Source organism: Cetorhinus maximus, chromosome 24 (assembly GCF_964194155.1).
Source record: "Cetorhinus maximus chromosome 24, sCetMax3.hap1.1, whole genome shotgun sequence".
Taxonomy (NCBI): domain Eukaryota; kingdom Metazoa; phylum Chordata; class Chondrichthyes; order Lamniformes; family Cetorhinidae; genus Cetorhinus; species Cetorhinus maximus.
In genome coordinates, this window is record NC_135902.1 from 1682919 (window position 1) to 1816100 (window position 133182).

The 133182-nt window shown below is 43.0% G+C and overlaps 1 protein-coding gene across 1 annotated transcript; it reads left to right on the top strand.

Annotated features, from left to right (window-relative positions):
* The first annotated feature begins 19708 nt into the window (after positions 1-19708).
* Positions 19709-88991, top strand: LOC144699611 (bMERB domain-containing protein 1-like). Its single transcript, XM_078570676.1, has 6 exons — positions 19709-19984; positions 30786-30906; positions 62727-62800; positions 69642-69756; positions 70074-70147; positions 88743-88991. Exons 1-6 carry the CDS (start codon positions 19909-19911, stop codon positions 88859-88861), a joined length of 579 nt encoding a protein of 192 aa, XP_078426802.1. The 5' UTR covers positions 19709-19908; the 3' UTR covers positions 88862-88991.
* Positions 88992-133182: the final 44191 nt, after the last annotated feature.

Genomic DNA, 133182 nt, shown 5'->3' on the forward strand with positions numbered 1-133182 from the left:
GACATCTCTTCTCTAATGGTAAGCTTTTGTTGGGATCCAAGTGTCATTCTATGCACTAACCTCATGTCGTTTAATATTCTCTGTACCTTTCAAAGGAATGGTTTCATTTGGTGCCTTGCAGTGTAACCTGGCTTATCAGCATTAATGATCCAGAGACACACTCACTGGTTATGTGACTGAGGGTAGATTTGGGGAAGCCAACACCCAGAGATCTGTTTCCAGAAGGACAAAAATGTGGGAAAACTGGAAAAGAAAATTATATTTCAAAAATATTGCAGAAATCTGGTGTAGTGATATTGTCGCTGGACTAGTAATTCAGAGACCCAGGGTAATGTTCTGGGGACCTGGGTTCGAATCCCACCACGGCAGATGGTGGAATTTGAATTCAATAAAAATCTGGAATTAAAAGTCTAATAATGACCGTGAAACCATTGCTGATTGTTGTAAAAACCCATCTGGTTCACTAATGCCCTGTGGGGAAGGAAATCTGCTGTCCTTACCCGGTCTGGCCTACATGTGACTCCAGATCCACAGCAATGTGGTTGATTCTTAAATGCCCTCTGAAATGGCCTAGCCAGACACTACAATGTCACAGAAAAGAAATGAAACCAGACAGACCACCCGGCATCGACCTAGACACCGGAAACGACAACGGCAAACTCAGCCCTGTCGACCCTGCAAAGTCCTCCTTACTAACAACTGGGGGCTTGTGCCAAAATTGGGAGAGCTGTCTCACAGACTAGTCAAGCAACAACCTGACTTAGTCATACTCACAGAATCATACCTTAAAGATAATGTCCCAGACACCACCATCACCATCCTTGGGTATGTCTGTCCCACCGGCAGGACAGACCCAGCAGAGGTGGCAGCACAGTGGTATACAGTCAGGAGGGAGTTGCCCTGGGAGTCCTCAACATCGATTCTGGACCGCATGAAGTCTCATGGCATCGGGTCAAACATGGGCAAGGAAATCTCCTGCTGATTACCACGTACCGCCCTCCCTCAGCTGATGAACCAGTGCGCCTCCATGTTGAACATCACTTGGAGGAAACACTGAGGGTGGCAAGGACGCAGAATGTAGTCTGGGTGGGGAACTTCAATGTCTATCACCAAGAGTGGCTCAATAGCACCACTACTGACCGAGCTGGCTGAGTCCTAAAGGACATAGCTGCTAGACTGGGTCTGCGGCAGGTGGCGAGGGAACGAACAAAAGGGAAAAACAGACTTGACCTCATCGTCACCAACCAACCTGCCTGCCGCGGATGCATCTGTCCATGACAGTATCAGTAGGAGTGACCACCCCACAGTTGTTGTGGAGACTAAGTCCCGTCTTCACATTGAGGATACCCTCCATCGTGTTGTGTGGCACTACCACCGTGCTAAATGGGATAGATTTCAAACAGATCTAGCAACTCAAGACTGGGCATCCATGAGGTGCTGTTGGCCATCAGCAGCAGCAGAATTATACTCTAACACAATATGTAACCTCATGGCCCGGCATATCCCCCACTCTACCATTACCATCAAGCCAGGGGATCAACCCTGATTCAATGAAGAGTGCAGGAGGGCATGTCAGGAACAGCACCAGATATACCTAAAATGAGGTGTCAACCTGGTGAAGCTATAACACAGGACTACTTGCATGCCAAACAGCATAAGCAGCAAGTGATAGACTGAGCTAAGCGATCCCACAACCAACGGATCAGATCTAAGCTCTGCAGTTCTGCCACATCCAGTTGTGAATGGTGGTTGGCAATTAAACAACTCACTGGGGGAGGAGGCTCCACAAATATCCCCATCCTCATTGATGAAGGAGCCCAGCACATCAGTGCAAAAGTTGAGGCTGAAGCATTCACAACAATCTTCAGCCAGAAGTGCAGAGTATATGATCCAGCTCGGCCTCTTCCAGAGGTCCCCAGCATCACAGATGCCAGTCTTCAGCCAATTCGATTCACTCCACGTGACATCAAGAAATAGCCGAAGGTACTGGATACTGCAAAGGCTCTGGGCCCTGACAATATTCCGGCAATAGTACTGAAGACTTGTGCTCCAGAACTTGCCATGCTCCTAGCCAAGCTGTTCCAGTGCAGCTACAACACTGGCATCTACCTGGCAACGGGTAAAATTGCCCAGATATGTCCTGTACACAAAAAGCAGGACAAATCCAACCCGGCCAATTGCCACCCCAGCAGTCTACTCTCGATCATTAGTAAAGTAATGGAAGGGGTCATCAACAGTGCTGTCAGTGGCACTTGCTTAGCAATAACCTGCTCACTGACACTCAGTTTGGGTTCCGCCAGGGCCACTCAGCTCCTGGCCTCATTACAGCCTTGGTTCAAACATGGACAAAAGAGCTGAACTCCCAAGGTGAGGTGAGAGTGACTGCCCTTGACATCAAGGCAGGATTTGACCGAGTGTGGCATCAAGGAGCCCTAGCAAAAATAGAGTCAATGGGAATCATGGGGAAAACTCTCAGCTGGTTGGAGTCATACCTAGCACAAAGGAAGATGGTTGTGGTTGTTGGAGGTCAATCATTCAGCTCCAGGACATCACTGCAGGAGTTCCTCAGGGTAGTGTCCTCGGCCCAACCATCTTCAGCTGCTTCATCAATGATCTTCCTTCCAACATAAGGTCAGAAGTGGGGATGTTTGCTGATGATTACACAATGTTCAGCACCATTCGCGACTCCTCAGATACTGAAGCAGTCCATGTCCAAATGCAGCAAGAGCTGGGCAATATCCAGGCTTGGGCTGACAAGCGGCAAGGAACATTCGCACCACACAAGTGTCAGGCAATGGCCATCTCTAACAAGAGAGAATCCAACCATTGCCCCTTGATGTTCAATGGCATTACCATCAATGATCCCTGAATATCAACATCCTGGGGGTTACTAGTGACCAGAAACTGAACTGAAACTGAAATAAAAATACTGTGGCTACAAGTGCAAGTCAGAGGCTAGGAATTCTGCAACGAGTAACTCACCTCCTGACTCCCCAAAGCCTGTCCACCATCTACAAGGCACAAGTCAGGAGTGTGATGGAATATTCTCCACTTGCCTGGATGAGTGCAGCTCCCACAACACTCAAGAAGCTTGACACCGTCCAGGACAAAGCAGCCCGCTTGACTGGCACCACATCCACAAACATTCACTCCTTCCACCTCCGACGCACAGTAGCAGCAGTGTGTACCATCTACAAGATGCACTGCAGGAATTCACCAAGGATCCTTAGACAACGCCTTCCAAACCTATGACCAATACCATCTAGAAGGACAAGGGCAGCAGATAGATGGGAACACCACCATCTGGAAGTTCCCCTCCAAGTCACTCACCATCCTGACTTGGAAATATATCACCGTTCCTTCACTGTCGCTGGGTCAAAATCCTGGAACTCCCTCCCTAACAGCACTGTGGGTGTACCTACACCACATGGACTGCAGCGGTTCAAGAAGGCAGTTCACCACCACCTTCTCAAGGGCAACTAGGGATGGGCAATAAATGCTGGCCCAGCCAGTGAAGCCCACATCCCGTGAATACATTTTTAAAAATTACATTTCTACACTAACATCTAAAGGGTGGTAATGCACAATATTTAGTTCTCTATTTTCAGAAGTACAACATGTTTTGAATAAATTAAGTGCAACAAAGCTGTGATAATCTGTAACAATGTTTTCATTGGCAGGTTTATAAAATAGTAAGGAAGGAACAAACTGTATTTCATTAACATGAATGAGTCAAATATTACAGAATACAAAAGGGTGATTGTAATGTACCGACTTCTATCAGTGAGGACTGAAAGACAAATTAAACCTGATGCATTTGTTTTCACTTTAATCTACACCCTTTGGCTGCATTATCAACTGATAACATTAACAATGATTTTTTTTTCTCTGGCACAGATACTTCCAGAGCAGTCCCTAGGCTGGACAAGCAACTGAATCCTTTAAAGTCAATAGAGTCAATAGGAGACTATCACCTTTGTTCACCTTGAACAAAGCAGAAGCCATGGAACTGAAGATAAACTACACATACAAATGAATTACTTTGCATATAATGTAATCCCCTGCTTTATCTTTTAATAACATTTGCAAGTCACAATGTCAAGATAATTATAGATGAAGGAATCCATTTAGATCTGGTTAATTTATCTATCTAGCAGGACCACCAACAATCATTGCCCCCCATGACCCCGCCCAGTCCCATTCACAGCATCCAACTGTATCTCCAGTAATTCCAGGACTTTTTGCCTCCATTGCTCTCTCAGGGAGTCTGTTCCATTGATAATCTTTGTTTGAAGAAAAAAATCCTTGAACAGTCCTAAACTTGCCTTTCACGATGAAATTTCCTTTAATATTATGGGTTGATCTTTCACGTAACTTTGTATATCTCTGTAAGGTCACATCTCAGTCCTTTCCTGGTTGAAAAGCTCAAGTTTTTCCAGTCTTTGTAACTCTGACATCTAAGACCAGGAATGAATATAACTTGGCACTGCCTCCAAAGCTCGAAAATTTCCCTTGTTTCATGGCAACCAGAATTGGATACAGTACTCAGGATACAATCTGACCAGAACATATTGCAGTTTGATCACAATCTCCTTTGATTTGTATTCGAATGTCAAGGGTTGGTCAGCTGATTGAAAGCCGAGATTACTGGTCAGACGCTTTGCCCCATTACCTTCAACTTCATCTGTCGCGTAACATATCGTGTTCTTTTGCTATTTAATCAAACTACGATATTTTTAAGTTTGCCTCACACAGTTTGAGCAAGAGGACAACCAATTGGAAAGTTGAAGAGAAGCAATATTTTTAAATTGTTATGGTCCTTGATCAAAAAGGCTGTCTGTCTGAAAATAGGGTGGAGATATTTGGAATTGCATAAAGAACCTGATGTGTGTGTCCTGTTTGAGAATAGCACTGCTCTTGATTTGCAATGGTTAAAAAAAGCAAGAGGAACTTATTTTGGGAGCATGAGACGGGCAAAGTTACACTGAAATGCTTGTAAATATGCAGTCAGGAGTAAATTTGAAGACCGATTTTTAACAGTTCCTGAGTCTGTTTGACTCAGTTGGTAATACTCATGCATTGAATTCAAAGTTATGAGTTCAAGCCCTACCTAGGACTTAGCAACATAGCAACAGGAATCGCCTGTTTAGGTCCTTGAGTATATTCTGCCAATTTAATTGGATCATGACTGATCTGTATCTTAACTCAATTGACCCACCTTGGTTTCATATCGCTTAATACCCTTGCCTAGCAGAAAAAATGACATTTTCAAATGGCCTAGGCTCAACTGGTTTTTGAGGGAGTGTTCCAGATTTCCACTACTTTGTGTGAAGAAATATTTCCTGACATCACCTCTGAATGGTCTAGTTCTAACTTTAAGGTTATGGTCCCTTGTTCTGGACTCTTCCACCAGAGGAAAATAGGTTCATTGTCCTATCAAATTCTTCGAAGCAGATCCATCTGAACAATTTGCGTTATGAAGCCACAGGCCAGTTGAAGCAACTTAATTATTAAATATCATATTCAGCCGCAAAATAATTATGTTTACCCCTTAATTAACTTCTATATGTTTTGAAATACATTCAAAATGTATTTACATTTATTTTAAAAATTGGGATTCTATGTTGTAGGTGGTATGTGTAAACAGGGTTGAAAGATTTATGCCATATTCTGGTATCATGAATAGTCATTGTTCTCTACATACAGGAATGCTGTTGCCGTGGTAGCACAGAGATAAAATGCTTTTATAATTAACTGAATTAGAATGATTTGGGGATGTTAGAGAATCTGTCTGGTTATTTAAATTCCACAGTTACATGGCCATATATAAAATTAAAATATGACAAAGTGTGAATAGGTAACTAAATAATGCTATGTATAATTGCCTACATTGATCTATTTAATTTAGGCCCACGCTTATTGCATCTCTGTTACTAAAGGCAACTATTAATGCAAGTATAAATTACTAAGACAATTTTTTCTTTCAGTGTATAATCTCCATTCTCACCATTACACATATTAACTAATCTAATAATTGTAACTGGCCATCTTAACTGTCTGCAATCTCTTATTAATATTAATTAACAATTACCCAAATCAAATGTTTGCTGTGGTAAACTGCACTCGAACTATACTTCCTAAAATTATATCGCAATTTTTTTTAGTAAATCAAGGGCATGATTACAATTCAAGGTGGATCTATTGGAATTATCTGTATGTATGTTATCTTTCTCCTACATCTTTAATGCTTCATTCACACTGCATTTGATGCAGCCCTGGAAGTTCCTGTGCTCCATTGGTCTTAGCAATGTTTATTCACAGCTGGGACTCATATTTGGAAAATACTCAGGTGTATACTGCACAAAGTTGTTTGGCATATATCTTATATATGCATATTCAATATGTAAGAAATGTCAATGGATTAGCAGTTTCACAAATATGGTTTCTGCTGCCAGTATAACTTGACCTATTTGATAACTCCGCTGGGACAGATTTGTATGAGTGCCTCATAACTATACGTGCAATGTTCAAACATTTGAGATCAAATGCATAAACTCTGAGATGTAATAGGGCAGCTACTGCAGAGTAAACAACCTTTTCCATGTGATACTGGGCTATCCATTTTCTTTAGATATAGGCTCTTTCCCGTATAGATATTTGTGAATAAAAGTGGGGGACACAAAGTTGATCTATCGTTATTTGATTAATTAAAACAAATCCTAATTTGATAATGCTGAAAGAGTTGCAGCATTGTTTTTTTTGGTCACTAGATGTCAGTGGCCATTTACAAATGTACTACTAAATGTGTTATAAATTGTAATTCTACTTCTCAGCAGTTAAGTGTTTTGCAGTGTGTCCTTTTCAACAGCTGCCTGGAGTGCAGTGTAAAACCGAATGTATTGGTCACACTTCTGCTTTACAGTTGCCACCTTGGTAGTAACATCAATTTATGTGAGTCCAAACATCAGCCGAAAGTGATGCAATTTCAAGTATCACGCAGTGCTTTTTCCAGATGCTTCCCTTACTGGCTTCTCCCCACAAACTCCAGCTAATCCAAAAATCCACAGCTGATTTCTATTATGCCTGATGCTCCTTGCTGACCCTCAGTGCATTGACTTCAAATCTTGGCCTCATTTTCAAATCCCCCCACTGTCTTATCTTGTTCTGGTTACACTCCCTAGCCTGCATCCTCTGACTCCTCTACACTACAATCCTTCAGTTGTCCTGTCTCTGCCTTTCGGCATTCTCCTCCGAGATTATATTGCCTTTTCTCTTTCCTTTCCTCCAAAAGAAGCATCTGCTTCTTCCATCAACCTTTCCCATCTGCTGTTTTTGTCTTGCTTGGCACCGTCCTCCTCCCTCCTCCCCTGTAACACTGTAAAGTGTTATTGAGATATTTTTCTACAGGATAGGCACAAAATAAATGCAAGTTGTTGTTGTAGCATGGGGAGTTGTTAGTAGTTACACAAATACTGCCAACCCACTGGCAGTATGAGAGCAAAATTAGAAATATAAGTTATGTCATTGAAAACAAAAGGCCCAAATGAGATCTGGAATGACTCACCTCTGCATGCAGCATGAGATTAACAGTTTGATTGACACAACATACAGGCCAGCATATAACATGGCCAAAATGAGAATAAGTGATCAGGACACAGTACAAAATTCACAAGACAGTAAAGTTAGATATTGACGGATGGTGGACCTGGGAACAAATTTCCAGAAAAGTCATTTGACTCAGGGACAGGAGAAACCTTTTAAAGGGGATTTAGACTGGCGGCAATTAAAATGGATTAAAGGTTACAGAGATTTAAACAACGCTAATAATTTTTAAAAATTCGTTTACACGATGTGGGTGTCACTGGCTGGGCCAGCATTTATTGCCCATCTCTAGTCGCCCTTGAGAAGGTGGTGGTGAGCTGCCTTCTTGAGCCGCTGCAGTCCATGTGGTGTAGGTACATCCACAGTGCTGTTAGGGAGGGAGTTCCAGGATTTTGACCCAGCGACAGTGAAGGAACAGTGATATATTTCCAAGTCAGGATGGTGAGTAACTTGGAGGAGAACTTCCAGATGGTGATGTTCCCATCTATCTGCTGCCCTTGTTCTTCTAGATGGTAGTAGTTGTGGGTTTGGAAGGTGCTGTCGAAGGAGCCTTGTGAGTTTCTGCAGTGCATCTTGTAGATGACACACACTGCTGCCACTATGCGTTGGTGGTGGAGGGGGTAAATGTTTGTGGATGGTATGCCAATCAAGTGGGCTACTTTGTGCTGGATGGTGTAAGGAACATATCTTTTTATTTTCTGTTGGACTGTAGATTGGGATTGCAATGGCTGCATTTGAGAGACATGTCCACTGGGACAGCATGAGAGATATATACAATGTTGCAGTCCTGGAACAGAGTGTGCCATGAAAGACAGGGTGATGCCAGAAAGGAGTCCTGGACCAAGGGAGCTGCCTGACAACAGCATTTTAATTGGCTCCTGACCAGGTGAACAGGGTTTTGTATGGTAGCAATGCAGCCAGAAGTTCCTGGCCTGCAAAGACAAAACATCTAAAAAATTTTTTCCCTTATATCTCTACAACCTGCTCTCTCTCTAAGGAAACCCCTGTAAAAGGAAAAGGGGAAAACCACTGTTAGAGACATTGAAAAGCAAGTTCTCAACCAGTGAACTAAATACTGAAAGTGCTGGAAGACCACCTCGTGTCATCAACAAGAACTGAAAGGAATTTGGAAGTCACCGATCAAAATCAACCCATCGAATCCTGTACTCTGGATTGGTGCTATTGAACTGTTATATCCCACCCTTAAAATCCATGTTTTGTGTGTCTTGTATGTGTATGTGTGTGTGTGCGAATAGGGGTTTAAGAAGGGGCAGAGTTTAAGTTATCGAGTTAGAAATTAGCAGTTCATATTTCTTTCTTTTGCCACTGGTTAAAGACAATTTGTTCAATAAACAGTTATTTACTTATTAAGTTTACAAACCTGGTGCCCATATTCTGTTAACCTAAATTAAACAATTAGGTAGAATTGAGGCGCAGAGAGCAGCTGATTGGTGAGTAGGATTGGTGAGTATTTCTAGTATTTAAAGGAAAAGTAAGGTCTTTAGTTTGTGTTTAGGTCTCTAGTCCTTTTCTTCTCTTTTCTTAAAAATAGCTTGTTAAGTATAAGATTGATACTGGTGTGTAAACATTTACAATAAAGTGTATAGAGCAGGGTATTCTTCAAGAGTAAAGAGCAGGGATACTAGAGTAATTACTTAAGTAATGAAATAAAATACGGTAGTGATGGCAGGACGGGTGATGTGTTGCTGTGGGGACTGCTGGACACCAAAGTGTGAACACGTCTGTACCAAGCGTTTACAGCTTGAGGAACCTTGGATCCGAGTTGAGGAGCTGGAGTCTGAGCTGCTGACATTGTGCCACATCAGGGAGGGGGAAAGTTACCTGGACACTTTGCTCCAGGAGACGGTCACACTCCTCAGATTAGGTAATTCAAATTTGGTCTGTGATCAGTGACAGGACGGTGTGACTGCAGGTGAGGCGGGTATGGGGGACCCAGGGGGTAATGTAACACCTCGCACTTTTCCACATTAAATTCTATCTGCCATTTTCTGGCCCATTTTTCCAGTTGGTCCAGATCTCTCTGCAAGCTTTGAAAGCCTTCCTCGCTGTCCACAACGCCTCCAATCTTAGTGTCATCAGCAAACTTGCTGATCCAATTCACCACATTATCATCCAAATCATTGATATAGACAACAAACAACAATGGTCCCAGTACAGATCCCTGAGGCACACCACTAGTCACAGACCTCCAGTCTGAGAAGCAATCATCCATGTTCTGCCGAAGGGTCATGAAGACTTGAAGCGTTGACTGATTTCTTCTCCACCGATGCTGCCAGACCTGCTGAGCTTTTCCAGGTAATTCTGTTTTTGTCATCCATTACCACTTTCTGTCTTCTCCCACACAGCCAATTTCGAATCCAGTTCACAACCTCTCCATGGATACCAAGTGTCTGAACCTTCTGAACTAACCTCCCATGTGGGACCTTGTCAAAGGCCTTACTAAAGTCCATGTAGACAACATCCACAGTCTTTCCTTCATCTACTTTCTTGGTAACCTCCTCGAAAAACTCTACAAGGTTTGTTAAACACGACCTACCACGCACAAAGCCATGCTGACTATCCTTAATCAGCCCTTGGCTGTCCAAATAATTATATATCCGATCTCTCAGAACACCTTCCAATAATTTACCTACTACTGACGTCAGGCCCACTGGCCTGTAATTACCTGGTTTATTTTTGGAGCCTTTTTTAAACAACGGAACAACATGAGCTACCCTCCAATCCTCCGGCACCTCACCCGTGGTTAAGGACATTTTAAATATTTCTGCCAGGGCCCCTGCAATTTCTACACTAGTCTCCCTCAAGGTCCGAGGGAATATCATGTCAGGCTCGGGGGATTTATCTACCTTTATTAAAGGAAGTAGCTACAGAGATAGTGGATGCCCTGGTAGTAATCTTCCAAGCATCTTTAGATTCTGGAAAAGTCCCAGAGGATTGGAAAACTACCAATGTAAGACCCTTATTCAAAAAGAGATGGAGACAAAAAACAGGCCAGTTAGCTTAACATCCGTCATTGGGAAAATGTTAGAGTCTATTATAAAGGATGTAATAGAGCATTTAGAAATGCATAATGTAATCAAGCAGAGTCAGCATGGCTTCATGAAGGGGAAATCATGCCTGACAAATTTATTAGAATTCTTTGAGGAGGTAACAAGCAGGATAGATGAAGGGGAACCAGTAGATGTAATATATTTGGATTTCCAAAAGGTGTCTGATAAGGTGCCGCACATAACGCTACTTAATAAGATATTTAACCCATGGTGTTGGGGGTAGTATATTAGCATGGATAAAAGATTGGCTAACTAGGAGAAGACAGAGAGTTGGGACAAGGGGGCATTTTCAGGATGGCAACCTGTAACTAGTGGAGTGCCACAGGGATCAGTGCTGGGGCCACAATTATTTCCAACATACATTAATGACTTAGATAATGGAAGTGAATGTACTATCGCCAAATTTGCTGATGAGGCAAAAATAGGTGGGAAGGTAAGTGTTGAGGATGACACAAAGAGTCTACAGAGGGATATAGACAGGTTAAGTGAATGGGCAAAAACTTGGCAGATGGAATATAATGTGGGAAAATGTTAGTTATGCATTTTGGCAGAAAGAATAGAGGAGCTGAATATTATTTAAATGGAGAAAGACTTCAGAAAGCTGCAGCACAGAGGGATTTAGAAGTCCTCGTGCATGAATCCCAAAAAGCTAACATATAAATTCAGCAGGTAATAGGGAAGGCAATTTGAATGTTGGCCTTTATTTTTAAGGGAATGGAGTATAAAAATAGGGAAGTCTTGCTAAAACTATACAAGGCACTAGTTAGATCACACCTAGAATACTGTGAACAGTTTTGGTCCCCTTATCTAAGGAAAGATATACTGGCATTGGAGGCAGTCCAGAGAAGGTTCACTGGTTGATCCTGGGTATGGAGGGATTTTCTTATGAGGAGAGGTTGAGTAGGTTGGGTCTGTACTCATTGGAGTTTAGAAGAATGAGAGGCGACCTTATTGAAACATATAAGATTCTTAGGGGCCTTGACAGAGTAGTTGCTGAGGGGCTGTTTCCCCTTGTGGGATAGTCTACGACCAGAGGGCATAATCTCAGAACAAGGGGTCGCCTATTGAAGATAGAGATGAGGAGGAATTTCTTCTCTCAGAGGGTAGTGAATCTGTGGAATTCTTTACTGCAGAGGGCTGTAGAGGCTGGGTCATTAAGTTTATTCAAGGCTGAGATGGACAGATTTTTAATCAGTAAGGGAATCAAGGGTTATGGGAAAAGGCAGGAAAGTGGAGTTGAGGATTATCGGATCAGCCATGATCTCATTGAATGGTGGAGCAGACTCAATGGGCCGAATGGCCTACTTCTGTTCCTCCGTATTATGGTCTATGGTCTAATCTGGGTTTTGGTCGAACTTTTCACATTTGTCGCGGCTTGTGGAACAGTGGGGCTTGACATTACAGCGCACTGTCCCCAGTGAGTCGGTATTACAGCGCACTATCCCCAATGAGTCGGTATTACAGCGCACTATCCCCAGTGAGTCGGTATTACAGCGCACTATCCCCAGTGAGTCGGTATTACACCGCACTATCCCCAGTGAGTCGATATTACAGCTCACTGTCCCCAGTGAGTCGATATTACAGCGCACTGTCCCCAGTGAGTCGACATTACAGCGCACTGTCCCCAGTGAGTCGATATTACGGCGCACTGTCCCCAGTGAGTCGATATTACAGCGCACTGTCCCCAGTGAGTCGATATTACAGCGCACCGTCCCCAGTGAGTCGATATTACAGCGCACCGTCCCCAGTGAGTCGATATTACAGCGCACTGTCCCCAGTGAGTCGATATTACAGCGCACTGTCCCCAGTGAGTCGACAGTACAGCGCACTGTCCCCAGTGAGTCGATATTACAGCGCACTGTCCCCAGTGAGTCGATATTACAGCGCACTGTCCCCAGTGAGTCGATATTACAGCGCACTGTCCCCAGTGAGTCGATATTACAGCGCACTGTCCCTAGTGAGTCGATATTACAGCTCACTGTCCCCAGTGAGTTGATATTACAGCGCACTGTCCCCAGTGAGTCGACAGTACAGCGCACTGTCCCCAGTGAGTCGATATTACAGCTCACTGTCCCCAGTGAGTCGATATTACAGCGCACTATCCCCAGTGAGTCGATATTACAGCGCACTGTCCCCAGTGAGTCGATATTACAGCGCACTGTCCCCAGTGAGTCGATATTACAGCGCACTGTCCCCAGTGAGTCGATATTACAGCTCACTGTCCCCAGTGAGTCGATATTACAGCGCACTGTCCCCAGTGAGTCAATATTACAGCGCACTGTCCCCAGTGAGTCGATATTACAGCGCACTGTCCCCAGTGAGTCGATATTACGTCCCCAGTGAGTCGATATTACAGCGCACTGTCCCCAGTGAGTCATGACAATGGTATCAAGCTTCTTGAGTGTTGTTGGAGCTGCACTCATCCAGGCAAGTGGGGAGTATTCCATCGCACTCCTGCCTTGTAGATGGTGGACGGGCTTTGAGGAGTCAGGAGGTGAGTTACTCTCTGCAGGATTCCTAGCCTCTGACCTGTTCTTGTAGCCACAGTATTTATATAGCTAGTCCAGTTCAGTTTCTGGTCAATGGTAACCCCCAGGATGTTGATAGTGGGGGATTCAGTGATGGTAATGCCATTGAATGTTAAGGGGCAATGGTTGGATTCTCTCTTGTTGGAGATGGTCATTGCTTGACACTTCTGTGGTGCGAATGTTACTTGCCACTTGTCAGCCCAAGCCTGGATATTGTCCAGGTCTTGCTGCATTTGGACATGAACTGCTTCAGTATCTGAGGAGTCACGAATGGTGCTGAACATTGTGCAGTCATCATAATATTACATATCAATTGTGGAGGAAAAGCCCTAACGGGCTGAAAGGCCTTTTCTTATTCTGGATATTCTCATATTTGACATTGCAATTTGCAGGAATTTGTCTATATATGCATTATGAAAGCTACCTAAATCACAAGGATGTGCCAGGCAAGGGTAAATAGTAACCTACTATACATAAATATAAACCTAGTACAGGTAAATATAAATCTATTATAGAAATATATAAACCTACCATGGATAAATATTCACCTGCTATAGATAAATATGTACCTGCTGTAAGTAAATATAAACCTACTATAGATAAATATAAACCTAGTACAGATACAGTGACAGGACTGTCACTGACTTCATCTCCTCTGGAGATCTTCTCTCCACAGCTTCCAACCTGATAGTCTCCCAACCTCGGACAGCCCACTTCTACCTCCTCTCCAAAATCCACAAACAGGACTGTCCTGGCAGACCGATCGTATCAGCCTGTTGCTGCCCCACGGAACTCATTTCTTCTTATCTTGACTCCGTTCTCTCTCCCCTTGTCCAGTCTCTTCCCACCTACATCCGTGATTCCTCTGATGCCCTACATCATATCAACAATTTCCAGTTCCCTGGCACCAACTGCCTCCTCTTCACCATGGACGTCCAATCCCTCTACACCTCCATCCCCCACCGGGATGGTCTGAGGGCTCTCTGCTTCTTCCTCAAACAGAGGCTTGAACAATCCCCATCCACCACTACTCTCCTCCGTCTGGCTGAACTCGTTCTCTCACTGAACAATTTCTCCTTAAACTTGTCTCACCTCCTCCAAATAAAAGGTGTGGCCATGGGTACCTGCATGGGTCCCAGTTATGCTTGTCTCTTTATGGGGTATGTGGAACATTCCTTGTTCCAGTCCTACTCAGGCCCCCTCCCACAACTCTTTCTCCGGTACATCGATGATTACTTCGGTGCTGCTTCATGCTCTCATCTGGACCTGGAAAAATTTTATCAATTTTGCTTCCAATTTCCACCCTTTTATCACTTTCACATGGTCCATCTCTGACACTTCCCTTCCCTTCCTTGACTTCTCTGTCTCCATTTCTGGTGATAGACTGTCCACCAATATTCATTACAAGCCTACCGACTCCCACAGCTACCTCGACTACAGCTCTTCACACCCCGCTCCCTGTAAGGACTCCATCCCATTCTCTCAGTTCCTTTGCCTCTGTCGCATCTGTTCCGATGATGCCACTTTCCAAAATGGCACTTCTGACATGTCTTCCTTCTTCCTTAACCGAGGTTTCCCACCCATTGTGTTTGACAGGGCCCTCAACCGTGTCCGACCCATCTCCTGCGTCTCTGCCCTCACATCTTCCTCTCCCTCCCAGAAGCATGATAGGGTCCCCCTTGTCCTCACTTATCACGCCACCAGCCTCTGCATTCAAAGGATCATCCTCCACCATTTCTGCCAACTCCAACATGATGCCACCACCAAACACATCTTCCCTTCACCCCCTCCCTGTTGGCATTCCATAGGGACTGTTCCCTCCGGCACACCCTGGTCTACTCCTCCACCTCCCCCCTACACCTCAACCCCTCCCATGCAACCGCAGAAGGTGTAACACTTGCTCCTTTACGTCCCCCCTCTTCACCGTCCAAGGGCCCAAACATTCCTTTCAAGTGAAGCAAGGCTTCACTTGCACTTCCCTCAGTTTGATCTATTGCCTTCGTTGCTCCCAGTGTGGTCTCCTCTACACTGGAGAGACCAAGCTTTGCGGAACACCTTTGGTCTGTCCGCAAGCATGACCCAGACCTCCCTGTCGCTTGCCATTTCAACACTACACCCTGCTCTCATGCCCACATGTTCGTCCTTGGCCTGCGGCATTGTTCCAGTGAGGTGAGCAAACTGGAGGAACAGCACTTCAACTTCCGATTAGGCACTTTACAGCCTTCCGGACTTAACATTGAATTCAACAACTACAGGCCATGAACTCCCTCTCCCATCCTCACCCCTTTACTCAATATTTATTTTTAAATTTTTATGTATTTTTGCCACCTATTTCTATTATTATTTAAAAAAATTTATTTCCATTCATTGTTTTATCCCCACCTTCTAACCTATTTTGATCTTTTCTCCCACACCGTCCTCTCCCCCCACCCCACCCCACCCCCACTAGGGCCATCTGTCACTTGCTCAACCTGCCTTCTGCTCTTAACGTCACCATTAGCACCTCCTATAGCCAGTATCACCCGTTCAACACCCATTCAACCTTTTGTTTATGACATCTTCTGCAATCGCTGCTTTGCCTCCACCTATCACTGGCCCTCTATCCAGCTTCACCTGTCCCACCCCCCCTTATACAGTATATATTTCACCACATTTCTACTTCTCTTTAGTTCTGAAGAAGAGTCATATGGACTCGAAACGTTAACTCTGTTTCTCTCTCCACAGATGCTGTCAGACCTGCTGAGCTTTTCCAGCAATTTTTGTTTTTGTTACAGATATATATTTACTATACTATAGTTATACTATAGTTAAAAATAAAGATGGTACAGATAAATATAAACCTACTACAAGTAAATATACACCTACTATAGCTAAATATGAACCTACAACAGGTAAATATAAACCTACTACAGATAAATGTAACCCTACTACAGGTACATAAATATAAACCTACTATAGATAAATATCAACCTACTACAGGTAAATAAATATAAACCTAGTACAGATAAATATAAACCTACTAAAAGTAAACATAAACATACTGCAGATAAATATAAACCTAGTACAGGTAAATATGAACCTACTACAGGTAAATATAAACCTACTACAGGTAAATATGAACCTACTATAGATAAATATAAACCTAGTACAAGTAAATATACACCTACTACGGTAAATTTAGTACAAGCAAATATAAACCTAGTACAGGTAAATATAAACCTACTACAGATAAATATAAACCCACTACATGTAAAGATAAATCTAAAATAGATAAATATAAACCTAGTACAGGTAAATATAAACCTACTACGGATAAATATAAACTTACTACAGGTAAATATAATCCTACTATAGATAAATATAAACCTAGTACAAGTAAATATAAACCACTACAGATAAATATAAACCTAGTACAAGTAAATATAAACTTACTACAGGTAAATATGAACCTACTACAGGTAAATATAAACCTACTACAGGTAAATATAAACCTAGTACAAGTAAATATAAACTTACTACAGGTAAATATGAACCCACTACAAGTAAATATAAACCTACTACAGGTAAATATGAACCTACTATAGATAAATATAAACCTAGTACAAGTAAATATACATCACCACAAGTAAATATAAATCTAGTACAAGTAAATATAAATCTACAACAGGTAAATTTAACCCTACTATAGATATATATAAACATAGTACAAGTAAATATACATCTACTACAAGTAAATATAAATCTAGTACAAGTAAATATAAACCTACAACAGGTAAATATAACCCTACTATAGATAAATATAAACCTAGTACAAGTAAATATAAACCTACTACAGGTAAATATGAACCTACTACAGATAAATATAAACCTACTACAGGTAAATATGAACCTACTATAGATAAATATAAACCTACTACATGTAAATATAAATCTATAGTAGATAAACATAAACCTAGTACAGATAAATATAAACCTACTACAGGTAAATATGAACCTACAACAGGTAAATATAAACCTACTATAGATAAATATAAACCTAGTACAAGTAAATATAAACCTACTACAGGTAGATATAAACCTACAATAGATAAATATGAACCTAGTACAAGTAAATATACATCTACTACAGGTAAATATAAATATAGTACAAGTAAATATAAACCTACTACAGGTAAATATAAACCTACAATAGATAAATATAAACCTAGTACAAGTAAATATAAACCTACTACAGGTAAGTATGAACCTAGTACAGGTAAATATGAACCTACTATAGATAAATATGAACCTACTAGAGGTAAATATAAACCTAGTACAAGTAAATATAAACCTACTACAGATAAACATGAACCTACTATAGATAAATATAAACCTACTACAGGTAAATATAAACCTAGTACAAGTAAATATAAACCTAGTACAGATAAATATGAACCTACTATAGATAAATATAAACCTACTACAGGTAAATATGAACCTACTATAGATAAATATAAACCTAGCACAAGTAAATATAAACCCACTACAGGTAAATATAAACCTACTACAGATAAATATAAACTTAGTGCAGGTAAATATGAACCTACTATAGATAAATATGAACCTAGTGCTAGTAAATATAAACCTAGTACAGGTAAATATAAACCTACTACAGGTAGATATAAACCTACAATAGATAAATATGAACCAGGTACAAGTAAATATACATCTACTACAGGTAAATATAAATATAGTACAAGTAAATATAAACCTACTACAGGTAAATATAACCCTACTATAGATAAATGTAAACCTAGTACAAGTAAATATACATCTACTACAAGTAAATATAAATCTAGTACAAGTAAATATAAACCTGCTACAGGTAAATATGAACCTACTGTAGATAAATATAAACCTACTACATGTAAATATAAATCTATAGTAGATAAACATAAACCTAATACAGATAAATATAAACCTACTACAGGTAAATATGAACCTACAACAGGTAAATATAAATCTACTATAGATAAATATAAACCTAGTACAAGTATCTATAAACCTACTACAGGTAGATATAAACCTACAATAGATAAATATGAACTTAGTACAAGTAAATATACATCTACTACAGGTAAATATAAATATAGTACAAGTAAATATAAACCTACTACAGGTAAATATAAACCTACTATAGATTAAAATGAACCTAGTACAAGTAAATATAAACCTACTACAGGTAAATATAACCCTACTATAGATAAATATAAACCTACTACAAGTAAATATAAACCTACTACAGGTAGATGTAAACCTACAATAGATAAATATGAACCTAGTTCAAGTAAATATACATCTACTACAGGTAAATATAAACCTAGTACAAGTAAATATAAACCTACTACAGGTAAATATAAACCTACTATAGATAAATATAAACCTAGTACAAGTAAATATAAACCTACTACAGGTAAGTATGAACCTAGTACAGGTAAATATGAACCTACTATAGATAAATATGAACCTACTAGAGGTAAATATAAACCTAGTACAAGTAAATATAAACCTACTACAGATAAACATGAACCTACTATAGATAAATATAAACCTACTACAGGTAAATATAAACCTACTAGAGGTAAATATAAACCTAGTACAAGTAAATATAAACCTAGTACAGATAAATATGAACCTACTATAGATAAATATAAACCTACTACAGGTAAATATGAACCTACTATAGATAAATATAAACCTAGCACAAGTAAATATAAACCCACTACAGGTAAATATAAACCTACTACAGATAAATATAAACTTAGTACAGGTAAATATGAACCTACTATAGATAAATATGAACCTAGTGCTAGTAAATATAAACCTAGTACAGGTAAATATAAACCTACTACAGATAAATATAAACCTACTACATGTAAATATAAATCTATAGTAGATAAACATAAACCTAGTACAGATAAATATAAACCTACTACAGGTAAATATAAACCTACTATAGATAAATATGAACCTAGTACAAGTAAATATAAACCTAGAACAAGTAAATATACACCTACTACAGGTAAATATAAACCTACTGTAGATAAATATGAACATAGTACAAGTAAATATAAACCTCGTACAGATAAATATAAACCTACTACAGATAAATATAAACCTACTATCGGGAAATCTAAGACCAATATAGGGAAAGAGCGAGTTAAGGGGGCACCATAATCCATGAACTCGTTTTGCAATTTAGCAAATTAAGATAAAATTAGATCATTAATGGTGAGAAAATTCTATTATAATTTTAGAAAATAATATGATGTAACGTGAAATTGTATTTTTCCTGTTTACCCCAATACAGTGAAGGAATGCTTTTGATTGTTTGAAAAATAATCATTTTTAATTGGAGGACACAGACGATTTGTTGCCGAGAGACATAAGAACCTCCCGGAGCGACAGTTCCGATTGAGCCCAGCAGGTGTCTCTGGAAAACCCTCTGTCCTCGCCCTGCTCAATCTCACATTCTGAATGAACCGAGCAAATCACCAGGTCCACATCGCTGGCTCTCGCCAGCTAATTCCACTGAAATATTCAACACCTTTAAGCTAATGGGTGTGAATCCGCCATGGTATTGTAGGAATCTTGTTCTGTAACATTAATGACCAAGAGGGCTAGGGATAAAAAAGTACCTGTGTGTTTTATTGTTAAATTTAAGAATCATGGAGAATGAAAAGGCTTGCGCAAAACATTATGGATCTCTTGAATCAACAACGTGGAATGCAGACAATGTAAAAGGTAAAATAAAATGTCAGCTCCTCACAAGGTATTTTGTTTATTTGCGTTTTGTCTTATATACCAGACAGTGATATGGATTAAGTGCATCGTTTGGTTTGTTGACAAAGTTAAAATGATCTTTACTGAGTTCCTTGCATTGGTCATTGCTCCGTGTATATGCATCTTGTTTGTTTCTTTTGTATCGATGTATTTTTTTTTGTAGATAAATGGTTTGAAATACCTTTTAGGGGTCTCCTGGTTAGAGACACATCTGAGTCAATCCTCAATGCCGGTTTTTCAGGGAGCTGGAATGTTTGTGTTAGGGAATTATCACCAATGCTCACAGCTGCGTCAGCTTTAAAAATCGCTTAAAGTTTGCTCTTTTTGAAAATTTTAGTTTCTATTTTCCTGATGTTTGGCAGATGACATCCACCCCCTTTAATATGAAAACAGGTAAAATATTTGCGAGGGTGAAAAGCAATAGAGATGTTGGCAACCCATGGGGTACTCTCACACCTGCAGATCCCTGTAATTGGGGGATATACCTGGGCAGAGAGGGAATGACAAGCCCACCGACTCAAGAGTTGGGGGTTCCAACCCTCAGCAACTCAGCCCAAAATAACTGCCTCTCATCAGAGTCTCCAATAGGATAAACACAGCTAGTTCAGCACAGGCTGAATGGTAATGTTTGGATCAAACTTAATCATTAACAGTTCTCTATTTAACAATGTATAGTTTTGGATATGGATGTACACAGAATAAGACTTACACACTAACCCTGCAAGAAGGAGTGTGTCACTTAGTGTTTTTGATGTAGAAGCATTACTGCACGGTATCTTATTGCAGTTAAGACAATTAAAGAACTGAGCTTAGATAGTGCTTTTTAATTCATACTTCAGTTTTTTTTGGTAGGTAGAGGATATTGAGGGTTTTAATAGGTTAGACAGGAGGTAAGAGAGGGAAGGCCTGTCATGATAAAACTATTTTTTGATACGATATTGAAAAGGGGGCTAAGTGGTACGATGGATTGGTGCCTGGATTTGTATTTATTGGGCCTGAGAGATTGAATGTGACACATGAACCTGTTCAATGTTTCCTGGTTTGAGACCCACAGAACAACTCTGCTCCTAAGTTGGCAGCCTCATTCACAGATGACTGATGCAGCTTAGGGTCTGCCTTTTGAAGGATGAAACAGAGTATCGAAGATTTATAACTGGATGTGCCAGAAACTAATATCAAGTGTTTGACAATGGTTTTCTCTGAAATTGGTTTGTGTCCCTGTCGCAGCAGTTACATTGTTTACAGTTAATTTGTAAGTAACTTGATTAAATCGGTTAGATGTAAACTTGGTAAGGAATAGTCCACCAAGTAGACCTGCTTTATTGCTGACACTCTCATGGAAATTTAGCCCAAAGTGCTTTTGAATGTAGAAAAATCCTTTTTGGAAATTCCTCTGGTATGTTCGTTGTTTGACTTTTGCTATCTGTTTCTGCTCTGTAGAGCAATCAACTGCCTCCTGTTCAGAACAAATAACAAAATCATCAAAAGCAATTCCCTCAGTGGAGCTGGACTTTTCAGGACAGATCATCAGAGATCCATTTAGTGAGTTTTTCTTCACAGACAGTACATTAGAAGCTGTTTTTATTTGGTTATAGGACCAATAGATTGCATCATAGCCTGGATTTTGCAGTCAGTGGCGGTGACCATACTCGCTGCTGCTGCCCACAAAGATCTAATGATCTCTGTGGCATGGATTTCACCTTTGTCAATGTTAATTTAGTCCTTGTGCCAATTTTTGGGGATGTCTGGTGTCCAGCAGCAGTGATATTCCTAAGCAGCCAATCACATTGCAGAATTCCCACAGACATCAAACCAGGAAGTAACAAGCAGCATTTATAATTCACTTTTTAATTACATTTTATAGAAAGCAAAAAAAAATTGGACATACACATTGGATTAATAACTAAGTTAAACTATAATCAATTTAACAAAATTATTATTATTAAAATCATAATGGAGGAATTTGATATTCCAGAAATATAAAATATTTTTTTCAAGGCTAGAGAATTTAAGCAATAATTATGACTTAGTATACCACTTAGAAACCCAGTTACACCTCATTCAACAAGGCATAACTTTTAAAAAAGGTTTTTACAGCAAAACTAATAGCACAAAAGTGGCAGTTCTTGTCAATTCAAGTGATAATTCTAAGATTTGCATTTGTTAGGGCTTCAACAGCACAGCGTGTGGCAGAGTGTGGAATCACTGACAGTCATTTCTGCATTTCTGAGTTTAATTTGCATGTGCAATGCCAGAAGTTGCTGTCAGTATCATTGGATACTGGCGATGAATGCTGACAATTTTGCCATCATTATAACTGCAAAGTCTGGGCTAACGTGATGAAACAATGCTTTAGTGTGCAAACCCATTGCACCACACACTGAAAGCATTCAGCTTTATGTCTAATTGGCCATTGAGTAAGCAACCTGATATTAACTTACTCATTGACATGGACGACTGGGAGACAGTTGCTGATTGCTTTGACCTCTGGTGGCTGGCTGTTTGGGAGGGTATTGGAAGAAGTGAGCAGAAACAAAAAGTTCAACTGGCCAAGGAGAAGGCCCAGAGAAAACTAAGGCCAGCAAATCATGCAACTTCTCAGCCCAGTGTCTTCCTCTGCAGTAAATGCCAGAGTGGGGCTCCTGAGCCACACCAGGTGATGTGTAAAACAGTTGGCTACTGCAGCACAAACCATCATTGTTTGGGAAAGAAGGCTGCCACAATGCGTAAAGACAATCTATCACATATCAGAAGTAAAGTCGAGCAAAATCTGTATGCTAACTTTCAAAAGAATCAACTTTCACAGGAGCTGTTATTTTTCAAAAGCAAATTTCATGTTTGTTAAAATGCTAATAAGTTGCTAGTTTTCATTGCTTCTTTTATAAAGCACACACAAATAGTTGCTTTACTATTGTGCTTAACTTCTGACCTCCACTGAAACAACAGAGACTGGATGAGAAAATGTGACCATGGGAGAGCTACAATATATGAGTGACTAGTGCCACCAAATATTAGAATCAATCCCTCTTTGCAGCATTGTGCAGCCTAAACTCTATTACTGTCTCTCTTGTATAGCTTCTTTCCCCTCTGCACCCTCCCTCCATCATCTGAGGTAGCTATGAATTTGGTTCTCCAATTAATATACTATATAGAATAGAAATAATCCTGTAAACATCGGAAGAATTGGAATTACTTCCTTTAAAGTGAGTATTTACTTTCAATGTCAATGTTCTAACAGCGAGAGCTTGACTGACTGGGCTGTTAAAATGGAGTGTGGTGGTATTCCACTTTGCTGTGCAAGTCAATCATGCCACAGCTCAACAGGATGTAGCTTTCTGTGGACAGTTCCCACGGAGAGTGCAGCACCTGTTCTCGGTGGGAGTCAATCCCGGCACTTGCCCTGCAAACACCAGCTGAGTTGATAAGAGCTCATCAACTGGCTGAAAGGAAATCGCAAATCACCTTCTAGCGTTCTGAACAGTGAACGATACGAAGCAGGGTGACCTGACTTAGCAAACTGTTTTTGGGAAAAAAAACATTACAGCATAATTCCTGGCACTGTACAAAATCTACTGTTTCACAACAACCTCCAATCATTAAATTTTGTTTGTTCTCACAGTGTGGGTGGCATTGGCAAGGCTACATTTATTGCCAGTCCCTAGTGACCTGACAAGGTACCACTGGGCCACCTTGTTAAGAAACAGTGATTGCTTTTACAACTCCTTTGAAGGGACTAATGAACCAGACAGTTTTTATGACAATTTGGCAGCTTTATTTGTCATTTATTTCTAATACTAGTCCACAGGGTATTGGTTATTTAGTAAGATTTGAGCTCTCAACACCTGGTTTGATGTTATAAGTTGAAATGCTCATTCATGCCTTTGTTTCCTCCAGACCCATTTGGCTGCTCTCCCACATTCTACTCTTTGTAAACCTGAAGTCACCCAAAACTCTGCTGCCTGTGTCTTAGCCCACTGCAAGTTCTGTTCCCCTATCGCCCCCATTCTCGCTAACCTACATTGGCTCCTGGTCAAACAACATCTTGACTTTAAAATTCTCATTATTGTTTCCCTCTGTGGCCTCTCTCTCTCTCTCTCTCTCTCTCTCTCTCTCTCTCTCTCTCTCTCTCTCTCTCTCCGCCCCCCCCCCCCCCCCCCCCCCACCGAATCTCTGTAATCTCCTCCACTCACAACTCTCTGAGATATCTGCGCTCCTCGAATTTTGGCCTCTTGTTGCATTCTCACTACACCATTGGTGGCCATGCCTTCAGTTGCTGAGGCTGCAAGGTCTGGAATTCCCCCTCGCCATACGCCTCTCTGTCTCACTTTCCTCCTTAAAGACACTCATTAAAACCTAAGATAAAAGCAAAATACTGCAGATGCTGGAAATCTGAAACAAAAACAAAAATAGCTGGAAAAACTCAGCAGGTCTGACAGCATCTGCGGAGAGGGATACAGTTAACGTTTCGAGTCCGTATGACTCTTCATCAGAACTAAGGAAATATAGAAATGAGGTGAAATATAAGCTGGTTGAGGGGGGAGGGACAGGTAGAGCTGGATAGAGGGCCAGTGATAGGTGGAGGCAAAGAAGAGATTTCCAAAGATGTCATAGACAAAGGACAAAGAGGTGTTGACGGTGGTGATATTAGCTAAGGAATGTGCTAATGGTGACATTAAGGGTAGAAAGCAGGACGAGCAAGGTACAGATAGCCCTAGTGGGGTTGGGGTGGGGGAAAGGGATCGAAATAGGCTAAAAGGTGGAGATGAAACAATGGATGGAAATAAATCCTACCTCTTTGACCAAGCTTTTGGTTATCAGACCTAATATCTCCTCCTGTGACTCTCTGTCATCCTTTGTTTTATAACGCTCCTGGGAAGTGCCTTGGGACATTTCATTAGTCAAAACTGCTATATAAATGTAAGTTGTTATACGCATGACACTTCTGCACTTGCAAAGGCACCTGCAGTTTATTTTTACCATGAAACCACTCCAATTGGTGAAGTATTTAACCAATTGCTCAAAGTTCTTCTTCTGTTTGGATAGAGTGTAGAGAGAGAGAGGACTGGACCAGCATTTTTATAAAGCATAGAGACAGTGGAAAAAGTAACTGGAGAAAATCCAGAGGACTAAAGGGACAGTCACTGTATGGACCTGAAATTAATTAAGGGACAAAAAGCAGAGAGAAGTGATGACCAGTTGTTTATCAGGCGGGAGGGAAGTTTGCTGGATGTAATTAATGACCTGGACTCGCATACACGGGTCTTAATGTTTGAAGATGATACAGCACTTGGGAATATAGTAAACAATGAGAAGGATAGTAACAGACTTCAGGAAAATATCAACAGACTGGCGCAATGAGTAAACATGTGGCAGACGAAATTTAATGCAAAGAAGTGTGAAGTGATTCATATTGGTAGAACAAATGAGAGCGAATATAAACCAGATAGTTCAATTTTAAGGGAGGTGCAGGAACTGGTGTGCACAATCTTTTAGAGATGGCATGACAGGTTGGGAATACTGTTAAACTGCATGTGGGATCGTTGGTTTTATAAATAGAAGTATAAAATGCAAAAGCAAAGGAATTCTACTCATCATATCAAACACTGGTTAGACTCTTAGACTCCAGCTGGAGTATTTTGGTCTACTTGGGGCACCACACTTTACGAAGACCTAAAGACCTTAGAGAGGTTTCAAGGAGATTGATTAGAATGGTACCATTTCCATGGAGAAACTGGGAATTCTGCTCCTTAGAGCCAAGAATGTTAAGGAGAGCTTTGGTAGAGGCATTCAACACCATGAAGGGTTTGATAAAGTTAATATGGAAAAATTGTTTCCAGAATGGCTGGTAACCAAAGAAACAGATTGACAAAAGGACCAATGAGAGCGCAAGGAAAACACATTCTGACCTGGAATGCGCTGCCTGGAAGAGTTGCTTCCTGCACTGGATCAGACGCTGTGTGATCCATACAGCCGGCTAGTAATAATTAGGTGAGCAACCACTCCTAGGATTTATGCTTTGATGTTGGTAGGTAGGGTGTATCAGAGTGGGTGCAGTGGGTAGGGTGGGGATGTGGGAGCAGGTGCAGCGGATAAAGTGGTGGGGGGGAGGAAAGTGGTGCAGTGGGTAGGGTGGGAGTGGGTAAGGTGGGTGAGGGTGGGTGCAGTGGGTAGGATGGTGAGAGCGGGTGCCGTGGGTAGGGTGGGGGTGGCAGTGGGTGCAGTGGGTGAGGCAGGTGCAGTGGGTAGGGTGGGAGTGGGAAAGGTGGGTGAGGGTGGGTGCAGTGGGTAGGATGGTGAGAGCGGGTGCCGTGGGTAGGGTGGGGGCGACAGTGGGTGCAGTGGGTAGGGTGGGGGTGGCAGTGGGTGCAGTGGCTGAGGCAGGTGCAGTGGGTAGGGTGGGAGTGGGAAAGGTGGGTGAGGGTGGGTGCAGTGGGTAGGATGGTGAGAGCGGGTGCCGTGGGTAGGGTGGGGGCGACAGTGGGTGCAGTGGGTAGGGTGGGCGAGAGCAGGTGCAGGCTATTTTACCTTTGTTCGTAGTCCACAGGAGGTGAGCTGGCAAGATGGATACAGAATTGGCTTGGTCATGGAAGACAGAGGGTAGCAGTGGAAGGGTGCTTTTCTGAATGGAGAGCTGTGACTAGTGGAGTTCTGCAGGGATCAGTGCTGGGACCTTTGCTGTTTGTAGTATACGTAAATGATTTGGAGGAAAATGTAACTGGGCTAATTAGTAAGTTTGCAGATGATACTAAGGTTGGAGGAGTTGCAGATAGTGAAGAGGATTGGCAAAGGATACAACGGGATATAGATCGGTTGGAGACTTGGGCGGAGAAATGGCAGATGGAGTTTAATCCAGACAAATGCGAGGTAATGCATTTTGGAAGGTCTAATACAGGCAGGAATTATACAGTAAATGGCAGAACCCTTAAGTGCATTGACGGGCAGAGGGATCTGGGTGTACAGATCCACAGGTCACTGAAAGTGGCAACGCAGGTGGATAAGGTAGTCAGGAAGGCATATGGCATGCTTGCCTTCATCGGCAGGGGTATTGAGTATAAAAGCTGGGAAGTCATGCTGCAACTGTATAGAACCTTGGTTAGGCCACACTTGGAATATTGCGTGTAATTCTGGTCACCACATTACCAGAAGGATATGGAGGCATTGGAGAGGGTACTGAGGAGGTTTACCAGGATGCTGCATGGTCTGGAGGTTATTAGCTATGAGGAGAGGTTGGAGAAACTCGGATTGTTCTCACTAGAGTGACGGAGATTGAGGGGTGACTTGATAGAAGTTTACAAAATTATGAGTGGCATGGACAGAGTAGATAGTCAGAAGCTTTTTCCCAGGGTGGAAGAGTCAATTACTAGGGGACATAGATTTAAGGTGGGAGGAGAAAACTTTAGAGGAGATGTGCGGGGCAAGTTTTTTACGCAGAGGGTAGTGAGTGTCTGGAATGCGCTGCCAGAGGAGGTGGTGGAAGCAGGTACGATAGTGGTGTTTAAGAGGCAGCTTGACAAATACATGAATAGGATGGGAATAGAGGGATACGGACCCCGGAAGTGCAAAATGTTTTAGTTGATGGGCAATATGATCGGCGCAGGCTTGGAGGGCCGAAGGGCCTGTTCCTGTGCTGTACTTTTCTTTGTTCTTTGTTCTTTGAACAGGTTGGTCGTTATTTCATTGCTTTGGGTGAATTGGCGGCTGTGTTTTCTACAACACAATTGTGACTACACTTTGAAAGGACTTCATTGGCTGTGAAATGCTTTTGACCTTTGTCTTTGTGAAATGTAATATATAAAGTGCAACTTCTGTCACTTTTCTTTCTGAAACATTAATGAATTACGCCCCAAAATCAAAACGGAAAGATTCTGATTCCTGATATCTCATAATTTCTTTATATCTTATAATCACGTCTTGGTGAGACAAGTCTAACGGGAGAGTTACAATGTCATGCACTGAGGTGTTGTAGCACGTGGGGAAATCATTATGTGGCACACAGTTTGAACTTGTCCATTTCATCAAGGAGTCTCTGATCTACAAGGCATGTCCCAGCAGACTAACAGGAAAGTGACAATCTAAGTTTGGTTCACAGTTTAAATGACTAGTCTTATTACAACACACATTCTCCATTAGTTACATGGTAAATTAATTAGGGACGTATTTTTTTAAAGTAGCTTAAAGGCACCTACATGATTTAATTTAAGAATTTCTAATTGAATAACTTGGAATATAAATGAACTTTTCCAAAAGGAGACTGCAACCCAACTAATGATGAGCCTGATACAGATATCACGATCCAGTGACCTCTTAGAATAGAAGCAGCAGTCATCAAAGTGCCTCCTAGTAGAAATGTAAGTGAAGGAAAAATTTACCTTAGAACATGAAGAATAATTAGTATTGTCAAATATTTGATAACTTACAGGAGTGAATAACATAAACAGTCATATATGCTTCACTTTTAAAAGTTAACCACCTGTACACAGCATTCCAGGATTAAATTTAAAAACCTTGCTGAAATTTATGGTGTTCAGTTTCAAAGAATATTTGGTCCTTAAGTTGCAGAATGTTCTAGTCAAAAGCACTCGACATTGTTGCTAATGAAGAGAGTGGCGATGTAATTTTTTAAAAGCATCTAACTGTGACTCCGCAGGTTAATGTTTATTAACTCGCTGTTTAGATTTAGGATCCAGTTAGCCAGCCATGCTCAGTACTGAGGAGTTTAACATAGTGTCAGAACCTGGAATAGCTGTTATTATCTGTCCCAGAACTACCTTTTTTTAAAATAGAAATTATACCTGGAAATCGTCCAGCCAATCCATGTAGGTGTTTGTGTCAACACAAGTGATATCAGTAACGTTACCTTGAATTTTAATGTAGAAAAGTTTCCTCTAATGATTTATGGAGGAGAGAACGGATGCTGAGCCATAGAGATAAAAACAAAAAGCTAAAAGCTACTGCGGATGCTGGAAATCCAAAACAAAACAAAAACAGAATTACCTGGAAAAACTCAGCAAGTCTGGCAGCATCGGCGGAGAAGAAATCAGTCAACGTTTCGAGCCTCCATGGCCCTTCGGCAGAACTGCAGCATAGTTTCAACAAGGGAGAAATATAAATTGGTTTAAGGTGGGTGGGGGGCGGGGGGGAAGAGACACATTGAGGGTGTGGTGTGAGCAGATAATCAAAAGATGTCAGAGACAAAAGGGTCAAAGAGGTGTCGAAGGTGGTGGTCTTTGCCTCTGTGCTGAATATTGAATTCAACAACTTTAGATCTTAAACTCCCCCTCCCCCCATCCCCACCCCGTTTCTTTTCCCCCCCCACCCGCTTTTTTTTTTCAATAATTTATATAGATTCTTCTTTCCCCACCTATTTCCATTATTTTTAAATCTAAAACTAAAACCTTTAGTCTTTCCACCCCACCGCCACTAGAGCTGTACTTTGAATATCCTGTATTCCATTCTTAATTAGCACTTTTCTCAGACAAAGACCACCACCTTCGACACCTCTTTGACCCTTTTGTCTCTGACATCTTTTGATTATCTGCTCACACCACACCCTCAATGTGTCTCTTCCCCCCCGCCCCCCACCCACCTTAAACCAATTTATATTTCTCCCTTGTTGAAACTATGCTGCAGTTCTGCCGAAGGGCCATGGAGGCTCGAAACGTTGACTGATTTCTTCTCCGCCGATGCTGCCAGACTTGCTGAGTTTTTCCAGGCAATTCTGTTTTTGTTTTGCTGAGCCATAGATGTTGATATTGAAAGTGTTGAGGAAAAGCTTGGTCAAAGAGATGAACTTTAAGGAGTACCTTACATGTGACAAGACTGATGGAGAAATGGAAGGATTTAGGAAGGGAATTCTGGAGCTTGTGGTTGAGGCAGCCAAAGATACAGCTACCAATGGCGGAGGCAAAGGGAGAGGGGATGTAAAAGAAGCCAGAGGCTAAAGAAAGGAGAGTTCCAGGGTTAGTGGGGTGGTAGTCGGAGGGCTAGAGGAGGTTACAGAGATGGGATGAGGTGAAACTGCAGATTTGGACGCCACTCCCTCTAAAACTATATTCCAAATTCTTGATGTACACCATGAATAGAAACAGTTCCAGAACACTGTAGGACACCTCGATCCTCTCCCAAATATATTTGTAAGTCGTCATAGTAAGTGATTGAAACAGCTGCCATTTGTTCGATCATTGAATCAAGTGTCTGATTGAATGCTAACCCCACAACTCAAAGTTTGATCTCTTTCTGATAGTTTTATTCATTTAATCAGTATATTGTGACCATTATCCACTGTACAGAACATTTAGGAAACATGAATACAATATAAATAATGGGCAATTTGCCATCTTGTGTGACTCTACTGAATATTTAGCTTGTTGAAAATGTTCAAAGTGTCATCAATATCGGTGAATGATAGCTATTAATATCTCAGGGTTTATATTTTGAAACAATGGATGATTTATTTGGATTATAAATCATTTGTGCTTTTAATTTCAGTGATGGAATGGTTTAATGAAGCATTTAGAATGCTTACCACTAATTACTAAAGGCCATTGATAGGAAAATACTTAGAAACCAAATGTTTCTACCTTCCACTCGACCTCTCCCCTCCCCCAGCGAAGTAGAAGATTATTTCCTATTTTGTCTGTGTTATCTAATAGTTCTTTTTCCAAAAATCTGAATTAAAAAATAATGGAGTAGTTATTTCTAGAAAACCCTGTAATTCAAATGTGCAAATCATTCACCGCTAATGCCTTTACTTGCTTTGCAGAGATAGATGTTGTATCAATGGCTGATTCTACCATAACAGTGGATGACATTGAAGATGAACTTTTTAAAATTGAAAGGATAAGAGACATCCTGGTTAGAAGAGAATCTGAACTCCGGTACATGTAAGTGTAAGAGTTTTCCTTTCTTATTATGGCCTTATATAAATTGGGCATCATGGTGCTCCAGTGAGCTGTGGAATGATGTACGGTCTCCTCCATCTTTGATTGTAGTTGTGCCAAGATAATGATTTTTATTCACATTATATGGAGTAGTTTCCTTTCTATCCATTGACTCATTCTGAACAACATCTCACAAAATACACTGCATAAAACCTCATACCTGTGGGACTGGTTCTATCCAGTTATGTCATTATAAACCATGTACTTGAGCTACTAACAGGGGCTATTTGACTCCATTAGCTGCATAAGTATATAATGAGTATAAATTGTACAAACAGGCACTTCATACACCTAATTGCCTTAGAAACATTGGCAAAGGCCCGGTTTCATCCATCTAGCTCAATTGAGGCATTGGGAATGTCGAGCCAAGGAACAGTGTGTCACAGCAAATGGGACAGGTGGGTAAAGATGAGAATGCACTAAACTTTGGAGGGAAAACGAGAAATGCTTTGAATTGAATAACCTAATTGCTCACCCATTGTAAATTTTGTTGGTTTATTCTTGAAAAGCCTGTGTTGAGGAAGGTACATGTACTTTAGGGAATATATTTGATTAATATAACTTTGGAAATGGCCTTTGCAAAACATTTCTACACAGCATTCATTTCAATCCGTTTTTTGAAGCATTATTGCCTTGGATTAAAACGACTGACCCCAGGTAGAGCCTTGGAGTTTTTAGCAATGTACAAAGAGCACTGTGTACAGTTAGAATATTCCTTCAGTTTGTACGTGTGTTACATTGTTGTGTTGCTAACACTATGTTCCATTCAAGGACATTCACCCTTGACTCTACAATAGAATGATTGGGTGTGCTTTCACCTGTAACATAGGTGCTATTCGGTAGAGTGGAGAATATTCAAGGATTCATCCTTCAATCTGAAAGATCAAATTTCAAAATGTTATTTTGAATCAATTGTGCACTAAATATCTCTGCAACTTAATGTCAACCTTTATTACAGATTCTACAGCTGAAGTTTCACAGGAGACTTATTTCAATAAGTGTCAGGAGCCTCCTCTGCTGCTCTCAGCTAACTTCTGGGATTAGGGAGTTCTTGCCTCATTACGCTAGTTGTGGTGGTTGACCAGTACCACCAGGGGTTCATCTGGGCATACTACCCCCAGGAGCCATTGTAAAATCCATCCCTGCCATTGGGCTTGGGCATGGTGCTGGGCATTTCTCAGAAAGACCAGGACTATATGCGCTCTCCACTCCTCTTTGTAAGGGATCGTTAAGGAATTTAGTTGCTTTCGATTGTTGAGGGGCCCAGGCTATGACTCATGGCCGGAGGCGAGGTGATGGTGTAGTGGTATTGTTGGTGGACAAGTAATTCAGAGACCCAGAGTAATGCTTTGGGAACCTGGGTTCGAATCCTGTGCATGGCAGATGGTGGAATTTGAATTCAGTAAAAATCTGGAATTAAAAGTCTAATGATGACCATGAAACCATTGTCAGTTGTTGTAAAAACCCATCTGGTTCCCATATGTCTTTTTGGGTGGTCTGGCCTACGCGCGACTCCAGAGCCACAGCAATGTGGTTGACTCTTAAATGCCCTCTGAAATGGCTTAGCAAGCCGCTCAGTTGTATCAAGCCGCAGAAAAAAGGAATGAAACCGGACAGACCACCCGTCATCGACCTAGGCACCAGAAACGACAACAGCAATCGCAGCCCTGTCGACCCTGCAAAGTCCTCCTTACTAACACCTGGGGGCTAGTGCCAAAATTGGGAGAGCTGTCTCACAGACTAGTCAAGCAACAGACTGACATAGTCATCCTCACAGAATCATACCCACCTTACAGATAATGTCCCAGATTCCACCATCACCATCCCTGGGTATGACTTGTCCCACTGGCAGGACAGACCCAGTAGAGGTGGCATCACAGTGGTATACAGTCAGGAGGGAGTTGCCCTGGGAGTCCTCAACATCGACTGAAGTCTCATGGCATCAGGTCAAACATGGGCAAGGAAACCCCTGCTGATTACCATGTACCGCCCTCCCTCAGCTGATGAATCAGTTCTCCTCCATGTTGAACATCACTTGGAGGAAGCACTGAGGGTGGCAAGGGCGCAGAATGTACTTGGGGTGGGACTTCAATGTCCATCACCAAGAGTGGCTCAGTAGCACCACTACTGACCGAGCTGGCCTGGTCCTAAAGGGCATAGCTGCTAGACTGGGTCTGCGGCAGGTGGTGAGGGAACCAGCAAGAGGGAAAAACATACTTGACCTCATCCTCACCAACCTGCCTGCCGCAGATGCATCTGTCCATGACAGTATCGGTAGGAGTGACCACCGCACAGTCATTGTGGAGACTAAGTCCCTTCTTCACATTGAGGATACCCTCCATCGTGTTGTGTGGCACTACCACTGTGCTAAATGGGATAGATTTCAAACAGATCTGGCAACTCAAGACTAGGCATCCATGAGGCACTGTGGGCCATCAGCAGAATTATACTCAAAAACAATCTGTAACCTCATGGCCCAGCATATCTCCCACTCTACCATTACCACCAAGCTAGGGGATCAACCCGGGTTTAATGAAGAGTGCAGGAGGGCATGCCAGGAGCAGCGCCAGGCATACCTAAAAATTAGGTTTCAACCTGGTGAAGCTATAACACAGGACTATTTGCCAAACAGCATAAGCAGCAAGTGATAGACAGAGATAAGCAATTCCACAACCAATGGATCAGATCTAAGCTCTGCAGTCCTGCCATACCCAGTCATGAATGGTGGTGGACAATTAAACAACTCACGGGAGGAGGAGGCTCCACAAATATCCCTATCCTCAATGATGGAGGAGCCCAGCACATCAGTGCAAAGGATAAAGCATTTGCTACAATCTTCAGCCAGAAGTACCAAGTGGATGATCCATCTCGGCGTCCTCCGGAGGTTCCCAGCATCACAGATGCCAGTCTTCAGCCAATTCGATTCATTCCACGTGACATCAAGAAACAGCTGAAGGCACCAGATAGTGCAAAGGCTATATTACTCTGGCAATAGTACTGAAGATTGTGCTCTAGAACTTGCCGTGCCCCTAGACAAGCTGTTCCAGTACAGCTATAACACTGACATCAACCCAGCAATGTGGAAAATTTCCCAGGTATGTCGTGTACACAAAAAGCAGGACAAATCCAACCCGGCCAATTACTGCCCCATCAGTCTACTCTCGATCATCAGCAAAGTAATGGAAGGGGTCATCAACAGTGCTATCAAGTGGCACTTGCTTAGCAATGACCTGCTCACTGATGCCCAATTGTGGGTCCCGCCAGGGCCACTCAGTTCATGACCTTGTTACAGTCTTGGTTGAAACGAGGATTATAGAGCTGAGCTCCCGAGGTGAGGCGAGATTGACTGCCCTCAATATCAAGGCTGCATTTGACCGAGTGTGGCATCAAGGAGCCCTAGCAAAAATGGAGTCAATGGAAATCAGAGAAAATTCTCCACTGCTTGGAGTCATACCTAGCACAAAGGAAGATGTTTGTGGTTGTTGGAGGTCAATCACCTCAGCCCCAGGACGTTTCAGCAGGAGTTCCTTGGGGTAGTGTCCTCGGCCCAACCATCTTCAGCTGCTTCATCAATGACCTTCCTTCCATCATAAGGTCAGAAGTGGGGTTGTTCGCTGATGATTGCACAATGTTCAGCACCATTCATGACTCCTCAGATACTGAAGCAGTCCATGTCCAAATGCAGCAAGACCTGGACAATATCCAGGCTTGGGTTGACAAGTGGAAAGTAACATTCACGCCACACAAGTGCCAGGCAATGACCATCAACAAGAGGGAATCTAACCATCGCCCCTTGACATTCAAAGGCATTACCATCACTGAAACCCCCACTATCAACATCCTGGGGATTACCATTGACCAGAAACTGAACTGGACTAGCCATATAAATACTGTGGCTACAAGAGCAGGTCAGAGGCTAGAAATCCTGCAGTGAGTAACTCACCTCCTGACTCCCCAAATCCTGTCCACCATCTACAAGGCACAAGTCAGGAGTGTGATGGAATACTCCCGACTTGCCTGGATGAGTGCAGCTCCCACGATATTCAAGAAGCTTAACACCATCCAGGACAAAGCAGCCCGCTTGATTGGCACCCCATCCATAAAGATTCACTCCCTCCACCACCGACGCACAGTAGTAGCAGTGTGTACTGTCTACAAGATGCACTGCAGGAATTCACCAAGGCTCCTTAGACAGCACCTTCCAAACCCAAGACCGTTACCAGCTAGAAGGACAAGGGCAGCAGACACATGGGAACACCACCACCTGCAAGTTTCCCTCCAAGCCACACACCATCCTGACTTGGAAATATATTGCCGTTCCTTCACTGTTGCTGGGTCAAAATCCTGGAACTCCCTCTCTAACAGCACTGTGGGTGTACCTATACCAAATGGACTGCAGTGGTTCAAGAAGGCAGCTCACCACCATCTTCTCAAAGGCAATTAGGGATGGACAGTAAATGCTGTCCCAGCCAGCGACGCCCACATCCCATGAATGAATAAAAAGATGTCTCCAGTTGTGTGACCCCCATCTGCCAAGGTCTGATGGCCACTGGCTTTAATGGTCCATTACCACTGATTTTGGTTAGGGTGAAAGCTCTACCCCATACAAGACTCAATGAAGTTCACAGCACAGGACATAGGAGCCAGTGTATCTGCTAACTTCTGGCCCTTCTGGTGGATTTGTAGTGATAATGTCCCTCTATCCATGTGAGGAGACAGGAACTAATGGAAAATTTTAAATCAATTTGTTCCTAACTGAAAGAGGGCAAAATATAGACATTTAAACTGGAGTTTAACAGCTACATTGCAGACAGCTCCAGGGAATTGGTCTCAGTGTAAGTATTTTTAAAAAGTTTTTAGCTCATGGGAAAGAAAGATTTTATTTATATAGCGCCTTTCACAACCACTCGGAGCCTTTACAGTAAATGTTGTGATGAGGTTGAAACAAATGCTGATATTGCCACTATGGATATATTTAAGTGTTCATTGCTTTATTACTGTAATAATCATAAAAAGCAAAAATTAAAACTCCGCTTCATTGTGGCATAAATATGTCACTTGTGAGGAAATCTTTTGAGAAAAATACGCAGTTGTTCAGCAATACCCTCTCGTATCTGACATCGAGTCAGGTCTCCTTCAACTGTTTGCACGTTTGCCTGTATTAAAGTTAAAAAATTTGTTATTTGTCCGGACACCAGAAGATGTCCCATAAAATCAGATGCCTTGATTGAATTGAAGTTGGAACTGAAAATACCTTTTTCTATATTCACACTTGGTGGATCATTCAGTGTCCTGGTGGCTTCTGATGATTCTTGTCTCTCGAACTGATTAATCAGAATTTTCTGGGGTAAATTCTGGCTGACCTGGTAATACATCAGATGCAATGCTACCTGTTTCCTTCATTACATCTGAGCCACTGTGGGTCACCATAGCGCCCTGAAACTGTTGGCAGTAGCAGAATGCTATCTGATCGTTCCCGTCAGAAGGTTATGCAGTTTCGATGTGGCATTTGAAGTGGTAGTGAGGATTGGTTTGGCCCTGGTACGGAATGTTTTGTATGGATATTTATTGAAAATGCAATGTTGCAGTAACCTGAGCTGGACATAGTGGCCAAGGGACAATATACGCTTTAAGCGTGAGTATTTCTGCAAACAGTTTCACTGTTGTCGGGCTGAGAAAGCCATCCTGGTCCGCCCAGCTAGTGCTCTTCTGCCTGGCTGACATCGGGGCAGTCGAGCAAGCGGTGAAGTTTGGGCTTTCCTCAGGTGAAGAGTCTTTCCATTCTGCTCCTCCTTGAGGACGTCACTGCTCTGGGCTTCCCTGAGCTGGGGTGCACTGGCCCCTTCGCTGGCTCCACTATTTTGAAGCTCTGGTTTCTTCTCCTCCAGCTCCCTAATGTTTTTCCACTGCTTTTGCTGCTCCTCCTTATCCCTCCTAATCTGAAGTGCAGTAGTCACTGTCATCCATTTCGGGTGGGAGTCATGTCTTGGTCCTTTCTTGTCATTATCTCTTCCACCAGCTGCCACTCAGCCCGTTGTCTCTCTGCTGGCTCCTCCTCCATTGATTTGGTTGCTGAAATGTTGGAAGCTTGGGGAAAGTGTTGGTGTTTGGCAATCAGCTGTCACACCCTTTACCACCTCCTTGGTCCACCCTGTGTCCATTCTTGTCCAATTCTTCTCATTGGGGGGGGGTTGGTTGGTGGATGGTTCCAAGTCTCCTTCGCAGTAATCAGGTTTGGCATTGTGTTCACAAGCCCCTGCTTGGTTTTCGCTGCCAGTGTGTAACTGAGGCAGCCTTTTGGGCAGGTCTTGTGAAGATGGCTTGCCCCACCACACAGGCTGTCGTCCTTTGTCTGATGTCCTTCCTGCTTGCAGTTCTTGCAAATGATGGTGCTCCAAAGTAGTCAGGTTTACTGTGGGTACAACAATCCCTGGGCTGCCCAGTGTAACTAAATAGCCCTGACTTCCCCCAAAAGTGAAGCTGGAAGGAGTGTGGAGGATGGCTCCCTTGCTGTCCACCATTAAGGTCACCTTGCCCTGCTATTTCCTGGTTCAAATCCCAAAGGTGCCCTTGATCTCCATGCAGTTCCCAACCACCTCAACACACCTGGCAAGGAAAGTGAGCACATCCACAGCAGGAATATGTGGGCAGGAAAGATGCTCAGTCACAACACTCTTCCATTGTGACAGCAGTGTAAACAGCGGCTTTGCTGTGAGGATTTTCAGCTATGCCAGGTTTCTTTCCTTCCTCAAACATGTGAAATTTCGCACATGCAGCGATGTCCTTGAGGTTCATTTGAAGGTTGAAGTCCAGTACTGGGGAAGTCCTGCAGGCAGTAGATGTCTGTAGCTTTGAATCTGCAGAATTCCAAAAGGACACACTTAACAAAGAAGCGTGGTCAATGTGTGTACCTCCTTCATGATTTTTCACCACCACCCGAATGGTGCTACACCCCTCCTGGTTTGGGACTCGGTTACTTGTTGCAGCCATCTTAGTTTCCTTGGTTAGGCAATCGAGCCCCAACCAGAAAGGGGAAACAACCATGGTTGAACTACACATACCAAAGGGTGAAAGGCCAAAGTCTCTGCTGAAACCCTCGAAACTAAAACAAAATCCAAAGAATTGTAAACTTGTCATGAAGGATCTTCATGCTCCTGGTCTCTCCTTTGCCAGTGCATTAATATGATACACAAACTAAACACAACTGCAGTTTTGAGTAAGGATAGGTTCTTTACACTTTATTCATTTATCCAAGCCAGGGTTTGTTGGTACTTTCACCCTTTTATATATCTTTGTCATCTTACGTCTGTGCAGCTGAGAAACAGCTCACGCAGGAGTGTTTTTACCATCTGATCAATTCATTACAGAAAGATAACAAAGATGTATAAAGGCTGAAAATGTCCCCTCAAATTTATTAAGCAAAGTATTCAATTGCTAAACACTGTTCCTTTGATCAAATAATTGAGTGTAATGTTGCTAATAGTTTGGTAATTTGCAGATCTTCCAACCAAACACATTTAGCTGGTCTGTGTAGTGTTACACAACAGTGCAACATCTTTTAATTTAAATGAACATTTAAACCTTTACATTTGCCATTTTTTGAGTACCCATCTAATTCTCTATAGGCCTTGTGACCTCCAAAAGTTTTATATTTTAATCAAACTGGAAATACATTTGACGTGACCCTTTTAGCTGATTATTCTTATATTCCTGACTGATTATATTCCTGACTATATCATACATAAATAGCAATGTCCTGTCTGTTCATTCCTAATCAAAGCCGTGCCAAACAGATAACATAGCAAAATAAATGGGCAGAAATGAGCTTTACAAGAAATCATTGCTCATTAAAATGAAAGTGAGGAATGTGCTCTTTGACACAAAGCAAGTGAATAGCAATACAGTGCTTACATTTCATTGGCAAGGAAACTGTTTCCTGAGACCAAAATAGAAATCATTAGTCTTTTTCTAGAGTGCTTATAATTAATGCCTTTAAAATCTGCAACATGCAAGCTCCATGGAGTTCTGTCTAACTGCAGTAACTTTGACAAGTGTCATAACAAATGAACTGGAACATCAGGAGCTCCTGTTTAGCTGTATCTGGTCCCGACAGTTTCTTGTATCTCAGAGCAAAGATTTTTTTTTCTTTGTGGAGCAAGTTTTTTTTCAGTAAGCCTGAGGTCTTTTCATAACATGCAAGTATGTAATTTTTAATCAATTATATTCTCCAGACAGATCTGGCAGGTACTGCTTTCCCCATCTTATCATCTCTTAATTATCAGATCAATCATTTTGTTTTCCTGTGTACAGCTTGTCTGTCACATTAAACGTCTCTGGAATTCCCTCCCTAAACATTTCTGCCTCTCCAGCTATCTGTTCTGTTTAAGGTGCTCCTTAAAGCCAACCTCTTTGAACAAACCTTTGGCCACTTGTTCTAATAGCGCCTTCTCTGGTTCAGTGTCAGTTATATTCTATCTGATAATGCCTGTGTGAAGATCCTGGGGATGTTTATCTATGTTAAAGGAGCTATATGACATAGGGTCAGATGATGTAGAATCTGTGTGGGTAGAGTTGAGGAACCGCAAAGGTAAAAAAAACCATAATGGGAGTTATGTACAGGCCTCCGAACAGTAGTCAGGATGTGGGGCACAAGATACACCAGGAGATAGAAAAGGTGTGTAAGAAAGGCAAGGTTACAGTGATCATGGGGGATTTCAATATGCAGGTAGACTGGCAAAATCAGGTTGGTAGTGGATCCCAAGAAAAGGAATTTGTGGAATGTCTACGAGATGGCTTTTTGGAGCAGCTTGTGGTGGAGCCCACTAGGGAACAGGCAATTCTAGATTTAGTGATGTGTAATGAGGCAGATTTGATAAGGGAGCTTAAGGTGAAGGAACCCTTAGGAGGAAGTGACCATAATATGATAGAATTTACCCTGCAATTTGAGAGGAAAAAGCTGGAATCAGATGTAACGGTATTACAGTTGAATAAAGGCAACTACAGAGGCATGAGGGAGGAGCTGGCCAGAATTGACTGGGAGATGATCCTAGCAGGAAAGACAGTGGAACAGCAATGGCAGGAGTTTCTGGGAGTAATTTGGGAGACACAGCAAAAATTCATCCCTAGGAAGAAGAAGCATACTAAAGGGAGGATGAGGCAACCATGGCTGACAAGGGAAGTCAGGGACAGCATAAAAGCTAAAGAGAAAGCATACAATGCGGTGAAGAGCAGTAGGAAACCAGGGGATTGGGAAGCCTACAAAGACCAACAGAGGACAACTAAAAAAGAAATAAGGAGGGAGAAGATTAAATATGAGGGTAAACTAGCCAGGAATGAAAGGCTTAACATATGAGGAACGTTTGAGGACTCTGGGTCTATATTCGATGGAGTTTAGAAGGATGAGGGGGGATCTGATTGAAAGTTACAGAATACTGAAAGGCCTGGATAGAGTGGACGTGGGGAAGATGTTTCCATTAGTAGGAGAGACTAGGACCCAAGGGCACAGCCTCAGAGTAAAGGGAAGACCTTTTAGAACAGAGATGAGGAGAAACTTCTTTAGGCAGAGAGTGGTGAATCTATGGAATTCATTGCCACAGAAGGCTGTGGAGGCCAGGTCATTGAGTGTATTTAAGACTGAGATAGATAGGTTCTTGATTGATAAGGGGATCAAAGGTTACGGGGAGAAGGCGGGAGAATGGGGTTGAGAAACTTATCAGCCATGATTGAATGGTGGAGCAGACTCGATGGGCCGAATGGCCTAATTTCTGCTCCTATGTCTTATGGTCTTATGGTCTTATATAAATGCAAGTTGTTGCTAGTTTTCAAACAGATAACTGAAACTAAATGAGAAATTGTAAGCATGCCTGCATCTGTCATTTTAGGCACCAGGAATAACATTTTTGCAATGTCCACATGGCTATATATTAACAGCCTGGGCATGAGTATACGAGGCATAATTTTAAACTTCACAGATGACAAGAAACTCAAATGTAGGAAACAGTGAAGAGGCTGGGAATAGACTTCAGGAAGTCTTGGATTGATAAAAATGAACAGACACATGGCAGATTAAGTTACATGTCGAGAAGTGTGAAGTAGGAAACAATAAGGAGAGACAATGTAAATGACATCAATAAAAGGTGATGGAAGAGCAGAGAGAGCTGGAGGTTTGGATACACCTGTCTTTGAAGGTGACAGGACAAGTTAAAAGACATCCAGGATCCCAGGCTTTGTAAATAGCGGCACCGAGTTCAAAAGCAGAAAGTTATGCTAAACATTTATAAAACACCATTCAGCCCCAGCTGGAGTATTGTGATCAGTCCTGGGCACCACACTTTAGGAAGATTATCAAGACATGAGAGAGGGTGCAGAGGAGATTTACTGGAATGGATACCAGGGGTGAAAGACTATAGTTACATAGAGAGAGTAAAGGATCTGGGATGTTTCTCCTTGGAGCAGAGAAAGTTAAGGAGAAATTTGTTAGCAGTGTTCAAAATCGTGAAGGACTTTGAAAGAGTAAATAATCATCTTAAATCTGTTTCCAGTGGCGGAAGGATCAGTAACCAGAGGAACCAGATTTAAGGTGATTGGGAAAAGACCCTGTGGGGACATGATAAAAAATGAAAGCAGGGAAGTTATGATGATCTCGATTATCTGGAGTGTGCTGCCTGAAAGGGCAGTGGAAGCAGATTCAGTAATGACTTTCAAAAAGAAATTGGATCAATACTTGATGTGGGAAATGTTTCCGTGCTATGGGAAAAGAGCTGAAGAATGGGATTAATTGAATAGGTCCTTTAAAGAGCCAGCATGGGCATGATGGGCTGAATGGCCTCCTTGTGTGTTGTAGCATTCTATGATACCATGATCTTGATTAATTCTCTGACACAAATGAGTAGTTACATCCTCTCCATTTTGTTACACTCTTCCATGGTCAACTGACCATCATTGAGTGGACCATGGACTGAGCTTTGCGCTAATTTTCAGATGAAGCTCTTTGAGTCATGGTCACTGCACAAAATTTTGACTCTTCTCCCATGACTCTCGATGATTAGTTCCCATGTTTCAGCTTTCTGCAAGTGGAGATTGATTTGTTGAAGGTATTGCAGGAACTCTCGATCAATCTCACGGAATAGTCTGTCTTTCTGGCAGTAGAATTGCAGTGACTGTAGTTGATCAATGTAATTTGGAATTGTTTCATTCTTGATGGTAATTCATTTAAACTAAGGAGTTGACAAGAAGGCTTTGTCTTCAGTTATCTGCCTGAATGTTAAGTACAACTTGAAATCATTAACTCCCTGGTAATTAATGTCAAGGCTCATATATAAATAGTGATCACATGGAGATGGCCATGTAGATGCTCCTGAAATTGTAACCCAGAAAGCAGTCAATGGGCAAGAAATTGGGATTATTTACACGAGTGTTTTGTGCCCTCAGAGCTACAGAATGACCTCCAAGGCGTGCAAGCACATTTTGGAAGTGAACCACATCAGACACTGTAATGGTGAGAGTGTTAGTGAGCCGGCAGTAAAGATTTGTCAGAAGTATGTAGAGCAGGGAGATCATGATGTCAGTTGATGCACAACATGGATTTAACATCAGAGATGTCATTTTGGAGCTCAATGCTCTAGCCAATGTCTTCTCTTAACCTTGTACAGCTGAGCATGTAGCATGAAGGACATCCTCACAGGTGCTAGTCAAAGGAACCACCCACTAGTTACACATTAGTAGCCAGCTGGTTTCTTCTGGCTGCTGCTTCGATTCTACAAGGATTTCTATAACTGTTGTTGCGAAGGTTTACAGGGAGCGGTGTGATTGGTGCAGAAAGAGATTTTGCTGACGTCTAGGCTTCAGCACAAACCAGTTACCCCCAGGCATGGGTGCACTAGTAGGCATCACCCCTTGTAATACAGCATGACTTGGAGAATGAACAGAGGTTATGCAGAGCAGGACAAGCTGCTGGAAGAGGGAAGTGGAGGAGAGGAACGTGCTCTCAGCAGGAGGCCACACCCACCCAGGGTGTTTGTGCAGCAATTGTACCTGAATCTTAGGAACAACGTGTGAGATATACGTCCTTTAGTAAGGTTATCCACACTGAAATCTGCCATTTGTCACAGGCAAAACTGTAACTTCAGAGTGGGTCAAAGAGCACATTGGCAGTGATCATGGTGATGCTCTGTTATGTCTTTCTTCTTCTGGGCTGGGGCTGGTGATATTTACTCTCCACTGTTGTGTAAGGGAGGTCATTGTAGCTCTCTGCTCAGTGAGAGAAAACTACATTTCACTCTCTTTCCAGGAGGAAGCAGGCAGGGTGAGCACTTTACTTTTCTAGAAATACAGGCTTTCCCATGGCTCAGGGGGCCATTGACAGCACACACACAGCTTTGCAGGAATTCCACGCTCTGTCCAGCTGGTGTGTGACCACAGGCGGCAAATTATCCTGGCAACAGTCGTAATGCCTTCATTCTGTGACAGCTGTATCTGAGTCACTAGAGTAAAGGGTGGTAACAAGGTCTATCCATTGACAAATGGGAATGACTCCAGCAGTAACTGACACATAAGTGCGGTGTGTGTACAATGAAGGCATTGCTGGCACAGACAATGGGGAGAATGTTTAGCTCGGCAGGTGGGCGCGTGCCCAAACTGACCGAGTGTAAAATGACGCACGATGATGTCGGGCCAGCGTCCCAGTGTCATCACACACTCGCGCGATATCTCAGTCAGCGGGCGCGTGCTGGAGAGGGCAGCACGCCCACCAACCAGTAAAAGGCCTATTAAGGCCATTGAAAAGGTAATTGAGAGAAAGTTTTCACCTAATGGTCAGTGGTCAGTATGGGGTTTCCAACAGCAAATAAAAATAAAATAAAAATGTTTAAATTTAATTAATAACAAGTCCCTGCTCATGTGTCACATTATAACATTTATGTTATTTTAACATTTCAGAAATCTTTATTTTTAATGTTCAAAACTCTTCATCTCCCTGAGGCATTTCTGTGCCTCGGAGATTTTCAAGCGCGCGAATGTGCAAAGTTCGCCCTCCTCTCCCCCACCGCCCCCCTCCAAACACACGGGCAGTGCTGACTGCTACCGTCCAGCCCTGATCGCGGGTGGCAGTCGGCTTCCCAATCGCCCCCGCCAAGCCCGCACGACGAGGGAAAAATCCTCCCCAGTGTGAGCGAGCAGACCATTGACATACTGAACTGCTCACCCTACCCGGACTGCAGCACCGAGCGGGTGTCACAGTTTGATGCAGTCCACTGCATGCTCCAAAACCTTGGCATTAAGAGGGCGCTGCCCTTAGTACCAGCTATCCAGTGAGAAGCTGAGGAGCAGGAGGGTGAGATGGAGTAACAGGAGGAAAGAGAAGACAATCTGAGCAGTCCCTTTCTGACCAGGCTTTCTACCCATGGAGATCAGTCATCACATACAGATCTTGCCTCTGTACAAACCTAAATTCTGTGCAGTGTCAGTATCTGAGCTGGGGACTGCGATCATGTAATGATACTGAAGTCAGTGAAATGACTCTGTAAGATGAGGTTGGTGTGCTGCCCACCTAGTAAACTGGCATGGGTTAATCACCCATTGCTTTTCCTCTGCAAGTTATCAAGAGGTTACATTATGTAGATGGTGGAGAGGCTTTGGGGAATCGGGGTGAGTTACTGCCTGCAGATTCTCAGCCTCTTCAGAGACGATATCACAGATTGTTAGTTTGTAGCTGCAGCAAGTGGTTTGGAATGTTGGTGTTTATTGCAATGAGAATGGAATATAAAAGTAGGGAAGTTTCACTGCAGCTGTACAGGGCTTTGGTGAGGCCACATCTGGAGCACTGCGTACAGTTTTGGTTCCATTTGAAAAAAAGATATAATTGCATTAGAAGCAGTTCAAAGAAGGTTCATGACTCATTCCTGGAATCAAGGGCTTAGCCTATGAAGAAAGATTGAACAGGCTGGGCCGATACCCTTTGGAATTTATAAGAACGAGAGGTGATCTTGGAGAAACATATAAATCCTGAGAGGACTTGACAGGGTGGACACCAGGAGGATGTTTCCCCTTGTGGGGGAGACTAGAACTAGTGGACACAGTTTAAGAATAAGAGGTCTCCCTTTTCAGGTGGTGGAGAAATTTCTTCTCTCAAAGGGTCATGACTCAGTGGAATTGTCTTCTCTTGAAAGCAGTGAAGGTTGGGTCACTGAATATATTCAAGGCAGAGTTAGACAGGTTTTTGATAAACAAGGGAGTCAAAGGTTATGTGGAGTCAGACAGGAAGGTGGAGTTGAGGCACGACCAGATCAGCCATGATTTTATTGAGTGTTGGAGAAACTCAAAGGGCTGAATGGCCTCCTGCCCCTATGTCCTATATGTTCCTAAAATTGTTATGGACTCATTCATAATGTTTAACCATGATGGATAATCATTCATTTCATTGTTCACATGTTGTCCTCTGGTTTTATTATCTCTGTATATATCTCGAAAGAATTGTTAACTTAACTCAATTTCCCGATCCCTTTGCTGCGGTCCCACTCCATATGTGTTTGCTACTTCAAACATGAAAATACATATATTTATTTTTCTTTTAATTCTGCAAATACTATGTTTGTATCAAAGATTAACAATAGGAGGGAAGATGGGAACTGGCGAAAAGGAGATGAGAATTATTCTAGTTTCTTTTCCTGACAACTGTTCAGTTGTATTAATGGGAAATCTCTGCTGTGATTGGGCAGTGGGATGTCTAGGGAGTGGGATGAGAGTGGTGCTTAATAAGTGGAAATGCTGAGCTAAGTTACAGTGCGAAATCTCAGCATGAACATCTCAAAAGTGAGGAGATCTGTTTTCATGTGATAAACTGTGTCAGATATTGAACTCCAAATGTGAAAGGTGTAAATGGGGACCAGTGTGTTATCACACTGCATCACAACTCAACATAAAACTTTACAGGTGAGTGAGTTGGTAACCAGAGGGCACAGGTTTAAGGTAATTGACAAAATAACTGCAGTATTAGGGTTGAAAGAGTTAATGTGGGGCTGTGGAAACATGATGATGTAAGAGACACATGACCAAGAGTCGAGAGAGAGAATGCTTTTAGCTTAGACATTCACCGAGTCAAGTATGTTCCTGTATGTATGTATGTACATCATTCTGTTATATCCAATAAAGAGCTATTGTTTAGATGTACTAATGTCTCAGCAATCATTCCTCAATCAGTCACAATCAACATACAACAGTAACCAGAACAGAAATGAATAACCAGAAATAACCAGAACACAATTTATGCAGCAAGTTATTAACACATTGGATATACTAGGTGAAAGGATGATGGAAACATATTCAATAGTAGTTTTTAAAAGGAAACATTTGTAAGGCTATGGATAAACAGCAGGGAGTGAGACAAATTGGATAGCAGTTTCAAAGTGCTGCACAGCGTGTTTACTGTACTGTCTGATTCTATAGGTTGAGGGGGAGGGCTGCTAGGGCACAGGCTTTGCCTGATGTTCTGAGACAGAAACCTAATATTCCACATAATTTGTCTGTGCTGATAATTTTGTGATAACTGGAATAATATTGAAATAACATTAAATGAAATTCATACCATGTTTTCCAACTATAATGATTGTTAGAGACAGATTCTGTCAGGTTAGTAAAGAGCAAGGTGAAATAGAATTGTGTAGAATTAGTACTATTTAGATGAGCACTGTCATAATTTGAAAAGCCTCGAGTTTATTACAATCTACAGTGTGATGTTACACCAACAGCATGGTTACTGGATTCAAATGTTTTCTAATATCCAGTGAATGTATCTGTCAGATAAATGTTTTATTAGATTTGTGACTGAATGTAAGTGTATGTCAATATTCTTCAGATATTTGCAATGTTCGTTTCTTCTATGATTGCCATATTTCATATTGTACTATGCATACTACATGCCTGGGAATACAGTAACACAATTGCCATATAATTACTGTATAATACTATATAATATTGTATTATATATACATATAAATACTGTAATTGTCTTTTATAGTTTCTGTCACCTTCATGTGGATGAAATAATACAAAATCACAAAGTCACACTTTGTGAAAACCCCGGCGTATAGCAAGATAGGCCATCGATTCTATTGCTGGTGCACAGAGTATTTTTGAATGCTATCGGGTATCTGTACCTTATTTCATAGGATGAAAAAAATAAGATGAGCATAGAGACACCTTGTTATGATCCTGAGTCAAACCCCCAAGGTTTTAGTAAGATCCGGTTAGGGACCATTAATGTTTTGTTCAAAGTGGACAAAGTTTGAGATTCAAGACGCTTACTAAGTGAATAAAGCCACCAGATTCCATGGGGTTTTGAAGAAACAAAAATAAACTTTACTATATAAGGTCAGAAAGATAAAACAATTTACAATATCTGCCTTGTACCTCATACACTCTAATATTCAGGGTAAGTATGTGAATTAACAACTATGGTTGAACACACCAAACTACACAATAAATGGCAGATGCAACCAAGACAGCGTCCATGGATTTCTCAACAACCGAAACAGGCGTTAGTAATACTGAGTCAACCAATCTCACTGAAACTTTGTTTCTCCCACGAGGGATTCCAGTCTTCATCTTCAAAGATCTAAACTGGGAATTCTCTCCAAAGGTCACTCCAAGTTGGACGGCATCAACAATGGCTCACCTCACAGGGTTTCAACCTCGTCGCTGGGATTCCATTCCCCCTGAATTCCCAAGTATGCACTCCATCACCAACTCACAAGCACAGCTTCAGATATTTGGCCATGCTAAGCAGAACACTACCGCTCCAAAGGGGTTGTGAGAAAGGGTGCTTTTTTTAAAATACTTTTGGGAATATTGTGTTATTATGTAAAGAAGGCTGGGTGTCTACCTGTGTGTGTGATTTAATTAAGCTGGGCAAGAGGATGATGGGCATCAGGCTGTCTGGGTGTTTGGAAACATGAAAGGGTTAAAGGTGTTAAGTTTGAAGAATAAGTAAATAGGTTAGATCTAACATTTGCATTTTTAGATAAGTTGAGAGGTTGTTTGAATTTCAAAGGAGAGTCAGGGGAGAAAAGGAAAATGTTTGCATCTTGCACGAGTCCATAGGTAAATAGTAGTGGGGATATTATATTTTTATTTACCCAAAAGCAAAGACAAGATGGAAACATGGAAGATCTTATCTTTGGAAGGGTTTGAGTTTCAAAGGGGTGTGAAAACAATGGGACTGAGATGAAAGCATAAAAAGGTATATTAGAGTTACTATGGATAGCTGTTGAGGTAGAGAGAGCTAGAGATAGCTATTGAGCTGGATAGCTGTTGAGCCATTAAACTGGAGATGGCTGAAAATAGCTGGAGCTGTTTGAGCTGTTGAGAAGTCTTGGGCTGCAGCAAGCAGTTTTATTCTGAAGTGGATTCCATACCATAAAGTGGAAGAGGATACTGGTCATGTGGTACATCTTTATTGAAGCTACAGCAGTCTGCCTTGTGTGATATTACTGGATTCCATATTTAAATATCTATAAGGGAGTGTTGCCTGGAAAGTGTTTACTTGTGAGTTTGACCAAGTAGAGAGTTTTTAGGGAATGTTTTGTAAAACTAACCTTAATTGTGTAACTGTAATCTTGTGTGCTTAAGTTTTCTTTTATTTCTTTTTGTTAATAAAACTTTTACATTTAATTTTTAAAAACCTAAAAGTGTTACTGGACCTCTTACTGCTGAGATTTGTACATCGTTTTCTCATTTTCAGAACACAAAAGGGTACAGCCCATAAACCAAGTTTCCCTCTGGGATTTGGTTTGCGCAGCAATTAACGCCGGCTGTGGTCAGAACAGGATGTCTTTGCCCCAGAGGCTGCACCACGGAGACACCAACTTTCAGCTCATTTCTTCACTTAAAGTTTGCTCCCCACAGCCCTGTTCCTATTTGGAGCCTGTTTCTCTGCTTCTCTCTTTTTACTGAACTGGGACCTTTCTTGGTCCCTATCTCCACTCTGGGCTCTTTACTGGGACCTCTCTTTGTCTCCTACTCGGGACTCTTGTGTGTGTGCAGCCCGCTCTCGTGTGTGGTGAGTGAGCACGTCGTATGCGGTCTCGTGTGTGGTGTAGAGCACGGTGAGTGTGCGCGGCATAGAGTGCAGCGCAGAATGCAGCAAGCGCGCACCGCGAGCACGCGTGGCGTGTGTGGTGTGGGGCGCGCGCGGCGTGTGTGTGGTGTGGGGCGCGCGCGGCGTGTGTGTGGTGTGGGGCGCGCGCGGCGTGTGTGTGGTGTGGGGCGCGCGCGGCGTGTGTGTGGTGTGGGGCGCGCGCGGCGTGTGTGTGGTGTGGGGCGCGCGCGGCGTGTGTGTGGTGTGGGGCGCGCGCGGCGTGTGTGTGGTGTGGGGCGCGCGCGGCGTGTGTGTGGTGTGGGGCGCGCGCGGCGTGTGTGTGGTGTGGGGCGCGCGCGGCGTGTGTGTGGTGTGGGGCGCGCGCGGCGTGTGTGTGGTGTGGGGCGCGCGCGGCGTGTGTGTGGTGTGGGGCGCGCGCGGCGTGTGTGTGGTGTGGGGCGCGCGCGGCGTGTGTGTGGTGTGGGGCGCGCGCGGCGTGTGTGTGGTGTGGGGCGCGCGCGGCGGCCTCTTCATCTGAACAAGGATTGAGTTTAATTCTATTCCCCCCTCCACATGAGGCAGATCGATCTGAAATTGCTGGATGCTCCAGTCTGTCTATTTTAATTATAAGACTTCCACTGAGACTAACTGTAACTCTGAAATTAGGACAAGATTTAATTTTATAAGCAATTGTACAATGTAAAAGGTACTTTTGTAACTTTATTACTGGATTCAGAGCTCAAACCATTCTTTTTTATTGAATAGTGCTGACTAATAAGCAGTACATTGTGCTGCAGTGCAGTGCTCAATCTTACTGAGCTGTAATAGCCAGTATGCTTAACAAAAATGGGATAGATTCCTCCTGATTCCCCTTCTACCTGAGGTAGAGGGGCCTGAAATTACAAGATGATCTATTTGATATTTTTGCTGGTGGGTGGGTTAGTCACAAATCTGGTAAACTGTTTGCCTAGTCATCCACCCATCTAATAGATACATCCACTAGATATTAGAAAACATTTGAATCCAGTAACCATACCGATAGTGTAACATCATACTGTAGATTTTCAATAAACTTGAGACTTTTCACATTATAACAGTTCTCATCTTTCACTCTAAATAGTACTAATTCTGCACAATTCTATTTCACCTTGCTCTTTACTAACCCGACAGAATCTGTCTCTAACAATCATTATAGTTGGAAATTTATATTATTAATTAACCTGCATGAAATATAAAGATTGGATTTATTCTGAGGCAGCCTGACTGTAACTCCTCCTGGGGAGGCTACACTTTCTCGATTCTTGAATCCCTCTGGATTGGAAGAACATTGGGATATCCTGGAGAATAATTTAAAATATCCCAGTCTGGAACTTATGGTAGTAATTCCTAGCGTTAGTTTGAGACAGGGATGCTACCCACTGCACCACACGACATCCTCCAGATGCACTACCACCTTGAAATATCTATCTGAACCCTTACCAATACTCCTTTATTTTTTCTGTTAATTTAAGTGTGTCGGCCCTTTAAATGTTTTAGCGTGGCTGCACACACACTAATTTAAAGGGGCCAACTAGCACTTGACCTGCACAGGAACTCTGGGTTAGTCATGCTGCTCAGAGGGAACATTAACCTAACACCTTGGAGAATTCACTGCTCAAAACTAACACTATTCTACTTTTTGTATTGTTCATCATCATTCCCAACTCTGAGTCGCCCACTGGCAATTCACAGCGCGGCTCAATTTTCTTATTCCAAGTTCTGATGAAGAGGATTTTTCTGTTAATGAAGAAAAAAATGCCTCTTTTTCTTTTTCTCCATAATTAACAGCTCTGAGGATTGCTGGGTGATGGCACTGAATCAGATTTTCTGATTGTAAAATAAACAGTCTTGAAGCTTTTTCTTCTTGAATGAAGATGTCGTTTGATATTTTTTGTATTGTATGCTATGCAATGCCAGCTAATGAGGTTTTCCTAACTATCCAAAGTTTAGGAATTGGTTGCGTCTCTGAATAAACTCATTTTCAGGAGCTGCACATTCCGATCCTGATAAGATACTTTATGGGAAATATCTTCACTAAATGAAATTTATTTGTTTCATTTGGAAACTGTCAAAAAATTGTTGGGTGGTTACAATGGCCTACTTCAAATTACTTGATGGAACTGACAGTGTGATCTCTCTGCTGTCTTTTTAAGGAGAATTATAGAGAAACAAGTTTTAACACAATGACAAATGAAAGATAACAGGAATTCACATTTAACACCTCACCTCACAGGTCTGAAATCTGTCAAATGTTTAGTCTAAATGTCAATAACATGAAGAACACCCAATGACATGAATCACAGCTGTAGTTCTGGTGAGAATTCTGACTTGTATCTATGAACCAAGAATCTTATTGTCCACATGCAATAAGTCAAACAACATTCTTTCAAAAGCTCAGTCAACAAAAGCAAATTGCATGTATTTAGCAACTTAAGTAAAACATTGCCCTATAACTCTTCACAGATGTGAACAAAATGAATGTCAAATGTCAGAGAGATATAATAATTTTCATAATGTTATTGGAATTTATTGTAGAGTAATTGTGAGTGTGTGTGTGTGTGTGTGTATTGAATTGCAGACACTGGTCTGGGTGCTTTGACATATCAAGAAGAGAAGCTAGGTTTGAATGTTAAATAGGTAAGCATGGTTGGAGTTGTAGAGTGTGAGGTGTTAAGGGAACAATTGCATTTTTAGATAAACCAGAGTACTGAATTTCAAAGAGGTGGTAACCTAGCCAACAGAGGTTAAGCCAAACAGTGTGTTTATTTTTCCCAAAGCTTACTGATAAAATGGTTCTATGAAAGATTTTTATTATTAGAAAATTAGAGTTGAAAAGTCATATTGGGACAGTGGGAATTACGTTGAAAAGGGAGAAATCTGTATAAAGGAGATGAGGTTGTGTGTAGGAAAGAAGGCATTTTAAGATCTAACACAAGTGTGAAAAGCCTTCAGAAACTAAGCTTCAAGCTGCTGTCTACAAGGAACTGAAGTGAAGAAAACTCATTTTGAATTTGACTGTTTGGGGCATCATGTTACTTTGCCTGGGTCTTTTAAAATCCATGTGTTTTTACTGTTGTCTTAACGGAGATGTAACTGGTAGTTAGATTAATCAGGGGAGCTCGGAGTTATTATAGTAGTAATTTGTAGACCTATGTATGTGCTCAAAATCATTTCTTCTATTAATGAATGTTTAATTTAGTTTTGTAAAAACCCTCTGAGACTCAATGTCTTATTATTACTGAATTCAAGGCACACATCTTGAAATTTATACAAATTGCAAAACAGTTGTGGTAGTTGTTTCAAGTTTCCCTTTGGGATTTGGGCAGCTCAGCATTTACCATCGGCTGTGCCATAACACACAACAAAGGCAATGGCGTATTGCTGCTGCACTAGTAACCCAGAGACCCAGAGTAATGCTCTAGAGACCTGCATCTGAATCATGCTGTGGCAGATGGTGGAATTTGAATTCAATAAAAATCTGGAATTAAAGTCTAATGACGACCTTGAAACCATTGTCGATTGTTGTAAAAACTCATCCGGTTCACTAATGTCCTTTAGGGAAGGAAATCTGCCAACCTTACCTGGTCTGGCCTACATGTGACTCCAGACCCACAGCAATGTGGTTGACTCTTAAATGCCCTAGGGCAATTAGGGATGGGTAATAAATGCCGGCCGAGCCAACATCCCATAAACGAATAAAAAAAAACGAAGGGAGATATTGGCAGCTGTGACCAAAGTTCAGAGAACAAGATGAGCCTTGGAAATTTTTTTTAAAGATGGAGAGAGGAGAAGAGTGGATGAGTTTAGGGAGGGTCCCAGCTGTTGAGATGAGGGAGTGGGGGGAAGGAATAAAGGAATGAATGAAATGAACAGAGTATTTGGGTTAAAGGACTACATAGGCTACATAGAAAAAGTGGGATCCAACTATGGAGGCACTTAAACATGAGAGAGAAAGCTAGAGGTCATTCATGTAACTGTGGAATGTGCCTGTGAATGATATCGCCGAGAAATAGCATGTAGATAATGAAGCGGTGATGAGGATATTTGGGGGCTCGGCAGGGGAATGGGTGGGAGTTTGGGGGGGGGTAAGTGTGGTGGAGGACAGAGAAATAATCACTGGAGATATTCTGGCAGTGCTGTGATAGGAATGGAGTGGTGCAAACACAGTCCCACAGAGTTGGAAATGGAGGGAAAACATTAGAGGAGAATGACATGATCTATCTCATGAAATGTTAAAAAGGTCACGAGAATGATGAGGGTTTGTATTATCACAAGCACAGAGGGTGAATTGTGAAATTTGTTAGGGTTGTTTCAGTGCTGCAACAGGGCTAAAGCCAGAATGAAAGGATTTGAACCTGGTCTCAGGGAAGATGGGCAAGGAGTTGGACTTGATGGCCAAGAATGTTTTTTGTTTGAGAATGGATGATGCCAATGGCTCTGAAGTGGAGAACGGCAGAGAGGGATTTATTTACAATACCTGTTAACATGGCATCAGGATAGGAGTGCAGTGGTAAAGGGATTGAGGGAACAGGTGAGTGTCTTGGATGGAAAAAGGTGGGTGAGATTGTTGTGGTATGCCTTATGGGATACCAACACGCCATTGTAGTATAAGGGTGTTCAGCAGAGCAAAGGTTAATGTGGGACTGGAGAACAGTACTGCCGATAGTATGATGCAGGGAATCATGTGTGCAGTAGAGTTTGGAAGGACTCAGCATGGAGACAGCACCAACGCAGGGCTGTACTTTGGAGATGTATATAGTTGTGGGTTAACAATAAATGGTTAATGTTCAACTATAAAAGCCTCCAAGCCTCTGTGAGACACCAAACAAACCTTTACAACAGAGATGAGAGCAAAACTACAGAGAGAAGGTGGTTCAGATCTGGAGTAGAGTAAAGGCTGGAGCTCAAGAACATCAGGTAGTGGAGATTAGCAGCACAGACAGTGACAAACATATCAATGGGCTATTTACAGTTAAGTGGGTGTGAAGGAAGTGGATGAGAATAGAAGTTCATAGTAAAATGTAACTTCAGCCTATTCTTGCCCTCCAGAATGACCCTGGAATAGTTGGTTGTTGTTGTTAGTACTTGTTATGGTCCAGCCAGATCTGATGATAGGTAGCTCAGCCCATGGCATCCAGGATATACCTGAGTTTGCTCCTCTCAGACTGTAAGAAATGTTCTCCAGGGGATATAACACTTCATTAAATTATTTTAATTTTATTAGATTTGTGCTTTTTCAAAATATTGCTGTACTATTTAGGTTCTGTGTATGAAACCTGTAATTATACCTAAGAAGGATAGTTTATTATGTGTTATTTCCTGCCATTTGGAAGGGTATGGTGGAGATCTTATGTGATTGTCCCGTAATTAACATTCTGTGATTAAAGGTTAACTATTAAATCTGAGCATACGTACATAGTACGTAGACAGCCAGAAGAAAACACTGGGAGTGGTCAAGTCCAAACTGGAATAACATTTCTAATTGAGGTTTTGAAAAGTTGGTGGTGAAGATTCTTAATAAATATTACTATTTGACAGCAAAGCATCGACTGGGTACAGGAGAAGTGAACACATAAGGTCACACAGCCATAACTGAACCCACACGCTTTTCCTTTAGGAGTTCCATTAGGAGCATGGTATCCCACTCAATGTTCGTCTCTGTGCTACATACATATGAACATGTGAGTTCGGAGGAGTAGGCCACTCGGCCCCTTGAGGTTACTCCGCCATTCAATAAGATCATGGCTGATCTGATTGTAACCTCAACCCCACATTCCTGCCCACCCCCAATAACCTTTCACCCCTTTGCTTACCAAGAATCTAGCTACCTCCTGCCTTAACAATATTCAAAGACTCTGCTTCTACCACCTTTTTAGGAAGAGAGTTCAAAGACCCATGGCCCTCTGAGAGAAAAGATTTCTCCTCATCTCAGTCTGAAACGGGCAACCCCTTATTTTTAACTGTGTTGCTGTCTGCAGAAGTTGTCAGACCTGCTGAGTTTTTCCAGCTATTTTTGTCTTTGTCCCTTATTTTTAAAACAGTGATCCCTAGTTCTAGATTCTCTCACAAGAGAAAACAACCTCTTCACATCCACCCTGTTAAGACCCCTCAGGATCTGATATGTTTCAATCAAGTTGCCTCTTACTCTTCTAAACTCCAGTGTATACAGGCCTAGCCTGTCCAGCCTTTCCTCATAATGATTTATTCTCTGATACTAGTTGTATCAGTTGTAAGGTATAATGCTATTGGATTTTATTTATCATGTATTGCTGTGTGAAAAAGATTTACACTAGTTTTAGAAAATGTGAGAGGGAAGAGCTTACATCATTTTTTTCAAAGAAGCTAGTTTTCTGATTTGAAAAGAACATTGTGTACATATAACCCAGAGTGGTTAAGTAACAAGTGTACAATTGTCCGATGTCCATCTTGTTCTTGAATCAGGAAAAGAAAACCATTAATGACATTTCCTAAAGTTATTGCCAAAGTTACATGAAACCCACACTCATGGCATGGGAGTATGAAATTAACATGGGAAAGGTCAATGCTTTGAAATGTTAATGAAATGTAGAACATTGCATTCAATTACAAAGTGTTTGTTAACTCTAATAAAGTCCAAGATTAAAGAATCTGAACATAAATCCTTTTGTACCCATCACCTGTACAGCCCAGATATCATGTATGACATGACCAGGTGATTAGGAATTCATTAAAGGATTCTTGGACACCCAAGTCCACGGTCTAAATAGAGAAAAACATAGGAACAGGAAAGGTCATTCAGCCTCAAGTCTTTTTTGCCAGTCTATCATACCTGATCTGTACTTCAGCTCCATTTATCCAGCCGCCTTTGACCCACGTCCCTTGATACTCCTACCAACAAAGACCTGTCAATGTCAATTTTGGAATTTCAATTGACCTAACATCAAAGGATTTGATAGGGTGGCTATGGAGAAGTGATTTTCACTGTGGGGAAATCCAAAACAAGGGGGCTTCATCTTAAAATCAGAGCAAGTCCATTTAGGAGTGAAATAAAAAGCAACCAAAGTCTTTTGGGGAGACAAGTTTCGGATTTCCACTACCCCATGCATGAAAAACACATCCTGATTAAACTTCTGAATGGCTTGCTCTAATTTTAATATGAAGCCTCCTTGTCTTGGATTTCCCTATAGTGAAGATTACTTCTCTTCTAATCTACTCTATCAAATCCTTTCAGCATTTTAAGCACCTTGATTAGATCATCCCTCAGCTTTCTAAAGTCACAGGAATATAAACTAAGTTTATGCAATCTCTCCTCATAATTTAATTCTTTAAGACAGTTTATAATTCTGTTTAAACTGTGCTGTACCCTTTCCAAGACCAATACATTTTTCCTGTGGTTCAGTGCCCAAAGCTCAGCACAGTAACTCCAGATGGTGTCAAATCAAGGCCCTGTAATTGAAGTATCACTTCCTTATTTGTGTGAGGTGTTGGCTAAAGGCCAACACTCCATTAGCAAGAATATTTGACTGCAAGAAAAACATTCTTCCATCACTTGAGTATCATCTCCCTGTTCTCGTTGCCCCCTTTACTTCAGTCAAACATAAAAGTAAATCCAAGTGCTTTTTAAACTAATTGGCCTGGGTTTTACAATCTGCATGAAGTGATGTGCTCACCATTGACCTTGAAGAAAGCTTCCCACAAAGATCTTGCATTCTCTTTGTAGTGTAGATTTCACCTTTTCCAATGTTAACTTAATTCTAGCACCAACTATCGGGGAATTCTGGCAGCTACAACAACGATGTCATCGAGCAAGCTAAGCAGCCAATCACATTGAAGAATTCTCACAGTCAGCAAAGCAGTAAGCAAAATGCACTGGTTATCCTCCACCTTTCAATCATCTTACAGAGAATAAAACAAAGATCGGATAAACATGGGATTATGATAGAAGCTGAAATGTAAACATTTTTCAAAAATGATTATATTAAGAAGCTATGTAATGTTAATCATAACAGAAAAACTTGACATTCCACAAAGGGCCAGAGAGGTTGACTTAGTATGCAATTAAAAACCCAGATGTTTGTTGTTCAACCAGGCATAACTTTGTTTGCTTTTACAGCAAGATGAGAGTGTAGAAGTTGACATCAATTTAAATGATTTCTAATAATCTCCATCAGTGGGGACTTCAATAGTGTGACCAATGGAGACATGGAATCACAGTTTCACCATCGTTACAACTGCAACATCTGGGTTGTTGAGTTCTCCAAAATGCATTGTGAAGATCACAGGTTCAATCTCCCGATTGTGCTGATTTCAGTGATAGGGCGATGGTTAGCACAGGCAACTTGCTTCCCCACTCCAAGGGAAGGAGAAGGAATAATTGACTTGTCCTTTTGTTGCAATTACACATCTCTTAGTGAACAGCTGATGAACAGGATTGGTTGAATCCTGGAACCAGGCTGCCTGTCTGCCTGCCTGTCTACAGGAGGTGCAGGACCTAGCAAGATCTGCATGGGGACGAAGATTCAAAGTGAGGAGGGGAAAGAGATTTTGCGCCTTTATACAATTATATAAAATGAATAGAGGAACTGACTTTAAACTCCAGTGACTCCAAGTTTCACTTCCACTGGGAAACAGCCCCAGCCCAGTGAAAAAACATGGGCCAAGTGCTGGTAAATGGGATTAGGTAGGTAGGTCAGTTGTTTCTCACGTGTCGGTGCAGACTCAATGGACCAAAGGGCCTCTTATGCACTGTGTGATTCTGTGAAAATGAAATTGGTTTATAAGGGAAGAGATGCATTATTCTACTCTGCCTTGTCCCAAATCCATTCCTTAGTTAACATGTTTATTCTGATTGATCCATGCAGTGTATGACATAGGAACATATAGTGTTTGTATCCTGTTCTCTCAGCTAGAGGATCGGCTCAGCAGCTGGAAGCAGATGTCTCTGGCAGTATGGTGGAAAGTGACAAATGGGTGGCGTATCAGAAGAAACAACTCATTCCAGTGCTTTCACGTCCTCATAACATTGTGTCCATGAATATAAGCTTTGCATTTACTCCGTCTGAAGCTATTTCAATATGCATGGTGACAAAAAGGTGTCTTCCTGTAATGTCAATGACCCTAGAGATATATGGTCACATGATGGAACTGAAAAAAAAACTGACCAAAAATGACCTCCTGCAAATAACCCCTTAAATCAGCCAAAGTAGTGATTAAAAACAAAAATAATTAGAAGTTTAAAACAAAAGCTGAATAAATCTATTAATACTCTCAAGGCTGTGTGGAGAAGGTAGAATAGAAGGTAAAAGTGTGGGTCAGGTGAGATGGTTATCATTCTGATAGGTGCTGGGGTCAGATTGGTATGAAGATGATTCAGCTATAATTCCATAATAGTTTTGTTCAGAATGGCATTTTGCATTTAGAAATATTAGCAACATAAGAGCTTCTTTTGATAATGAAGAATTGTGGGAGAAGCATCAAAGGAAAGTACTTTTAGGGTTGAAAGCAATTCATGGTAAAAACCGAGGTGAAAGTTGCAGTGATGTTGGCTGCTAATGGAGTCAGTCTAGTCACCCACGGGTGGTTGGAAGACTACAGAGTAAGTAAGCTCCACCCTATGCCCAATATTTCAACGTGCGTTCTTGCTGCACAGTGCTCTTGCACAGGGAGCACAGAATTGGAAGATTTACTTACATGATAACTGTTATACTATCAGTTAATGACAAAGCCGAAGAATTCACGGCAAATCCTGACAATCGATAAGAAACTTGATGAAGGGAGAAATACAATGAGGATTTAAGGTTGTGGCGGGGTGAGGGGGCTTGATGGTGGGACCATTCCTGTTTCTAATTTATGTAATTAACTTGGATTCAAAAACACAGTCCAATTGGTCAAATTTGCAAATGGTATTAAACCAGGGGACCGTAGAATTGGAGGAAGCTTTTCAAATTCCAGAATCAGTTGGACAAAATATGTAAAAGCTCAGAAGAATGTTCGAGAAAATTCAACACATGCAAATGTAGAGTACTGCACATCAACAGAATAAGTAGATGACCTATGTGCTCCTTGCTATTTAAAGAATAGGAATTAAACTGAAAGACACTCAGGAATTTAAGAACACCTGATGTGTCGAATCAATACATAGCAACAATCAGCAAATCCAACAGAATTTAGAACTAGATTGGTTCCTCTGTTTTGGATAAGTCAAAGGAAACCTTGACCAAACTATACAGTACTCTGATTAGATTACATCTTGGCTATGGTGCCCAGTTCCCATTGTCAAGATGCAAAGGAGATATGAAAGTACTTGAGGCAGCGCAGTGGAGAACCACAAGGTTGATGTTTATTGTTAAGGGTCTGAGCTATGAGGAAGGACTGGAAAAATATAAGCTTTTCATCCTAGAAGAGAGGTATCTGAGAGATGATCCTTTAGCAGGATATAGGATACTACAGAAAATGAACATGGTAAACCCAGAGTTTTATTTTAAACTAAAATGAGAGTAAGACAATGAGATGCTGTTTTAAACTAATAAAAGGCAGATTTAGGACTGAATTCTTTTTCATAATGATCAGTGTAAGGAATAATCTTCCAGGAAGAACAGTAATGGCAACAAACCTGGAATTTTTTGAGACAATTTGAAGTTTGAGACCATTTGGGATCCTTCTAGTTGAATGAATTCAGATGGGCCAAATCACCTCCCTCTTCTGTAATTATCTTCTGAGATCTATGTTTCAGCAATTATATTATTTCTGCTTGTTCTGTGCACCTTATCCCCAGAGCTTGCCAAATGAATTAAAACATTAATCTGGGACTAGATATCCTCTGTTAGATGCACAACTAAAGTTAGTTAATTTGAACTTTGGAATTAAATTTCAGGATATAAGTTTATAAATGCTTCATAGTTATGTATGGCATTCATTTCTTCAACCTCTGTTTAATGCAGAATAGCACAGAGATGGGACTATGCTTCATGCTGAATAACTCCTAGATGGCGATATGTTAGAAAACACAGTGAAATTATTAACTTTAATAGCGACGGACAAATCACTGTCAGTTACCCCAATATTTGTTACTGCATCAAAATACATATATTACTCTCTAGAAAGTGTGTCTGTAAATAAATTGGGCAATGCAAAGAACAGGATTTTTATGCATTCCTTGTTAGTAGTGAACAGAAATTTACAGCCTCAAGTTCTTCTGAAACATGGCAAGCATGTCTGTTTCATGTGGAATTGCAGAATACTTGTTTTCGAAAAGGATGAGCGACTTTATTCTGAGGAGAGATGAGAGAAGTTGAGATGGCTCTTAGAATAGAGAAGGTTATGGGGGGGAATTGGTGGATGTGTTCAAAATTCTGAGGGGTTTTGATGAGAACCAGCACAGGTATAATGGGCCAAATGGCTCCCTTCTGTGCATTAAGATTCTATGAAAGTAAAATTGCCAATTTCATTTGTAGGTCTTCAGTTGTGAAGAAGGACAGGTGATTACCCATGTTTGTTAAAACAGACATTTAACTCCTAATTACTGAAATGATGAACCCCACTTGCAAACAGCAAAGTAGAAGAATCCAGCTCAGCAGTGATGTCGAACCCGGATAAAATGTATTTTCAATTAACTTCCCATGGCTAGAGCCTCTACTCTGCTCATTGTTTGAGGGAGATTGACACATGACAGAAGCAGCTATTGGATAATTGCACAATCCCATTCTATAATATTCCATGCGTTAATTCCAAAGAGGAATTTATTTCACCTGAACAAGGAGAAAAGCCTTATTCTTACCTGGGAATGGGAATGGAGGCTGGTTTGTGTTGCCTTTATATCTTGTACACAACATAAGGCTACAAATACTTGGCTTGAGAAAGGAAATAAATCATAAATTCAAAACTCCAGTGTTTTTTGATCATTAGCCAAAATTTCTAAGCTTTTTGTCTTCTCTCCTAATGTATCTCACAACATTGAATGGAATAGCTCCTGTGAGCCTACCCTCAAACCATATTTTCCTTGCTGGGTTTAATTACAAGGCATTTTTCTAATAGAAGCTTGAGATGATATAAAACCACAAGAGTGAAATTGAAACAATATGAAACATACTAGAACCTGGCTCGATTTCAGCAATGTAATCATTTCCAACCATTATAATTGAACACCTTTCTGAGACATCTTCTGCTATGATTAGGATCTGTTCCCTTTTCCATTGTGCATCATTACTGAAGTTGAGACTCTTTAATTGAGGTAGAAGCTTGAAATCAAAAGCTGGGAGTCCCTTCGGACACTCAGTTTATGTTTCTCTTTACCCATGAGAGGAATTAAATAATGATTGTGTATGTTGCATTGTTTATCCAACCCCAACCCTCAAGGAAGGAGGATAATGCATGTGTAGAGGGATGGCAGGTCAGTAACTGGTCATGTCAGCTGACACGCTCTGAAGGATGGCACATTATCTTTTTCTATAGTTTTTTTTTTAAGCTTAAAAATATAAAAGAAAAATCGGTCTAGATTTTGCAGTTGTAATGGCTCCAAGAATATCTTTTAGAATTTGACAGTTGGTTATATTCAACCAATAAAGTGCTTCCCAGTTCATGTACCAAATAATTTTTTATTAGATTAAGCTCTTCAAATGAAATATTTGAACTTTGCTTGGAGTTTTTAAATGCTATTCTTTCACTAGTTACTAAAGTTATAATTTTATTTTTTGTGTTGCTGATCTATTATTTTTTCCCACTTCTTTGCTTGATCTCCTATAGTGGTCAGAAAACAGGAATTGATTATAGGGGTAACTTTAAAAATCATTTTTAGTATGTTGTTTTTCTTTCTTCGTTCATGGGAGTTAAAAGTCAACCACATTGCTGTGGGTCTGGAGTCACATGTAGGCCAGACCAGGTAAGGGCGACAGGTTTCCTTCCCTAAAGGGCATTAGTGAACCAGGTGGGCTTTTACCACAGTCACATGGTCACCAATACTGAGACTAGATTTTTATTCCAGATTTATTTATTAACTGAATTTAAATTCCCCATTTGAATTGATGTCACCAAATGATCAGTCCAGTCCTCTGGATTACTACTTCAGGAATGGTTATGTGATGTAAAACCAAATAGTAAAGTTCTATATCTAGACTGATAATTGTTAGTGAAACAGCAAGTTTAATTTAGGAAATTTAGTAATGAGGGGCCCATGAGTAAAAGTTAGAATGATATTATAAAAACAAAAGATAATTGAGAGAATGTTTATGACAGCATTTAATCCACTGTTAGGATATACAACAGGTAAACAACGATGAGGTAAAAGTTCTGAAGAAGAGTCATACGGACTCGAAACGTTAATTCTGTCTTTCTCTCCACAGATGCTGTTAGACCTGCTGAGTTTTTCCAGCAATTTTAGTTTTTGTTTGAGGTAAAGGTTGTTGTATTTAAATAGATGTTGTTTACAGTTTTGGTTGCCGTTATTACTAACACATTGTGGCACTAAATAGTTAATCTTCCACAAGCTGAATTGTCTCAAAGATTTCCTTGTGGAATTTTCCAATCCCACTTGGATTAAAAGGAAAAGCTGCTAACTAGTCAGTTTCAGAGATCCAATACTGTTCAATCATAGGGAAGATAACACCCTTAGGAGAATTTTTTTTCATGTATTTCTGTGGATTATCACATTATCAATGTGTTTTCTGATATTTATTTCTAGGATGGATGATATACAACTGTGTAAGGAAATAACCCAGTTTAAGAAAGAGTTGCAAAAACTGGTATCAATCCCAGGTGAGTATCTGAATCTGCTGAAATCTTCATGTAGTTTGACATGAAACAGTCGGTTGGTTAGTTTATGTTGTTTTAAAGCAAATCAAGAACCAGCACCCCGGTATGGCGTTCCAAGATTTTTCTCTCACTGTGTGTAAAGTTTGTACTGATTCCAGGAATGTGGAAGCTGAAACAATTCTGTAAAGGACAGATATATACTGGACTGTAATACCCAGTGAGTTTCACAGTTATTGGTGGAAGTCAACTGAAGTGATATTTAAAACCTAAATGGAAAAACTATCAACTTGTATTGCGTTAATGCTGACATTAGTTATAATTTACTGTTGTATTTTGTGCTGAAACAAGTGGAGACTCTGCTCCAGATGTTGATATTGTTTTTCTTTCCCTGATAACAGAGTTAGGAATGATGTCAATCGTGCATCATGCAGCAACATGATTGAAGCTGGTTTAACCTGTGGGTTCTCTGATTTAGGCCTGAGTTTTTCCTCCTGAGTCAGGAGGATAAGAGTTGGGACATTCCCAGCTCCACAGACCCGACTTGGGCAAAAGTGGCCCTGGGATTTGGTGAGCGGCGTGTAACAGGAGTCAGGCTCGCTGTCCCTGGAACGGGTGCAGAGGCTGCCGGGTGCGGGGTGCGGGGGCTGGGCGGGTGCAGAGGCTGCCGGGTGCGGGGTGCGGGGGCTGGGCGGGTGCGGGGGCTGGCCGGGTGCCGGGTGCCGGGTGCCGGCCGGGTGCAGAGGCCGCCGGGCTGCTGGGTGGAAGGTTTGCCTCGAAATCCAACACTTTGTCAAAGTTTAAAAAATACCAATAAAACAAAAACCAGCCCTCAACACTCCCCCATGCACTCCCCATTCCCATCCATGCCACCTCATGCCCCTGCACCCACCCCCATAACCCCCATTCCATCCATGCCAACCTACACCTCAGCACCCATAGCAAGCAATTTTTTTTCCAAAAATTTAGAGGGCCGGATTTTAAATTCCTTACAACTTTAAATGCCTTAAATGTTTGACAGCTCCCTTTAAGAGCTGGTCTTTACAGCTCCTCCTGACAGTCTGACGGGTCCTTTGACAGGTGCTTCTGACAGGTTTGAACAGTTGGTTTTGGCAGGTCTGTTGACAGTTCCGATCAGCTGGACAGTTAATGGGTTTATGCACTTTTTATGCACTTTTTATGTACATTTATGCCTGTTTTTAACAAGCCCAAAGGGCATCTGACCCCCACCAAAGGCATCAGGGGGCCAGATCCAAAGGGGTACCTTACCTCTCCAAAGGGCTATCCAAATGAATCCACAAAGACCTACTCGTACCTGGTCTAATCTACATACTCCAGGGGAAGAATTTTCCCCCTGTTGGGGGGGAAGTGCAGGAGCGGGCGCCTGTGATCGGTGCCCCGGATTGGGGGGGCGCGCCGCCATTTTATGTGCGAAGGAGCGCAGTGATCTCCCTGAGACTAAATGCTGCCTCGGGGAGATGGGCGCCAAATTCAAAAATGGTCAATGCACAAAGTTAAAATTTCCCTGACATGTCCCCTCATGTGACACTCACATGAGTTGGGACATGTCCATCACTTTTAATCAAACATTTATTAAATTTTTAAAAACCTACATGAAACCTCACCGCCCCCCCCACCGGATGAGGTTCCATGCTTTTACTGAAGCCCGCCAGGGTTCCCGGACTGGATGGGCAGGTCCTTTAACGAGTTCAATTACTTTTCAAATGGCCTCAGTTGACCGTTGACAGGTCGGTGGGCGCACAACTGATTCGGCTGCGCCCCCACCGACCTGAAAATGGAGATGACACAGGGTGATGTCGGGAGTTCCGCCCGAGTTATCCCGCGTCATTTTACACATCGGCGAGCGGGCCCCGCCCCCGCTTGCCGACCTCAATATCCTGGCCCAGGCTTCACGCTACAGGGATGCAAAAGATCAGTGTCGAGTGGAGGTAGCTGATGATTTAAATGGCCAGCTGCCTCCATAAACCACGGATGTGCGAACCCTGGCCTGCCCCCCGCAAAAATAGGGAGTGGCATTTTTGAGGGCGGGACTAAGGATTTTTGGCCATTTCCACCATGATGGGAGAGGCTCTCTGGCCTGGTGAAAATTCAGGCCTTGGTTACAAATGGCCTATAAATGTAAAACTCTGTACTCAAGGTAAATGAAACAGACAAGAAAAACAATTAGAACCTTAAAATATAAGAAACAGGACCAGGATTAGGCCATTCAGCCCTTTGAATCTGTTCCACCATTCAATAAGATCATAGCTAATCTTATACCTCAAATTCATCTTCCCTTATTAGCCCCATATCTCTTGGTTCCCTTAATATCCAAAAATTTATCAATGTTTATCTTCAATTTACTCAACAACTTGAGCTCTCTGGGGTAGAGAATTCCAAAAATTCATCACCCACTCAGTGAAGACATTTCCCTTCATCTCAGTCCTAAATGGCTGACCCCTTATTTCTGTGACCCTTTGTTCTTGGCTCCAGGAAAAGCATCCTCCCAGAATCTATCCTGTCAAGTCTCCTGAGAATTTTATATGCTTCAATGAGATCACCCCTCATTCATCTAAATTCTTAGGAATTGTTAGGAAATAGAGGCAGTTTAAGTAAGTTATATTGGTATTTGTGGGTATTAGAACTGAGTTTTAGCTTTAATGTTTAAGTTTTACTTGTATTTCTGTATTTGTGTGTTAAGAAAAGGTCAAATTGAGTTTTAGGTTCACTTTAAAAGATGCCTGCACTTCTAATGAGTCTTTTAGGACTGTTGCAGCTAAGTTAAACAATAAGAGTAGAAAAAACAGCGCTGTTGCCTAACAACAGGTGTCCAGAATGGCAGGTCCCTCCCACAGACACACACACACAAGAGTAGAAACGGTTTGATTTTGGAAGCTGTTTGAGTTCAGTTGGTTTTGAAAGTAGCTGCCAGGAGAGACTGGAGCAAAGGGGACAGATAGCTAGTTCCAAGCTAAAAGAAAGACCCCAAAAATCCAGGGAGTGGAACAGGAGAAAGTTTGACCTTCTAGTCAAAGGAAGGACAGCAACCTGGAAAAAGGTCCTATTCAGTGAAGTTAAGACTGAGGGGCAGAGGGAAAGGCTCCAAGCTTCGGATTTAAAGAGACAAAAGCTGCAGAAAGCAGATTTAAAGTGAGAACATCTTGCAAGAGGCAAGAAGGTCCAAAGAGACAACAGAAGGTCTGTAACTCTTTGCTATGGGCATGTGAAGCAGTGATACTGTTGATGGCTGAGTTGGTGAGAGAGCGTGTGAGGAAGACAGTTTGAATGCATGTGGTGACCCAGGGAAGAGGAACATCAAGGAGGGTTTGAAACCCTGGAGGTGAACCCTTGCGGAAGGCGCGGGAGAGAAAGTGTTTATTTGGGAGAAGTTTCTAAAGCGAGTTCTTGGAGAATGGAGGTTGGAAACCCTCATGTGAAAGACAGAGTTCAATGAGACTGATTGGCTGACGGTGTAACAAGTGTCTGGGGGGAGTTGAGGAGAGATCCATAGCATCTGGTTGAGGTGGCATCTGTCACTTGGTTTCAGAGTGTGGTGTGTCTGACCACAAGGTGCCTATTGTTTTACATGGACTGTGTACTTACTGTGAACATTAAAGTATAAGATAGCTTTTGTAACTTGTGTTATCCTTACAAATCTGTATTTATCTGTAAAAATATAGTTGTGGGTGAAGGCGTATTGTAATGTAGTTTACCTTTTTCTTGTTGAATAAATGTTTTATTCTTTTGTTAGAAGTTCATCAGCTGACCCCTGTGACTCTGTTCAGTAGCCACTCTCCACGTACCTAAGCAAACAAATAAAAGTTAGGATCTATCAAGCTGGGTTCCACTCTGGGATCAGGCTTGTTCAGGGGTAATCTCAGCTGGGATTGTAACAGGAATATAGGCTTAGTCTACTCAACTTCCCCACAGGACAATCCCAAAACTCAGGAATCAGTCTTGTAAAATTTGGTTGCACTCCTTCTGAGACATGTATATACTTCCTTAGGCTGGAAACCAAAACAGTACAGAATACTCCAGCTGTGGTCTCACTAAGCCCTATATAACCTTTACTCTTAAATTCCAATCCCTTTGTAAGAAAAGTTAATTTACAATTTGATTTCATAATTGCTTGTTGTGTCTATATGTTAACTTTCTGTAATTTGTGAGAAAGGGCACCAGGTCCCTCTGCCAATTTTCCCTCATTCTCTCATCCTTTATAAATATTCTGATTTTTTAAATCTTTCAACATGGATAATTTGACACTTCCCTCTATTATAATCCATCTGCCCCACATTGTAATCCATCTGCCGTGTGTTTCTTTACAGCAGCCAAAAATAAAGTTTACATTTTGCATTTTTAATTTGGAAGCTAGAAGCACTTGTACACCTTTTTCAAAAATATACCCTTTCGGCCTTTCTGTTTGAGCGGAGAAAAATGATTTCTCTTTTAGGATATTTCTTCATGTTTATCAATGCAGAATAGAAAGATTTTTCCATATTGAGCTTATTGAATCAGTATCAAGTCCTCCCAGATCAGATAATACATATGTTGGTTGCAGGATAACTATTTACTCTAGTCCAGCAATGATTTGGGAATCAATCTGAGCTTTATTTTCAACATCCTGGTTAATGAGTTTGTGAAAAATTCTTACTGGTATTTTACCAAAATGATTAAACAATTTTATTGAAATAGGTTAATAACCTATTAACATACAAAATAATTTTACCATTTACTAACTCATCAGCTAAATTACATTCAGGATATTTACAAAAATATGTCCCGTCCAGTCGGGTGATCTGTGTTCCAAATCCCACACTAACCATCTTGCAAGATTGCCTGGCCTTGAATTTATGAATAACTTTGTGAGGTTTCAGGAACTGAGCTGAGATGGTCCAAACTCAATTCACATAGAACCTTGATGCACATCAGGGACTCCCATCCAATCAGACTGGGCCGGTTATAATCCCAAATATTTCCCAGTCTCCTCAAATATTTTTTTTATTTGAAATATGTTAACAATGATGACCAGATCACTAGAGAAAATGAATTCAGTAATAGCCTAGTCTTGTTAACACTATCGAAAGGAGCAAAATATTTATTCATCCTTAATTTGGTTTCATGAATGTAATTTTTCCTTCCAATTTCTCTCTCTACCCACCTGTTTCCCACCCCCCCAGCCCCGTCTTGTCTCATGGAACCATTGATTATTGTGGCTCCACGAGTGATATTTAGAGCAGGTGACCATTCTTCACTGGAGGCCTTTTTTATCCATAGATGATGTCAGAGCTGCCCTGGATATTGTCCCCTGGGACACCCCTCCCCCCACCCCCCACATTCACCCACATCCACCCACATCCAGCAACTATCACTTGATTGTGATTAGAAGTGGAGACCCAAGTTATTTGTCAACACCCTTTCTCAGGAGAAATGGTCCATTCTGTTTGCATGCAATGTATTCGGACTGTCCAGCAACATGCATTCATGTGCATAAGCTAGAGTTTTGACCGTTTGTGTAAGTGGCTTATACCAAGAACGAAAGGTTGTGTGAGAGATTTGGGAACCTTTAGTTTTTGCTCTCAAATGTTTGCTTTCTCCCTTTTTGCCTCCGTGCTGTGCGCAGCCCCAGAACTGCTGCTGCATCCTACCTCACGCAAGATGCCAAGATAGGGTTGCCAATTCTGAAAGGACATATTCCCAGAGCTTTCACCACATGGGTGCTGACCTCGGACCTCCCTGCCAGTCAAACAGGTCTTTTGTTTTCTGTCTCCAATATTTTTATTACCAATGTGTTCAAAGAAAATCTAAAAAAGACACTTTTTACATGTCCTATGATTTCTCTCTTGAGTTACTCCACAGTACTGTGTAGGAGCTGGAACCTTTATTTAATTCCTGGATACTGTGGAATATTCCTAGAGGAATCCTTGTGTGTGAATCTCGAGAGTGAGCACTGTCAGGCTGCAGCACAACATTGCCTGACCCTATTTTCAAAGGCACTTTAACAGAAGTAACAGGATTAGTTATCGTAATTTAGAACTTGTTCTGATTCCATTATTTTAGTAATTATGGTTTTATTTAGTGTGTAATGTACCTTTTAAGAACAATACATTTTAGGAAAGATCACATGATCTGTGGTAACCAATACGAGAGTAGTGCAGGCTACCTCAGCAGTCAGTGTAGAGATAGAGTTGACTTGCCAACCAATCCACATCCTTTTCTCCTGTGGTATAAATTGTTGTGATTGTTTGAAATTTGGCATTCTTGTGTTTGTCCTGATGAGTGCAAGATGAAAAGCTTCATCAACATGTCTCTTGTTTCAGCAACATTTAAGTTTTGTGCTATCAAACGAATGTTTGTAACTGTCTTTGTGATGTTTATTGAAGGATTAATATTGACCAAGGCACTTGAGGATAATACCCCTGCTCCTCTTCAGAATGGTTCTGTGGGCTTTTGACATCCACCTGTCAGGGCCTTGGTTTAACGTCTCATCCTAAAGACAGCCCTTCTGACAATGTAGCAACCCCTCAGTTCTGCACGCCAGCCTATATTTTTGGGCTTGAGTCTCTGGAATGGGGTTTGAACCAGCAACTCTCTGATTCAGAGACCAGAGTTTACCAACTGAGCCACAGCTGATTTTCCCCTTCCTAACCTAAGGGCAGTGTTAATTGGAGCACTCCTACTGCCACTACAGATCTGTTCATTCTATGCAGACCAGGGATCAAAACTGAGCCATTACTGGCCTGTAAGATACTGTTACTTCTGGAAAAGCTTCGTGTCACCGGTAGATAGGTTAAATAAAATCTTTCTCTATAAATACTGACCTAATAGGCACTCTCATTTATAAATCTAGATAAGGACAAATCGAATGAAGATAAACAGAAAGAAGAAGAATTATTGAAACGGATCCACAAGCTGGTGGAGACGAGAGATTTCCTTGTGGATGATGTTGAATTTGAACGGTTGAGGTACAGCACTTCAATTAAACAAGCCTTGCAGATAAATGTTGACACAGCCTAAAGGGTTTGCGACTTGAATTATCAAATATGGGTTGATAAAGTTGCAATAAAAGCAGAAAATGCTGGAAAAACTCAGGTCTGGCAGCATCTGTGGAGTGGAAAAGGGAGTTAACATTTCGAGTCCGTGTGACTCTCCTTCAGATTTTTATTTCAGATTTCCAGCATTCACAGTATTTTGCTTTGATAAGGTTGCAGTTGCTTAGAATTAATCAGCTACATGATGTTTGGTAAATAGTGATCACTGAACTTTATTACTTTTACCACAGAGAAAGAGAGGAAGATAAAGAAATGGCGGATTTCCTGCAGGCGAAATTATCAAAGGCCAGCTCGAAAAAGACAAGTAGGTGTTTGATTGTCAAGACGCTGATTCCTTTCCTAGTTGTCACCTCTGTAAATTTCTGCTAATGCGGAAGAAGAAACGTCCTCTCCAAATCTGTAATTTCCCTGTTTTTACGCCCCCCACCATCCCCAGCATCAAACCTTTGTTTTTGGCCCCAGTTCATTTGGGCAGAAGTTTGTTGCATCAAATACTGTACATGCATCAATTGATCACTACCTCCAAATGCCTCTTGGCTCGTCATAATGGCTCTACCCCAAGTGAAAGAGCGATCCAGGCAAACTTACTGCAGTCGTACGAGTTTGCAAGGGTGTAAAATTATGCCCAGAATTTGTCGCAGTAGGGAATGTGTTTTATCTTTTTTTTATTAAAGTGATGTTTGTATATTTATATCCTCTATGGAACCAGCACTGTATTTTCTGTTTCTTTGAATGCAGTTTTTATAGCTTTTGTATGAATCATATTAAAAATTCAAATTCTTCCATAATTAAATGTTTTAAACATGCTGTGCCAAATGTGCATGAATGATGGTAAAATAGTTTGAAACTGAAATTTGTGCAGTTAAAGAAGGAACATACGGCCTGAGTTCTGCACTTCCTGACATTGTGCTGGTTTCCACTTGTTTGTGGGAAAAGTTTATGTCCTGCTGTATGCTGTTGAGATTGGCAGGAAATTTAGGTGTAAATTCACATCCCAAATTGAGTGCCCCGAGCATAATTTCAGGAATAACTTCCCAGTGACAACATCACAAATTCAACCCTGGGTTTTGAGAAGGGGCTTTAAAGGTGAGAGAGAAGTGGAGGGGTTTTACTGGAAGAATTTCAGAGAGTGGGGCTGAAGTGGCTTTAAACATCTATGAGAAGTGGTGGGGGTGATGGGAACCAGAGTTGGAAGCAATCCTGGAATAAGGTCGAAGGAGTTTGATGAGAGAACATGAAGCGAGTCCACGGAGATATTAAAGATGAAGATGAGGATTGCACAATCAATTCATTGTAGGGAACCAACATGGGTCACTGGAGACAAGGGTAATCAGTAAACAGGAACTCGTGTGGGATGAGGCATGGGCTGCTGACTTCGGCCAAGTTGTGTTTGTAGAAAGAGAGGAAGAAAGACTTGCATTTAGATAGCGCTTTTCACAACCACCAGATGCCTCAAAAGCACTTATTAGCAAATGAAATACTTCTGAAGTGTGGTTGTTGTAATGTAGGAAACGTGGTTGCCAGTTTGCGCACAGTAAGCTCCCACAAACAGCAATGTGATAATGTCCGGATCATTTTTAACGATGTTGATTGAGGGTTAGATATTGGCCAGGACACAAGGGTAAATCCCCCATTCTTCTTTGAAATAGTGCCATGGGATCTTTTACATCACCCAAGCAGCCAGATGTGGTCTTGGTTTAATGTCTAATGAAGGATTGGAGGTTGGCAAGGAAGACTCTGGGGAAAAGTTGACTTAACAAAAACCTGAGTAAGGATTTTAGTGGGGTTAGGGTGCATTAGGAGCTAAGGGGTTTAATGCTAGGTAGGTGAATGTGCCATGGAAAGTGGTCTTGGACAGGATGTGGGGTTTAGCTTACCTGAGGGTAGAACTGGACACTAACGGTTTTCAGTTTTGTTCAGAGTGCTTGAGGAGCTGGAAATGGGAAAAGAATAAATATTGTAGGGGCTGAAAACAATGGCTTTGATCTTCCAATATGCCACTTAATGGTTACCCCAAGATAATTGTGAAGCAAGCTGTTCGGCATTAAAAAGATAACATAAGTAAATAAGAAACAGGAGAAGAGTAGGCTATTTGGCCCATAAGGCTGCTCTGTCATTCAATAAGATCATGGCTGACCTGATTGTGGCCTTAACTCCACTTTCCTGTCTGCCCCCCATGACCTTAGACAGATTTTTGATTTACAAACGAGTCAAACAGCAAGATGCAAGAAACAAATGATTTGAATGGGGTAAAAGCAGAAAGAAATCAAAAGACAATCCCGCCTTCCCAGCGATGAATCTGGTAAACTTCCGTTGAACTCCCTCTATGGCAAGAATATCCTTCCTTAGAAAAGGGGATCAAAATTGTACACAATGCACCAGGTGAGGTCTCCCCAAGACTCTATACAACAGCAGCAAGACATCTTTACCCCTGTACTTAAATCCCTGTGCCAGAACCAGAACTGAAGTTGACGGAGTAAAGATTGGAAATATTGAGGGAGACTTTCCCAGGTTTCGGTGGTACAGAAACAGAATGCTGAATGTCACAAGCGAAAACTTACCACCTGTCCCTGATTCTGATCAGCCATCTCCATCCTGATTGGCTGGAATGCCTGTCTCTTTCAAGGATCAGGTCCTTTTGACATGTACCTTAGAGTCAATGACACAGGCAAGATCCCAATCGCCATTTTAGCAGAGTAAACGCTGGGAACAAGTCACCCAGTTTGATTTAATTTTGTGGCCAAAGATCAACAATAGGAAAGTGAAAACTCCTTTGGAGGTGACAATTCTCCTCTGACTCTGCAGGAATGATGTTGGTTGGTGCTGGCCAAGCTTCTCCTGTCCACCATTGCCACATCCCTCCACCCCTGCAATACCTTGCGAAAGCTCGGGTTGGTTTCCAAGCTGCTGAAAATTGCAAGGAAGCTGCAGCAGAGAGAGGGTTTAACACGTGCAGCGAACCACACAACTCAGTCTGTGAGTCAGTCACACAATAGTTAAAATCTAGTTCTTTAAAATGTCCAATTCCTGCTACAGAGGAGGCTATCCTTCTGGTTCTATGTGAAGCCAGAGTTTTTGCATGGGGTAGAAATCTGAGGCAGGGCGTGCCTGACTTCCATCAGATATGACTCATGCAGAAGTGTTGGAATAAAACTAGTCAGAAGAACTGACCACTATTAAGTTTGATTACTGAACTGTATCTGTGTTGCAATTGAGACAATCCATGTGATGCAACTGTTCAGCCTGATGTACAACGTCAAAGTCAGAGGGTAAAATATTACCAATGCTGTTAGTTGCAAACAGTGACACTAAGACATTTATTGTTAAAACAAAACTTATTTATGCAGCACCTTTTAATGTAACAAAAGTTGAAAGTGCTTCACAGGAGCATTTTAAAACAAAGTATGACACCGAGCCACATAAAGTGAGACTAGGTCAGGTGATCAAAAGCTTGGTCAAAAAGGTAGGTTTTAAGGAGTGTCTTAAAGGAGGGGTGTGAGGTAGAGAGGCAGAGAGGTGTAGAGAGGGTATTCCAGGGCTTGGGCCCCAGGTAACTGAAGGCAAGCCCACCATGGTGGTATGTTCATTATTGATGATGCACAAGGGGCCATGAAACAGGAGCACAGGTATCTCGAGAGGGTTGTAGGGCTGGTTGAGATTACAGAGTGAGTTAGGTTTGTTTGTTAGTGGGCTTGAACCCTGCTATTTTGCATCATGACAAGCACACCAATATATGAAAACTGCGAATGTTAGGACAAAGGGATTGCTCTAATGCAAGGACAGAAGGAATCTGTAGCTGTATGGAATAGGATCACTCACACAGCAATTACAAGCATTCTTCACAACGCTCTCGTGAATTAAAAGCTCCCCATGTGGAACTCGTGACAAAAATTAAACATTCTTTTGTCTTCAATGAGTTGGTTTCTTAACGGTTTTGGCACAACAGGGTTTTTAGAAAAACAGTTTTCCTCCAGATAATGACTAACTAATTTGTTCCACAGCTTCACTGAGTGAAGGTGGATTGTCTGTGTAGCCATTGGTAGGGCAGGCCTGGATAATTGGGAGTTCCATGGTTGGTGATTGCTGAATTCTATCTCAGACAGGTTCATCACAAGATCGTTTTGTTAATGGGTGATGGGAGGAGTGTCGTCATAAATATTTTCATCAACAAATGTGGAAATATTAAGACATTACAGATGTTTTACTTTAGGAAAGTGCAAAATATTATTGTGAAAACTTTGAAAAAGTCCAAACAAATAATTAGTAAATGTGCAATCATCATCCTGTCACCTCCTCCTTTGGACATGAGGAGGAGGATGTGGAGGTGGTAGAGGAAGGGAAAATTAAAATCCCCCTACTCTTTTGAGGCACTATGCTTGACCACTATGCTGAGACAAGCCTCTACCTGCTGGCCCCTGCTGTGGCTGGTCTGTCCTACAGTATGAACATAAGAACAGGAGTAGGCCATTCGGCCCATCGAGCTTGCTCCACCATTCAGTTTGATCATGATTGATCACCTCCCTCAATGCCACTTTCCTGCACTATTTCAATATCCTTTGATGTCATTGGTCTCCAGAAATCTATCGATTTCTGTCTTGAACGTGCTCAATGATTGAGCTTCCACAGCCCTCTGGGGTAGAGAATTCCAAAGATTCACCACCCACTGAGTGAAGAAATTCCTCCTCATCTCAGGGCTAAATGGCCCTAGACTTATTGTGAGATGATGTCCCCTGGTTTTTGACTCTCAATCCAGGGGAATCATCTTATCTAAATCCACCCTGTCATGCCCTGTAAGAATTTTATAAGTTTCAATGAGGTCACCCCTCATTCTTTGAAACTCTAGGGAATACAGACCCAGTCTCCCTAATCTCTCCTCATAAAACAATCCTGCCTTCCCAGGGATTAATTTGTGAACTTCCATTGAGCTCCCTCTATGGCAAGTATATCCTTCCTTAGATAAGGAGACCAAAACTGTGTCCAATACTCCAGGTGCAGTCTCCCCAAGGCTTTATACAACTGCAGCAAGACATCTTTACTCCTGTACTTAAATCCTCTTGCAATGAAGGCCAACATACCATTTACCTTCCTAATTGCTTGCTGCACCTGCATGCTGGCTTTCAGTGACTCAGGAACAAGGATACCCAGGTTCCTTTGGACACCCACACTTCCCAACCTCTCTCCATTGAAGAAATATTCTGCCTTTTGGTTTTTGCTGCCAAAGTGAATAACTTCACACTTATTCATATTATTACTCCATCTGCCATGTTCTACCCCATTCACTTAGCCTATCTAAGTCCTCTTGAAGCTTTTTTGCATCCTCCTCACAACTTACATTCCCACCCAGTTTAGCGTCATCAGCAAATTCGTAAATATTACAATTGGTCCCCACATTCAAATCAACAGCTGTGGACCTAGCACTGATCCTGTGGTACCCCACTAGTAACAGCCTGCCACCCTGAGAATGATCTGTTTATTCCTATTCTCCGCTTTGTCTGTTAATCAATTTTCCATCTTTATCAGTATATTTCTCCCAATCCCATACGCTCTAATTTTATTTACTAACCTCCTGTGGGACCTTATCAAAAGCTTTCTGAAAATCCAAATACAGCACATCCACTGGTTCTCCTTTATCTATGACACAAGCAACATCCTCAAAAAGTTCCAACAAGTTTGTCAAACCTGATTTCCCTTTCATAAATCCATGTTAACTCTGCCCAATTTTACCATTCTTTTCTAAATGTCCAGTTACCACACCCTTTATAAAAGATTCTAACATTTTCCCTCCTACTGATGTCAAACTAACATGTCTGTAGTTTTTCCAGGTAATTCTGTTTTTGTTTTGGATTTCCAGCATCCGCAGTAGCTTTTAGCTTTTTGTTTTTATCTCTGTGTTTAATTGACTCCCACCTCTCTTCAAGAAATGCCCTCTCTGAAGAATTATGGTTCTTTTCTCCGACAGGATTTCCGCCTGTCTCTTCTGCCCTGCTCACCTTCATTGCTTTCCATTTCTCTCCTGGTGTTTGACAAGGTGTTTACTAAAACCCGCTTTCACAGCCATATCTCCTTTCTCAGTGACTGTCTCCATCTCCGACTCACCCCACGTGGATTTCAACTGAAATTCCATCCCTCTTGTTTCGAACCCACTCAGGATTACAGGTATCTCCGGGACTTAAAACGTTTCTTGGACTGCTGTTCCCGTCTCATTCTGAGATCCACACTCAGTGCCATGCGCTGCCATATGAACACACTCGACCTTTCCCTCCAGCAGCACCGCCGCACCCTTTCTCAAAGCTGCGTGTGCCCCCAGTTTCATTTTATTCTTCGCCTCATCCGTCGCCTCAACAAGAAACTTTTTCTCTTTCTCTCAAGTACTAAGGAACGCAAGCTCCAACAACTCATCGACACCAACACCCATCTGGGACCCTCCACCCCTGCTTGTCCCTCCGTCCCCACCCCATCTTCCAATCCCAGCCCCAGCCGCGTATTCACTATACCCCCTGACCTTCCCCTCTCCGATGCTGAACGTTCAGTGCTCAGCAAAGGACTTAGTTTCATACCCTTACGCCCTCATCTCAATGAATTTTGGGCTCGGCATGATGCTGAACTCTTTTTCCGCCATCTTCGTCTCCGTGCTCACTTCTTTGGGCAGGAGTCCTCTCCCCGTTCAACGGATCCTTTTACCCACCTCCAATATTCTCCCTCCACCTGGACCCCTCCCTCTGGATTCTTACCCTCTCTTGATCTTTTCATTGAGAACTGTCGGCGTGACATTAGCCATCTCAATTTCTCTGCTCCTCTCACCCACTCTAATCTGTCTCTCTCTGAACTCACTGCACTCCGTTCTCTCAGGTCCAACCCCAACATTGTCATCAAACCCGCTGACAAGGGTGGTGCTGTCGTTGTCTGGCGCATTGACCTCTACCTCGCGGAGGCTGAGCGTCAACTCGCAGACACTTCCTCCTACCTCTCCCTGGACCATGACCCCACCACAGAACATCAAGCCATTGTTTCCAGGACTGTCACTGACCTCATCTCCTCTGGAGATCTTCCTCCCACAGCTTCCAACTTGATAGTCGCCCAACCTCGGACGGCCCGCTTCTACCTCCTACCCAAAATCCACAAACAGAACTGTCCTGGCAGACCGATCATGTCAGCCTGTTCCTGCCCCACGGAACTCATTTCTCGTTATCTTGACTCCCTTCTCTCTCCCCTTGTCCAGTCCCTTCCCACCTACATCCGTGATTCCTCTGACACCTTACGTCACATCAACAATTTCCAGTTCCCTGGCCCCAACCGATTCCTCTTCACCATGGATGTCCAATCCCTCTACACCTCCATCCCCCACCAGGATGGTCTGAGGGCCCTTAGCTTCTTCCTTGAACAGAGGCCCGAACAATCCCCATCCACCACTACTCTCCTCCATCTGGCTGAACTTGTTCTCACACTGAACAATTTCTCCTTTAACTCCTCTCACTTCCTCCAAATAAAAGGTGTGGCTATGGGTACCCGCATGGGCCCCAGCTATGCCTGTCTCTTTATGGGGTATGTGGAACATTCCTTGTTCCAGTCCTACTCCGGCCCCCTCCCACAACTCTTTCTCCGGTACATCGATGATTACTTCGGTGCTGCTTCATGCTCTCGTCGGGACCTGGAAAAATTTATTAATTTTGCTTCCAATCTCCACCCCTCCATCATTTTCACATGGTCCATCTCTGACACTTCCCTTCCCTTCCTTGACCTCTCTGTCTTAATTTCTGATGATAGACTGTCCACCAATATCCATTACAAGCCTACCGACTCCCACAGCTACCTCGACTACAGCTCCTCACACCCCGCTTCCTGTAAGGACTCCATCCCATTCTCTCAGTTCCTTCGCCTCCGTCGCATCTGTTCTGATGACGCTACCTTCAAAAACAGTTCCTCTGACATGTCCTCCTTCTTCCTTAACCGAGGTTTACCATCCACGGTCGTTGACAGGGCCCTCAACCGTGTCCGGCCCATATCCCGCGCATCCTCCCTCACGCCTTCTCCTCCTTCCTAGAAACATGATAGGGTCCCCCTTGTCCTCACTTATCACCCCACCAGCCTCCGCATTCAAAGGATCATCCTCCGCCATTTCCGCCAACTCCAGCATGATGCCATCACCAAACACATCTTCCCTTCACCCCCCCTGACGGCATTCCGTAGGGATCGTTCCCCCCAGGACACCCTGGTCCACTCCTCCATCACCCCCTACTCCTCAACCCCCACCTATGGCACCTCCCCATGCCCACGCAGAAGATGCAACACCTGCCCCTTCACTTCCTCTCTCCTCACCGTCCAAGGGCCCAAACACTCCTTTCAAGTGAAGCAGCATTTCACTTGCATTTCCCCTAACTTAGTCTACTGCATTCGTTGCTCCCAATGCGGTCTCCTCTACATTGGAGAGACCAAACGCAAACTGGCGACCGCTTTGCAGAACACCTGCGGTCTGTCCGCAAGAAAGATCCAAACCTCCCTGTCGCTTGCCATTTTAACACTCCACCCTGCTCTCTTGCCCACATGTCTGTCCTTGGCTTGCTGCATTGTTCCAGTGAAGCCCAACGCAAACTGGAGGAACAGCACCTCATCTTCCGACTAGGCACTTTACAGCCTTCCGGGCTGAATATTGAATTCAACAACTTTAGATCTTAAACTCCCCCTCCCCCCATCCCCACCCCGTTTCTCCCCCCTCCCCTTTTTTTTCAATAATTTATATAGATTCTTCTTTTCCCACCTATTTCCATTATTTTTAAATCTAAAACTAAAGCTTTGTCAGTCTTTCCACCCCACCCCCACTAGAGCTGTACCTTGAGTGTCCTGCCTTCCATTCTTAATTAGCACTTTTCTTAGACAATATCACCACCTTCAACACCTCTTTGATCCTTTTGTCTGTGACATCTTTTGATTATCTGCTCCTATCACTGCTTGCTTGTCCCTACAAACACCCCACCCTCAACTTCTCTCTCCCCCCGCCCCCCCACCTTAGACCAGCTTATATTTCACTTTTCTCCTAACTATACTTCAGTTCTGCCGAAGGGTCGTGAAGACTCGAAACGTTAACTGATTTCTTCTCCACCGATGCTGCCAGACCTGCTGAGTTTTTCCAGGTAATTCTGTTTTTGTTTTGGATTTCCAGCATCTGCAGTAGCTTTTAGCTTTTTGTTTTTATTTATGTCTGTAGTTCTCCATTCTCCCTCTTCCTCCCTTCTTAAATAGTGAATACAGTAAATAATACATTTGCTACTTTCCAGTCCGCAGGAACCTTTCCAAAATGTATAGAGTTTTGAAACATAATCACCAATGTATCCATTATCTCTATAGCCACCTCCTTCAACACTCTGGGATGAAGCTCATCTGGTCCAGGGGATTTATCTGCCTTCGATCCAGTTAATTTTTAAAGTGCTACCTCTTTACTAATACTCATTTCTTTTAGTTCCTCAGTTTCACAAGTCCCTTGGTCACCTAGTATTTCTGGGAGATTTCCTGTACCTTCTTCTGTGAAGACAGACACAAATGTGTTTAACTTCTCCGCCATTTCCTTATTCTCCAGTATAAATTCTCCTGTCCCTGCCTGCAATGGGCCCACATTTGTCCGAGCTAATCTTTTCCATTTTACATACCTAAAGAAGCTTTTACAGTCCATCTTTATGTTCCTCACTAGTTTACATTCATATTCTCTTTTCCCTTTCTGAATCAGTTTCTTGGTCCTCCTTTGCTGGGTTCTAAACTGCTCCCAATCCTCAGCTTTATCACTTTTTCTGGCATCCTTATAAACCACTTCTTTTGATTTAATGCAATCTTTAACTTCTTTCATTAACCACTTCTTTCCCTTTGCGTGTTTGTGCCTTAGAGGAATGTATATCTGTTTTAGACTGTGGTATTTCTATAAATACTAACCATTGCCTGTCGACTAGTCAAATCCTTCAATGTATTTTCCCATCCACCATAGCCAACCTGCCCCTCAAACCTTCACCATTTCCTTTCTTCAGATTTAAGACCCTAGTTTCAGAATGAACTATGTCACATTCAAATGTAATGAGAAATTCTATCATATTATGGTCGGTATGGTGCAAGATTGAAGGGCTGATCAATGGTAACCCGAGACTTGCTGACTTTTGCAGTCTGGAGCCGAGATGCTTCTGCCTGGACCCCAGGATTGAGGACGTGGACTTCTACATTCAGCCTGTCACATGTCATGACAGTGGATCACAGCCCGAGTTACTTACGGGCATATTGAACTTTTTGAGGAAGACATGTGTTTTTTAAAAAGGACATACAAGCAAAAGCTGGCTGAGATCTGGAAAATTCCTATGTGGACTATACTCAAGAGTCATAGAGATATACAGCACAGAAACAGGCCCTTCGACCCATTGTGTCTGTGCCAGCCATCAAGCACCAATCTATTCCACTCCCATTTTCCAGCACTTGGCCCATGGCCCTGTATGCTGTGGCATTTCAAGTGCTCATCTAAATACTTCTTAAATATTGTGAGGGTTCCTGCCTCTACCACCCCCTCAGGCAGTGTGTTCCAGATTCCAACCACCCTCTGGGTGAAACATCTTTTCCTGAAATCCCCTTTAAACCTCCTGCCACTTACCTTAAATCTATGCCCCCTGATTATTGACACCTCCACTAAGAGGAAAAGTTTCTTCCTATCTACCTTATCATAATTTTGTATACCTCCTATCAGGTCCCCCCTCAGCCTTCTCTGCTCTAAGGAAAACAACCCCAGCCTATCCAATCTCTCTTCATAACTGAAACGCTCCAGCCCAGGCAACATCCTGGTGAATCTCCTCTGCATCCAGTACAATCACATCCTTCCTATAGTGTGCTGACCAGAACTGCACACAGTACTCCAGCTGTGGCCCAACTAACATTTTATACAGCTCCAGCATAACCTCCATGCTCTTATATTCTATGCCTCAGCTAATAAAGGCAAGTATCCCATATGCCTTCTTAACCACCTTATCTACCTGTGCTGCTGCCTTCAGGGATCTATGGACATATACACCCTGATCCCTCTGATCCTCTGTACTTCCTAGGGTCCTACCATTCATTGTGTATTCCCTTGCCATGTTAGTCCTCCAAAAATGCATCACCTCACACTTCTCAGGGTTAAATTCCATTTGCCACTGCTCTGCCCATCTTACCAGCCCATCTATATTGTCCTGTAATCTAAGGCTTTCTCCCTCACTATTTACGACACCACCAATTTTCGTGTCATCCGCGAACTTACTAATCATACCTCCTATATTCAGGTTGAAATCATTAATGTACACTACAAACAGCCAGGGTCCCAGCACCGATCCCTGTGGTTTACCACTCGTCACAGGCTTCCAATCGCAAAAACAACCTTCGACCATCACCCTCTGCCTCCTGCCACTAAGCTAATTTTGGATCCAATTTGCCAAATTGCCCTGGATCCCATGGGCTCTTACCTTCTTGACCATTCTCCCATGTGAGACCTTGTCAACAGCCTTACTGAAGTCCATGTAAACTACATCAACTGCACTACCCTCATCTACACAACTTGACTGACTAGCCCAGAGAGGCTCTGGAACGTTGCACCTAAAAAGGTGTCAAGGCCTACTTCAGACACTTGGAAGGGTGAGATGCAATGCAAAAGATTGAACTTTAATCTCCTGTGGTTGTGGAGACAATGGAGACTGATTACCACATCTCAGCAGAAACCATCTCCTGTTGAGTTATATCTCAGAATGTGGAAATGTTCTGAGTTGAAAGAAAGCAGATTCTGGGTGAAAGATTTGTTTATTTTCCCTATCCAGGAATACACAAGAAAAGGGGTTAAAAAGCCAGCTGAAAACCTGATCTCTGTGTTCTAGTTCTGGTGTGATAGTATGTGCTGTGAAGGTCACAGCAGGAGAACATCAACTAGGTATCCCTGCAGCTTGTAGGTAAAAGCCTTTCTCATCTCTCTCTCTGGCTGGAGACAAATCAGCAAAGCCACAGTTAAAAAGGAAGATCTCGCCCACAACTCTTTCAGCAAACCTGCAGAACCAAGTGTCTCCAAACCAACTGCTCAACTGCCAGAGTCAGTTCTACTGGAATCACCCAATTTAACAGCCACAATGTTTTGCCATCTACTCCTCACAGGCAAGCCAAAGACTGATTAGTATATCTTTTTTAACTTTTTATTTTTGGGCTGAACTTCTTATTTTTGATCTGTGTGTATGCATGTTTAGTTTTTATTATTTTTTTGTCGGCTTTTTAGTAACTAATAAACTTACTCTTTCTTTGACTCAAGAAAGCCCAGTTAAATTAGCTCCTTCTAAAACATAAATATATTTAGACTGGGTAAAAGTGTCCACGAGGGAAGGGATCCTTTTTAAATTAACCTTGTTGCGACCAACCGAGGGGCTGGAATAAAGAAAGGGAGCCAGCTCATTCCTCCTCTCCCGGGAGTATCACAAAAGTGGGGCCCCGTTCGGGAGGTTAACAATTTGGGGTATTTCGTCCGGGATCACAACAAATTGGGGGACCTCGCCCGAGGAGCAGTCACAGCGCGCAAACAGCTAGCAATGTCTCTGCTGCTGAAAGGTTAGGGTTCAAGATAGTGCTGTCACACTTAGGAGGTGGAAGCATCAGCCATGGGGACCCTACAAGCCAACCCACCAGTGTGGATCTCACCCACAATCTCACCAACCACTGTGATTGGTGGAATAACGGCAGCAGCAATGGTCTCATTGACAGATGGAAAGCCTCACTTATAATGACATTCAGTCTGTCAATGAAGGCCTGAACTTCCCTTGGGAGTCCTGGTGTTTACTTCATTGTCCCCTTTCCGGATGTCCCAAGACAGCAGTCAGCTGGTGAGTCAACTGCTGGATGGGCTTCTGGTCCGCAGCTGCTCCCTGTCCAGTGATGTGCGGATCATGGAGCAGGTACTGAGACCAAACCAGCCAGGTTGTTCACTGTGTCCTTGATAGACACTGGGGAGCCCATACCCTCCCCTCTGCTCCATCATCAGCTGCTTCATTTCAGTAAACCACATTTCAGTCTTTACTGACTCGCTATCCCATGTCTGCCTTCTGACCAGTCTCGTTGGAAAGGCAAATACATCCTCCACCTCCCTCCCAAATGCTCCAACACCACCATGCTACTGGAGTCAGATACCAGGGAGCTTTTGTGGCACAGAGTTACTCTTTGAGCACAATCATGAGGAGAGTTGGTCGACTCTTTCATTCTTGAGGGTGACCTAAGAGTGGAGTTGAGGGTTTAAACCCAGGAAGGAACATTGATGCAGTGCCCTGGCTTCCCATCGGGGCATCACCATAAGGCACAAGCTGCCTTCTGAAGCCAACGCCCTCTCACTTTATCTCCTGTTGGGGCTACTCACATGCACTCGCCCTCTCATCCACATTGTCTGCCCCTGCGTCCTCCAATGGAACTGCCTTTTACCTTAGCTGTCAGGAGAAAACCAGATGTGTGACTGCCAGCACTTCCAAGACACATGTGCCTGCTGCCCTTGTCATTCTAGGTAGTCGAGATGACAGGTCTGGGATGTAGTGTTGAATAAGCCTTCAGAAGATGTGATACAGCAGCTTGTTGATGGTCCACTGCAGGCATGTTGGTGGTGAAGGTGAATGTTTAAGCTGGTGGATGTTGTGCTAGACAAGGGGAATGCTTTGCCCTGGACGGTGTTGAGCTTCTTGAGTGTTGTTGAAGGTACACTCATGTAGGCAAATGGAGACTGTTCAATCACACTCCTGGCTTGTGCCTTGTTAATGGGGGACAGGCATTGGGGAGCCGGGTAAACCACATGATATGCATGCAGGTTCCTTATTGTATCTAAGGTGGAAATCCTACCCCAGTTACCAGCAAACAATTGGGTCTCCTCACATCCCAAACTCATATAAAAAAGGAGAGTATATCTTAGTTAGTGCCTTCAATTGAGTGGGACCAACAACTTAAGTGTTGGCAGCAGTGCCACAGTGTAAAATAACTTAATTTACACACTTTTGGTATGACAGGACAATTAACTGGGGATTGTTGAGTTTTATTTGTGTTTGAATTGTCTGATCAATCCTTCCGGCAGAACTGTGAAGCCTGCCCAGCCTTGGATGATAGACTTTGCTCCAAGTTAGAGTACTTATTGATGCAGGTAGAAATATGGACGCGTTCAGGCAGGAATCTGCAAAGTCTAAATCTGCATTTTAAAATTCTGAACCATTGCCTCGATTTTCCAGATTTTAAATTGCAATCTACTCATTTCTTCCCCCAACACAATGAATGTTGTAAATTCAGAACCATAGTTGCTGTTAAATCATTCAGACAATCGGTGAATATTCTCCTGGACATGTCACTGACGACACTTTCCTAAATTGTCATTGACTGCTGATGTGCTGATCCCACAAAGTGGACAAGCCTTGCAGATATAAACTGCCTCGTTTCCATTCAGTGACAGCAGGTGAGGGACTTTTTTTTCTTGGCTACTAGTATCTCCCGCCAATGGCTTTGCAGAGTCAGTCCAGTAAAAACAGAAAATGCTGGAAGCCGCACACAGCAGGTTAGGCAACATGTGTGGTGAAAGGAGCTGAGACTTCTCAATATTTAGCTTCTCTACGAACGTGTCTATCAGTTTCTAAAAAAAACCCGGCTCCACTGGAGGATTCCAATTATTCATTCTTATCGCCATGTTCTATCATCCCCATTAAAGACCAATGTGAAAAATAAATACAAGTGTAGATGGCTAGGGCTTTCTGAATCTGCTTTGAGTAGGCTGTAAGAGAACAGATGAACATGTATGGGGGAGAGCAATGCACAGACTCTGGAATCTGCTTCAGTAACAGTTTGCTGAAAGAGTTCTCAACTTTTCCTATCCTCTCCCTTCATTCTTTCTGTGATTATTATAAGTTTGTGCTATCTCGTTTGCATTCTGTTAACCAGTGGACTAATTGATTCATTTTATCGGGTAATTTCTTAACTTTTTCTGGTCCCATATGAAGAAAGTTCTCGAGTTTTTCTTCATAACTGTAACTCTGCAAACCTGATAAGGTCCTACTGAATCTACCTGCACCTTTTCTCTTGTTTTTTTATTCTTCTTACAAGGGAGGGACCAGAACTCTGCGGACTCCCAAAAAGCCCTTTAAGATTGCCAGAAAAGTTATCTCCTTCGATGCAACACACATACCTGAAACCCAGTGAAACCATTCACACTGCTGAACTGTTATAATAAGTGCAGGTGAAGTCAATCTGTTGGCTGATGTTTGCTGATTTTCAAGAATTATTCTGCCAAGCCTACTGTTCCAGAACTGTCAAATAAAGAGGCTGTGCAATTTGCTTTTAAACAAATCAAGATGGATGGATATCAGGATGAGTATAGAACTGGACCTAATCCCTTCCTGATGCCTCTGCAGATTCTGTGTATTTTCTTGTGTGAAGAGGAGCTGATGATAGAGTCTTACCCCCACCTGAGTACAGCTGCTTGAAATAGAAACTATTAAACGGCTGGTTGACATTTTGAAATCCAAACAGAGCAACATCACATTTTTAAAACAGTGCAATTTTTAAAAATTAGCCAAGTGCTTCAGCTTTCCTTTTGAACCTTTTAACATTGTCTTAAAATGTTCTGAAGTATTGTGTTATCATCACTGATGAAATTTGTGTAAATTATCAATTTCTCAATTGGGACAATTGGTTCTTTGGAACAAAATGTTCCTTTCGAGAGCTACAGTAGTTGATTTTCCCCTTTTCAAAAATCATTTTCCTCCTGTAATACATCAGTTTAAACTAGAAAACAATTTGCATGTATGGAGTGCCATTCATGAAATGAACAGCATGTGGGATAGAGGAATACCTGAAATCATTGACTGAGGAGGTCAGTTCTAAGGAGGCTTCTAAAGTGGGAAGAAATGTGGCAATGCTGGTGGGCATACGGAGAATTGGAGAGAGACCCTGTGCGCGAGAGACTGAGGATTACTTCAGGGTTTTGTTGTGATATTTTTGTGCTGGCTGCACAGAGTGTTCCAAAGGTCAGGGTCATGTGTGCATTCCTTCCAACTTTTTAACCTGACCTGATCTAGAGATAACAGTTTGCCCCCACTTGGTACTCACCTTTGACTCAAATATTTCCAGCCTAGAACTGTGAAACCTTCAGGAATGTCGAATGAACCTAGTCCACTAATATTTCACTGACAGTAATTATCGCACTTGTATCTCTGACTTTAATTTGAAGCTAACAGTTTTGGTGGTGATGTGGAAACAATACTCAATGATGCTTGGTGGAATTTTAAGTGTGATGTGTGCCTCAATTTGTTGAATTGGGACAAGTGTAACTTATCAATATATTAATGTTTGTTTACGAATACTTTCGATTTGGATTAAAAATGTGACCACCTTTTAATTTGGCCTCTCCTCCAGCTTTACTTTAACGGTCTAATACCCAGTTCATAGCTGTAGAGGAGACAGGTGACTAGGCGAGTGCCACTTCTTGTAGAGTAAAGGGTTAACATCAGAAGCCCCTGATGCTGATGTAACTATGGTGCGACGACACATGGCCGAGTAACAGCGATCTGGAGGGAAGGAGAAGTCCGACCTCATGTAGCATTACTGAGATGTACATAGAGCTGCAAATAAATAATAATGGTTTTATGAACTACGGCCTAAAGTAGCTTTCTTAGGGCAACAGTCAAACCCTAAAGAACCCTATCTAGACCCCGAACATAAGATAAAATTCTCTCATGCCAGTTCAGGGCTGTGCTTGACTAAGGGATTTTTGGGAGTGACTTTCCTCATCCTCTCTGGCACCCTCAGTGATCTGGAACAATGTGAGAAACATTGGGTAGAATTTTACACCAGTGGGATTTTACCATCACCCTCTCCGCAGTGAGGTGGTAAAATTCCACCTACTGTGTTTGGAAAGTCAGCTCATTTAAACAGCTCCCCTTGGTCTCCTTGAGCTCCCAATCATTGCCCCTGATCCTTCTACCAAATACCCAATGGCCTCAGTTGAATATGTCAGGCGGTGAAGGGCCTATGGATTTCTTAAAGTTGGACCACAGTCGGCCCCAGAGGAAATTAGGCACAGCTCAGTTTTCAGGGTCAGCTGTTAAAAGTGAGAATGAAATGAAAGATCCTGGAGACCTTTTAATTAAGATTTTTTGCAAGTTTTTTTTTATACAAGCAATATTTTTGCCACTCTGCCTGCAAATATCTGCAGTTGCTTTGCACTGATTTTCATAGGGTCGGACCCACTGGCAGATTTTCGGGGATATGTATGTGACCCTGGGTGCTTCTTTGATGTGTCACTCGAGGTCTAGGATTGCAGGAGGCTGATGGGCCTGAGGTGATCCTCATGCTTATCGAGTGCTGTTGGGCAGTTTGGTGTTCCACACTTGGTGTAATGCAAATATGGCCACCAAGTGCTGCTGTCCTGAGGGACAGCATCATAGATCCTTTTCAGTACCTTTGTCATCTTCCTCCTGCTGTTCCACCTCTTGCTCGATTGAATCTGCAGGAAGGAGGGTGGAAGCTAAAAATGGATAAGGATTGTCCGCTTTGTGATCAGGATTCGGAGAAAGAGGTGGATGACACACAGGTTCACAGGGATTCCCAGGCAACAGCAGATAACCTGGGCTGAGGGTTTTAAGGGTGGGCTTCCCTCTCTAGTGCTGGTACTTGGCAGGCATTGTGTACCAGTTTTCCTGAATGAGGGTTGAAGAATGTTATTACCAAGCACCCTGGGAGAGGTGTGATAAGAAATGTGAGGGTATGAGGCTGTTAAAGTGGAGAAAGGAGTTTCAGGGTTGTCCACATGTATAACTGCTGTGTGGAGCTGCTGGACATAATGCAAGATGCTGAGTTTAAGCCGATCTTTTAGTTGTTAAGTCCATTCTTTTTAAGGGAATAAGAGTGTTCTAATGCTCTGAGCGAGGAAGAGATATATTCTTTGTTATCTTGCCTGCCCTGTTGTGAGCGTGGAATCTAATGAACTCCTTCTGCAGCCCCCTTCACAAATGATAACCCTGGGTGATTTCGATGAGCTCACTAAAGTCTCTATTTATCCTAAATAGTGAAGGAGGAATATGGTGTACTGGGAATGTTTGTTCTTTTCAGATGTTGGCTGAAATCAGAAATTTCTATGTGAGGGACGTGTACAAAGTTCAACTCCGTTATTTTAGGATCCTGTGTTTTTATTGTCAGTCACAATCTCCTCAGCCAATCACAGAGCTATAGGTGGTTACCATTCCGAATCTGTCCTTCTGCTTTTGAACAATGTCACTTCGAAACCTGCACAAAAATAAAGGCATTGAGTCTTAAACAAGAGATTCATTGGAAATGTAAGTTGATCTAAGGACATTTAGTTACAAATTTTTGAAATACAATTATGTAATAGAACATCTTCAAGCTTAATGTGCAGAGTAGTATCAAAGTGGGCAGATAAAGTCACATTTCTCCTGTTTTAATAAGAAAATATCCAAATCAGATCCACAGTGTGTAATGTTACTTTCATTTGACAAAATTAACACCCAACAAAGGAAGTTATTTTATCAGGGAGGGTTTGAAACTGATGGGGATTTAATTTTAGAACTCTTATCAAAGGATTTTAATTTCATATTCATGATCTGATATCTCAGTCAGACATCTGTCACCTAAACCTAAATGAAGCTTCAGAATAGTTTGCGTTCTGGATTTATCTGACTTTATTGGCTACAAAAGCATATTTCAGGAGAGGGAAGAGAAAACTCCTCAAACCTTCTGTTATTATGATTCTGATTGGAAAGTTGTGTTTTGAGCTTGAATTTGACTGGACCTTTTCTCACTATTACGAATGGAATCCATTATTTGTTTGTGTATGAATATTGCAGCAAAATGCTCTGTTCCAACAGATCACCAAGAGTGTTGTTATCTGATCACAGATGCTGCGAAGGAAAGGAGAATGACATCGAGAGCACAGCAGACATCTACACCTTTCATGGCAAAGACTGGGCTGACCCTACTGAAGGAATGCTGTGGATTCACCTGCTCCATTATGTAACATAAAAGGCTTAAAAATGCGTCCTGAATGTTGTTTTGCAGGAATCTCTGCAGTGGTGTGCGTGAGGTTACAAACATTTCAGTGATATATCATTCTGCAACAGATAAATTAAAGATGTTTGTATAAAGCTGCATTCTATTCAAGTACAGCAATGTAATGTATCTATGGGATTAGCAGTCAGTAACCTAAGAACAGGAGTATGCCTTTCAACCCTTGAAGCTTGTTCTGCCATTCAGTTAGATCATAGAAACTAGGAGCAGGAGTAGGCCATTCGGCCCTTCAAGCCTGCTCCACCATTCATTATGATCATGGCTGATCATCCAACTCAATAGCCTGCTCCTGCTTTCTCCCCATACCCTTTGATCCCTTTCGCCCCAAGAGCTTTATCTAACTCCTTCTTGAAAACATACAATGTTTAGGTCTCAACTACTTTCTGTGGTAGCGAATTCCACAGGTTCACCACTCTCTGGGTGAAGAAATTTCTCCTCATCTCAGTCCTAAATGGTCTACCTCGTATCCTCAGACTGTGACCCCTTGTTCTGGACTCCCCCACCATCGGGAACATCCTTCCTGCATCTACCCTGTCTAGTCCTGTTAGAATTTTATAGGTTTCTATGAGATCCCCCCTCATTCTTCTGAACTCCAGCGAATATAATCCTAATCGACTCAATCTCTCCTCATATGTCAGTCCCGCCATCCCAGGAATCAGTCTGGTAAACCTTCGCTGCACTCCCTCTATAGCAAGTATATCTTTCCTCAGATAAGGAGACCAAAACTGCACACAATATTCCAGGTGTGGTCTCACCAAGGCCCTGTATAATTGCAGCAAGACATCCCTGTTCCTGTACTCGAATCCTCTGGCTATGAAGGCCAACATACCATTTGCCTTCTTTACTGTGGCTGATCTGTATCTCTGCTCCATTAACTGCCTTTAATCCATATCCCTCCTATGCCCATACCTAATAAAAGTCTGTTGATCTCAGTCTTGGAAATTTCAAATGACCCAACATCTTTGGTGGAGAATATTTCCTACGTTTACTGCTGTTTGTGTGAAGAAGTGTTTTCTGATTTCACTCTTAAGCAGCCAGGGTGCAATATGAAAATGGTGCCCTCTTGTTCAGACTCTCCCACAAGGAAATAATCTGATCTATCATTTCTCATTCAAACACTCCAATTAGGTCACACCCCCCACCCCTCCTTAACCTTCTAAAGTCAGAGGATAATGCAAACTGTCCTCATATTCTAACCCTTTCAATCCTGTTTTTTTAAATTATTCATTCATGGGAGGTGGGCATCGCTGGCTGGAATTGGAATTACCCATCCCTAATTGCTCTTGTTCAGAGGGCATTTAAGAGCCAACCACATTGCTCTGGAGTCACATGTAGGCCAGACCAGGTAAGGACGGCAGATTTCCTTCCCTAAAGGACATTAGTGACCCAGATGGGGTTTTATGACAATCTGCAATGATTTCACCAGCATATGTATTTCAAAACATTACCCTGGGTCTCTGGAATACTGATCTAGTGACAATACCACTATGCCACCACCTTTCCCATTCTGGTGATTACCCTACAAAGCCAATCTATCTTTCCTTTTGGTATGGATACAGTATTTCAAATGAGGTCAGACCATGACTCTGTACAACAGAAGCATAACTCCTCCACTTTGTATTCCAAACTCTTAGTGATAAAGGTCAACATTCTATTTATATTTCTGATTTTTTTAATGCCATGGACTAGCTTTTAGTGAATTGTGTACCCCATGACTAAATCCCTTTTTGCTCCGCTGTAGTTTCTAGTCTCTTCCCAGCCATGAAGTCTACCTGCTACACTTTTGCCCATTCACTCAATTTGTTTATGTAACCTCCCGCTCGCAGCTACACAACTTCCTGCGCCTCCTAACACTGCAAACTTGAGTATCCAGCTCCATCCCTTCATTTAATGTCTTTGATGTAGCTGGTGAAAAGCTGAGGCCCCAGTACAGTTCCCTGGTGAACACCACTTGTCACATCTCACTAATCAGGTTATTTCCATTTACCTTTGCTGTCCAACTCCTATTTCCTAACCAATTCCTAACCCACGCCACCCTCAGAGGAAGGGTGGAGAGGAGTCCCTAGTATAGTGACATTTGGGGCTGAAAGAGATGGAAGGCCTACTAGTGACCTCTATCTTTCTTGGACTACAATCACCGACCTTTTTAGGCCTGGTGCTTGGCTGAAGCCTATAAAGAAGTTAATGCTTCAGCGCTCTCCTGCCTTGATCCTTTCCCTTCCTGTTCTCCAGGTGCTGCAGTCTCACTGCATTCCCCATTAGCTCCAGCCTAGGAAAATGACGTAGATTCTATTCCTGAAATACCACTAATAGATCTTTTATTGCTCACTCATGCTAGCTACGTACTGTATCCTCCTCTTCAGTGTAATTCAAGGTGACATTTGGCATAACTGACTCAAAATCAGATTGTTATAACTGCATTCCCTTGTAAATGTGTTTTGTATTTAGAAGTGTTTTAAACATTCAAAACATTGTAAGACATTACAGTATTATGTACTGCCGTGCCGCTTGGCCTTGTTTAAAAAAGTATGTTTCCTATGTCTGGGAAATCTAGTTAGTGAATTCTAATGGTGTTTTGTGTAGCTGTGTTGTTGAGTGTGTGAATAATGTACATTGTTTAAATCAGTCTACAGAGTATTATAATGTGATAGTGCCTTGATCTTGCAGGAGTTCGTCAGTGGAGTCATTCGAAATACAAAAGCTGCTTTTATTCAGGAACGAAATGATGAATTTGCAGAAAAAATTGGATAGCTATGAGTGGTCCAACCGAGGGGTTCAGGTGATACCACAACCATTAAGATAAACTTGAAATGACTTGTTAGTCACCTGAATCCCGAGCTTGCTTCATTGCTTGAAATTATCCACCCAAAATATTTTATATTGCTTGGGTTTTGTGTTCTAATCCTTTCCCTGCTGCTACCTGGCAATGTGCGTTCTATACCACAGCCACCTTGGATGACAAAGCAAAACATACAAAATCTCACCGAAAATCAGATTACTGAAACAAAGAAATACAGAACCTCACGGAACATCTGATCGATTCCAATTGTGAATTACGAAGGAAATAATTACAAACCCAGGACTGAGAACGAGTGGAAAGAGAAAGATGATCACAGTGAATTCAGTATAATTTGATGACTAGGATTGGATTCCTGATACGCAATCGCCTTTATAGCAACATGCTCAAAATGATAAAATTGTCTTGCATCAGATAAATTCACCCTTTAATCATACATTATACATCTCCTGAGAAAAAAATGGAGAGATGTAGGGGGTGATTTCCTGTTCTTCTTTTCCCTGGGTGCTCAGGAGGTAGAGTGTAATGTTCCATCTGCAACGATCTGAATTTGCTTGTACTCCAGTCATTCCCCTGGCATAGAGCTTGGCTCAAATGTGGGCCAACACCTGGACACTGGAGAACAGATTCTGAGCTGTGAGTGACCTCTCAGGCCTGCAACATTGGGAACGGCCACTCTCATCAAAGATTTTGGATTGCTGTCCAAAAGCAGTGAGAGACTTCCATCAGAAATCTGTGTCCCTGGAAGAAAAAGAGGCATTTATCTTTGGTCCTGTTTTCTTAGCTTTCTCCTCTCTGACTATTGGAGTCTGGGCTAAAGCCCATTTCTTCTGGATATCTTTTGAAATGAGTGTCTTTCCAGCACTCGGAGAGGGAAATGAGATTGTCGAGCTGGGAATGTCACCTTCCGTCTCATTACAGGTCTCTGCATGGTGTGCACTAATTACAGGTACAGGCACCCACTCCAGCTTGGTGGAACTCCCAGGGCAACACCGAGGGTGGAGACCCAGCATCCTGAGTCCCTAGCCTTCGGTACATTGTTCCTGGGGAATTTGGTCATTACCTCACCAAGAAACACATGAAAAACAGCTGCTTGCTCTTTTGCCTGCCACACCTTTGGTGATTACTACAGTAGCAATGTAAAAGCAGTTCTGTGTTTGAGCCTTGATGTTAATTCTTACTGTTAATAATGTGTAATAAATAGTTTTGAGCTAAAGGTGCTATGGTTAAGTTTCTTTTCTCAAAATAAACTATGCAAAAGCAAGAGCAATATATCCCATTATTACTGGAACCTGCTTATGAGTCCAGCCTTAACAGATGAGATGATGGTTTTGCACTTTTGTCAACTACATGTGCCCTGTGAGGTCAGTTTAGGATAGTTTCATAATTACCCGGGACAGGACACAACTCTTTTTATTGGAGAAGAGTTAGGTCAGATTGCATCAGAAGAAACTCCAGAGGGAGAATTTTTCAATGTTGTGCTCTCGCGGGGGCAAGGCTGGGAATGTGCAGTCAGAGAATTTGATTTGAACCTTATTTTAATAAGAATCTGCAGAATATCAGCTTTGCCACTTTGCAAACTGCAGTGGGGGGGGTAACATGGTGCTGAGGCGAGACTGGAACCAATCAGATCACGTGTGGCAGATTTGGTAATCTGATAGCCCAGGCGATCCGCAGGATTCTCCTTACATCAACCAATCTGCTTTATTAGTGACAGCTGTTCAGGTTTGTTACTGGAGGGTGATATTCTTCCCAGCCTCTTCCATCTGACCCGACATTCCAGTTCTTTTGCCCTCTGTGGAGTGTTAAATGAATGCTGTGCCAGTGGGAAATATATGAGTGGTCTGTATGGATAAGCTCCCTTGTTTTAACCAGTTAAACCCCAGATAATTGAGGATCTCTACATCTTGAGATCTTACAAGCTGCACCTCCCTTCTCTGGTCTTGGGTAAGTGGGGAAAGTCTGGACAGAGAGAGAATGCGAGCACACAGTAAACTAACTCGCACATTCTCAGTAAATTAGATTTGCCTATGATTAATTGGGGTTCCTTTGGTGGCAACCATCTTTGCTGGGCTAACCAATAAAAAGGTGAAAGAATAGTATGAAGAATATTATTTGCAGTTGTTAATTGCCAAATCAGCACAGAAGAAGGCCATTTGCCCCATCATATTCATGCTGACTCATTGCTAGAGCAATCTGAAACTAGTTCCTCTGCCCTGCTCTTAAAGGTTTATCCAATTTTCTTGCAAACCAATGTCCGCATCACCGATTCCCTATGGGGGAACATTTCCTATTCCAACAACTATCTGCTACAAAGTTACTTTTATTTTATTTAAATGTTTGGGGATTGATTCCTGGGGGTTAACTGCAACTGAGTTTAATTCAGTCGGGTAACATCAAAAATTATGGGGAAGCTCTCCTGAATGTGCTGTGTGTTGCAAAATGTAAAGTTTTAATCTTAATCATGGTCTTTATAAACATATTATGATTTTGTTGTAAAAAGTGCACGGAGGAAGCCTTGGCTGAATAAAAAGTGAACTGGGGTAAATTTCAGCTTACCGCCAGGCTGCATTCAGGAGGGAACAGCCGACAGAAAATTCCGATTTTCTTTTTATCAGGTGGTTTCTGTAATGATTGCCTGAACTGTAAGATTTAACGCTCTAGCTATGGGTTCAAAATTATCCCCACCGAACACACATGAGATTTCAAAGTAACTTTGCCGTTTGTTGCCGTTCTCAGCTGAGGAAACCTGGTGTGATCAAAAGGCTGCGGAATCCCTGAAGAGGAATACGGCCTCTCATAACCAGCCCTGTGGCACAGGAACATTTAATACGATAGCAGGCTAGACCTGATTCAGCATGTAGTATACAAAGAACCCACTGTGACCATCATTTCTAATTTTTGTTAGTCACAATGATCTGGAGAACTTTCTTCAGCAGCAGAAGCAGTGGTAATCGTATTATGTAACTGATGATTAGCCATGTTGTGAGTGAGTATCATTAGAGAAAGAAGCAGTCTCTTCAGAAACAGAACGACTGCTTTGCGGGGGGAATCAAAGGGCTCCGGGGAGAATAGGTTGCCTCATTGAAGCATGTGTATGGGAGGGGGAAAAGCTACACTGTGATTTGGGACTAATGCAGGTCAGTGTGCTGATATCAAACTAATGTGGAAATCTTTTCATCCCAAACCATGATAATCCATGAAAAGAACTTGAAGGACAGATTTCTGTTCTCGCTGGTTATATTATACAAGGTGAGGTTTTATATTGTATTCACAAGATGCATCAGAGGTGGGTACATGTTAGAGTTAAGTTTTTTTTTGTTTTATCTAAAGAAGGTAAAACCTTAAGTAATGTTGGCTTTTAAATTTACTTAACCAGGCTTGTATTTTATAAAACTAAATATAGCTTATCCCATTGAAATAATTTGGATTACCCAATTTAGATAAAAGGTTAGCAGCTGCTTAACTCCCTGCATTACTTGACATTCTATTTTTCTGTCTTCTTTAAAGAAAATATTTGCTTGTATTCAACAGCTCTGCGTTCTTATCTGTTGCCAATGTCTTATTCCAGGCAGCTCTGATGCCAGCTATTCCAGATCCCCGTGTGTTACCCTAGTCCACAATCCATCCGGGACCTCTGATCAGGATTAATAATGGGACATGTCCAGAAACAAGATAAACTTGCTACACAACACCAGCTCAGCTGATTTGCATAATTTCCTGGCATTCTGGACAGGGGCCACCTGACTTGAGGGGCAGCGATTGAACAGACACGTTTCCAATGGGCAGATGGCAAATTTTCTTTTTCTTTGAATTGTAGCCACCCCCTCTCCCCAACGCACACACACTCACTCCTTCAGTGTCCAGCCAAATACTCAGGTGCTCCAGATACATTATGGAGTTTTCTTATTCATTCATGGGATGTGGTGTTGCCGGCTGGGCCAGCATTGCCCATCCCTAGTTGCCCTTGAGAAGGTGGGGATGAGCTGTCTTCTTGAACCGCTGCAGTCCCTGTGGTGTAGGTACACCCACAGTGCTGTTAGGGAGGGAGTTCCAGGATTTTGACCCAGCGACAGTGAAGGAACGGTGATATATTTCCAAGTCTGGATGGTGAGTGGCTTGGAGGGGAACTTCCAGGTGGTGGTGTTCCCATATCTCTGCTGCCCTTGTCCTCCTAGGTGGTAGTGGTTGTGGGTTTGTTGTTGAAGGAACTTTGATAAGTTGCTGAACTGCATTTGTAGGTGGTACACACTGCTGCCACTGTGCGTCGGTGGTGGAGGGAGTGAATGTTTGTGGATGTGGTGCCAATCAAGTGGGCTGCTTTGTCCTGGATGGTGACGAGCTTCTTGATTCCATCCAGGCAAGTGGGGAGTATTCCATCACACGCCTGACTTGTGCCTTGTAGATGGTGGACAGGCTTTGGGGAGCCAGGAGGTGAGTTACTCACTGCAGGATTCCTGGCCTCTGACCTGCTCTTGTAGCCACAGTGTTTATGTGGCTAATCCAGTTCAGTTTCTGGCCAATGGTAACCCCCAGGATGTTGATAGTGGGGGATTCAGCGGTGGTAATGCCATTGAACATCAAGGGGTGATGCTTAGATTGTCTCCTGTTGGAGATGGCCATTGCCTGGCACTTGTGTGGCACGAATGTTACTTGTCGCTTGTCAGCCCAAGCCTGGATATTGCCCAGGCCTTGCTGCATTTGGACATGGGCTGCTTCACTATCTAAGGAGTTGTGAATTGTTTTGAACATTGTGCAATCATCAGCGAAAATCGCCACTTCTGACCTTATGATGGAAGGAAGGTCATCGATGCAGCTGAAGATGATTGGGCCTAGGACACTACCCTGAGGAACTCCTGCAGTGATGTCCTGGAGCTGAGATGACTGACCAACAATCACAACTATTGTCCTTTGTGCTAGGTATGACTCCAACCAGTGGAGAGTTTTCCCCCTGATTCCCAATGACTCCAGTTTTGCTAGGGCTCGTTGATGCCACACTTTGTCAAATGCTGCCTAGTTGTCAAGGGCAGACACTCCCACCTCACCTCTTGAGTTCAGCTCTTTCGTCCATGTTTGGAACAAACTGTAATGAGTTCAGGGGCTGAGTGGCCCTGGCAGAACTCAAACTGAGCTTCAGTGAGCAGGTTATTGTTGAGTATGTGCCACTTGATAGCACTGTCAATGACACCTTCCGTCACTTTGCTGATGATTGAGAGACTGATGGGGCAGTAATTGGCTGGGTTGGTTTTGTCTTGCTTTTTGTGTACAGGACATATCTGGGCAATTTTCCACATTGCCGGGTAGGTGCCAGTGGTGTAGCTGTACTGGAACAGATTGGCTAAGGGCACAGCTAGTTCTGGACCACAAGTCTCCTGTACTATTGCTGGAATGTTGTCAGGGCCCATAGCCTTTGCAGTATCTAATGCATAAAACCATATGAATTTGGAGCAGTAGACCATTCGGCCCCTCGAGCCTGCTCCACCATTCAATAGGATCATGGCTGATCTGACTGTAAACTCAACCCCATTCCTGCCTACCTCTGATAACCTTTCACACCCTTGTTAATCAAAAATCTATCTAGCTCTGCCTTAAAAATATTCAAAGACACAAAAATAGGTGGGAAGGCAAGTGGTGAAGATGGCAACAGCTTGGCAGATGGAATATAATTTGGGAAACTGTGAGGTTATGCACTTTGGCAGGAAGAATGGAAGAGCTGAATATTATTTAAATGGAGAAAGACTGCAGAAAGCTGCAGCACAGAGGGATTTGGAGGTCCTTGTGCATGAATCCCACAAGTCCTCTCGTTCTTGATCCTTTTACGACTGGGAAAAGCCTCTCCCTGTCTACTCTGTCCAGCCCCTCATGATTTTGAAAAGTTTTATCAAATCTCCTTTTAGCCTTCTTCTCTCCAAGGAAAACAACCCCAACCTCTCCAATCTATCTTCGTAACTGAAGTTTCTCATCCCTGGAACCATTCTTGTAAACCTCTTCAGCACTCTCTCCAATGTGTTCACATTCTTCCTATATTGTGGCGCCCAGAACTCTACACAATACTCCAGCTGAGGTCTAACGAGTGCCTCATATAAATTCAGCATAACCTCCCTGCTCTTGTACTCTATGCCCCTATTAATAAAACCCAGGATACTATATACTTTATTAACTGCTCTCTCTACCTGTCCTGCCACCTTCAATGATCTATGCACATATATGCCCAGGTCTTTCTGCTCCTGCACCCTCTTCAAAATTTCACGCCTTATTTTATATTGTCTATCCATGTTCTTCCTACCAAAATGCATCATCTCACACTTCTCCACATTGAACTTCATCTGCCACCTATCTGCCCACTCCACCAACTTGTCCATGTCCTTTTGAAGTTCTACACAATCCTCCCCGCAGTTTACAACACTCCCAAGCTTCATATCATCCGCAAACTTTGAAAGTGTCCCCTGCACACCAAGATCTAGATCATTAATATACACATCAGGAAAAGCAAGGGTCCCAATACCGACCCCTGGGGAACTCCACTACAAACCTTCCTCCAGCCCGAAAAATATCCATTGGTCATTACTCTCTGCTTCCTATTTTTCAGCCAATTTGGTATCTACATTGCTACTGTCCCTTTTATTCCATGAGCAATAACTTTTCTCACAAGTCTGTTATGTGGCACTGTGTCAAATGCCTTTTGAAAGTCCATGTAGACCACATCAACAGCATTACCCTCATCGACCTTTTCTGTTACCTCTTCAAAAAACTCCAGCAAGTTAGTCAAACATGATTTCCCCTTTAGAAATCCATGCTGGCTCTTCCTTATCAACCCATATTTTTCCAGGTGACTACTAATTCTATCCCAAGTAATTGTTTCTAGAATCCTGCTCACCACTGAAGTTAAACTGATTGGTCTGTAATTGCTGGGCTTATCCTTACAACCTTTTTTGAACAAGGGCATAATGTTTGCAATTCTCCAGTCCTCTGGCACCACCCCTGAGTCTAGGGATTAAAAAGATTATGGCCAGTGCAATTTCTATTCTCACTTCCTTCAATATCCTTGGATGCATCTCATTCGGCCCTGGTGCCTTGTCAACTTTAAGTACCAACAGGCTATTCAACACTTCCTCCTTATCAATTTTGAATGCTTCTAGTGACGGAGTTTCCTCATCTGTCACCATGCCCTGGGTAGCGTCTACCTCCTTGGTAAAGATGGATGCAAAATATTCATTTAATATCTCAGCCATGGCCCCATCGTCCATGTGTACATTCCCTTTTAGGTCCCTAATCGGCCCTACTCCTCCTTTTACCACAATTTTACTATTTATATGCCTATAGAAGACTTTGAGATTCCCCTATATGTTGGCTGCCAGTCTTTTCTCATAATCCCTCTTTGCTTCTTTAATATGCTTTTTCACCTTTTGTATTTCTCTTGGTTCTCAATTGTATTTTCTACCTGACACCTGTCATAAACACACTTTCTCTTCTTTATCTCAATTTCAATCCCCTTTTTTCATCCAGGGGGTTCTGGATTTGTTTGTCCTACTTTTCCCTTTCGATGGAATATACCTTGACTGTGCCCAAACCAATTCTTTTTTGAAGGTAGCCCATTGTTCAGCTACAGGTTTTCCTGCCAATCTTTCGTTCCAGTCTATCTGGCCCAGCTCCGTTCTTGCCCCATCGAAGTCGGCTCTGGTCCAGTTAATTATTCTTACTCTGGATTGCCTATCGTCCTTTTTTATCATCTTAAAACGTACAATACAATGATCACTGTCTCCTAAATGTTCCCCCACTGACACTTGATCTACTCGGCCCACCTCATTTCCAAGAACCAGGTCCAACAGTACGTCTTTTCTTGCTGGAGTGGACACATTCTGCTGTCGAAAATTTTCCTGGACACAATCTAGGAACTTTTGCCCCTCTCCACCCTTTACAGTACCACTGTCCCAGTCTACATTCAGGTAATTAAAGTCACCCATTAAAAATACTCTATAATGCCTGCATCTCTGCAATTTCCCTGCAGATTTGTTCTTCTACATCCTTCTCACTATTTGGCGGTCTATAGACTACACTGAGCAATGTAATTGCACCTTTTTGCTCCTTAGCTCTAGCCAAATAGATTCTGTCCTTGAACCCTCTGGGACATCCTCTTTCTCCAGCACTCTCCTTAACCAATACCCCCACCCCTCCTGCTTTCCTTCCTGCCCTATCTTTCCTGAACACCTTGTATCCGGGAATATTTAACACCGGTTCTGCCCTCCCTTAAGCCAGACCTCCATTATCACCACAACATCATATTTCCTGTGAGTAGATTTTGAGTAGAATTTTGATTTTGAGTAGAATACATTTTTATGGCGTTCAAATGGTAATAATGCACCCTCCTATTAAAACCCTAGTCAGTGTTACTGACTATATAACAAAATAAATGACTTGATGGTGTCAAGCTTCTTGACTGTTGTTACAGTTGTACCCAGCCAGATGAGTGCTGAGTATTCCATCATCCTCTTGACATGAGCCTCATAAATGGCAGAGAAGCCATGAGGTGAGTATCTGATCACAGTGTGCGCAGCCTCTCTCCTGCTCTTGTAGGTTCAGTATTATTATGGCCATCCCAATTATCTTCTGACCATTGGTGACCTCCCCCTTCCAAGATGCAGAAGCCAAGGACTCAGCAATGAAGGTTAAGGGGAAGATGACTGGATTGTCTCCTGTTTGAGATGGGCATTTCCTTCTTTCATGGGATATGAGCATCGCTGGCTCGGCCAGCATTTGTTGCTCAACCCTTATTGCCCTTGAGGAGGTATTGGTGATTTATGTGGCATGAATATTGCCTGCACCTGTAAACCCACATTTGGTTGCTTCATAATTGGAAGGCATGTGAATGGAGCTAAACATTGTCGAATCATCAGCAAACAAGCCCACTCCTGACCTTACGACAGAGGTAGGTCATTGACAAAGCAAAGGGTTTGGCCTGAGGCCTCTGTTTAGATTCAATCTTCACTATTTCCTTGTCCGTGTTGTTACGGTCATTGTCAGATGAAATTGAAATGTCAATAGCATGATTTAATTTGAATATTGTACTTTTTCTCAAATCGATATTATTTAGTTGCAAAAAGAATCACCAAAATACGTCAGCTATTTATAGATATTTCTATATTTGAACTTATTTGTCTCTCTGTTCATCCACATTCTTCAGCTTCTTAAAAAAAACTCCCTGATGGAGATTGACCCATTGTGAAATGAAACAACAAAGGCAAAACCAAACCCTGCTCATGTTTCCTGGTGTTCACCTCAAGGCAAGCAGCCTGCACGTGACCATTTGTAACTTTGCTAATTTTGGGATGGGATATTGACAGGCTGCTCCAATTCCTGAGCATTACAGCTTTATTGCTCAACACCCAAATGTAATTCATTAATTATTATAATCTTCCCAGTTTTTCCAAATTAAACAATTTGCAAATCCACTGAATTGCACATGGCTTATCAAGGAAGCACTAAAGCTGCACACTTGAGTTTATTCCTGTAATTATAGATAGGAATAAAACACTTATATCATAGTCACTCTCATTCAGACAAATTAGACTGACAATTATTTTTTGGCTGTTAATCTATCCCATGTAATCAGTATTCTGGGTAAAGTGTTAATCATTCTTCAGACTAGCATTTTCTTGAGGTCTAGGCTGTGTTGTGAATGTTATACTGTCATTTGATAATGCTTTCAGAATGGTAAATATTTGAGTAAGTCATACTAACTGACACTCTCATGGCTGGTTACAGAGAATTGCCAGTATTAGAATAAGTTTGTATAAGTAAATACATGCATCTCACAGAGAATGTTTTCCCCAATGGTACAATACCTTTGGAACCTGATTATTAAGAAATGAGCTCTGTAATAACAAAACCTTGTTTTGACTGGAATTTTTACTGTCACATCACTGGCCCTCACTAGAATCCTTATACCTAGTTTGTTTGAACAAGCAAAAGATAAACACCATAGATTAAGAAATAATTTTGATTTATATCAGGTCTCAGGGTGCTCCAAAGTACGTCAGAGACTATGAAGTCCTTTTCTGAAAGTATAGGGAAATACAACAGTCAGTTTGCACATAGCAAGATTTCAACAGAGAGCAGATTGAGATCATCTGCAGGTAATGAAGGTGGTTGATGAAGGAATATTGACCAAAGCAGCAGGAATCCTTCTGCTCTTCCTCCAACAGTCTCACCCAGTCTTTTACATCCATCTGAGCATGTAGACTAGGTTTAGCATCTCATCTGAAATGCAGCAATCCCTCAGTGTAATGAGTTTTGTATTAATCTGGATCATGTACCTGAACTCCTATAATCCTTGAACCCAAACCCTTCTGATTCAAATGGCATGAGTGTTATGCCTGAGCCAAAGCTGACACCCAAATCAGCACTAAAGCTATTTATTGTACAGCCATTGTCCAGCTGGATCACAACAGATGGTTCAGCCCTGTTCTCCTGGCAGCTTGAGGTGTGGATGGAGTGAGTGGGGTAGAGGGAGTAGGGCTAGAGGACCCACATGCCTGCTTTGTGTTGTATAATATTTGCTGAGAGACAAGTTTAATAGGAAGAAGCAGACCTCAGTGTAGGGCATTATTTACTCTCGTTATCATATTTTAATTATGGTAATTAGGTCCCATGTTGAAAATATCAATTTTAGATGAGATTCTGCTCCTGGCCTGTTTCTTGCGCATATAAAATGGGCATGTTATTTTTGCTAATTAAGTGTTTATTTTTTGTGGTAGATTTTAATTTGCCTCTATATATGTTTTGCCAAAGCCTGTATTTTTCATGAGTTACATTCCTGTTGTCTTGAACATTGTGTAAATTAGAGTTTTGGAATGTGGAAGGGTGAAAATTCTTTTGGGCCAGTGGACATGATTGGATTGGTTGAAGGGATTACAGCCTCCTAGGGTCAAGACCCAAAACCTCTAACAATCCCAGTAGCTGCCTGGACCACATTGGATCTGCACTCTGCTTCTGTCAGGAGCTGGTGTAGGTGTACCGCTGGGTAGCGTAGCAGAGGGTTGCATTGCTCTCTGAGGGCACATCCTTCCAATCTGCCTTCGATTTCAAATAAGCATTGTGCAAACTTTTGTCTAAAAGTGAAAATGTTATGGCTGTTTGCTGATACAAGCTTGATCTGCAGATTGGGGTATCAATGACCAACTGCACATTGATGGAGTTCGATCTGTTCATCTCTCCCATTGTATTGTACCAAGGGGCCTCCACATTGGGTAAAGTCAGTTTTTGAGCTCCGAGCCCTATCTCCTTGCTGCAATCCAAGCATCTGATGCATGGCTTTCCTGATATTTAAATAGTTGAATTGCTAGAGTGTGGATCTTTCCACAGGGACACAGTTGTTTGTGGCTCTCGTTCACTAGTTGCACATCACATTTTTCCCACATGCCGGGTGGAATTGTCCCAGATTTGCACTGGGCGGTAGTGGGCAGATAAAATGACGTTTTACCTGCTGGCTGCAATGGTGGCTTTTCACTCCGTATCACCCCAAATCCACACAGGAGTGTGTCCACCTGCTCTTTCCCATGCATTCCCGGGAAAAACACCGTTTCGATGGCGGGCAGGCTCTCATTCGCCCACTACACCATCACCTCGCTGGGCGCTGTGTTTAAAGTGCAGCTGCGCGCACACCTCTCAGTGTTTCCAGCCCAGGACTGATGCACAGAAGACATGGCCCCGAAAGGCAGGAGGACTGCAGCCCCCAGGTTCAATGACATGTCCCTCGAGTGCCTTTTGGACGCAGTGGAGGCTCACGGGGATGTCCTCTACCCCCACTCTGGCTGCAGGATGGCCAGCAACCTCGCTAACCCAGCCTGGGGGGGTGGTGGCAGCGGGTGGTCAGCATGAAAGCCCTGAGAAAGAGGACAGCCACCAAGTGGCACTATAGGATCTCACCCGTTCCGCTAGGGTAATTCAATCTTCTCATCACTCTCAACTCACACACTCACAAACCCATCACACACCCACAGGGATCTCACACCTCAAGGGACAACACCACTAACTCTCTCACACACCCTCACATCTCCATCAGGCTCATATCCTCTGGAGCTTGTGCCCTCATCCTGTCCCCGGCTCCTCTCACCACACACACATTCCACACAGAGCCATGTGTCCCACTCACACTCTCCCCATCTGTTTCCATGCAGGAGAAGCTGGCTCACATCAGCAGGGAGAGGTCCCAGACCAGGGGTGGAGTGGCCCACATTAGGCCCCTCACTCACTTTGGGGAGTGTGCCATCGCGCTGACTGGTGAGGACATGGACCGTGCCTGTGGTAATGGTGAGGTCAGCAGTGAGCACCCACCTGAGGATCCTGCACCACATCATCCCTCTCTCTCCTGCTTTTAACTCTGCTGCCATACACTAATCATCTCTACTTTGGTTCACAGGGAGCTCTGCCAAGTGACCGACACCCTCAGCCAGCCAGTCCCTCAGCTCCATCCACATCCTCACCTCCAGCCAAGAGGACACCTCCTCTTTTGAAGAGCTGGAAATAAGCAGCCTGGAAGACCCCTCACGGCGCTTACCCACACCCTGCACCAATGCAGAGACACACACCTCAGTGGGTCCTAGATCTAGAGCAGGCTCGGGTTCACAACCTGGTGGTCACCACACAGACATGTGTCCGCAGCAGCAGGAGGCAGGTTCAGCCAAGCGCCCTGGCACTCGGAGGACTGATGGGGAAGAGGCATCTGTGAGGCCCGAGTCAGATGATGAACCTCTGGATTCCGCCTTCTAACCCATCCTGGAGAGTCAGCAGAAGGTGAGGGAACATCACACAGAGTGTTGGGAGCCCTCAACAGAGTGGCACACGAGTCGAAGGAGTGTGTCTGCCTGCTGTCTGATGAAGTGGTGCCCACATGTGTGTGTAGGGAGGAGGGTGGCGGACGCCATGGAGACCTTGGTCCAGCAGAACGCGGAGCTGCGGTGCAGACCTGCACCCCATCGCCGCAGCCATGGCGGAGTTCCAGCTGTGGCAACACGAGAAGAAAACGGGGCACCTCGACATCCCTCCAGGTGCTCCGTCCCCTCAAGGAGTCAGGCCGGGGCCCTCGGGCACGCGAAGGGAGGGGGAACAGCAGCTGGACACCCCTGGATCATCCATTCAGGAATCTCAGAGGCTGTCCTCTCCCTCTGAGTCCCCCTTTGCCTGTGACCCCCTCAACCTCATCGTCTGTCACTGCAGAGGAAGCAGCCGGCCCCCGAGTGATTCTGGAGGGCGAGGTGTGTCTGTGTGTGTGTGTGTGTGTGTGTGTGGGGGGGGCAGGGCCTTTCGGAGCCTCATACAAGCTCTCTCCCTGACACGCGGACCCTCCACCTGTTACACTCACCTCGATGTCCTGAGCATTTTCAATGCTGCTGCTGGGGGTCACTTTCAGTGTCCATCTGAGCTGACCTGCATCTCCGGCCACCCACTGACCACACTCCCAGGCAGCACCTGTGCCCGTCCAATACGAGGCTCCCCTCACTTTCGATTTGGACAGCATGGTCTGGAATCAATTTTTCATTCCCTCCCCATCTTTTCCTCTCCCCCCGTCACCCATTTCCTCTCCCCCATCACCGTCCACACCCCCGGTATCACCTTCCACCTCCCCACCGTCACCTACCAGCCACAACCCTTTCCCTCGGGGGATGTCCAGGTGAACGTGTACGTTCCTTTCCTTCCTGAAAATCCCACCCCCATCCACATTCACCACCACCCCCCGACCTCCGACCTCCCACCCCCAGGGTCCATGTCTGCCTCCGAGATCCCACCAACCACCCTCGCCATCCCTCCTACCGCAACCATCGAACCCTCACCCTCCCACCCTCCCGCCTGACTCTGCTCTCGGTCATTCTCACCATTCCCTCATACCCTCGCCCACCCTCAGTTCACTCCCCCGGAGGCAGACATGGACCTGACAGAGCCTCTCCCCTGCACGTTCACCTGGACATCCCCTCCCTCCAGACCCTTAGTCCCCCCATCGGAACTGGAACTCCTCCACTGCCCCCCTTACCCCTGAACCGGAACCCCTTCCCCCGACTTAATCCTCCTCCCCACCCCGGACTATCCCACCCCTCCCCACCCCCAACCCCCCATTTAGTCCCTCCGCCTTCCTGACCCCCTCAGACAACCTCACTTCTTCCTCCAGCTTTAATCTTTCTCCTTCCTTCCCCTCCCCTGGACTCCCTTCCCTCTCCGCACTCCTTTGCACCCCCCGAACTCCTTCCTTTCCACCTTCCACTCCCCCTTACACCTATCTCCCCAGTTGCCATCTTCTCCCCCATTTCCCCCTCCTCCCCCCCGTAGTCCCTCCACCCCTCCCAACCTCTCCCCCCCCGACACCTTCACTTCCCCCTCCCAGCCTCACCCCCTGACACCTTCACTCCCTCCGCCTCCCAACCTCACCCCCCGACACCTTCATTCCCCCCACCTCCCAACCTCACCCCCCGACACCTTCATTCCCCCCACCTCCCAACCTCACCCCCCGACACCTTCATTCCCCCCACCTCCCAACCTCACCCCCCGACACCTTCATTCCCCGCTTCCTAATGTCACTTCCCCACACCGACACCTCTTCCTCTCACAGTCGATTGTAGATCTTCCTCTCCCACCCTTTTGACCATCATCCACTGTGAGCATCAACGGTGACTTTGCAACTTCCATGAGCTGCTTCGCAGCAGAGCCGTGTCCATGAGAATCCAGCCAGCCATGGACGTTCCTCACGTGTGCAGATGCTGTTGGGCTCCAGCAACTTCTGCTCCTCGGGTGTCCGCAATGTGAGCAAGGCCCTGGTGGTAAGTCCTGAATTCTGCACGTCACAGTTGTCAAGACGTGTTCTGCACCAACGTGTTTTCCCGCTGATGTTGGCAGACAATCCTGCGGAGGGGTGGGTCTGGCGGGCTGGCCTTATGATGATATGCTGATGTATGACAAGGTGGTTCCCGATGCCTGATGGCAGGGATTGCTGCCCGTCATCAACAGGCTGAGCGGACAATCGGAAACTGGTTTCTCGTGAAGCCGATTTTTGGCCTTCTCGCCATATTGTCTGCTCATGCCGCCAAGCGTGCCTGACGCCAGTGGGCACAGAAAATCCCGGCCTACCTCTCTTGGCAGGATCCATTTCTATGATGCACGATACTAGTCTGTTTACTTTGTAGAGGATACTATTAAATACTATTAAACTAATGTCAGAATGTAACTCACTGTCAAAGTTAACTAGGTCTGCTCCTTAACCTGGAAAAACTCAGCAGGTCTGGCAGCATCGGTGGAGAAGAAATCAGTTAACGTTTCGAGCCTTCATGGCCCTTCGGCAGAACTGAAGCATAGTTAGAAGAAGGGTGAAATATAAATTGGTTTAAGGTGGGAGTGGGGTGGGGGGGGGGGGGTGGGGGGAGAGAGAGAGACACATTGAGGGTGTGGTGTGGTGATTGTGGAGATGAGCAGATAATCAAAAGATGTCACAGACAAAAGGGTCAAAGAGGTGTTGAAGGTGGTGGTCTTTGTCTGAGAAAAGTGCTAATTAAGAATGGAAGACAGGACACTCAAGGTACAGCTCTAGTGGGGTGGGGTGGAAAGGCTAACAAGGTTTTAGTTTTAGATTTAAAAATAATGGAAATAGGTGGGAAAAGAAGAATCTATATAAATTATTGAAAAAAAAAAGCAGGGTGGGGGGGGTGGTGGGGGGGGGAGAAACGGGGTGGGGATGGAGGAGGGAGTTTAAGATCTAAAGTTGTTGAATTCAATATTCAGCCCGGAAGGCTGTAAAGTGCCTAGTCGGAAGATGAGGTGCTGTTCCTCCAGTTTGCGTTGGGCTTCACTGGAACAATGCAGCAAGCCAAGGACAGACATGTGGGCAAGAGAGCAGGGTGGAGTGTTAAAATGGCAAGCGACAGGGAGGTTTGGGTCTTTCTTGCGGACAGACCGCAGGTGTTCCGCAAAACGGTCGCCCAGTTTGCGTTTGGTCTCTCCAATGTAGAGGAGACCGCATTGGGAGCAACGAATGCAGTAGACTAAGTTAGGGGAAATGCAAGTGAAATGCTGCTTCACTTGAAAGGAGTGTTTGGGCCCTTGGACGGTGAGGAGAGAGGAAGTGAAGGGGCAGGTGTTGCATCTTCTGCGTGGGCATGGGGAGGTGCCATAAGTGGGGGTTGAGGAGTAGGGGGTGATGGAGGAGTGGACCAGGGTGTCCTGGAGGGAACGATCCCTACGGTATGCCGTCAGGGGGGGTGAAGGGAAGATGTGATTGGTGGTGGCATCATGCTGGAGTTGGCGGAAATGGCGGAGGATGATCCTTTGAATGCGGAGGCTGGTGGGGTGATAAGTGAGGACAAGGGGGACCCTATCATGTTTCTGGGAAGGAGGAGAAGGCGTGAGGGAGGATGCGCGGGATATGGGCCGGACACGGTTGAGGGCCCTGTCAACGACCGTGGATGGAAAACCTCGGTTAAGGAAGAAGGAGGACATGTCAGAGGAGCTGTTTTTGAAGGTAGCGTCATCAGAACAGATGCGACGGAGGCGAAGGAACTGAGAGAATGGGATGGAGTCTTTACAAGAAGTGGGGTGTGAGGAGCTGTAGTCGAGGTAGCTGTGGGAGTCGGTAGGCTTGTAATGGATATTGGTGGACAGTCTATCATCAGAAATTGAGACAGAGAGGTCAAGGAAGGGAAGAGAAGTGTCAGAGATGGACCATGTGAAGATGATGGAGGGGTGGAGATTGGAAGCAAAATTAATAAATTTTTCCAGGTCCCGACGAGAGCTCCTTAACCTGTTCAGTTGCACGTTTGATTCACCAACAAACATTGTCAAATACTTCATCAAACCAAATGAGAAAATGTGACTTGGCACAAAATATGGACATAATTTTGTAATAAGCCTATGGCACCAGGTTAGAGTTTAAAATGTTGATGCTCAGAAAGCAACCTCTTTGATAACAATTTGTTGATGGTAGAATCTTTTTGGGGGATTCAAAATATATCGTGTACTTTATAAATTGCTGAGGAATATTTGCCAGTGCCAGCCTGGTTCAGTTAGAAGCATTCCTGCCTCTGAATGCCACCCATGCCCTAGAATGAAGTTGAGTGAATAGTCTAGTTTTACATTTCAGTTTAGTGCTAAAGGAGTAATGTATTATTGGACATAGCATCTTTCAGATGAGATATACATTAAACTGAGGCTCCATCTACCTCTTCGGTTGGGTGTATAAGATCCTATAACTTAATTCAAAGAAAACTGGATGATTTCCCAGCATTCCCCAAAGAGCAGGTTTTCTGATCAATAATTTATTTCCTGTTTCCTGCCTGAGGAGAAAAGGTGAATAGATTGGAGTTTGTCTTGATCACTGCGCTGTGACTTGGAGTCAGAAGTGCTGATCTCCTGAATTACTGTAAAGATATAAGCTGGGATTTTCCAGCCCTGCTGTGGTGGGACCTGTAGTGGGACCTGTGGTGGGACCTTTGCCGGGACCTGTAGTGGGACATGTGGTGGGACCTGTGGTGGGACCTGTGCCGGGACCTGTGGTGGGACCTGTGGTGGGACCTGTGCCGGGACCTGTGCCGGGACCTGTGGTGGGACCTGTGGTGGGACCTGTGCCGGGACCTGTGCGGGAACCTGTGGTGGGACCTGTACCGGGACCTGTGCCGGGACCTGTAGTGGGACCTGTGCCGGGACCTGTGCCGGGGATGAGACAGGCCAGCCAGAAGCCCACTGACTTTTGGTGGGACTGACTGGAAGATGCTGAAGGTGAGCTCTGTAGTGAAAATTTAAAATAAGATAAGGTATGAGTGTATGTAAGGTATCAAACAACTATCTTTACTAAGGTAATAAATATATTATTTATAAGAAACATTATCAAGGATTTGTCCAGAATGCACAAGCTTTTATTCAGCTCCTTCTTAAATTTTATGGTCAATTCATATTCATTGGAGCATAAAGATACAAGAGAACAGAAACAAAGAAACTCTCACTGAGTATAATCCAGACTCTGGTGTTTGACTAACATTCACCTGTTGGGTTTTGTACTTTTAAGAAGTTATTGTATTTTGGTTAACTTTTTTTGTAACTTCAAACTACACATGGTAAACTGTTTATCAAATGGGAGTTTAATTGTAGCCAGGTACTGAGCATTAATTGGGAATTCACTTGAGCTCCTATATATAGGAGCAGACTGAAAATGAGTTGTTGGAAAGTGTAATGTGTGTCTTGGTAAATAAAAGTTTGTAAGTGCATAAAGATAGGCTCCAGTTCTGTCCTCCAATGCCTGGCCATCAGATTTAAATTTTATTTTCATATTGGTTCCGTCACTACTACAAAACAATATAAATCTGTCTGCGTCCTATGAAGGTACTTTTTTTTGTGTAATATTTCAGATAACATTCTTAAACAAGTGAATGCCGGGGTTGTTAAGGCTTAAATTACTGCTGTTTAACCAAAACGTGAATGGCAATGGTGATGCTCTGACCAGTGACTGGTCATTTATCATTCCAGGTATGTGGGGAGCTCATCAACAATGACACTAGCAGGAAAATGCATTAGCTACAAGATGATTCACCACAGCATTGATCACTCACACACGCCTGAAGCAGAGCCAGAGCACTGGAAGTTGGCATAAATGAATGGGGAGGCTAAGAGTTGGAGGACCTGGGAGGGGGATATGAAGTGAGCAGGTCAGAAGGGCTCAAAGGTAAGGCTGGGAATGGAGCTGGGTCAGACTGGGAAACATGGGAGATGGGTCAGGGGAAGGAAGTGTTTGAACTGGGCTAGGCCAACCAATAATGCAGCTGGGCTTGGGTTATTCTATGCTGGGAAACACTCAGGTTGGGTTGAGTTGTCCTGGAAACACACAGGAGAGGGCATGCCACACAAGGCTGTGGATCTGATGGAGTGTGTGCCAGGCCAGGAAGAACACAGAGCTGATTCAAACTCACCTGTCGATGGGAGCAGCCGTGCTTGAACAAAGGGACATTTAGCAAACTTTATGTGGAGGAGGTGGAAGGGATTTACTCGAGGACATAATTTAATATCGCCAAACAGTGTGGATGTGAGAACCAGAGTCCCAAAAAGATCTCAGAGGGAAAGATCCAGCAGAAGAAAGCTAGGTCAAAGAAAGGAGCAACATTTCAAATTCCAGGTAGCTGTACACCCAGAGAAAACCTTATTGAATAGAATTCCAAAAGGACGTGAATAAGGTTAAAGTTACTGTTGTGAATTAATTTACATTTTCAGTTGCATCTCTTTGGCTAAGTAACAACGTGGTCATCAAAAGAAGCGAATCCCTACATTGAGTAAAAATCAGCCTTTTTTTATACCACGTCAGGATTCCGTGAGGTAATCCATTGGGAAAGTGGCCAATTTCAAATCCAGTAGCTTTAAGAAAATGTTAAAGGTCATCAGCTGGCATCACAGTCCCTCTTACACTGCCCAGGGAAAAACCCCTTCTCATCGATGGACACTGCAATCGATGCAGAAAGAGGATGGGTGCCTGGCCCAGCAAACTAACCTGCCTTAAAATGCAATTAGGTGCTGGCATGGAGTGCATCCATGTCCCAGGCAGGAGGTCCAGCTTTGCGGCAGGTACATACACAACAGACCTTTCTGGGATGAATAAGATGGTGAAATAGTCAAGGTGGAGTACAATTTATTTTTGCTGGCATTTTATTGTTGTGTTTAGAAAATGCGATGATTTGGATGGAACAAGACAACACATTAAAGGAGGGAACTAGTTTGAACTGTTAGCAAGTGGGCTGTTTGATGATGCAAAGTCTTTCACTGGATATGACCATATTTGGTGATCTCCTGTGATGATGCTCATTGATGAGACACTTGCCTCTACCATCCCTTATTGGCTGGTGTTCAGCTTAAAGAAATTCCACAGCTTTATATCAGTCATTTCATGAGACACAAAACCCAATAATTGTAAGAAGTGGAATGTAGATTTTACTGACTGCAGACAATTTCATGATATACCTGGAACAATCATACCAAAAACTATAACTATTTTCAGGTAAACTGTCATCACCTAACAGGAATTTCTACTGCAGAGACTGTGGGCATTGCACAGCAGGAATATAAGTGCTGAAAAAGAATCAGACACCATTCACTTTCATGTGCATATAAATGAATCTATGTTTGTAAAAAGCAGACGATAAAGAGTGTGCTCAATGGCGTGATCTAATTTTAGAATCACAATGAGATCCCTTACAGTTTATAAAATCGTCTGGATGCTTTGATTAAGCTGCATGTTTGTAATTATTCCCATTGTTCTATATATAAATCCTGCAAATGACTAAATTAGTCATTCTTTCTTGGATGACATTTGCACAGATACTAGAAGATACTGATCAGTAATTAAATAGGATTACAGCTTCCATAATAAATTAAATTGAAGTTTGAGCATTTGAAATTGAAGGACTATGAACAGTCCAATAGCAGCTGCCAGGAATGTTGATCTCATTTTGCAATAGGAGGTGTCTCTGTCTCTTCCTCTTGATCCACAAATTGGAATGACTGCTAATTAGATAATGATGTAAATTCTGAATCCTGGCTGTTCCATGTTAATAACCATTCAGTATTAGTGTAAATTAAAACCCAAACCTGCCTTCCCTATCCATTCTTGCTGTCTGCAAGTTTAAATCGCAATATGCTAAAGATGGATAAATTCGCATTATCAGTATGAACAATGCCTTTATCGATCTGTCTCTTATTCTTACCTTGCCAACTGCAAACTAAAAGTGTTAAGTATACTGTGGGGGAGAAGTTCATTAATCCAGTTTGCAGGCGAGGGTGTCACGATTTACAATCTGCTTGTGACCGTTTCTATTAGAGGCAGCATCACGCAAACTTAATGCTGCCTCTTCATTTCCATGATCCCTGCGTGCAGCCCACTGTGACCTGCGCTGCTGGCTGGCTGCATGCTCAACAGGGTGCGAGATTAGACAATGTTGTAATTAACCTCCAGCTCTTAAATACAGTCTGTCCTTCTTAGTGGAAAACTGCACTGAATCAAAAGAGGCTGCTGTTAACAATAATTGCTGCAAATGGAGAAAATGGAAATAGAAAACCAGGGCAAAGAGCAAGCACCTCAATTCAGCGATGCAGCACTAGAGACCTTAGGAGGGGCTCCAGGTGGCCTTCAAGACCTGCCCTCTGAAGAGAGGGGGAACAGGTGGCCAGGGAGGTGAACTTGCACAGTCTGATTCCAAGGAGCTGGTAGCAGTGCTGGAAGAAGTTCAATGGTCTCACAAGGGCGGCCAGGCCCAAGGGATGCATTTTCATGAAACATCTCATACCCAACACATCACATAGAAACATAGAAACTAGGAGCAGGAGTAGGCTATTCAGCCCTTCGAGCCTGCTCCGCCATTCAATATGATCATGGCTGATCCTCTATCTCAACGCCATATTCCCGCTTTCTCTCCATACTCCTTGATGCCCCTAATATCCAAAAATTTATCAATTTCTTTCTTGAATATACTCAGTGACCTGGCCTCCACAGCCTCTGTGGGAGAGAATTCCACAGGTTCACCACCCTCTGAGTGAAGAAATGTTTCCTCATCTCAATGCTAAATGGCCTGCCCCGTATCCTGAGACTGTGGCCTCTGGTTCTAGACTCCCCAACGAGGGGAAACATCCTTCCTGCATCCAGTCTGTCCAGCCCTGTTAGAATTTTATACGTTTCAATCAGATCCCCTCTCATTCTTCTATGTGAATACAGACCCAGTCGAACCAATCTCTCCTCATACCACAGTCCTGCCATCCCCGGTATCAGCCTAGTGAACCTTCACTGCACTCCCTCTATGGCAAGTATATCCTTTCTTAGGATATAACTTTTCATGCTGCTCAATGAACCATAACCTTCATCACTCACACATTAGTACTCCCTCGCAGGCCCAACATTCAGATACTCCATTCATCCTCACCTGTCTTCGAATGTTGCCCACCCACACCCACCTCTCACTCCCTCCAAATACCTCCAGCTATTCAGTTATGACAGGCACATCAGCCAATCACAGTGCAACATGCTCACTGATATTTTGCCCTCTCTCTCTTGCAGGACAAGAGGCACCAAATATAACTGACTAGCAGAAAATTGGCAGGGACCATGTATGCCTTCATCCCCTGAACTTGATGGAGGAGATGGTATTCTGTATCATGGAGCTGGCTGTGATAGAGCACCCAGCATCACTGAGAGTATTCAGGACGCGGGTATGTTACTGCCCATCATCCTATTCCTTTCTTCCTTATGCGTTTATCATGCTTCCCCTTAGCATCTGTGCTACTCACTTCTACTCCTTGTGGTAACAAGCTCCACATCCCAAACACTCGCTGCGCTAACGGGTTTCTCCTGAATTCCCTGTTGAATTTAAGTGACGATCATATTTATGGCCTGTAATTCTGGCCTCCGCTGGAGACATCGACCTAGAAAATCCCTTTATATTCTTCAAAGCCTCTTTCAGGTCACATCTCAGTCTGTTTTTTGATACAGGTTTAACACAACTTCTCTACTTTTCAGTTCTATCCCTCTCAAAACATACTGAGTGTTTTGTTTGCTTTTTTTATGGCCTTATTAACCTACATCAATACTTTTAGCGATTTGTGTATCTGTACCCCCAGATCGGTCTCCTAGTCCATCCCATATGGACAGTTGGGGTTGAAGTTGACCAGCTCCCTGGAGACAGGCTTGGGACAGGGAGCCTTATAAATGGTTGCAGGAAGGGGTTCAGAGGGGAGCCCAATGTCTTCCTGTGGCCATGGCATATTCACATTGGCAGGAACATCGTGACTGCCCACCGAACAAAGACAAGTGGACAATTAAAGCAATTCATTGGCCAATTAACGACCTCTCCTCACCCTGCCGGCGAGTCCGGTTACAGAGCTGAAACGTTAGCTCTGTTTCTCTCTCCACAGATTCTGCCAGAACCATTGAGTTTTTCCAACTTTTTCTGTTTGTTTTCAGATTTACTGCAATTCCAAATTTTGTCACCGCCCACAGACATCGCCTGTTACATTCCGACACAGACTGCATTTAGCTTCTATTTTTAAATTATTTTTGTTTAAATTTAGTTTTAGATTTAATACAATTACTTATGATCTAGATTTTATTTAGTAGATGGATTTAGCTTGATTGCAGATTAATTTGCAGCTAAGTACCCTGAGTTTTTTTTTACTTATTAACTTAATTGTTTTATCATTTCCTGAACTCCAGTTTATTATGGGATTAGAAGTCAGGGCATAAATACACCAGCCAACTGTTTGGTAGAGACGAGGAATCCCAATGGGTATTAATGTGCCTGTACAGATGAAACTTAGGGCCCAATGTTAATTTATTGCGTTCTATCCCAATCTTTCTTTTGCAATGCCTCCACTGGCAATGCCTCCACTGGCAAGAGAGTGCAATTACAGCATGACAAGTTTACATATAAATTCATTATAAATATGGGTAAGGTTCACAGAAAATGCATCCAGATGTAAGGTTTTGAATGTTTTAGTGATATATTACTGCTAGGGCCTCTAGGGTTTAAAAAAATTTTATACTGTACCAAAACCAAAGTGCTTTGTGTGCTCCACAGCTGGATTCAATGGGTTTCTAAGCATTATAATGGTGAAGTGCCAATTTAACTGCTTTAAGAATGTGAGATTAGGTTACTGCAGATGCATCATGAATAACCACTTCCCAGATGATCTTACTGATGAAATTGAGCATCACATAACAGCCTGCAGCTAATGTGTCTCAGCAGTCACAACCGTTTGAGAAAAAGGGTATTTGAGTATTGCTGAAAAAAAGGAGACTTTTTTTGTTGAAGCTTTTCATTTTGTACTCATCAGGCCAATTTGCAAGAAAATCCCAATGTCAGGGGAAACAACACACTTATACTGTATGAGAAGAGATTGCTGATTGGTTGGAAAGTGGACTCCGATTGGTAGAAGCATTTCCATGGAGAATGCACCAGTGGGTGGTGACTGACAGTTAACTGCCGAGCATTGTTTGAAATTTAAACCAGGCAGCTTGACTCTGAGTAACAATGTGACCCTTACTGATCAATTGAAAACAATATCAAACTAAACAACATGAAATATTCTCAATTTATAATAGATGAGTTTTCTGTGAAGAGAGAGCTTAATCTCCATTTTCAAATTATTCCAAGATTCTTTTTCTACAAGGAAGGTAGCCATGTCATAATGAATTACACACTATGCTTCTTATTTAAAGTGTTTAGAACTATGCAGATTTTGATTTAACGCCACAGTTAGCTTGGCAACAAATAGCTTTAAAACTGTAAGCAAACTATGATTGAAGACTATAATTTAGCAATACAGCCAGGTGTTTGGTGGTGACAATGCATCCCAGTGGCTATAAATCAAAGGAAGTTGAACTCAACTAAGAACTGCCAATCAAATCCTTAGTCTGAGAAGGAGAGACATGGCAGATCTTATGAATAATGTAGGAAAATGCCAAGACTGAGAACTTGTCCAGCATACATAAAGTTTGAATGATAAAGACTAGGGATGGTTTCTCTTGTGCACTTCTTTAGTATTAGATTGGAAAGAATCTTTAAGGATTACTTCAGCACTGAAATAGTTGAAAGAAAATTCAAATGAAGGACCTGATAATAAGCAGGGGCTTTGACTAATCCCACAAGAAGCCATGAGAGATTTCAAACTGGGAATGTTACTGCTAGTCTAGAAATTCCCCTGACATTAAATATAACAAATCAATTGTGTTGTGTGGTCTTAGCAAATGAAGAATTAACATGACAGAATTCTACTATACTAAAAAAAATGAAGGTATGAATGCAGGGCATATTATTTTACCCGTTTGTGTCGAGAGGGTTAATACCCTTTTTCATTTGGTAGTACAGAGCTTGAGTGTTGCTGAAAAAAGATACATTTTTTGTTGAAGTTTTTCATCTTGCACTCATCAGGACAATTCTTAAGAAAATCCCAATGACAGGGGCAACAACATATTAATACTGTGTGAGAAGAGAGTGCTGATTGGTTGGCAAGTGGACTCTGATTGGTAGGGGCTTTAGCATGGAGAATGCACCAGTGGATGGTGACTGACAGTTAACTGCCAAGCATTGCTTGAAATTTAAGCCAGGCAGTTTGACTCTGATTGTTCAAGACACTGCCCAGGGGAATGAACCAGTGAATGGCTGTCATTTATTCAGCTAAACAAAATAAGTGACAGCCATTCCCTGGTTCATTCTCCAGGGCAATGTCTTGACCAATCAGAGTCAAGCTGCCTGGTTTAAATTTCAAACAATGCTTGGTAGTTAACTATCAGTCACCATCCATAAGTGCATTCTCCATAGAAATGCTTCTACCAATCAGAGTCCACTTGCCAACTAATCAGCACTCTCTTCTCATACAGCACAAGTATGTTGTTTCCCCTGACATTGGGATTTGCCTTTCTGCATGTTAATTTTTTGTGCTCCTTGTTCAAGCCACACCCAAGTCTCCCTGATTATCAACATTTAGAAGTTTAATTCTTTTTAAATTTCTATTCTATTTCTAATTCTTACCACCAAGGTGAATAATCTCACATTTCCCCACATTATACTCTATCTGCCACCTTGCTGCTGACTTACTTAACCTTACTGTATCTCTTTGCAGCCTCTTTGTGTCCTCCCTGCAGCTTACATTTCTGCCCAGCTTCGTATCGTAGGAAAAACCTGAATCCATTACTCTTGATTATTGAGGTTTAAATCATTAATAAAGATTGTAAATAGCTGAGGCCTCATTACTGATCCTTGTGGCACTCCACTAGTCACAACCTGCTGACTTGAAAATGTCTCATTTATCCTTACTCTCTGCTTCCTGTCCAATATGATAAGATGTGATCTGGAATATCGCTGTTCCTGAATGGTAATCGGGAATATTCTAGATTATCGAGTCTTTCTCACTTTGTCATTATTAAACATCAGTTTGCTGTCCTTTAGACAATAATCACCCTTTCTGACCCATTGCATAGAGTCAAAGCTTTAGAGTATTTCATCGCAAGTTTATTGCCAATAATTCCAATCCTATTTAGACATTAATTTAGGTTCTTTTTGAAGAAATTAATCTTCTCAGTCTCAATGGCATTCCTGGGGGTTTTCTACAAATATGATTTACTCTTTTGAAAGAGATTTTCCTTCCAGTTTCTAGTCTCCACTTGAGGTTTGTCCTCCAGACAGCAGGTGGTTAAGAGTTGAGAAGATTTGTGGGGAATTTGTAACCCAGTCATTTGTCATTGAGCTATTCCAGGTTTGGTGCAGCAGGATAGACATGCCTGGGCCAGATCTATCATCTACTAATGTGAGCAAAGATTTCAGGCATCAAATCCCCTTATCAAAAGGCAGTGATTACTTGGTATTGCCAGAGCACAGTTAACTAGCATGTATGAAGATGGATCTTGTTCCATAAGACTGTCTGTATACCCTAAGTGACTGCAGATATAAAAATGATAATTTCCAAACATAAAAATGCAAATACTCTGCAGATGTATCTCTGTAATTTATTAACAAACACAAAGGAGTAGGTGTGAGCCTACCTTAGTAACGAGTTTGTAAATGTACTGAACGTGAACATTGCTGAAAAGAGAAACATGGTGGTGAAGTTTTTCATCTTGCAGTCATCAGGACACACACAAGAATACCAAATTTCAAACTTTCACAACAATTTATACTACCTTTTCTCCAGGAGTATAAATTGTTGTGATTGTTTGAAATTTACAATTCTCGTGTTTGTCCTGATGAGTGCAAGATGAAAAACTGCACCATGTCCCTCATTTCAGCAAGATTCAAGTTCGGTACCACCAAGCGACTTCACTGAATTTTATAATATTAGCAATAAGTTTCTGTACATCCCCATGGCTTGGATTAGAAACGTTAGAAAATTGATCTGTTTCATTCGAGAGGAAATGTAGAATCTCCAGGTTAGAAAAGTAAAATACTGCAGATGCTGGAAATCTGAAATAGAAACAGAAAATGTTGGAAATACTCAACGCTACAGGCAGCATCTGAGTTCAGGACAATGATCCCTCATAGGAACCCCCAGCAACCACCACCCACACTTGCCATGGCCATTGTGCCATAGCTGTGGCTTCTGGCCATCCAGTGAAGGCAGTGTCACCACAATTAAAGCCAGGCAGCTGTGGCCTTTCTCAAATTCAGTTTTTTCACCTGGGGCATAATTTTTCTGTCGGTGAGCAGGAGGCGGGACCCACATGCCAACATGTAAAATGACACAGGGTGATGCTGGGCGCACGTCCCGACGTTACCACGCGCCATTGCGATATTTCACTGGGCGGGTGTGTGACTATGTCTGTTGTGCGGCCGCTAGTAATTACCGGGCCAATTAAGGTAGTTGAGGCTCCAATTGTCGTGGATTTTAAGGAGTTTGTGCGATATTCGGCTCATCGCACAAGCACAACAGGCAGGCGGCTATCCGAAACTTTAATGATTCTCATCCACGGGCGGGAAAGAGGGATCAGTGGTTTTGTGAATCCAGATATTTAACAGTTAGTGTTCAGGAGTTATTGAAAGTTGCGTGTGTGAGGTGGAGAAGGCTCAAACGCACAGCAACTGCTTGGAATCCACTCATAACCTTCAGGTCAGCACTTTTCAGTGAGGATTTGTTTTGGGGCCTGTAGGTTTCAGGAAGCCTCCCTGAGCCTGGGAATGGGAGGTGATCTCTTCACTGGAGGCAGCTCCTCTGAGGAGGAAGGGAGGGCTAGAAGGGGGAGGAGGCCAGGAGTGTACATTCAGCCTCCAGGGGAGCCACCTTTGGGAGGACAGGCGCAGGCACAAGGGGCGCAGAGCAAAGAGGTAGTCCAAGGTGGAAGGGGCCGTAGAAGACGCCACTATCCTGCTGCCAGGGTTTACAGGCGGCGAAGCAGCTACCTCAATATGTCTGAGGTGAAGTGCTGAAGGAGGCTCCGACTGTCAAGGGAGACAGTCAACTATATCTGTCAGATGATTGGCCCTGAGATCTCCCCTAACTGTGTGAGCGGACACCCCATGCCAGTGGCTCTAAAGGTCACAGCTGCCCTCAACTTCTATGCCTCTGGCTCCTTCCAGGGCTCAGTGGGTGATCTTTGCGGTGTCTCCCAATCAGCTGTCCACACTTGTGTCAAGCAGGTTACAGATGCTCTGTTCAGGCATGCATTGACCTTCATCCACTTCCACTGGGACCAGGCCAGCCAGACACAGTGAGACAGAGGCTTAGCGGCCATTGCTGGCTTCCCCTGTGTCTAGGGTGCTATAGACTGTACACATGTGGCCATCAAGGCGCCAGCAGGTGAGCCCGGTGCCTTCGTCAACAGGAAGGGCTTCCACTCCATGAACGTGCAGATAGTGTGTGATCACAGGATGCTGATTCTACAAGTCTGTGCAAGGTACCCAGGCAGCTCCCACGACACCTACATCCTCAGACACTCCCAGGTGCTGGGGCTCTTCAGTGCTCCAGCCTGGTTGGATGGATAGCTGCTGGGAGACAAGGGCTGTCCCCTCAGAAGGTGGCTCATGACACCTCTCCGCCATCCAAGAACAGAAGCTGAGCAGCGGTACAATAGGAGCCACGGCTCCACAAGGGCTGTGGTGGAGAGAACCATCGGTCTTCACAAAATGCGCTTCAGATGCCTGGACCGCTCAGGGGGCGCACTCCAGTACCCCCCAGATCGAGTGTCGCTGATAATGGTTGGATGCTGCGCTCTCCACAATCTAGCTCTGCAAAGGGGGGACGCTGTGGATGATGAAGATGTAGACGGAGTGGCTGGGGCTGAGCACGATGAGTCCAGCAGTGAGTCCGAGGATGAGCACACACAGGGAAATGCTGAGGGGGTAGACGCTGTCCCGGGCATACTCCAGGGAGGCAGGGACACCCGGGACACTCTAATCCAAGGAACCTTTAGCTAGCACAGCACATATGGATCTCCAACACAAGCCTGGCCAGTAGCCTCCATCCTGGAGACCTCATCTGTCTGGATAGGAGGATTGGCGATGGGCGCAGTCAATAAATCTAAAAGACACACAAATCACTCATCCAATCTCAGGAATCCTTCCCAAAAAAAGAGGAACCCACAGCCATTTGAGACAACATTAATTTAATATTGTTACCAAAGTCTCTTCACATAACAGAAATAAAATTGTGTTGGACTTTACACAAAGCTCGATATAACTCATGGGAGGGGGGTCCCGACAGAAAACCACCAGTGATGAACCCGGGATGTGCCTAAGGTGCCTTCACCTTTCGTTTTCGGGTGCTACGTCTTTGTGGTGCCCGGTCGCTGGCACTGGCATCTGAGACAGTTGCTCTCTCTGATGTCCTGTTGGCCTCGATGACCTTGGCGGACGTCCTCTGGCCTGTGAAGCCTGTGATGGACCCGCCTGGGAGGGACCTGCCAGCTCCACAGCTGGTACCTCCCCAGTCATCGCAGCCTCATTGGGTGCCTCGGTCTCTGGCAGAGGGGCGGAGGAGCTGCTGCCCTCACCCGCAGCGCCCTGAGAGGCGCCAGCAGAGACGACAGGCAGCTTGTCCACCGATGTGAGGTCCATTTGGCCCTCCCTGCTCACCGTAGATGGATGGGCACCGAGGTGGGAGACCTAGTGGCCAAACCACCGCCCACACGGGCACTGACCAGATGAGGTCAATGCCCCTGTGAGGCTATGCAGGTCCGAGCGCAACCCCAGGAACCCCTGATCCTGTCCCTGGAGCTGCCTCTCCATGAGAGTCGCCAATCTCTCCATGGAGGAAGCTTGGCACTCAGCCATGAGGCTCAATGTATCAGCCACGGCCCACGTAGACTCCTCCACCACTGACACCGAGCCAAGCAGAGCCTCATGTATCTTCACCAGATGCTCCCGAACACCCGGCCACATGTCAGCACTTGGCTGCATCACCCACGACTCCAGAGGCTCATCATCTGCCACGGACTGAGCATGTGCCTGGGCCCCTTCAGTCCTCTGACTGCTGGCGCCATCGGCACTCTCTGTCTCCGCCAGCACCTCCAGCGACTGTGAAGTACCCTCACCGCTGTGACCCAGGACACTAGCCGAAGATATGATGCCCACCGAGGTGCCAGTATCTGCGCTGGTGCCTGCCTGGCAGAGATGGTGTGACGCTTCTAAAGGTGAAACTTCATGGCCCTCAGGTGTCAGAGGGGCTCCTGCTGCTCCTGCTCCCGGCCGTGTGCTGATGATGCTGAAAGGAAGAGTAAGGAAATTCGATCAGTTAGCCTGCGGGCAATGTCAATGTACATGTCTGTCCCCTGGATCATCAAGCGCTCATCACTCCACACGCACTGGGCAAGTCATGTTGGTAACGTCACTCACTGAACAATCAGCAATGGTGTGGGTGTTGGGAGACTACTGGTGACGTGAGTGCTGACCATACATACCTGCCCGTGGAACCCCAGCCTCTCCGGCTCCAGTGGACCTGGGCGCGTGGCACCTCTCCAGGTCCAGTGCCTCCTGCTCAAAGCGGCTGAACATCAATATCTGGCCTGGCCCACCGCCAGTCCTCAGCCACTCGGCGCTGTTATGAGAATTCTTCTCCTGCAAATGAAAAAATAGCATTGATAAATGATACTTGTACCGTCAATCTCCTCGTGTCAATCTCCGGCCCACCCCAAGCCCAGTTGGCCATTGCAGGGCTGCAGTGCATCCTTCCCCCTCTGGTGGCTGGCACTCACTCTAATATGCCAGGTGTGTCCTTCCCCCCACCTCCCCCCTCCCACATGTTGCCTTCATCACAGTTGGGAACACACAGTTGTACCAGCCGTTATAAGGAGGCACAATGATGTGGAGGGCAGGGGGCAGCAGATCCATCTGTGCCACAGGACCTTGAACATCCCCTCACACCATGTCACCGCCCTGACTTCCACATGTCCTGGAGTTCGACCAGTGCGCCTGGGTGTAGCTCCTCCAGGTTGAACTCACCACAGTCATGTGGGTGTCACTGCACCACATGCTGCGGGTGCAGAACTCATCTCATCACCACCCTCTCAGGCTGATGAACGCATAGGGAATATCTGGTGGGCCGCCCAGCTAAGGACACATACCGTCACTGACCCATTGCACTCAGGACACTCAGACATGGGTGGGGCGCCGGGGGAGAGAATGTTACATGATGGGTGCAGTGAACGATGCCAACATGTTACTCACCCTTCCCGTGCGCAGCAGGTTGTTGAAGCGCTTGTGGCACTGGGTCCATGAGCGCCGCACCACGTCGTGGGAGCTCACAACCTCCGCTACCTCCTCCCACACACACTTGGTCAAGTGGGGGGGGCCTTCTCCTCCCGTCCTCGGGGACAGGTACATCCCACCGTGCTGCCACCTCCTCGAGGAGGGCAGCAAGGCATTCGTCAGAAAACCTGGGCACACACTGGCCTGGGAGTGAATGTTTGTGGATGTGGGGATAAAACCTAAGAGACATTACCCTGTTTCATTTACACAACTTTCTTCTCTAATCTTTTACTGTAACTGAGATTCTTATTTATTGATTACAGCTCCCTATAGAATTGCAAGGCACATTGTGTCCCAAACCAGTCAAAGTTGCATAAATCACCTCATTTCCAATCCATCAGATAATACATTCCTTACAAACAAATATGGGAAGTTTCTCTTCTAACATCAAAAAGTCGGCTGCAAATAACAGCAAATGTTATTTTGTCGAGTAGTCTAAAGTGATTCTCTGAGCCTCTCCAGGTTCTGCAGTTTTGGTTCATCCGTCTGCATTTAGCTCATATTTAAATATGACACGTGTTCTCCCAAACTAATTTTCTGGAGATTAATTGGGTTGCAGCTATATTTAAATTACAGTATGTATAAATCCTCCTGGGAAATATAATTATGTTAGTGTGTTAGCTAAGTTAGCAGTTAGTGGCATTCTTGTAGTGTAGCTTCAACCTCTGCAAGAACACAAGAAGTAGGAGCAGGAGTAAACCACACGGCCGGTCGAGTCTACTCCACCATTCAATACGATCATGGCTCATCTTGGGCTTCAACTCCATTTTCCTACCCACTCCCGAAAACCCTTAATTCCCTGAGTGACCAAAAACCTGCCTATACCAGCCTTAAATGTACTCAACAATGGAGCATCCACAACCCTTTGGGATTGAGGATTCCAAAGATTCACAACCCTTTGATTGAAGTAATTTCTCCTCATCTCAGTCCTAAATGATCAGCTCTTTATCCTGAGACTGTTCCCCCCACCCCCATGTTTTAGATTCCCTGACCAGTGGAAACAATCTCTCAGCGTCCACCCTGTCAAACCCCTTCAGAGTTTTGTAGGTTTCAATGCGATCACCTCATCTAAAATGTTCATAGACTGTTCATGAATCCTGGATTTGAAATTGTTGTAACATGTAAGAATGTGCAATCAAAAGTGAGAGCGGCTTATGCCAATCATTGTCACTGTGTGATTTTTGTAGTTTTAAAGAAATGTGTTTAGCAGTAGCAGCATCGCACAGTATGGAGCTTCTCAGAGATTAAGTTTAATAAAGGGACTGGATGAATTAAAAGCTAAAGAAACCTAAAAAAAAGCAGCAAATCTTCAAGGTGTTAACAGTGTGAGTGTTCTTCCAAACTCCAGAGAATATGGGCCCAATTTACTCAGCCTCTCATCATAGGACAACCCCCTCATCCCAGGGACCAATTTAGCGAACCTTTGCTGTCCTGCATCAAATGCAAGTATATCCTTTCTTAAATTTGGAGACCAAAACTGCGCACAATATTCCAGATGTGGTCTCACCAAAACCCTGTACAACTGCAGCAAGGCTTCAGTATTCATGTACTCGAATCCCCTTGCAATAAAGGCCAACATGCCAATTGTCTTTCTAATTGTTTGTTGCACCTGCAGGCTAATTTTTGTTATGGCACAGCCGATGGTAAATGCTGAGCTGCTCAAATCCCAACGGGAAACATAAAATAACTGTTGCGCAATTTGTATAAATTTTGAGGATTTCCCTTTTGTAAGACCATTTTCACTTGTTCTAATCAGACTATGATTTTCTCAATGCATTCTTACAACTTCCTTAATAATAGATTCCAGCATTTTCCCAACAATTGTTTTCTCTTTCCCTCCTTTCTTAAAAAGCGATGTACCATTTTCCAACTTCAATCTAGTGGGATCATTCCCAAATCTGAGGAATTTTGGGAAATCACAGCCACTATCTCTGTAGCTCCCTCCATTAGAACCCCAAGGGGCTGACCCTCAGGTCCGGGCCATTTGTCAGATTTTAGTCCATTAAATTTCTCCAATACCTTTTCTCTGCTGATATTAATTTCCTTAGTTTTCTCAATCTTTTTAACCCCTAGGGTATGAAACTTGTGTCTTTTACTGTGAAAACAGACACAAAACATTTGTTCATTGCCTCTGCCATTTCCTCGTTCACCATGATAATTTCTTCTGTCTCTGAATCTAAGGGACCTCTCTCCCTTTTTATAAACTTATAAAAGTTCTTACAATCTGTTTTTATATTTCTAACTAGTTTACTCTCATGCTCTATTTTTTCTATTTTTATTAACTTTTTGGTGGTCCTCTGCTGGTTTCTCAAACACTCCCAATCCTCAGACTTGCTAATGGTTTTTGCAACATTGTAAGCCTCTCCTTTAAATCTAACGGGGAGATGGTGTCATTGTGGTAATGTTGCTGGACTAGTAATCCAGGGGCCCAGGCTAATGCTCTGGGGACACGGGTCCAAATCCCACCATGGTGGAGTTTAAGTTCAATAATAAAACCTGGAATTGAAGGCTAGACTCAGTGATGATGACAATGAAACTATCGTCGATTGTCATAAAAATCCATCAGGGAAGGAAATCAGCCATCCTTACCTGGTCTGGCCTACATGTGACTCCAGACCCACAGCAATGTGATTGACTCTGAAATGACCTAACAAGCCACTCAGTTCAAGGGCAATTAGGGATGGGCAATAAATGTTGGCCTTGCCAGTGACACCCATATCCCCATGAATGACTAAATTTAAAAAAAACTATCCTTAACTTCCTGAATGAGCCACCAATGGGTCTATCTTGCTGAGTTTTTGTTTTTCAATGGAATGTATTTTTGTTGAACATTTTGACTTGTTTCTTTAACTGTTTCCCACTGCTCATTTACTTCCATACTTTTTCGTCTATTTACCCAATTAACTGTAGCCTGTTCTCCCCTCAAACTTATATAATTGGCTTTGTTTAAATTTAAGATTTTTGTTTGTAATTGGAACATGTCACTTTCAAACTTAACATGGAATTGAATGGCATTATGATCACTATTTCCCCGAGGATCTTTTACTATGACATTACTAATTAACCCTTCTTTATTACACAATACTAGATCTAAGCTAGCTTTATCCCTAGTTAGTTCCGCAACATATTGCTCCAAGAAACTGTCACAAAAACATTCTACAAACTTATCTTCTAGGAATTTTGATTGTTCCAGTCTATATGAAGCTTAAAGTCCCCCACAATTGTTATATTTCTTTTTTTTACTAAGCTCCAATAATTTTTTGTTTAATTCCCTGCCCAATGGTATAACTACTTGTGGGGGGGCCTATAAACTTCTCCCACCAGTGATTTCTGACTCTCACTATTCCTAATCTTCACCCATACTGATCCTAATCTCCATCCATACTGATTCTGCTCCCTGATCTTCAGAGGCCAGATCCTTCCTCACTAACGTCCTTATGTCACCCTTTACTATCAGGGCTACTCCCCCCGGCCCCATCCTTTGCCATTCTGTCTGTCTTTCTGCCTAACCTAAGGGGTGTGACCACCTCCTAGAATTAAGTGTCCAGGAAACTTTCCCCTCCCATGATGAGCTCCAGGGTTTGTACATATTGTCTAAAGGAACACATCAGTGCAGCACTGCATTGGAGAGCTCTGGTCTGCCATAACCCTATCTGAAGAATATGACAGGGTTCTCCTGATGTCCGTGACCAGCATTCCTTCCACCCACCAAGACCTCTTCAAGCTCATTAATGGTCATTCGCTTCTTTTGGTGCAGGTGAAACTTGCTGTGGGAAGTCTAGCTGCTACAATTCTCAATATAACAGTAATTATAATTCAGAAGTAATTCATTGTATTTTGTGGGGGAGGTGGTGGTATAGTGCTATTGTCACTGGACTAGTAATCCTGAGGCCCAGGCTAATGTTCTGGGGACAAGGATTCGAATCCCACCATGCCAGCTGGTAGAATTTAAATTTAATTAATACAATCTGGAATTGATAGCTGGTCTCAGTGATGGTGAACATGAAGCTTTCAATTGCAAAAACCCATCAGCTTCTCTGTGTCCTTTAGGGAAGGAAATCTGCCGTCCTTACCTGGTCTGGCCTACATGTGACTCCAGACCCACAGCAATGTGGTTGACTCTTAACTGCCCTCTGAAATGGCCGAGCAAACCTCTCAGTTCAAAGGCAATGAGGGATGGGCAACACATGCTGGCCTTGCCAGCGATGCAGACATTCTATGAAAGAATGATTCAGGACATCCTAGGAAGACAACAAAGCATCACATGAATGTCGGATCTTTCTTTTTTACTAATCTCCGACTGTTTTGAAATCACAAGAAAGAATTGAATTATTACAGGTTATATAATATCTGTTCATCGTAAAGTCAGCAAGAAATTTCTAATTCTCCCTCTTGAACGGAGATGTACCTTAGAGCCATCAATAGACAGTGTAATGGAGCCAAAAATCACTAAAATGCATCACATACACTTGCCTAAACATATGGGTGGTGTGTTATTGTTAAGGAATCTCAGAGACTTACCTGAGACTTCTATTGATTTATCTGAAAACCGTGATTTAGTCTGAATGGGATTTAATACTGGGAAAGCAATATATTAATAGATAACTGTAAAAAGGAAGTTTACATAAAGAATCAATGTTGAATGTACCCCACTATTTCCTTGGGGACACATTTAGAAATTAAACCCACCCACAGCTTCTGCACCTATTTGAACATGGATGGGCTCCAATAGAGGCAATGACAAGAGAAATGTCATGTCAGGGTCTTTCACCTCTCTGCACTTACACCATGACAACCAATCATTTACAGCGTTTCTCACTAACATCATTCTCTTGATGGGTATGACATGATGCAGACAGCTCTGGTCAAATGAATATAAAAATTTTGAAGATAAAAATTGATCTGTGAACTCCTCGGATATAATAATCCATATTAAAATATGTCATTAATGATGTTAAGCTGAATATAATATGATCCTTACAATCAAATAAGACTAATTATGTTGTTTAAAAATAGTTCTGTTGTTTGGCTACACCCTCACAATGATCCTGAGAATATCTGGTGTTTCCAGCAAACTTTTTGAGTTAACCCTTTATATAAGAGCCATAATTTGCAGTGAAAATAACTGTGAGGCTAATAGCATCACTGTTATAGCATCACTGTTATATATGTGAAAATGCTCCAGCAACTTGAGACAAGGGCAGGTACACAGTTAACTATAAAAGTTCCCCCACCCACCCCCACTAGGGCTACCTGTACCTTGCTCGTCCTGCTTTCTACCCTTAATGTCACCATTAGCACATTACTTAGATAATATCACCACCGTCAACACCTCTTTGTCCTTTTGTCTATGACATCTTTTGGTTTTCTCCACCTATCACTGGCCCTCTCTCCAGCTCTACCTGTCCCGCCCCCCTGCCTTAAACCAGTTTATATTTCACCTCATTTCTATTTTTCCTTAGTTCTGTTGAAGAGTCATACGGACTTGAAACGTAAACTGTGTTCCTCTCCGCAGATGCTGTTAGACCTGCTGAGTTTTTCCAGGTATTTCTGTTTTTGTTTTGGATTTTCAGCATCCGCAGTTTTTTGCTTTTATTTAATTATAAAAGTTGCTGTCTGAGACGCACTGCTTCACTGTCAGCTTCATGAGATTAAGTCCCAGACTCTGACTCACAGCTGAAACGCATTGAGCAGCATAAAGTCACTGTATTTGTAAGGGCTGAAGTGATGCATATTTAGTAAACCCTGGATTAGCTATCAGAGATTCTTTTAACAATGTGCTAATTGTTATTTATTCCAAACGAGCCTCCATGGTATTGATAAATTAACATTTGTGAATGTGAAGTTTTGTTCCTTTAGGTGTAATGGTTAGATATTTTTAAGTGTGAAATTTTAATTTTTTAAATTTATTTTTCCTTGCTGCCTCTTTTATTCTTTTACTCTCAATCCAATCTTTTTTTCCTCCCTTTATTTCGGTCTCTGGGGAGGAGACAGCACCAGAGGAGAGGGAACCATTAACATCAGCTAACATGGGGACTAGGAAGGGAAGTTGGGACCTCAACAGTTTGTTGGGAATAGCATTGAGGGAGCAAGAAGTGGTCCTCTCCCCCCCCCATTGCCAGCTTGCCTAGAAAAAAAAAGTTGGTGATTAAGTGTGTGGATCGTGTAAAGTGCAGTTCAGCTGGGTGAGGCATCTTTGTCCAGAAGGCACAGCTTAACAGGGAGAAACGAGAGGCAAGAGAGTGACTGATGTGAGAAATATATCAATAGTTAACATATGAGTAAAGGGTCTTCCACTTTTGAATTCTGACTGATGTTTGTACCTGCTATGAAAGTGCATGTGCGAGAATGAAAGATGGTGCAGTGACAAGCTAGGATTGGAGGAGAAGCTTGTGGAGTGGAGGAGAAGAGAGTTTGCAATGCTGGAGGGTGGCAAGAAGAATGAGTGTAGTATTGAGGGACTGATCCAATGAGACCCTCACTGTCCTGGTGAGATCATTTAACCTCTTGTGGCATCAATCCCACGTACCTGGGATGATGGCATGGCCTTTTACTACCTCAACCACCTCCCTTCTCCTGCTGAGTTTGTTTGAGGGTCCTTGTGCCAGCTGAGGGAAATAAGACCTTACCTGTTCCTCTAGAATTACCACCACTGTGTGTCTTTGTCATCCACAGCTGCTGTATATAAATCCCATCAGAATTGGCCAGGCCTTCTGCTCATGTAACCAGGCAACTGACCCGCTGACACCTCAAACCCACCACAAATCAAAACCCACACCTTGCACATTGCAATGGATAAGGATCTTACTTCACCCATATATAGACTATAAAGCCGAAAAAGATTCTTTTCTCCAAATGCTTAAAGAATAAATAGGAGTTATTATTTTAAAGCTACATTTGTAGGATTATTTACTATACATGTAAAAATGTAGAATGGGGAGCTTTTGACAGAAGTAAGTCTAAGCATTTAGCTGTTCTGAAACAAAAATATAATTAGATTGTTCCATCGGTATCAATATTACATTATTGGTCGAGTCTGATCAAAGATTATTCAGCAAAATGGAAGTTATGAATCAGGAGTTGCTATGCATAAGGTTGTTATTCTTAGTTTCTGGTGGATTATTAAGGTTACTAACAATAATACATTCCCAACTTCTGGTCAGAAGTTGTATATCATATATAATTAGAGATAGGCATGTTTCACTGATGTGTGAAAATGTGCATAAACTTTCTGCTATGTCAAGGGTTGGTAAAAGTCTAATAATAACAATGAAAAGTTACATAAAATGCTGTGCTGACCCAGGCTAGTCAGATATGTAAATTCAAGATGTAAGGATTCATTTGTGAATGCTTAGGGCTCTTTTGAATGAGAAATTTTCCCCTCAGGAGATGGTTATTGTAGTGGAAACCCCACTCATGCAACCGGGACGTTATATTGAGATGGTATCAAAACATTTTATTAGGTAGAAGGAGTTTTATCTTATACCTGGCTTGAAATGTGCTGTAACTACATAAGACTCCGAATTTACAACGTTTGAAAAATCTTTTCTTCCTCATTCTCTGCATGACTATGTTATGTTATGTTCCCTATCATACCCCTTTGACTTTTCCCTGTTGAAACATTGGTGTCTTCTGTAATACGACGATTTAGTGCTTTTGGCTCTTATCTCTATTTTTTAACGTAACTTCTGAATGCTTTATCACCTTTAGCCTTATAATTCACACGTGATAGTGGAAATTCAAGAAGCTGTTTCAAAGCAAATTAAGAACAAAGAACAAAGAAAAGTACAGCACAGGAACAGGCCCTTCGGCCCTCCAAGCCTGCGCCGATCATATTGCCTGTCAAACTAAAACATTTTGCACTTCCGGGGTCCGTATCTCTCTATTCCCATCCTATTCGTGTATTTGTCAAGCTGCCTCTTAAACACCACTATCGTACCTGCTTCTACCACCTCCTCTGGCAGTGAATTCCAGACACTCACTACCCTCTGCGTAAAAAACTTGCCCCGCACATCTCCTTTATAGTTTTCTCCTCTCACCTTAAATCTATGTCCCCTAGTAATTGACTTTTCCACCCTGGGAAAAAGCTTCTGACTATCTACTCTGTCCATGCCACTCATAATTTTGTAAACTTCTATCAAGTCACCCCTCAATCTCCGTCACTCTAGTGAGAACAATCCGAGTTTCTCCAACCTCTCCTCATAGCTAATAACCTCCAGACCATGCAGCATCCTGGTAAACCTCCTCTGCACCCTCTCCAATGCCTCCATATCCTTCTGGTAATGTGGCGACCAGAATTGCACGCAATATTCCAAGTGTGGCCTAACCAAGGTTCTATACAGCTGCAGCATGACTTCCCAGCTTTTATACTCAATACCCCTGCCGATGAAGGCAAGCATGCCATATGTCTTCCTGACTACCTTATCCACCTGCGTTGCCACTTTCAGTGACCTGTGGACCTGTACACCCAGATCCCTCTGCTCGTCGATGCACTTAAGGGTTCTGCCATTTACTGTATAATTCCTGCCTGTATTAGACCTTCCAAAATGCATTACCTCGCATTTGTCCGGATTAAACTCCATCTGCCATTTCTCCACCCAAGTCTCCAACCGATCTATATCCCGTTGTATCCTTTGACAATCCTCTTCACTATCTGCAAATCCTCCAACCTTAGTATCATCTGCAAACTTACTAATTAGCCCAGTTACATTTTCCTCTAAATCATTTACTATACTACAAACAGCAAAGGTCCCAGCACTGATCCCTGCGGAACTCCACTAGTCACAGCTCTCCATTCAGAAAAGCACCCTTCCACTGCTACCCTCTGTCTTCCATGACCAAGCCAATTCTGTATCCATCTTGCCAGCTCACCTCTGATCCTGTGCGACTTTACCCTCTGTACCAGTCTGCCATGAGGGATAAGAAACACAAATTGCAGAATATACTATGGTTACCTTTGGCAATTGTCCAGTGTATAAGTTGCAAGTCTCAATGTTCAACTCTTGTACTAATGCAGTCAACACAAAGAATGTTATAGCTTTTCTCCTCAAGTCCTTACTCCTAATGTTTTCATACTTGGTCAACTGCAGTGTAATTATTTGCCTAAAAGGTATCTTTGTGGCTTGAGGGTCCATCATTCCTGTGCCGACTCTTTGAAAGAACTAGGCAATTAATTTCCCTCTCCTGTTCTGTCCCCATGGTCCGGTACGCTTTTCCCTTCAAGTCTTTATCCTGTTCCTTATTTTATTATTGAATCTGTTTCCACCACACGGAAGGAGTTCAATGAAAGTCTAGCAGGAATTTGAGTGATTTAATTTATGTGGTACCCAATATTTTGGATTATTCAAGTTTAAATGATCACCCCTCCAAGAAAAGACGGACACCACAATCTGGGCTTTATTATACAAAACTTCATAGAATTCCAGGGACTTATTGTAAACAGAACTCCAAGCATCTGAAATGACGGTTTGCCTTGTTTGCGCTTTGGTCCTGGCTTTACAAGTGATGATTAATAAAGGGTTAACACAAAGAGATAACAGGCTGGCTTTCAAAATGCTGGGTATAGAGGGTCTTTAACATGGGATCGAGTGGATGCCTGTGTATGATCACTACTTGGATTCTTGATCAGCAGGAGGAAACTGAGTGTGAGCTCAGTAACACTGACACAGAAACCTGAGTGTGAGCTCAGTAACACTGACACGGAAACCTGAGTGTGAGCTCAGTAACACTGACACAGAAACCTGAGTGTGAGCTCAGTAACACTGACACAGAAACCTGAGTGTGAGCTCAGTAACTGACACGGAAACCTGAGTGTGAGCTCAGTAACACTGACACAGAAACCTGAGTGTGAGCTCAGTAACACTGACACGGAAACCTGAGTGTGAGCTCAGTAACACTGACACAGAAACCTGAGTGTGAGCTCAGTAACACTGACACAGAAACCTGAGTGTGAGCTCAGTAACACTGACATAGAAACCTGAGTGTGAGCTCAGTAACACTGACACAGAAACCTGAGTGTGAGCTCAGTAACATTGACACAGAAACCTGAGTGTGAGCTCAGTAACACTGACACAGAAACCTGAGTGTGAGCTCAGTAACACTGACACAGAAACCTGAGTGTGAGCTCAGTAACACTGACACGGAAACCTGAGTGTGAGCTCAGTAACACTGACACAGAAACCTGAGTGTGAGCTCAGTAACACTGACACGGAAACCTGAGTGTGAGCTCAGTAACACTGACAC

Bases quoted from the DNA above. Each gene is read 5' to 3' on its own strand.
- LOC144699611 (XM_078570676.1), top strand. From the start codon at position 19,909: ATGGAGAATGAAAAGGCTTGCGCAAAACATTATGGATCTCTTGAATCA. The intron at 30,907-62,726 runs GTAAGTGTAAGA...ATTTATTTCTAG, and splicing joins GAATCTGAACTCCGGTACAT to GATGGATGATATACAACTGT. The intron at 62,801-69,641 runs GTGAGTATCTGA...TTATAAATCTAG, and splicing joins AAAACTGGTATCAATCCCAG to ATAAGGACAAATCGAATGAA.